The 144179-nt window shown below is 39.0% G+C and overlaps 2 protein-coding genes and 1 pseudogene across 2 annotated transcripts; all 3 read left to right on the forward strand.

The window, feature by feature from the left end:
* Positions 1-2783: 2783 nt before the first annotated feature.
* Positions 2784-5183, forward strand: LOC130546653 (patched domain-containing protein 3-like; annotated as a pseudogene).
* Positions 5184-7013: 1830 nt separating this feature from the next.
* Positions 7014-99292, forward strand: gpr158a (G protein-coupled receptor 158a). Its single transcript, XM_057322507.1, is given in 13 exon segments — positions 7014-9225; positions 21705-21810; positions 40176-40278; positions 43398-43627; positions 44986-45054; positions 76383-76492; positions 78711-78949; positions 80841-80979; positions 92663-92768; positions 93076-93222; positions 93375-93458; positions 93868-95553; positions 95556-99292. Coding segments are annotated over 13 exon segments (4005 nt in total). The 5' UTR covers positions 7014-8386; the 3' UTR covers positions 95703-99292.
* Positions 99293-129152: 29860 nt separating this feature from the next.
* On the forward strand, positions 129153-140410 carry anxa13 (annexin A13). Its single transcript, XM_057322240.1, has 11 exons — positions 129153-129287; positions 130520-130595; positions 130689-130783; positions 130886-131056; positions 131150-131183; positions 131424-131503; positions 131753-131821; positions 133220-133321; positions 133405-133480; positions 138236-138348; positions 138803-140410. The coding sequence occupies exons 1-11, from the start codon at positions 129273-129275 to the stop codon at positions 138920-138922; spliced, it is 951 nt and encodes a 316-aa protein (XP_057178223.1). The 5' UTR covers positions 129153-129272; the 3' UTR covers positions 138923-140410.
* The last annotated feature ends 3769 nt before the right edge of the window (positions 140411-144179 follow it).

Below are 144179 nucleotides of genomic sequence, written 5' to 3' on the forward strand. Positions count from 1 at the left end.
CAACAAGTACATCAGTTGTGTTTTTGGTTCCGGTTGATCTAACTAATGCAGCCTAAACCCTCTGAAGATTTATATTATGGAAGAGTAGTGTATGCAAGATTAAAAAGATGCGTCTTTAGTCTAGATTTAAACTGACAGAGTGTGTCTGCCTCCCGGACAGTGCAGGGAAGACTATTCCAAAGTTTAGGCGCTAGATAGGAAAAGGATCTACCACCTGCACTTGATTTTGAAATTCTAGGTATTACCAACTGACAGGACGCCTGAGAGCGTAATGCACGTGAAGGACTGTAATACAAAAGGAGTTCATTCAAGTACTGAGGAGCTAAACCATGTAAGGCTTTATAGGTAATAAGCAAGATTTTAAAGTTAACGCGATGCTTTATAGGTAACCAGTGCAAGGTTGACAGAACCGGGCTAATATGTTCATACTTTTTTGTACGTGTAAGAACTCGAGCTGCCGCGTTTTGGACCAATTGGAGTTTTTGTAATAAGCCTGCAGGGCAACCACCTAACAGTGCATTACAGTAATCTAGTCTTGATGTCATGAATGCATGAATTAACTTCTCTGCATCTGAGATTGACAGCATATGACGTAGTTTAGATATATTCTTAAAATGGAAAAACGCAATTTTACAGGTGTTGGCGACGTGGCTCTCAAATGACAGATTACTATCGAATAGAACGCCAAGATTCTTTGCTGACGACGAGGGTTTTATGGAACATCCGTCAATAGTTAAACAGTATTCTTGGTTGTTACTTATAGCAGTTTTCGGTCCAATAAGTAACACTTCCGTTTTGTCCGAGTTCAGTAATAAAAAGTTGTTACTCATCCAGTTTTTTATATCGACTATGCATTCCATTATTCGATGGAACTGCTGTGTTTCATGAGGCTTCGAGGAAATATAAAGTTGAGTATCATCAGCATAACAGTGAAAGCTAACTCCGTGTCGCTTTATTATATCTCCTAGAGGTAGCATGTATAATGCGAAGAGCAGAGGCCCTAAGACTGAGCCCTGTGGTACACCGTACTGGACTTGCGATTTGCGTGACACCTCATTGTTTATTGCTACAAATTGAAAACGGTCGGATAAATAAGATTTAAACCATTTCAAAGCTATTCCCTTAATGCCGACATAATTTTCGAGTCTATGTAGGAGTGTGCTGTGGTCAATGGTATCGAATGCAGCACTAAGGTCTAGCAGCACCAATAACGAGATACAACCTCGGTCAGACGCCAATAGCAGATCATTTGTAACTCTGATCAAAGCAGTCTCTGTACTGTGACATGCTCTAAATCCAGACTGGAATTCTTCATTGATGTCATTCCTTTGGAGGAAGGAGCATAATTGAGTTGAAACTACTTTTTCCAGAACTTTAGATATGAAAGGTAGATTCGATATAGGCCTGTAGTTCCTTAGTTCTCTAGGGTCGAGTTGGGGTTTTTTGACAAGGGGCCTTATAACAGCCACCTTATATGCTTTAGGCACATGTCCTAATGTCAGAGATGAGTTAATAATACCAAGAAGAGGATCTATAATTTCTGGGAGCATCTCTTTCAGTAGATTTGTAGGTATAGGGTCTAGTATGCATGTTGTTGATTTAGATGATCTAATAATTTTAGACAGCTCATCTTGATCTACGGTATAAAATAATTGCATTTTCTCCTTAAGGGCGCTGTAGTTAGTTTGTTCAGCGGGTTTCACTTCTGATTGCATTGTTATAATTTTTTCTCTAATATCTTGGATTTTATATGTGAAGTAGTTCATAAATTCATCACTGCTATGCTGATATACAGGATCAGAAGTCACTGACGATTTATTTTTTGTTAATTTAGCCACCGTGTTAAATAAAAACCTAGGGTTGTGCTGGTTTTCTTCTATTAGTGATGAAAAATAGGCGGATCTAGAAGTTATTAGGGCTTTCCTGTATTTTCGAATACTATCCTTCCATGCTGTACGAAATACCTCTAATTTAGTTTTCTTAAAGTTGCGCTCCATTTTTCGGGCCGCTTTCTTTAGAGCCTGAGTGTGTTCATTATACCACGGTGTGGGGCTGCCCTTTTTAATCTTATTTAAACGTAGTGGAGCAACTTTGTCTAGCGTTACCGAGAAGGTGGAATTAAAATTTTCAGTGGTAATGTCAAGATCTTCAACGTTATTTCTCATGATTTGAGACAATTCGGGCAGATTATCGAGAAACGCATCTTTGGTAGTTGAAGTTATTGTTCTACCATATTTATAACCTGTGTAGAAATAAAAATAAGAAATATTAACAGTTTGACTCTGACACTAACACTTATACATGTTAAAAATGAACTATTTTTTATATTTTAACTGTATACCTAGAATCATCTCAATAAAACTATTTCTGAAATGGAATAAAAGATAAATTGAAGGGTTTGTAGCCTACTTTTTATGTTAGTCCTAATACAATTCACTGGCTGAATGTATTTAAGCGGCACTATTCAGACAAATAATTTGCCTATTAAACATCACATAATTCACGCACACTGAATAACTGATGACTGTAAACAAAAACCTTCCAAAATACAACACATTAAAAGAACATACCTAATGGAGTGTAATGTGAAAAGGAAAATGTTAAGTTTGTGAAATGGGGTCTTTGTTTATTTCACAGCTCACATGGATTTAAGTATTAGAAGTAATATAATATAAGTCAAGTGAATGTGACAAAACATCATGAAGTGGGGGATAAATTCATGACACATCATGCCAGATATCAGTGGAGTCTGACTGTTGTCTTTACTCTTTTTCTTGAAGACCATGGCATGCTACCGTACAGACTGTGTTGAAAAACCTCTGGGGCATCTGGTGGGCTCTCATCCTGTTTGGTGCTTCATCATTCCTCTGATGTTGTCTGCTGCTTTAGGAGGAGGACTATATTTTCTCAAAGACTGTGAAGACAATGATGTCGAAAATCAATTCACACCGATCAACGGACCTTCTAAGCAAGCAAGACTGTTCGTGAAGGAAAGGTTTCCAAAAAACGAGTCAAAGACTGAGGGAAACTATGCAGTGATGATATTGTCCTCAGTGGAAGGAAATATTCTAACAAAAGCAGCTTTTGAAGAAATCATTAGACTCGACAAGAAAGTAAATTCTTTCTCTGTCAAACACCTTCAAATGCAATTAAGTTTCAAAGATGTTTGTGCCAAAGTGAATGAAAACTGTGTGCCGAATTCCATTCTGGACATCATTTAAAATAATGCCGAGAAAATAGGGAAGCTTGTCTTATCCTTCCCGATGTTTCTTTGGAAAGGCAAACCAGTTTTTCTGGGCTCTGCAGTAGGAGGTGTGGAGGAGAAGGGATGGAATCATCCAGCGAGCAGATGCCATCAGACTTTTCTACTTATTGCAGGATGAACATAGATCCGTTCAATGGCTTCAACACTTCCAAAAGATTCTGTCCAATGAAACACTTAGCAGTGGAGTCAAGGTATGAAGACAAAATGATTGATGATGCCATTTAGTCTCAAGACTTAAAATGTCTGAATCTCTTTGTATTAGTCAACATAATGTAAAAACTTTTTTAAACTATTTTTTTAATCATAAAGCTAACTTTCCAATGATATAACTTGATAAGATTGAGGAGAACTGGCTTTATACATCCACTAAAATCACATTGACACCAGTTGAAAGTTAAAAACCACAGTTAAAGTGGTTCAGAGTTATGGGAAATTTCCTTGCATCGTTGATTTAATATTTCTAATTATTGTTGTAAATGATTTGTAGCAACATTTTCAAATGAGAAATAATGGGTCCATACGTGTCCAAATGTTTTTGGAGCTGTTGCATTTATTTTAATTTAAATGAACTTTGCAGGTGTCCTATTTTTCTTCATTGTCCAGACAAGAGGAGATTGAGAAACGCACAGATGGCATTCCTCTCTTTTCCATAACTTACTTGCGATATCTTGCATACGGTAAGGACTAACAAACCACACACCACTTAGCACAATGAGAAAGTGTGCGTTTCTCAACCCAATATTTGCTTCTCTCAGACTTAGTTAATATTAGGAAGACAGTACAATAAATTTACTTTGGTTTAATGTACCATTAATCCAGAATGATTTTAATGGTCTTTTATTTGATTTCAGACTTGATAATGTGAGGAACAAGATTTGGGTGTCTATAATGGGGGGGTTGTCAGCGGGCCTGGCCGTCCTCTCCAGCTTTGGCTTGCTGCTTTATCTTGACATGCCATTTGTGATTACAGTGGCTAATTTACCTTTCTTGATTCTGGGTAAAATAGAGCATTTACTTGGGTTAAAAATAATTCAGGAGCGTGTAAACTGTTGGATTGAAAACGGGATATACACTCTTAAAAATGAAGGTGCTTAAAAGCTTCTTCACAGCGATGCCATAGAAGAACCGTTTTTGGTTCCACAAAGAACCTTCTGTGAAACTTTTGTGAAACAGTTCTTTATGGAACCCAAAGGTTCTTCTATGGCATTGAATAACTGTTTGAAGCACCTTTTTTAAGAGTGTAGCTAAAGAATGTTCTGAACTTCTAAGAGTTCTTTGGACTCAGTCCTAAAGGGATCAAATAACCATTGCAATTGGCATGAAATATCATGTCATCTTAAACTCCAGACCCTTTTTTGAAGAAAAGTCTCTGTACCGTCTGTGCTGTGTCGGCGGGGACTATGATAAAGAGACTGGCACTGAGAAACAACAACCCATCATGTACTTCTTCAAGTCCTATTATGGGCCATTTCTTATCAAGCCCCCGTGCAAAGCATGCGTGATCCTGCTGTATGCCACTTATCTGGCCGGAGGTATTTATGGATGTCTTCGTTTGAAACAGGGCATTGACATGAGTGACCTAGCAACAGATGACTCGTATTTTATCAACTATTATGACAATGAGAAGAAATTCTTCTCCAGTTATGGTCCAAATGTTATGGTGATTGTGACTGAGGAATTTCCATACTGGCACGAAAGCCAACGGTCTGAGATGAACCGTTGTGTGGAAAACATCCACAGCTTGAGTTTTGTCAAGAAAGAATTCTCCACCTCGTGGCTAGACCGTTACTTAAATTTTAGTCAAATTAGAAACTACAGTATTGACAATGAGTTTGATTTTATGGAGAAGTACTCAACTATATTTTATTTAAATAATGAAATGCTTTCAAGTTGGTGCCATGACCCTGATTGCCCATAGAAACATTGTGTTTATCCACATCAAATAGTTATTCTTTATAAGTTCTGTGTAAATATTTATAATAATGTTCAAAATAATTATGTTTGTTATGCAGAGAAACCAACACATTCATGTATGATTTTTGTGTATTATGTGTATTGTTTGTATATATGTTTTTAATTTTTAAATAAAAACAAGAGATGTTGTTTTCAGTGTTGTTAAAGATTTTTTTAGTTATGACGTTTTGTAAATACTTTTCTACATCACATTTAAAATCTTTTTTTAGAATAAATCGGTAAGACCTATTTTTTATTTCACTCTTCACAAAAAATATTTTACTTCATTTACATTTTTTACATTACTTAAGTACATTAAACATAAAAAACTGTTTACATCTACTAATATATGAATTTGAGTAAAGTAGAAAGTACTAGATTTCTAAACTAGATTTTTTTTAGACTACTAGACTTTATCTGCAGTAAAAACGCTACTGTCCTCTGATTTTCACCATAACACCAGTTTGATTGGGATATATTGTATATTCAAGAAAATATATTAATTTGAGGTGAATTAATAAACCTCAACAGCAAAAGTATATGATTTCACATCACCATATTAAAAAAAAAGAAAATACCAAAACGCAATGGGATGGGTGAGATGACTTTTTAAGGTGTTCCTTCCTCATGTATCAACAAATGTTTGCTCTGATCTGCAAATATGACCACAAGACACTGTCTGAGAGCTTTCACACACAAACCCAATATTTGCCTCCCGGAACCCTTTGTGACCTGAAAGTCACAATCTGAGTTTATATTTTTTGCAGTGGATACAACCAAAGGCCTTTTAAACACTTCACTTGGTTCTCTTCACTTGGTTTACTTGATGGCCATCTTGGTAACGTTCCTAGGACAGCTATTCTCCAAGCACACAAGTACAGCTCCTATCTTATGTAAAGGTTATCTGGAACCAGACATGAGTGGTCTTAAACTACTGTACCCTGAAGGGTGTCTTGGTTGACTGTGCATTATTCTGCTTAATACACGACTTCTTGTATGCATAATAAATCAATACAGGCTAGTAAATATTGATTTCAACAGTCAACCTTGCAACAAAACAAACACTGCAACCACATCGTTTTTTTTAAAGGATAAGGATTAATCAGTAATATTATTTCAGTTGTACAGCGAACTCATAATTAATACTGAAGTCCTTTAAGTCCATTGGCATTTCTGGTCCTTGTAAATAAAGAACAAAAGGACTAACTTTGTACTTATACATTATAAAACCTTACTGATCAATCCAATTTAATGGCAATAATGTGAAAGGATACGTTTAAGGATTATTTTGTCTTAAAACGTCAAAACCATCGTCCTTTTTAAGACCTTTTAAAACATGATAGCTAAAATAATTTCTTCATCTAACCCTACAAAGTTTGAACACATGGTCAATATTATTACAGATTTATTTTTATTTATTACAAAATTACTTATTCTAACGTGTAGATCTTACGTTCTCAAAATGATTAAAATAAATGTATATAACCGATCATAACATTGCTCATCTGTGATGGCATCATTGATTGTTTGTTCCGTGCCATTCTCGTCATTTGCGCCACTGACGTCCGTTCAGAACATGTCATTGTTTACAGGTCTGGATTAAGCGCTCGTGCGGCGATGATGACTCATATTGCAGCATGATTCACAAGCTCGTGCAGTTGCATGCATCCATCCTGTGCTGCTCGCATCACTGCAGTATTTTCTCCAGTGAGCGACAAGCGTGCAGCTCTGCCCAGCTTTTGTTTCATTGCAAATGAATGCTCGACGCCTGCCATAACAGTGGCGTTAGAGGCCGTTTATACCGAACGCGTTTTAAGCACACATCTTTGTCGAAGTTTCAACTTATTTTCAACTTGACGAGGCAGGTTGTGAACGCCGCATATGACACGAGGCTTCTTATAAATAAGAGCGAGACGCAATTGACATCCGTCTTTTGTCAGTAAACCAACAACCAAAAAACAGCGAAGATGGAGCACAAAAACGGGTTCTGTGTGAACATCCCGGTATGTTTCTACATAGGTCGCGTTCTCGCATTCAAAAACAAATAAACATGGAGAAACAGATATGTTTTTAACTTTACGCGACGCATGAGACGCGACGCAATGGTTACACACGTTCTGTAACACGAGTTCTGTTTTTTATAATGAATCTTTTGTTTATTTTTCACTCATAATGCTTAAAAGCTGTTCGTGCATGCGTTTTTCCTCCACCTAATGTGTTTTCCGTGCGCAATTTGTCTCGTAAACAGGATAGCCCTATTGGCCCGTATGTACGTTTATATAAGAGCTTTAATAAAAGTACTCGTGGCCATCGAGCGTCTATTTTTACCGGAACCTGAAATCATAATGTGATCTTTGAGGTTTTTAGTGTATATTTTGCCTTCAGCACTGGACAGCTCCTTCGGTTTCTCTACCAAACACCCATCTGTCGAATGATTGACAGCTCAAATGACCATACACCAATCAAGAACACTTTCCCCAAACCTATGGGGTGACGAGGAGGACGGGATGTTGGTAACGTTGAGAAGTCCGAATCCGAATTTCCGCGAATCGGTTCTTTCGAACAGTTCATTTGAATTAGCCCGTTCATAAAGCGGATTCGAGGCTCTAACAGGATCAGTCGCAAACGAACCGATTCAATCGGTTATTGAAAAGAACGTGTTAAACAAACGAGTCCTTGGCGAATCGGACACCAATAGATGTAAGAGCGAATGGTCTCTGCCGTTCTCATGCTTTAAGACTGGAGTGGACAAAAGAGGGCGGAGTGTGTTTGTCATCCAAGTGTGAAGTACTGACTCCCTGCCTCCGAAAAAGGGATTTTTCTCTCTCGTTCGATCACGTCTGTTGTGGTCCAGCATCATACTGAGAGGAGAGCGTCGGGGATCCTTAACATCTGCTGCGCTCCTGCTTGGATCTGTGTGGATACGAGACCAAACTGGCATCACCGACGAGTGGACACTTACAAACAACACTATTGTACCATCTCTCCGACATGAGAAATGGATTACTGATACACTAAATGTTTCCTGTTTGGGGATCCCGTGGCAGAAATGCGTGCAAATCCACAGGTGAAAAAACCGATGCGCTAATTTGATTCGTACCAGGTGTGATTTCTCGCATCAGATTTGAGGAACTAAAAGCTGGCAAGGTAAAAGAGGGATTGAAGGATATGGCCATAATCCGGATATCGTTAATCTTGCAAGTAGGATTTGTTATAGGATCAAATTATAGACATGTGGAACAAGATCGGGACGTAAATGCAAAGCTGCCCATTTATAATACGCACAACAACCAGCAAGCGCATCTCCGGAAGCCTCACTCGGGTTTAGCGCAGAAGATTGAGGACCAGGTACCGAAAGTGGTGACTGCGTTTCTACACACGGGGGATTCCTCCACCTTAAAACACGCCAACTGCTCCAGGAGATATGAGCTGGGGGTACTGCGGGGAAGGAGGCACGGAGACGCGCATCACTCGATGCGCAGCGTGCTGGACACGGTTGTGCACGCCACAAACTTCCTAAACATGATTTTACAAGCCAGCAGAGATCAGAGCCCCAGACGTGACATTGAGTGGTATCACGCTCTGGTGAGGAGTATCCTGGAGGGAGACCTAAAGATTCACAGAGCTGTGGTCACCTTGAGCGCAGGGAGTACACCTGACGGGCCACCTGTTTACCTTCAGGCCACTCGGGCAGGTGGAGAGATCATTCTCCAGGATTTATCCAGCAATGCCCAGCATATTTTGAAAAACAGAACGGCAGATACCGAGTGGTACCACGAGCATAAGAATAAAAAGAAGACCAATCTTCAAAGACGTGTGCTGAGTCAAGATTTTGTCTCGTATGACGCCTCCGTGCGCAATGGAGAAAGTTATATCACCGACAAAACTCAGATTCATTGGTCAGCTCCTTATTTAGAGTGCGAGAATGGAAATTTCATTCCCAGGTGGCTCTTGACACTGTCTGCTGGCTTCTATGGACTTAAGCCCAACCGAAGTCCTGACTTCAGGTAAATTTGGCATCCATATGTCAATGTCATGTGTAGCGCGGCACGATAAAGAATATTATCAATACAAAATCTGCGATTATAAAGATGACTATTTTCATTCTTTGTTAGGAATTAATCTATCTGTAAAGCAGTGGTTTTCACAATCTTATCACATTGCAATTGTTTTATTTTGTTATTCTTGTTATTTGTCTATGCTGTTGGTTAGTATGGCACACCATCGCTGCAGGTGTAAAGACTGCTTCTAAAAATAACCGATGCCGGTGGTTACATAGAAACCCCTCGGCCCCCTAACAATCAGTTTGCTTCTCAATATACAACCACAGCCATCAGAGATGTTTGGATCGAGCTAACCTGGTGGAGACGTTGTGTACAAGGATCCTTGACTGTTGTAAGATGTGTTAAGGGACGCTGGAGCTCTGAGATGAGGAATAGGGCTGTTTCCTGTTCATAATTAATCCCACAGGTACAAGCAGCACAGACTTAGATTTGCGATCTGAAATTGTTCTTTGCAAGCTGACCCTTGTATAACAAACTCACCACTAATAATGTGATTGATGTCAGTGTATTTAATTAGATTCGGTTGAGAGACACGGCATTACAGTGGCCGTGCTGTTGGGCTCAATTTGTTGTATATGTCCAAATAGTGTGCTCAGTTCTGTCTTTACACTGTCATTTCAAAGTCTCCAGTCGATTGTTTAAATGAGGATAGGCAGAGGAAGCCGATGTCTCTCTGGGTTTGTTCAGTAGTTATGCTGTAATTTGTAACCTCCCTGTGCAGGTCGTTATTTGGCCAGGGCTCGTCATATGATTGCTCGTTTCCCCAGAGTAATGAATACCGAAACACTTGCTGGCTATGACATTAAGGTAGATCCATCCTGTAGTCTTTAGGCCCTCTGTCTGCCACCTACATGTATTTATGGAGGGGCAATGACGGGGGGAAGGGGTGTTCTCTAATGCTCGGCCTGCAGCCTTCACTTCCAGGATCCCTTTCAATCAATACCATAATAATGAATAAATAATGAAAGATGTACAACAGCCACTAGAAGCACCTCTCATGCATCTGGAGACATTTGAATGTTGTGTCAGAATTTTCCATGTAGATTAGATGTTTGTATCACAGCAGACAACCTGCTCTTCATGAACTGAAGACGTCGGTCGTCAGATGAAATTTCAATTACATCTGATGGAGTCTTTCCTTACTTGACTGGTTCTATGATGAACCTTGAGCTAATAGAGCATTCATGATACATCCATTTTTTTCATGTTTGGAAGAAGTGCTTGCCCATGCAGTACTTGTCATTGCAGATGCCTGGACGTTGCTATGTGGTTTCTACGGTGTCCTGAGTATTTTTTACTATGTTTCTGTGTAATTTATGGTATGTTCTGGATGGTTGCTAGGGTGCCAAATCTTGTCACTGTAAACACCACAAAGTTAACCTTTACCCTCAATAATGGTTTACATGACATGTTCTGTTGAAAGCATGTTCATATTCACTTTTAAGCAACACAACAGTGATATTTGTACAAAAAAATATAGATTTATATGTGATAACCTGTATATTCACGTGTCTTGTCATGCTGTCAGTCTTTCACATTGCTGTTGGATGACTTTGTCACTCCTGTGGTTTGATTTTGTTGAAATTCAACAGACACTGGACTGGAATGACCACAATACATCTAGAAATGCTGATTACATAAAAATTTGGAATGTTTTTATTTTCTACGGCTGTATGCCATGTGTGTTTCTTAGGTTACTATGTGCATACATTCTTTACAACCCTGGTCAGATGTGAGTGGAGAGCAATTTGAAGTCTATCTAAAGCTGTGCTGTCTGCCATGAGTCCTCTAGGGATACACACATCCACAGTCTCTTGTCATCAACTGTAGGTATTCTGCCCTACAAGACCCCTCAAGAGCCCATGGGAGGCTGAGCTGCGGGAATAGGCCAATTAGATCTGACCTGGTGTTCTTAAAAGGCCAGCGCCAATCCATAGGAATATCGTGCTAGCCTCGCAGAGCTAGTGCTTCGACTAATGACAGACATTCTGGTACATATAACAATTCAGACCAAAATCCACTATGGTTTAGTCACAGTAAGAGCAATTACTTATTAAGAAATCAGGCACTAAATGGAGTTTAGAGATGATCAAAGGATGGAGATTCGTTCCTGCTCCCTAGCACTTATTGTGTATGCAACTACTTTGTATTGACAAATGTGTACCCCAAAATCATCCAAAATTCTGAAAGCTTTGGTCATTTTTGTGTGAACTATAGTATACATGAAACAAGCACGCTAGTCAATTTAATAGCAGAACAGATTGTAAAAAATCATGAGGCTTTATTGTTTATCGTAGCTATTTTGTTTCTTAATGAAGTCATTCCCTTGATGACGATTTTTATCCCCCGCTAAGTAACATTGTCCTAAGCATCTTAGAGTCGGTGAACGTTAAGGTTCACTGAGAGAATAACAGAGTGAATATGAATGAAATGGAAATGTCTTCTATTAATACTGATGTCCTTTCTGACCTCCTGTCTGGAGAAATCTAGCCATCTCGCGTGTTAGCCGGAATTAGCGTGAACATGGTTTCTTTGCTCTTGTGCGTGCTTTGAATCGAATTTGAGTTTATTATGAAAAAGGGGAGCTCATTAAAAAGAATGCGCATGGAGACGAATGTCACCTCTTTTCATCCAGAGCAAAGCTGGATCTCGCTAGCAGCGCTATTATGCTAATGCTATCCAAAAGGAAGGAAGACAGTTAGATAAAATTCAATTAGCCAACAAACGCGCACAATGAAAAACACACTGCCGTACATGCCGCAAACTGTCATTCTGCCACAGACTCTGTACAATATGGGTCTGTACAATAAAGGATAGAGTCATTTTCAAGCATACTCGTTCAGTCAGCGAGAGGGCCTTAGGCCACATGGGGGCATATTGAATGGCAAATGCCCTTAAAAGCTCTTTTAATAAATCAGGTGCGCTGATGCATTTTGTTTTCATATGATCTTAATGCCATGTTTCGCTTCTATTTTAAGGAAGCATAATGCAGGAAATGTGACAGAAATGCATTAGGTTGACAGGAGGAGTTTCGGCTAATGTGACTCAATGCCCGGCCGGACAATGTTTTCTCTGCTGTGACACCGAGGTCATTTTGTGGAGTACAGTTAACAGTTATCAAAGCAGACAGCCCGGTGATCTTTAATGTCACAGAGCCCTGTGACGCTTTCTCTTTGTGCCCTCACATTTCACTCTGTGCCACCCCCACCCTGTTCCATCAGCCAGTGTTTCTACACAAGAAACACTAAACACTTATCATTGTATATTTTTGTCGGACTCATGTTGTCACGAGTGTTACATTTGTTCCTCTGACTAAACCGTTGTAATGATTCAGAGGAATGGGAATGTAGGGCATGTGTCATATGGATGTTGTATTATTTTGTGGTTCTTTTGAATTATTTTCAAGCTATGATCTACTGTATTTGCATTGTAACTGAAAAACACAAGCAAAACTTGTTGAAAAATTGAAAATGAATGGAAGGAAAGAGTGTTTATTTGAAACGAGGCGGCATCAGACACGCATAGATCCTGCATGGGTGGTTCTATATTGGGGAGTGCAGGACTGCCCTACAAACACATTCAAGTAAACAGAGGATGTGCATTTTTTTTCTCGATAAAAAAACCAATTGTTTATTATCTACTCGGACTACAGAGATGTCCCATCACTATTTGCTTATTTATTGTCAGGTTTTTTATAAGCTCATGCTTGAAGCATTGAACTTGGTTGAGAAATGTAAACATTGCTGTGGTTTTTGCTGATATTACCCACAACCCAAAGCTAGAAGGAGGAGTTTACTGATGCTACACTGACTTAATAACAAAAGTGATGCTTGACCGAATTAATAAATAAATAAATTATAGATTAAACATTATATAAGAAATAATGAATGAAGCAAAGCTGAAAAGTTATGATGAGTTGTTTTTTGATGTCATTTAGGCAACAATGGTCGCTTTTGTTACATGTTAGAATGTCCCAGGGCATATACTAGGGCATAGTATAAGTAGACGAACTGAGATGTAGTATTCGTGTATGGTGTGAATCATTTCGCTGAGGTATGGGGTAAGGTGTCACGAGAACATGGTGGTCCCAAGAGAGATTTACTGCATTTCCAAATTTAAGGAAGGAAAACGCAATCTCATGAGATTTTGTAACTATTTTTCAAGGTGGCTAATCTGTCTGATTTTATTCGTATGTTGTAGTATGATTTGCTTCCTCTCCAGTGACGGTTAGGCTTCACTATGGCTTTTTCTAATATTGCTTCACTTTATATGAATTCATACGAATCTGCCACCTCGTAAAATAGTTACGAATTCCTGTGAAACAGGAATCCTATCAAACTATAGCAGCATTATAGCATTGTTGATCCTCTGCAATTCGGTCGCTAATAGTCCTTGTCAAGTGAATGGATTTGTCTCTTTATATTCTCGTCAGTGCGGCAGTGGAAAGTCTGTTTTGGCTTGGAGTTGGATATATTAGGGAATATGCTGATATAAGCAAGTAAACCCATGAGTACTGGGCATTAATCCAGGGTTTAAAATGTCCCTTGGATAACATCTTGAAAACCTCTTTAGTTTCTTTGGCCCACTCGCCTTTATTTGGCATTTTTCCTACAAACTGGATTAAACAATACATCATGTAAGGACATTATGGGATTACATATAGACTGTGAGAAGGAGTGAGGAGGAGTTTAATCCTGTGATCACCACTGATATGACATTATATTACTGTTATACTGTCATCACCGGTGCAAGGTTATTTTAGTTTAGTAAAATGAAAACTTTGAAAACGTCGCTGTTCATTGAAATCTTAAAAAATGATTTGGAAAAACTTAACTAGTGGAAATGTTGCCTCAAAGATAAACGGAAATAAATAATAAATTATAATAATTAAATAAAACTAAAATGGAAATTAATTAATATTATATGGCAACATAAAAAATAAACAAATCAATTATAAAATGACAAAAGCATATACCAAAATTGCTAAAACTTGAACTAAAATTAACATAAAACTACAGAGCTAATAAAACTAAAATCAAAACTATAACAACTCTGCACCGGTGTAATCACCATCATGACGTAACCTCTCAACATGCTTAAACACGTTAGTGACGTTACAGAATCACGCTGACAGCCACCTGTAACACCACAGCACAATAGTGGAACGTTTCCCACTTTGAAAAATAAAAATCTTGTTGTTACAGTTGCATCGAATCAGTCAAGATGCATGAAATTGTTCTTCTCAGGTCCCATAAGCTTCTCCAGATCTCATTTCAATCTCACGCAAGTCTGAAATACAATCCAATGTCACATAGTCTGCCATGCTAATTACAGTCGATTTATACTAATCACAATAATCAGCAGGCTTTTCATCATCAAGAGAAAATGATGGCACGGTTAACCATTCAGCTTCCAGTCTTCTGAGTTAATAATGGAAAACAGAGCCACAGGTCCTGTTTGACCTTGGAGGAGGGATGTGCAGATGCTTGATGAACACAGGAACTAAAACTAGCACACGTGTGTGGCCAAGGCTTCAATTAAGGTGATAGGAGGCTTTTCCGGGACTGCAGCTTCGCTGTCTGGCTTAGAAAGAGAGTCAGAACAAAATTATAAAAATAGAATGGAAATAGATGGAGAAATGTTTTTATTTCAGACCAGTGTTATAGTTTAATTTAAATGTGATTCCTGGCAGCTTTTGTATGATTTTTATTAAGGAAGTCATCATTTGTTTAAAAGATCATTAATAAATTTGCATTGGCTCATTATTTTGTTTCCATAGTTCAATTGTAGTTCAAACACAAAGGTCATGGTTTCGATCGGTTTGGACAAACTCATCTTTGTTTGGATAAAAGCATCTGTGAAATGCGTAAATGTAAACGAATTTAAAATTTCAACCCCCCCATTTGTATTATTCTAATGTGAAAATGATATTTAATTTAATTATTTATAATATCATTTATATTATCTTAAGTCAATGGCATTTAATACACTGAGGCATAATTGTCTTTGGGAAAACTGTGAGATTGCTCACCTGCTTAAAATAAAATCACATTCAAAATAAGGTGGATGGAGGGCGTGCTGAGCTCATAACAGGGTTTATTTTATGGTGACAGTTGTCTTAATGATGCTTCTCGTCTACTTCAGCTAACCAAACCAAAACACAAGCTTTTACTGCAGCAACATTATCTCTTCTTTCATTCTGAGGAACTTTGACTTCATGTTAAAAGTATGAAAATATCTGTAGTTTACACCACTGCTGTGTGTTGATCAATCAGCTGATATTTACCCATAACTTTATTTGTGTAAAGTCACAAACTGACCCGACCAGAAATAATTGTTCCTCAATGTGTCAGTAAATACGTTTTTGTCTCACTAATCTGCGTAAATTGAATTCGTTGTTGTTATTGTATTATCTACTGTATATAATGACATTATATTGGCCATTAGCCGCCCAGTTCTGTAGCTAGATGAACATCTCGTCAACATTCAACATGATTTATGTTTATAAGAGTGTGTGATGAATTACACACTGAAGTTTAATATTATAGAGTTTAGTGGTTTGTTTAAAGCCACACTCAAAATAATGAACAATAGTGCATTTAATAAGAGTAAATCATTGGTAGTCTGTTTGTGTGTGTGTGTGTGTAACAAACATTTAATGTTGATTTGGAGGTATCCATTTAAAATGACATTGCACAGGTCCCTTCACTTTGTGAGAGTTTCTCTTTACTGATCATCCGGATGTTCTATAACACATTGACAGCAGATGTGAGAGTGCAGGTGCAAACAGCTGTGAGAAATCAAAATAAACACGATGAAGACAGATGCCATTATAAATCCCTTCAACGTCGCTCAGCATCATCTTTTGAGCTGTAACTCATAGTCATAGATCAAAGCTTCTTTTATCAGCCTAAAATGAATATGTGCACTATTAGTGATATGTAGCATTTATGGGCCCTACAGTAGCTCTCTGCATTACCCACAAGGAACCGCCATTCATTTAGATTCCTTTTGCTTTAGCGGCTTCTCAGTTCAGCATCAGAACACCAGGCTATTTCTTCTCTACTGCTCCTCAGTGAAGAAGGCTTATTATACATTGTGTGTCTGTGAGATGCTGGAGGTTTCATGCTCTTTTCTTCATTCATGAGCGCAGATGGGCTGTGAGGAAGACTTTATTGATGAGTGTAATGACGACCCAGTTGATGACTTGCTATTCATTGGGTAAACATTAAAACATAATGTTTTAATGGGTCCAAGGTTCAAATATGAATTTACAGTCACTTCATTTTGATCATACTGTATATTAAAAGCTGAAACTGGCTTGTATATAGATAAGGTGACCCCAAAATGTATTTGGACAACTCAACTCAACTCTCAACTCAACTTTATTTATATAGCGCTTTTACAATTTTCATTGTTACAAAGCAGCTGTACATGAGACATATTGACTATAAGCAAAATAATTAAAGTTGTACCTGCAGAAACAAGAAAAGGTTGAAAACACAGAAGACAGACATACCCACATACAAAACACTCCACACACACAATATGCACACGTACTAACACACATAGACAGAGACACACACACACACATGGATGCGCACGCACACACACACAACACACACACACGTACGTACGTACGTAATAATGTGGAACGTCCTTCTTAAGTAGTTTTCCTTTAATTGGGCTCACCTGGCAAACTACTTATCACAGGTGTCTGAGATTGATTTCAGTGATCCAAAGAGCACTGAGACACAATACCATCCATAAGTTTAATTGAACAATATAAAATTAAATGTTTACGACACTTAAATCCAATTTGCATAATAATTTGGAACGCAGTGTATGTAGGAGTGTGCTGTGGTCAATGGTATCGAATGCAGCACTAAGGTCTAGCAGCACCAATAACGAGATACAACCTCGGTCAGACGCCAATAGCAGATCATTTGTAACTCTGATCAAAGCAGTCTCTGTACTGTGACATGCTCTAAATCCAGACTGGAATTCTTCATTGATGTCATTCCTTTGGAGGAAGGAGCATAATTGAGTTGAAACTACTTTTTCCAGAACTTTAGATATGAAAGGTAGATTCGATATAGGCCTGTAGTTCCTTAGTTCTCTAGGGTCGNGACCGCGTCCTTCTTTATCCAGCTCTATCATCTCAGCTCTTGTCAGGTCCCCACTTCCCATTCTCCGCTCTACCATCAGGTCAGGCCATGAACTGCATCCTGCTCGCTGTGGTAACCTTGGAACAATGAGACAAGACTGGCTGAGAGTAGAGTACTGTTCTGTACTCTTTGATGCAACAAGTACATCAGTTGTGTTTTTGGTTCCGGTTGATCTAACTAATGCAGCCTAAACCCTCTAAAGATTTCTATTATGGAAGAGTAGTGTATGCAAGATTAAAAAGATGCGTCTTTAGTCTAGATTTAAACTGACAGAGTGTGTCTGCCTCCCGGACAGTGCAGGGAAGACTATTCCAACTATGGGACTATGGGATAGTTCACACAAAAATAAACATTCTTTCATCATTTTCTCATTCTCATGTGATGTATGACTTTCTTTTGTCTGCAGAACACAAAAGAAGATATTTTGAAGAATGTTGATAACCAAACAACACTGGCCCCTATTGACTTCCATTGACTAGACACAAAACCACATTTTTCAAAATATCTTCTTTTGTGTTACACAGAAAAAAGTCACATAATGGTTTTAAATGATATGAGCGTGGATAATGATGACAGATTTTTTGGGGTGTCTCTTTAAGTCGCACTTAATAAATCTAGCTAAAAAAAATGATTGCTTTGCCTTGGATAACAAAATATCAAAACAAGTGAACAAAATTGCTTGAGCTTTATATCTGCCATGACTTTAAATTAACTGGTGTCAAAGTGATTTTTTGCTGGATGGATGATGTTGGCTTCACTCAAGTTCTCACAGTAGTGTAACCACGGGTGTACTTCATCACATTAACTATTGACATATTCCTCTAATGCTTGACAACCACAAGAGATCTAAATACGTTTGCCTTCATATTTTCAGTTTGTCCCAGTGAAATAAAAACTGACAATGCCTGTATTTTTCATGAAATATTGCAGCGTTTATTTTAAATAGTTTATCAATGTGGGTCATTGTCTTTTTAAAATTCGTGTGCCCTCATAATCTTTAGTTAAAATCTGAAAATGGTTTTGACTAGAAGAGATACAGCTACCTCCACTGGGCATGCGCACTTCAATACCGCATAATTTTTGTCACGCTGACAACAGTTAATTACTTTTTTTATTATTGTAAGGTTAGGTTTAGGGTTGGGGTATGTGTAGGCATTAGCTAGCATGTAATTTATTGTAATTTCATGGCGAGATTTTGCATCACTTCCGGCTGGAGCTGTATCCCTTCTAGCAACAACCACACGCACTCCCTTCCTGTAATGACTATCCATCTTAAATGACGTAAGATGCTGCCAGTTCCATTTCAAAATGCAACGGCTGTTTTATACTGTACAGCCAATCAAATCACAGAGAAAAGCCAAAGCCATGCTCGCTATTTTCCTCATTAGAAATTCTATTTAACTTGAAAATGCATAAAAATACAGAAGTAAAAAAGATCGCAACTTCCTGGGGACTTTAACATTAAAATCTAACAAACATCTTTTTGTGACTTTTTTGCTCGGGGGTTTCTAGTCCTGGTCCTGAAGAGCCACTATGTCAGTGTTTACATTGATTAAATTGACATATGATTTAATCTAAAAGGATTTACAGTGCTCTGTACATTTTTATATCAGCATGTGTGTATGTTAGTGATCGAACCCAAAACGTTCTTGTTGCTAACACAATGCTTTGTCAAATAAGCTTATATCTTTACATCAAATCAAACACACATGCCTTTAAATGTCAAGAAGACCTTGATCAGTTAGTTCAGGTGTGTTAGATTAAGGTCACTCTTCACGACAGAGGCTCTTAAGGAACAGAATCAGAACACCTCTTTTTTTGCTTAAAAAGTGTCCCTGTGTTTGTTTTTGTCTTTAAAATAAATGCCATGTGCATTGACATTTGGATTTTAGGGTTTTGGGTTCACTTTGGGGCCAAAACTTGTTGTAGAGTGAGGTGTGGTGTACATGTGTGTGTGTATTTGCAAAAAAAGGCAGACATTATTTTTATCAATCAGACTATGTAACAGTCATGTTACAACCATTATTAAACCAGGGATTTGTTCAACGGTTCTGGACCACTGATCTATATAAATGACTGGATTGCTCATCATGACGTCATTACACTGAAGCTACCGCGCCACCATGTTGGTATGCCCAAACGTTCTATTAAATAAACAAGGAGTTATCACTCGTTAATGATAAAACGGTAACTTACCAGTCCCCGTTTTTATATCTAAAGTCTCACAGTACATTCTTACAATGCAAATGTCTTAAGCATTCAGTGTTGGGTTTGATTACTTTTTTGGTAACGGAGTAATTTAACGCGTTATAATTCCTAAAATAGTAGTTAGATTATAGTTCTAAGCCCAGGTAACTATACGTTACAGCTGCGTTACATCGTTGCCGTTGTATCGTTTTATCATTTAGTATATTGTAAAAAGCGAAATATCTTTTTTTCAAAGTCTGGATGGCTGCCTGTCGCACTCGCGACATCATCAAACTGAAACGCGCCTGCGCGGAATGTACTACCAAAGCCACTCCATGGAAAGCCTGCCATCTTAAGTTTAAAACTCGTAACGGCCAATGCTATCGCCGCGCAGAACGCAGGCAAGGAGACTAGACACCGGATATGATTGGCTGAGGTGCCTCTCGTGACGATGTTAGCCTTTATGCTCCAATTGTAAGTATTACAGACCCATACATCTCCCTATCACACGACTTTGGTAAATGGAGAGAGAAACGTATGCATTCTGTAGCTGGAAATACAATCATTATTTTGAGTTTATTTATTTCTGAAACTAAGGAGAGACTTTTTACATTATGGAGTATGCAGGTTTAGAAATGTTAACATATGAAAAAATGTTTTAAGTTAAAATGTCACAGAGTTTAATTATTATTATTATTTATGACAGGCTTTAGTATGAAATAAGAAAAAAGAATGTATTAAAATAATTAAAGACGAGATAGAGTAGAGTATGCACTTCCCAATAAAGTTTAGTCTTGAGAAGGCTAAAGAGGTTATTTTGTGTTTTTGAGGGGTGGGGGGTAGTAATGTAACGAGTAATGTAACTAATTACTTTTGAAATAAAGTAATCAAACCAGTAACTTGATTACTTTTAAAAGGAGTAATCAGTCATTTAATTACATTTACAGAGTAACTTGCCCAACACTGTAAACATTCAGTGTCTTATTAGATATAGAGTGAGTTACATTCATTTTCATTAAAGTCAGTTAGCGTGCATATCAGATCAGCAGACTAACGAGACACCTCAACATATGATAAATGAGTTTATTCTGAAATCTAAATATAGACAAAAACAGACTGGATATGTTCTTTAAGTCATGAAGCTTTATTTCTAAACATTTACACATGTCCTTTATAACAGTGTGAAATATTGTGTGCTTCTATACATTAATTTCTATACATCGCTATTCTGTGCAAAATAAACATAAACATTGGAAAAAAACATCAGAACTATTCATTTAAGCACACATGTGGACTAAAAACGTATCACGTGCCTAATAAGCTGAAAAACTGGTTTTGACTGTAAGTCAATGGCGCTCTCTGTCAGTTAAGCGTACCAAGATGGCGGCGCGATCGCTTTCGGTGGCTTCACCTCCTGCCGTTGGTTTAGCGTTCTAGGTGCAATCCAGTCATTAATATAGATCAAGGGTCTGGAATTATAACTTGGTCACATTTAAGTTTAGCCAAGTAACGGTTCTTCTACCGGTTACCCAAAATAATACTGGCTACACATAGTTTTACCTTCCCAGCTAATGTAATTCATGTTGTTATTGATTCTTTGCTGAAGTCTACTGAAAGTTAAGTTCGGCCAGAAAAGCGTTTGGCTTGTTGTTGGCGTTGAAACCATCTTTAGTAGTCCCCCCCCCAAAACACACAATGACAAACCCTACAAATCTGTTTGAGCATTAAAAAGCTTGGCAAGTGTTTAGAAAGCCAACCAGTTTTAATTAATACCATTAGTGTTGTGTAATGACTCTAGTAATACAGACACCACACACATCAACTTTACAAGACACAACTCAATTCAATCAATGACTTTGTCACTGAGTAATGTTCTGTTTGCTTAAAGCTGCTGTTCAGTTTGTTGTGTTGCGTGTTACCAAAATACTTTGTAAACTTTCCACATTTCTACCATCTGTACATCTTTGCAGTGTTTACATGTATCCAAGCACTAACATTTTACTGTACTAGCTTTGTTCTTTAACTTGTTTTCTTGCTGAATGATGTCTCTCTGTGTTCATCATATAGGGGTGTTGTTCGTGTGGACGTCAGTCTGCAGGATGTGGACATTGATCAGTGCTCTGTAGACGGCTGGTTTGCAGGAACACACAGGTGTAACATCACAACTATGGAGGTGAGTCCATCTCGTTTCCATCAATCCAATTCTTCACCAAACACCAGTCTTTGATCACTTGCTCCATACAGGTGGCAGTTCAAGTATTAGTGACATGTTAATTAATATCTGCTGACATTAAGACATTCTTTGACCTTTAGTTTTAAGGAATCATTTGGCATTGTGTTGCCATGTACTGACCCTCATTTCATTTATCCATACAAGTACATGAATACTAGAGGTGTTTCTTCTCGCCGATTCCAAGCCGATCTTCTGTTTCCCGTGATGCGGGCAAGAACGTCATAGCCGTCAGTACACTCAAAGCCGCAAGTAAACATGTAAACGTGCGCGAGCACAGCCTATCTTTCACGGCTCGTTTATACTCGCATGTGGTCCACTGGACCGCGAGTCTCTGCTGACTGACGCGCATCTCTCGTATCCGCTGACTGCACGCGCGTGCACACGCATCATGTACTGTACAGACAAAAAGGTGCACTGTAGTTCATCTCTCGCTGCTCCGTCTACATGAGGTATGTATGCCAACAGTGATGCTATTAGCATCATGCTAAACTCTGACACATGCTAAACTCATGTTGAAGTCGTTCACTCTGTGTAAAACATACGTAAATTCCATTCAACCTGATTCCTTGTCTTACGTTAAAACTGTGGTCATTTCACCTAGGTAAAATGACATTCAACACGACTTCTACTTGTTTTTAAAAATCCAAAATATAAAAAAATGAGTAAATCAACCAATATATGTGATATATATATAAATTGAGTTCTTTACTAACACAAAAACTGCAAATACATATACATCTTTAGAGTAGAATTCACTCATAAGATTTTTAACTTTTTTATTGAAGTTGCAGCAAAAATCAACCCACTTCTTTTAATCCTACAGACACAAGATAAAGACAATTTATTTTACATTAAAAAAAAATGAAATAAAGCAATGTTAGTTTCATAAACAGAAACAGACAAGAATAAAGTTGAAGTATTTTATTGTTATCTTAGACTTTTGTGAGATGAGTACAAAAATGAAAAAGGTAAATTAAAAGACATGTTAAGTTATATTTTATTATTTGTACTTCTTTTCAGTCACAGAGTTATTCAATTTAAGAGTTGTTTGGGAAAGAGAAGATTCTGTAATTTAATGCAGCTTGGAGAACTGCATTTAGGGAAATTTGGGGAAATTGTAATGTTCAATCATTTATGTAATGAAAATTAAAAAAATGTGTATTGAAGTTAATATGGTTTTATATACAGTATACTGTCAATTATAGTTTGTGGATAGAAAATCGGAATCGGCAAAAATCGGAATCGGCAGGTTTCACTTGTAATAAAATCGGAATCGGCAAAAAAATGGCAATTGGTGCATCTCTAGTTTATGCCATAAAAGTGTCTTCCATATGCATAATGTAAACGTGAATGGTGATATAAAAGTCCCAAACTTACCAAACGCATTTTTCAGATTCCTTCCTTATTTTATTCTTACTTTAATTTTGTATGTAATCTTACTGCATACTATAAGAAGAGTGTACTTTGTTCCAAGTTCATGTTACATATGTTGCCATTGTGTGAGGAAGTGCTGTAGCTGTAGTCATGAGACATGGCAGAAATCAATGACATCACTAACATCAAACCTGGCGCATCATGTCCTGCAAATGAGTAATAATTTACATTTAGTCATTTAGCAGACACTTATTCAAAGCGACTTACAAATGATGTAAACAACAGAAGCAATCAATGGCAGTATTTTTTTTGGGGGGGTGAAAACTGTTCCTTTAATATCTCTGGTTTGCTACAGAGCATAAATAGTCTAGTCTCTGGAGAACACAAGAGTCCAGAGATCACATAATCACGGCAGTGTGCCAGCTCATATTTGCATTTCCTCTCTTGATTTGTGACTTTCTTCCTGCAGTTGTTTTGAATAAGAAGAAAGCAGAAATTGTTTCATAGGTTTGACCTTCTGGCACAGCAGTGCATGATTTCGCTCAGTGTCTTTAATGCTGTTAACCCGATGCACGGAGGATTGCCATTATTAAGAGAATAGATATTTTAGGGCCTGGCTCCTCCATAATGAATGCGATGTAATAGATTGCACTGAATAATTGAGAACGCTCTGTGTGCTCAGCAGCCTCCTGATGGTCACTACTGCATCTTTATTTGATCACGCGACTGAATTGGGACCTCTGTCGTAGTAGCTTGAATCCAGCCGGCACAGCACAGGTCTAACAATGGCGTTCCCTCACAGCGATGCCGGATATAAATAGAGCTCGAAACTGCAGTGCAATCAGGATTTTTGTGATGTGATACAGCTGCTTTGAACCGGAGGGGCCCGCGTATGCAAAAATGCAGTTGTTTGCTCTCATTATCTCGGCTGTCTGATCGCGAATCTGCAGCCCACATGTTACTGATCCGGTTTACTCCAAATGCAGCTACATTAGCAGAATGCAAGCCACACCAGAGATTTCCTACTGCAAAAATATCATTAGCAAAGAAGGCTTAGTCTGGTATACAGTATGCATTTACAGTAGGCTTTGTGGTTGAGTGTTAAGATTGTGGATGCTATCAGATTGAGCTGAATTATTTTATTATAAGTGGTGTTTAATAATGGACACCTCAATATTTGCATTGCTTATATTTTTCGAAGTATAGGTTTCGAATAGGGCTGTCACATTATCAGATTTTCACTCGACGGTTATCAAGGCCAAAAATTCACGGTAGCAATATTACTGCGATATCTGTTGAATTTTATAAAAGGAATACACAAAATTTGATAGATGAATTGATGATGGTATTGTTTATTTATGTTTTGTCCCTCTTTGGGCAAATGAAGCAGCGAGAGAGAGTTTGTAACCAAGCTCTAAAGGCAAAAGTTTAAACAAGTGTTGAATTGTTTATGATATTATCATACGTGTAAAATTAACACTGACCACGTTTACATGGACAACAATATTCCGATGTTAACACTATTAAGACAATACTCTGCACTGTAAACCCGGATAAGTTGGCAATACTCAAATATTTTGAGTTTTAGAGATTCTTGGTTTAAGTAAGCAGAACCTTCAAATTTTGATTACTGTTAAGTTAAAGTTCGTAAGAAATCTTAGTTAGTGCGACTTAAATATTTAATTTATCCTTTTTATGAAATTAAGTAGACAGAACTTAAACAAATAAGTACCAAAATTGCATTTTTAAGTTATCTAAACTAAATTCTTTCGGTTTCATTATTTTGCATATTCCTTAGTCTTAATATGCATAAATCAAACACCTTGACTTATGTAATCCAAAATGAGCAAGAAGAGACTGATCTCAGAACTGGCATTAGAACAGTTACTGCTCACTGATGACATAACACGTTACAGGTGAAATGTAGCTTCGCAGAGACTAGGCACATGCACCACTCTTCTAAACAATGGTAACCACAAAACTGAAAAATATGTCAAACTCTTCTAAATATCTAAGAGAAGTGAACATTAAACACTAACAAGTCTTTAACTTTACTAAAAACATATAAAATTATCATATTTTTTTAAATGTACTCTCCTAATGCAGTCTGACGCAAAGCATGCTGGGAATTGGGAATCCTTCTTGACCAATTGTTGAATTAACATGTTTAAATTAAGTAAGGAGGAAATAAAATTTTTGAGTTTTATTCAAGTTAATCAAAAATAATCATTATACTTTACTCAAAAGTAAAAAAGTGTTTCACGAACTTAAAATATTTAAGTAAGTAGAACTTTTTTATAAAATTAAGTTTACATTACTTAATCTGTTTGATTATTTTGAACATTTGGGTTTACAGTGTGATTAAGAATGGACCATGTAAACAGAGCTTTTTGATTAGCTTAATCCGTCTAAACTCATAATCGTAGTAAACACAAATCGAATTAAGACGGGTGGAGTACTCCTATTTTAGTCGCATTATCGAAGTGCGGTATAGACATGTACACACCTTAATCGCACTATTACCGGCGCATAGGAACTTTCGGGGCACTTTGCGACAGGTTAATCACGCACGGCAGTGGACAGCCATTTCGTTTTATGGCAAACAACATGGCTTCAAGCAAGAAGGCACATTTTTGGTCCGAATGGGAAATAAGAAAGATGCCAACCATTCTAGAAAATAAATGAAACACCAAAAATTGTATGTGGTACCATGGCGAAGACGAACTGTTTGTTGATACATGAAATTATGGAGGGAACGTTGAACAGCGTCGCTTAGGGACATAAGGACGTATGCCATTAAACAAACTATGTAGTGTAACATGTAAAACGGGAACATGAAAGGTATATTCTTAAAGCAACTCATGTAAACACCTTAATCGTAATATTAGCTTACTCAGAATAAGGCAAATAATTTGATTACTGACGTCCATGTAAACGTGCCAACTGTATCAATAATTGTGGGTTTTAATACCACGGTTATTGTCAATACCAGTATATTGTAACACCCTGAGTTTAAAGGTTTTTTCGACATGGGCCTTGCTGACTCGAGACAGTAAGCAACCATCTCTATAGATATCCGGAACACGCTAGCAACCACATAGCAACAGAAACAGTACCAGCCACCTATTGATGCCTGGTAACTAGAGGTGCACCGATTGACCGGCCAGAGACCGGAATCGGACGGTGTTTCGTATGATCGGCCGGACCAGTGACCGGTCGGTCAGTTTCACGTCTCGCCGATTCCAAGCCGATCGTCTGTTGCCCGTCATGCGGGCAAGAACGTCACAGCCGTCAGTACACTCAAAGCCGCAAGTAAACATGTAAAAATGCGCGCGCACAGCCTGTCTTTCACGGCTCGTTTATACTCGCATGTGGGTCCAGACCGCGAGTCTCTGCTGACTGACGCGCATCTCTCATGTCCGCTGATGCACGTGCGTGCACACGCATCATGCATTGTACAGACTGTAGTTCATCTCTCGTTGCTCCGTCTACATGGGGTATGTATGCTAACAGGGATGCTAAACTCTCACACATGCTAAACTCATGTTGAAGTCGTTCACTCTGTGTAAAACAAACGTAAATTCCATTCAACCTGATTCCTTGTCTTACGTTAAAACTGTGGTCATTTCACCTAGGTAAAATGACATTCAACGCGACTTCTACTTGTTTTTAAAAATCCAAAATATATAAAAAAGAATAAATCAACCAATATATGTGATATATATCTGATTGAGTTCTTTACTAACACAAAAAAAACTGCAAATACATATACATCTTTAGAGTAGAATTCACTCATAAGAGTTTTAACTTTTTTATTGAAGTTGCAGCAAAAATCAACCCACTTCTTTTAATACTACAGACACAAGATAAAGACAATTTATTTTACATTTCAGAAAAAATGAAATAAAGCAATATTAGTTTCATAAACAGAAACAGACGAGAATAAAGTTGAAGTAGGCTATTTTATTGTTATCGTAGACTTTTGTGAGATGAGTACAAAAATGAAAAAGGTAAATTAAGCTACATGTTTAGTTATATTTTATTATTTGTACTTCTTTTCAGTCACAGAGTTCTTCAATTTAAGAGTTGTTTGGGAAAGAGAAGATTCTGTAATTTAATGCAGCTTGGAGAACTGCATTTAGGGATTTTTGGGGAAATTGTAATGTTCAATCATTTATTCAATGAAAATAAAAAAAATGTGCATTGAAGAAAAGTTAATATGGTTTATATACAGTATACTGTCAATTATAGTTTGTGGATAGAAAATCGGTATAGGCAAAAATCGGAATCGGCAGGTTTCACTTGTAATAAAATCAGAAATCGGCAAAGAAAATTGCAATCCGTGCATCTCTACTGGTAACCTCTTATCAACACTCTAACAATCGACCGTAACACCCTAAAGGGCAGTTCACTACAAAGACGATAAGAATAAAGATACAATTTTAAAGCGGCCCTAACACTTGCGGTTTCTGCCAATCTCATATTAATCTTGAGTACCTATAGAGTAGTATTGCATACTTCGTATCTTCGAAGAGTATTTAGTTTGATCACATTTATAAATGATAGATACAGCTGTACGATTATTTCCGAAAGCATGTGGCGTGTGCGGGGGAGAGGGGTAGGCTGAACTAAAGCACGTGCGCACCCATTGCCAACAAAACACAGACATCAGTTTCACTCCTCCCTCCTCCCATCCAAGGCAATTCCATCACCACCCAAGAAAAAGGCGACCATCTGGCCGGCCCAGCTCAGACAATTCCATCCCCAGCCGAGAGCAAAGACGGACTACCTGTCACATAAATGCTAAATTTACAATACTTGGTATTTAATGCTAAACTTACATCACACGACAGCAGTTTGAAGTTATGGCTGCACTCAGTGACTTTGATTGGAGGTAGCTGGGTGGGTGTTGTGGGGAGTGGGGGGGCTTGTTGGTTGTGGTTCGGGGCGTTTCATTTGTTGGGACTGTGTGGATCTGGTCTGGTTGGTCTTGTTTTGTGGTCGATGTCGGACAACAGAGGAATAAAGTTAATTATGCCATTACTACTTTTCCCTGGTTGTTCCTCTGTTGTCTGTTGTTGATCGCGGAATGAGACCGGGTTGGACCTGCACGGTTTCGGCGGGTGGGGCTTCCTGGGTCGCGGCTCGTGGGCTCTCCCTGTTCTTCGTGGACGTTGCTCGGTGGCTTTGGTCGGGGTCACTGAGTGCAGCCATGACACGTCAGAGGAGATCTGGCCCTCCCGGCTGAGCCTGGTTTCTCCCGAGGTTTTTTTTTCTCCATTATTCAGCATTGGAGTTTGGGTTCCTCGCCACAGCAGAGCAGTGCAGTGTTGGCTTGCTCACCGGGAGACTGCATTTATTTATTTATTTATTCATTTATTTATTAGATATTATTTATTATAATGATCTTGCTTGGTCTATAAACACCATGCACTGTGCTGTGTTTTACCTTTCTGTGTTTTTCTTATTTGCTCCTGTAAAGCTGCTTTGGAACAATGCACATTGTGAAAAGCGCTATATAAATAAAATAAAAAATTGAATATATAACATTCATCACCCAAATGCATTGAACAAACAAACACCTGAACTTCGCAAACGTATGCTCTCTCTCTCTCTCCTGCACACAAGTGAAAGTGACGTCTGCACATGCTCCTTCTCCTGCTCTCCTTGCTGCCGTGGGCGTGCCGCATGCTTTTCCGGGAGAAGAAAAATAGTTACGAAACAGTTTAATATGTTTGAAAAAAACTTTCCGAAACCTGTACGATCGCTGGGGGAGTGTATCGAGCACAGAAATACTACGTAATACGCCCAACTTGTTTTTTGACAAGTTGACCATGTTAAGCATGAGAAGACAGCATACCCGTATTCAAGTATTTTTTGAAGGTCCAGGGTGTGAAATTTAGTGGCATCTAGTGGTCAGGTTTGCGATTTGCAACCATTGGTTCACTTCACCCCTCCCTTTCGAAGCTCTATGGTGGCTGACAGAGGACTAAGATGTCGTCATGTTTTCGCTTTTTTTTGCAAAATATTAGAAGGGCCAAAACATTTGATGAATATGAACAAATAAGCAATGTACAAGCTTAGAATTGACAATGTTATCATCCAATGGTGTGGACGCATGATAATTATCATAAGTTAATTGTTTTAGTTATTGATGGTGTTAACGGGTCTTTATGCAGTTGCGATACGTTTTTCATGACAACCGCAACTAGCTTTTCCCTCAGAAAATATCCAATTGTATTTCTAGTTTGTCTTTCGTGTACACACAGCTAGACTAGAGCACACATCCTTTCTAGTATGTGTAAAGTTAGTCATACAACCAGGCCAAATTTACACTAGACAAACAAACGTGCTGCAGTACAAATAGGCTGTAGCAGGAATAAAGTGCACAATAGGCAAAAGCGCTCATGACTGAGAGACATGACTTTCTGTTTGTGCGTGTATTTGGGTGCAGTAGGCTGCTATTTTCAGTGGCACTTCCAATTTATCTTTCCTGGTGAGTCACACACCTGCTGGTTTGGCATTGATCATACGCAGCTGTTATTGCTACTTTAAGCCACTGAACTTAACAGATGAGCCCGCGCATTTGAACCCCCTCTGAAGTTTGATATTTAGAAATACATCCACGGATGGAGTAATTACTCACCCTCCATTTATGTCTCTCTGTTGGTTGTATGAAAGAAAAAAAACAGATTTACAGCGTTTTTTTTCCGTGCCAGCTGTATGACAGCGATGTATGGTTTCTATAGTCTGTAGTGCTAATGAGGAAAGAAGCAGAGAGAGAAGAAGAGAACTATTAAAGAGAGCCATATTCACATGCTCATGTTTCTCCAGGCCTGATATTCTTCTTGCCTATGCTTGCTTATGCAATTCTTCTCTAAAAGTAGACGCACAGATTAAGTTTGCTAATTTAGAGAGGATGCGCGTGGGAAGATCATTTCGGTTTTCATAAAGGCAGGAAGATAAGTGGTCCTAAATGTATAGAAAACTAGATTTTAACTTTTTTAATGAAGAAAATGTTAACTGTGCTTGACCATGCAACTCTCACAGCCATGATGCTATAGTGTTGGGTTGCTGTGTGTTTTATAACGTGTTCTCAATTATTTTCGCACAGTGCTATGTGGTTACCAGGGTGTTCTGAGAGATGTTTTGCTACGTGGTTTCTAGTGTGTTCTGGCTGTTTGCTGAGGTGTTGTAATGAGTTCTAGGCATTGTTTGTAGGGTCTTTTGTTAGTTGGTACAAGGTTGGGTAGTAGTACTGTTTGAATTTTGTCAATTCGGAATCAAATTTTGCTTATCAATTCTTATCATACCTATTGTGAGTTTTGTTGGGGTAAAAATGGTCATTTACGTTATGCTACTTATTGACTGTTTTCCAAAATAATATAGCTACAAGTAGCGCTTAAATGAGAAAAACTTTCACCTTTTATGTTGTTGTTTTATTCTTGTAACAAGTTTTACCATGTTTTTGTGAACATTTTCTTGATTCAGTCTATAAAACCTGTAAAAAACTGATTTAAATACAAAGATCTTTGAATTAATTATTTCCGTCACGTAACAGTGTGTTTGTGATTTTTTTAATGTAAAAAATAATTTAGATAATTAACTTATAATTTTCTATAGATGATAAATAAAAACATGCTTAGGCATCATAGCTTTTCTTGTTTTGAAAAAAAAAGTTCAAAATGGATTTAAATGGTCAGTAAACATTTTGAAATTAATGCTTTTTAACATGTCATATATTCTTCTTAATGCCTAAAAAGGAAATCTATTGTTGCAAATATTTTTTTAAATCATGTTTGTTGTCTTGGAATCCAAGATTTCGTAAGAATCGCCCACTTATCATTTTCTTTGATCATCTTTACAAGGATACCAAAATCATGTAGAATAGTTTGCATTTATCAGACACAATACAGAATATTGTATCAGCTTGTGTTATGACAAACACAGTGCACTCTTTTATATCTATACAGTGAACCCGCAGGTGTCATATTGGTACAGTAACCATATAGTATAACTGGGGTACAATATATGTGGTAAAACCATAGTATTCTGACTGCAAAATGTAATTCTGCAAAATGCTGTTTCAGGTTAAATAAACCCCTCACCATAAGTATGAACAGTAGAAATAGTGATGCTCGCCTTTATTACTAAAAAATCAGCCCTCAAACTGCAGTTGATGGTTATTTGTATATATTTTTACTTTAGTCGGCTTTGGGGTTTTACTATTACAGTGTCCATAAAGTATCAAGTCAACTTCCTGCTCATTCATGATAAATTGCTTTTCTCTTTCATCTCTCTGCTGTCATAGTGTCTCTATTTATAGACTGTAAATGAATAAGATGCTGATATGAAAGAATTATAGACGATGGCAAATCAAGTGCTGCTCCATTTAAAGAGCACATGTGAGGAAATGTAAGCCGTAGAGCAATAACCGGAAAGCTTCATGAATTACATTGATTTGTTAATGACAAAACTACTGCCCAGGTCTTAAAGGGAAAGGTCCCTTAAAAATAAAAACTATTCCATCATTTACACAAAATATACACAATTTGTTTGGGTTACTTTTTTGTGGAGGACTGCCTGAAACATGAACGTCAGCATGACAGTCTGGCACACACTGACAGAAGCAGTATGAGCACGAGTTTTTAGTGTGACTGATCACTCAAACTCATGCTCACACTCACTTTCACCCACCCATGGGAAAGACTCACACTGCCAGCCTCATGTGCTATACCAGATATCTTTCACATGGCAAATTCTGACTTCCTTCAGCATTCTGACACTCTGAAACACAAGCATAATGCAATTTTTGCAGAGGTGCAAAAAGTGAATCTATTTACATTTTGCCAGTCGATTTTTAGTAGATCTGTTTTAAAGGGGAAGTGTGCACACAAAAGTAGTTTTGCAGCAGGTTTGCCAGTAACTTACTGTATTTAATTACTTTCCTATGAGTACTGTTTAAATTTTGAGTTAAACTTTACTTTAACCAAAATTAAAACACTTTGACTTTTGAAATTCAAAATGAGCAAGAAGAGACTGGCATTAGCACAGCAACGCTGCAAAAAATGACATTCTTCCTTAGCATTTTTGTCTTGTTTTTTAGTAAAAAATAATAGAAATTTCTTAAATTACAAAAAAATTACATAACAAGAAAAGTGACCTTAGATATTTAATCTCGTTTCATGAAAGAAAATATAAGAAATAGGTAAGTTTATGTTTAAAACAACATTGCAAATTAAATCTACAGTAAGTTACTGGCAAACCTGCTGCAAAACTACAGCAAAGTTTTACAGTGCAGTTTTCATTTTAAAATACTCATTTTTACTATGTTGCATCGTATCAAATCAGGTTTACAGCTTCAACCAGATATGCCTTTTCAGCTTACATGGAAATAGCCTTTAAAAATAAGAGAAAATTATATAAGAGCAGAAGTTACATAACATACATAGAGAATGTGTACTGTAAGATAGTAGTTTGATCATAAAACCTAAAAGTTATATCAACAGAATTTACAAACCCTACAAGCTAAGCCAGAAATACTGTAGCTGTAAGGGCCAGTTCTCCTCTGGCATGTTACAGCTGCAATCCATAACGTTGGGGCTTAAATGAAAGCATACAGCCACAAGGTTTACTTTAATATTGATTTAAAATTGTTGGGTCTGTTTTTGGGGCAAATGTCAAGCAACTTAAGTATGTGTTGAATAATAGAGATAGTTGACCCAAAAAAACATGAATTCACCCTCATGTGGATCAAAACCTGTATATGACACTACATAACACAACAGAAAATATTTTGAGACATGGTTTTGTGTTCATACAATAGGATACCATGTTGTTTGGTTAGCAACATTCTTTAGAATATCTTTTTATGTGTTCTGCAGAAGAAATGAAGTCATACACATACTGTAAGGGTGAGTAAATATCGAAAGAATATTTAGTTTTGGGTGAACTTTCCATTAAGTAATTTGCCAACAAGGAAGTATACATTGCAGGTTGTGATGCTTTGGCCTGTTTATCTGAGCTGTCAACCAGTCACATAAGTTATTATGCTGAGAAATGTAACCTTTCAGACATTGAAATGGGAGAAAACAATATATATAAATGTACGTCGCCAAATCTACAGTAGTAGACATTTGGGATGGGCTCTTTTGGCTCATATTATATGAACTTCCATCAACAATCCACAGTACAACAACAATGTGATGGGATTTACATGCACCACTTAATTCAATTTTGAAAGTAAAGTTATTTTTGCAACATCATCTAGTGGCACTACCATTACACACTTCACCTATAAGCAATAATTTTATTGTCTGCTGTGCGATATCACTGTAGCTTCACACCCCATTGGCATGCTGTGATGTTCCTGTCATTTCCGACACTGATTTAATGAGCCGCTAGAAAATGGCTGGGGATAAACATATTTGTTTGCTCTGGGCTTCAGTTCATTTGACTGAGCTCCATTTAGCCAGCTTCATTTCCTTCACTCTCACTCGTTTCACTGGTTGCACGGCTGTCTGGCTGTAATGGTGAACAACGGTGTCCTGCTCTGACTGGGCGAGCGATCAAGCCATTTGTCTTCATAGAGGAGAGAGAAATTTCATGAGTCTGACAGCGGCGGCAGCTGCCCCGGGTGTATTAAAATAGGTGTCAACAGAACGGCGTGTAATTGACTAATGCTGTTTCAAACTGACCCCTGTTATCTGAACGACCACCCAAAACATAGATGTGTTTTCCTGCCCTTAGAAGACAGATAGCATTTTTTGATGTCCCCACATCTTATTTCATTTGCAATATTTATGTTAAACTGCAGTATGTAACTTGTTTGGATTAAAAATAAAAAAATGATTTATAATATAAACTGATGGGTATGATTTATTGGGAAATGTGGGTTTGACATATATCAGTCGACTGTAACCTGCAGTTTTATCTTTCAAACCGAGGTGGTGATAGAGAGGCAAATGTTACGGATTGCAGCTGTAAAATTGATGTAACATCTATTATATTCAATGTCTGTTTAAACACAGTTTTTAGCTATTGCTCATATTTATCTTAATCGCTTCGGCACTTAGAGAATAGAATAGCAGCATGCAACTGTGAATGACATACCTATAAACGCTTACGTTCATCTCAAAGTATTACAGACAATCTTGGTATTTTATTAATTTATTTGTAATACCAGTGAAGGAACATACTGCGCAAAAGGAGTTAAATGTAAAAGATTTAACAGTCCAAAGTTTTGCACTTTATATTGCGTTCGTTGGACTACCAGCCTGGTGAGTACAGCTGAATGGAGAGGATCAAGGGGATGAGGTCATGAGAGGAGAGATGGAGGAAGTATTAGATAGTTGAGGATGGGAATAATCTCAGCTCACAGCCTGAGGTCATATCATACGTGCTGGAGAAGAGCTCTGCTAGCAGATAAATAAAAACATGACTTCTAAGTAGGACAATACACATCACAACACTGTGTGCTGCGGGAAGTGATTTCATCTTATAAATCCTGATTTTTCTGTTTGTATTTTATTTTGTTTATCAGAGTAAGGAAGAGTCATGACAGAATATGGGAACAGATAGTGGTAGACAGTAGTGGTGTAGAATAATATTCTGAAATACATAATTTATCAACATTGCGAATATTATTTAGATTTTGAACATACATTGTTTTTACATTAAACTTACAAATGAGAGAGAATTTAACATTTTTCAATGATAGCCATTTATTTGGCACATTTTATTAAATTAGTTTTGTGATCCTTAATTGTCAAATGATTTGCAAGTATGAGTCTGATAATGCTGGGTTCACACCAAACGTGAACAATCGCGTTCCACGCTCTTAATTACTTGCGGGAAAAGTTCGTTATTTTTGCGTAAGTGATGCGATCTGACAAATATTTTCAACCTTCGCGGAAGAAGAGATTGATGCACGATCGCGTCTATACGTGTCTTTGCATTGACTTTGTATGTAATTTACTTGCCCTTATACTAAATGTGTAAACAGGTATTTAAATAGAATATTATTGTCACAGCAATGTTATTTTAAGACATTACATTAGCACTATTATGCATGTCGTCGCTGTCGGGCGTAATCCTCGTATCTCCAAAACCATTATTTTTCAGGAAATTAAAAAACTGCATATTTTTTGAGTTATTAAACATTGTGTCATTAAAGTTGGTATTATACCTATCATATACTGTTGTGTACCAACATTAACACAACATTTCCCCCAAACAATGTTTAATCGGAGATACAAGGTTTATGACTTGGGAGCAGGGAGATACGAGATTACGCTGTCATTGATAAGAATGGTATGGACACAGACGTCGCTGCTGCCAGCAGTGTTCATCAAAGTCTGCGGTCGCGTTGAGCCTTTTGACAAGAGACGAGGCTTTAAGAGCTAATGAAAGCTAATGATTGTGGTTACATACATCTTCCTAAACTCTATTTTAAACGTTTAAGAACTATAAGTGATGTAATACAAAAAACGATGAGCTGGCTGTCTAATAGGCGTAAATTAGCCGAATCTGCTCGCAAACTTACCTTCGTGGGTCACGTGCTTCCTTCTAACCTAACTATTTTCACTCATTATTGTCTAAAAAACTTTCAATCAGGAGACGTAATGCCGAGAGGCTCCCGCGGAGTGAAGAAGAGGTGGAGTTACGAGACTTCTCAGACAGTTGAAGTGTCCAATGGAGTTAAGAGATTTGCTCTCAAGCTATTTTCAACACTTTAGATTGGTTAATAATTTGTAAAAATAACAGACCCACATGGCGACTGACCAATAGTATCGATTTGTGAAAAAATATGAAATTGACCAAATTTGGACATAGGAGGTCTCCGCCCGACAGCGACGATGTTACTGTTGCACATACATACTTTTCTGTGTATTATTTTTATTGTTTATATAGACTGTTTGATTATTTATATAATATACATAACTATGTCTTCAACTCATAATTCTTAGTACCTGGCAGCTTAGTTACCTGGCAAATATTATTTACCCTTCTAAGTTTTTAAGACGATTTCTGACGCAGGGTCATAGGTTCAACACCTATGAATGCTGCAAAAAACACATCGATTATTTTCAAGCTGATTTTTACAGCATTTTACTTTTCATTGCGTGCCATCTGCTTGGAAAAATACTCACACTTCCAATTCTGTGGGTGGAGATTGAAGAACTGCACTGTAGAACTGTGTGGTCTAAAGTACACAATGAGAGTTACATCAGCTTCAATGCCATTGGTTCTCCCGTGTCCCGTGACCGATCGCGTCATTATGTTGGCTTTGGTATTGGTTCCCGCGATTGACTGCATCTAGGTAATGTTCCAGTTTATCTTTTGAATGAGAGCTGACTGCGTGCATTCACGGACACGGCATCTTCATGTAAAGTTATCGTACCGTACGGCTTCGGTGCAAAAAGGTCTGTGACACCAGTTTGTAATACTTTTACACTGCTTTTGGTCAATTTGTGCAATAAATACCTGTGACTTTTATTCCCGTGTTGTGTTTTACAGTATATGGTTGAGAAGTGGTTAGGTTAAGCGTGGGGTTAGTTGCTCCAAAATATTAAAACCACAAATAATTATGAAATGCTAAGAATCACACGCGTCTCGGTCTGGAGCATTCCCCGTTCTTCGAAGAACGACGTCAAAGGGGTACCCTGCGCGTTAATAAGTGACGGCGAGGGGCGCTGACCTTGCATCAATATGACGAGTCGGGAGTGAGAACGGGTTGACTTTTCACACCCATCTCTTGTGAAACCTCCGGAACACAATCGCGAACAGATCGAGCGGGAAACCGACAGGGACTGGAATGCATTCGCATTCACTGGAATCCCTTTCACAGACGATATATAATTATAAAAATATCATTGGACCGCTTTACTTATTGATTGCTATCAGGATGTAAAGAGATTTCCAACCAGCACGATAAAACATGTTTCTGGACAGGATCACCTATTCTGCCAGTGCCCACATCACCTTGATGAAACCTAATGAGCAGATAGCAACATGGATGTGCAGACTGGGAAAGATACCAGCAGGCTCATTTCATGTTGCGAATCGATTCACCTTTTGTTTATAACATCATCCTGGAAACTGTTAGACATGAGCATATGGAGCAGATGGAATCAGTTTGTGTTTATTCTCACCCTCAGAGCCCAATCTTGACCCCGAGGCTGTTTAATAGCTGATCTGCGGTCAGACCTCATACACGTCTTCTCTCAGTATGGCCAGTGTTTGACCCCGCAGGCTGGCCTGCTCAATACCTGCGGTTAGCTTGTGCTTTAGCAGAAGACACTGTCCCTTCTTCACTGCATGAGCAGAAAGAACTCCATAGCCTGTTACCCTCATTTCAGCCAGAAGATGTTATCAGTTCTGTGATTTCTGTAGCTTTCCCTGCAGGAATTGAAGTTTAGCGGCTGGTGCTCAGAGAACATATGGTGTGTGGATACAGATGAATATTTGGAGTGTAGCTGTAACTGACGGAGAATGAAAATGTGTTGGGAGACATGCTCTTAAATATGTAAACAAACGCTTGCTGAACAATATATTATTTCAAATTATGCATATATGTGGGCAAACAATGTATGTATACACTCTAAAATGTTGAGACGAACCCAGATCTAGAAAATGTCCATATTAGAGTCAACCATGGATTAAAAGAACCAAACATTTTGGGATGAAACAATCCAGCAAAGATTCATTTGTAACCTTCAGGTTGGATTGGTCATTATTTAACCCAAAAAACAACCCAAAATTAGTGTTTATTCCTAATTCCACTATTTGTTTGAGACATATTTTCTATTCACATTTTCTAGTGCTTTTTTACTTAATGTTACTTACGAAAAGTTAGTGGTATGATATTTTCTAATTTGATTACTAACTGACTAATGTTTTCTATTTAATCGATAATCGCTGTCCTTCTGAAACCTTATACAGTATGTCAAAATTAGCTGTTTTTCAGGAATTGAAAAAACACTGTATTTTTTAAATTATTACATTCTGTGTCGTCAACGTTGACAAGCACTTTTAAATACTTTTTATTGGTTAGATATTTGGTAAACCCAGTGACAAACATAAGGGCGCCTAATAATGATTATTTAAATTTTACAAATTATGGACATATGAGGTTTCAGAAGGCCAGCAACGAAATATAAATTCATTTTATATATAACAACAACTTATTGTAACACACAGAAATTGTAACAGTTTATTTGTTTGTTAGCTTTCTTTTTTTATGTTTTTTTTAGTTTTGTGTGTGTGGGGGCTGACTTTTATCTAGTTTTGCTTTAATTTTGTAATTCTGTTTCTATGATCTTATTATGTTGCCTTTTCCTACTTTTGTTGGATAATGTTGGATAATTCTCAATATGCGTTCTTCAGCGGTGTTGTGTCCTCATGTTCTCGCTCTATGTCATCAATAACCGGTTCCATTACACACGAACACAACAGAGAACACATGAAAGTACCCGGATGTGTTCTCGATATCAAGGCTGCATAAAATGAAGCCTTGCGCATGTACGGAATCCGCTTGAAGTTCCAGAAGTCACTGCGCCGCGTCCATCCAAGTTCGTTCTTCCGAAGCTGCCTCGCAAGACCGGTCTCCACGAGAACACAAGTCCGTTCTTCGCGTTCTTGGAATTGAGAAACGACCTTTGATTCACTTTTTTAAGCATTGTCTTGTGATTGGATCATTAGTTTTACTAGCAAGTCTTACAGAAATAATGCAGCGAAATATTTTAATAGTCTATTATGTGTAAAACCATTGAGTTAAATCTTGATATAGCTGTTTCGTTATGGTTTGAGTTGTTGAAATAGTAATTTAGTTTTACTCGACTCTTCAGCTCTTCTCTCTCTTGGGCTCTAAACCCATAACACTCTCTGGCTATTCTCCTGAGGATTTAGACCAGGATCCCACAGAAGCGTAAGGACAGAAATAGAGGCTTTTTTCTTTAAATAATGGATTTGTGTAAGTGTCCTACAGTTCTGTGCTTCATTAAAGACGATGTCGCTGCTGTTCTGCTCAAAAATGAAGGCTTTGGCCCTCTATAGCTTGTTAAGAGCGTGCTGAAGTGGATCAGTCACCGTCTCTGCTTTCAGACCTGGACTGCAGTAATAAAAAAAACCCTCAGGCCTGAAATACTGAGGATTATAAATATACACCAGTGCATTTGACCTATTGTTTCGTGGAGAATAACCTCTAGATACAGCATTAATTTTCCTCTTTGAATTCAGCAAATGAATCTGAGTTTAATTCTGATATTAATTACGTCTTGGCACATGTAAGGAAATCTGTGCCAAAACTGTCCCTCGATGCCTTGTTTGAATATGAGATATCAGAGAACTGTTTCTGTCAGCTGCTTGTATACTAGATTTGAACCTGATGAAAGATGCTGAAAAGCTGGCAGGAGTTAGAAAACCTTCCCTGAACTTTGTATTATGATGAGACACCATGTTGTTGTGGGTTTTGCACCGTTTTTTTACCTTCAGATGTACTTGCATGCAGGTCGGGTGTAGCCCAAAAATAAAAGAAAATGTTTGTGTAGATAGTTCAACCAAAAAAAAAAACTTCTGTCATCATTTACCCTCTTGTCATTTTAAACCTGTATGATTTTCTTGCTTCTGCATAACACAAAAGAAGATACTTTGAAGAATGTTGGTAACCACACAACATCGGATTCACTTTTATTGTATGGACACAAAAGCAATGCAAGCTAATGGGTGCCGCCATGAACTTGATTTCTCCAAAATTGCCTCTAGCAATGTGAAAAACCTCTCATTACTGTACCAAAAAAAGGAAGAGAAACTTTAATATTAAGTGTGTACGTACAACCTGTCAATGTTTAATTTTCTTGTTTCATATGGTTCTTTTATCAGTCCCTACAGTTACAGTTTTGTCATTTCCATCTTTTCTCTGTTTTCCATAGTGTCTGCCCATCCCAGGTCATGGATTTGTGCTGGACAAATATAAATGTCATTGCAAAAGCGGATTTTACCATCCAAACAGGGTTACAGTCAATGGCTTTAAAAGTAAGTAATGCTGTTGAAATGTTATGAATGTGAGTATGTGTTTATGTGTTGATAAAGAAAATGAGGGATCATACTGTGCTACAGCAATCATGAAACGGCATGCTGCTGAAATCCGATTTATTGTAGCCTGTTTTGGGGGGGGTTAGACGTGGGGTAATGGGTTACAGTACTCAATCTGAAACACTATCAAAGTGGATAAGAGGCAAAATAGTGCCAGCACAACATTCATGTTTTCAGTCAGGTCACATGAAGTTTTCTGGCTTAAGTCTTGCTTTTTGTTTTATATTTTTAACTTTTTTTAATGATGCTGCATGAAAAATAGAAAATAAACTGCATGTAATTTGGCGGTTGGTTTCGATTTATTATGCACAGCTTGTCAGTAAAGTACGGTTAAATGATGCATCTGAAAGCCAGAGGGCGCTCTCGTGCAGAAACTCCAAATATGCCCCACAGAAGAAGTACTATAACACACGTTGGCTGCGTCCAAATACCCCAACTTGCAGTCTTTGCACTTGACCACTTTCATGACGTATTTCCTGTTTTTGGCCCAAGTGTTCTAGTGGGTGTGAAGATCCCAAGTGAGCATGTAGTATTTCTAACCCGATGGGACACGCTTAGAAAGTGCAAACATGTAACGTTAATTAATGTGGTGTTTCTAATTATGAGATAAAAAGCAGTTTTACAAAATACATAACTCTGGAGTTTTCACCAATTAAATGTGTAACACTACATTTTACTACGGAATTATATGTAATATCTAATTATATAGTCAAGTCAGATTTATTTTTATAGCGCTTTATTATTATCGTATAAGCAGCTGAACCCAAAAAAGCAAAAACAAAAGAACAACACATTAGCCAAACATAGAGTAAATAGATATAACCTTAAAAAGTAATTGTATAACTTACACTGGAAAACTATCATCTCGCGAGACCCGAGCAAAAATTCTCATGATATATCCAGAACGTAATGCACGATGGGATACACTTAGCCCTGAATACCGCTCGGAAGTGTGGGTTTAGTGTGCGTTAAGGGCACTGCACTTTGGTGTTTTTAAGACATTGGACAGACTTGCGATCTTACTTCCTGTCGCGTGCGTGCTCTTGCGCACTCAAGTGGCCAAGACCGCAAGTGGGGGTATTTGGATGCAGCCGTATACTGCGACCCAATCCGCCTACTTATACTATATATTAAAAGTATATACTGTACTTTGTTGTGGAAAAGTACAATTTAGCGTGCAGAAAAACAGGATGCACACACTGGGACGTACTAACACAAAGCGGAAGAGGTCATTGTTTCCTAGACGACAATGTGATCGTTAACTGTCACCAACAGTCGCATAACTGTTTTGAAAAGTGGTGGGGACAGAGATGATAAAAATAATACTTTTATAAATTATAACTCTTAATAACTCATTATATTTATCATATGTATAGTGGGTGGTCTGCCCATTGGCTACTCCGCTTTTCGACTCCAGCTCTCACAGTATGTGATTCCCAAACTGTCATTTGGGGAAGGTCACTTGGCTGTTGCGGTGCACTACACTTAAAAACAGTTTATTCCTATGACTAAAATGCCACATGTTCATTGGTTAATGCATTTTTGTGCTCGGACAATGGATGCACAAGCAAGCACCGAGAGCGTGGATGATGCACGCATTTCATACTGGCCGCGTATCTGGAGTCGCGGCTCTCTGTCTTCCGCAGATATAACTTATACGAGTGTCAGCAATGTCAGATGGTGAGAAAGCGGAGCATCCTGCGTTTTTCACGAGTTTTAGATGACACTTAAACAATACACACCTTCCACACGCATTTCTTAATTTCTTCCAAAAAGAGGTGGGGACTTGTCCCACCCGCAAATTATGCCTATGGTCACCAACATCAAAATACAGCTTTTCACAGCTCATTTATTCATTATTTCTTATGTAACATTTACTATATACTTACATTTATTAATTCAGCGAAGCAACTTTTATTTAATTTTATTAATGCAGCGTCACTAAACTCCAACCTCTAGCGGTGCATTGTGGGTAATATGGGCTGTTTAAGTGTCCATGGATCTGCACGTCGAATTTGTTAATCAGGATGATTATGAACAAAATGAAAATTGTGTAACGTAGGCAGAAACAACTGGTGCATCAAAGTGATGGAGCAGATGGTGTGTACACACCCTGACTAGCACATGAAACACTGCAATCTGCCTACTGATGAGACCACCAATGAGTGAAGGCCGAAGTATAGTTCCCTTTTTACACGTACGCGAGGGACAGCATACAGTGCGTGTGACACAAATTTTGTCATCAGAATATGCGCACCGCCGGAATTTTGTTACCTCGCGTACATGCGTGCATGCGCATTCCATTTCTTGCAGTAATTAGTTTAACCACCATGTGACAACCGTGTCCTGGGAGCATCAATTCAAGGTAGTAGAAGAAAACCTGACCCCTGTAGGCCCGGAGAGGTATTGCAATATTTCGTAATACCTATGCGTCAAAACCCTTGTGTACACGTATGAGTCGAAAGCAGTATACTTTGCACGGCTGTGCGTTCGTACGCTCGCGCACACATAAAAAAGAAGTATGCCACAGGGTTAAAGAAGAGAGGGAGGCCTGAACTAAATGAAATAGCATTGGATATATGCGTAATGAATGCAAGAAAATAATAAACAAGAATGTTCAAAATGTCAGTTTAACACGTTCAAAGTAAGGAAGGAAGGAGGTGGGAACCGGCGAACGATAACCAAAACTTTAATAACATAAACAAAGCATAAACCAAAGTAAAGGGCTACACAAACATAACTAAAACACATACAATATCCAGGCCTGGTCCTCTCTCGTCGTACCTTCCTGTTGCTCCTCCTCTTATGCTTCCGGAGCTCCTCCGTGAGAGATGCGAGACCGGTGTAACGCACAGCTGACACTCATTATCACCCGCACCACCGGTCTCGTCCCGTCTCCCTCGTCACAGTCAGATTTTCATTATAGATGTCAGGGACAGCAAAACCAAAAGCTCAAACCCAAAGTAGTTAAATTATTTAAAATAATTTTTCAATTAATTATTTACAAATGATTAATAAATTTGTTTATTAATTTTTTTTTAAATCGTTTTGTATCGTAGGAAAATCAAGTGGGAAGGGTATGGCGGGGTTGCCACATCACAGGGATCTTCCAGAAGGTTCCAGTCTGTGTCTGCCCTGCCAGGAGGGCTGTGCTTTCTGTAAGGACGACACGCCTTGCATGGCACAGGGAGATGGCATCCTGCGAATGGCGATTCTCTCCTTCCAGGGACTGTGCATGCTGGTGGACTTCATCAGTATGGTGCTGCTCTACCATTTCCGCAGGAGCAAGGTGAGCGTGTGCTGCCGGAAGCAAAACTCATTAAGACGGCAAATGTTTCCATACAGCACATCCTGTTCACATTGACACTGGGGTATTCCATGCTGAGTTACATTATCATTTGTACTTTGTGTCTACCTTTGACCTTTTTTGTGTGACAATATATCTCCAATTAAATTAGAAAGAGGAGTGTTGTAGTGTTTTGTTTGTCAAGTCATGATATAATAAAGCTTATTGTGCAGTTCAATCTGTAGCACTCTGCACACCTGAACTGAACACTGGATTGTGTCGATTGTGTTAACTGGATTCACTAAACGGGCTTTTCTCAATCTGAAGTGGAATAGAGAACGGATTATAAGAACAGCTACATTTCACACACACACACACATACACACAGCGCTGATGTGAGCATTTCAGAAATGCCTGCACATGCCACGGTCTGGACCTGAAGACAACCGCGCCTGTAGTGTGAGTTATAGCAGACTGGATTTGCAGGGAGCGTGAGGAAGGTTCATTAATCCCTGCAGCAAGGCTCAGTTTAGGCTGTCGATATGTAGGGCACTCAGTTTTGATAGTGCCAGCATTTTAATTTACTCTGGATGCACGCTTGGTCTGGCCGCTGTCTGAAAGTGATCCATACATTACAGAAGTCTAAATGAAAGCGACAGAGTTAAGATTAGAAATTTTCTTGTGTTTCATCTCGCGCTGTCAAGCACTTTCTATAGGCCGTTTGATTTCAGAAAGCAGTTGACAGCTCACCTGTTGCGTGTTAATGGGATTCTCATTTTCTCTATTTTGAAAGAGACTTGCTTGAAGAGACCAGCTGAAATATTTGCACCGCTGTAGAGAGAGATTTACTCACCCTCAAGTTGTTCCAAACCTGTATAAATGTCTTTGTTCTTTTCAACACAAAGGAAGATATTTGGAACAACGTTAGTCATTTTCAGTTCTGGGGCACCATTGTCTACCATAGTAGAAAAAAATGTATACAAAAGATATTTTGAAGAATACAGGAAAGCAAACCGTTCTGGGGGAGTTTTGACTACCGTTTTAATTTTTGCTACTCTGGTAGTCAACGATGTCCCAGAGTTGAAAATAACTAACATTCTTCCAAATATCTTCCTTTGTGTTCAGAAGAACAAAGTAATTCATACAGGTTTGAAACAACTTGAGGGTGAGTAGATGATGACATAATTATTCTTTTTGGGTCAACTATCCCTTTAAGGATGCTGGCCAGCGCAAACACCACTTTTACTCTCTCTCTATATTTATGCAACCAAAAAGATATGTCATGAAGTAGTCTTAAATGAATCATTTCACAGTTTATAAAGTGGGTTTTCTGATGTGTTGTTGTTTTTGGTGTGTTTAAGAGTATCAGAGCGTCAGGACTCATCCTGCTGGAGGCCATCTTGTTCGGAGCCCTGCTTCTGTACTTCCCGGTAAGTTTTCATTGACTGCAGTTTTAATGCACTTTTTTACTGTAGGGGTGTAAAATCAATGGTGATTAATGTTCTTGGGCTTGTACTGCAATGTAATGTAGCCATTAAAGGAAAATGTCTCGGTAATAGCCCCATTTAAAGCAATAAAGGAATGTCCCAGGTTAAATTTAAGTTAGGCTTTCAGTTGCCACACAACATCATTTGGATTTGTCCGTCGGTTTGTAAAAAGCCACAGACTTCCATTGTACTTCCATTATTCCATTGTACTGTTCCATTATTGTTTCGTTTCATTTCGTTTCGTTTTACAACGGATGTCAGTGTTGAAATAGCTGTATAGAAATAGCTATTTCTTTAAATACATCAAAAATCTAATTGTAAAAGCCACATTGACATAGCTGATTTGGCTTTAACAATATACCGTTTTCATATGTTGCGTGATACGGATTAAAGCAATGTAGAATAATATAAGAAATTCGATTTAAAATACCATTAAAAGACTGGTGTGCATCTTACAGGGTGGATACAGTATTGATGAAGATGAGTTTTGTGTGCTTTATTCAGTATGAATGTATGGCTTGACTCACAGTAGTTTTGTAGTTTAGTGTTATTCACGTGAAGGAGGTGAGAGGACCATTTTGGCCACTCATTCTCTCTGTATGTGACAAAAACACATAAGAAAAAGATCTTTCCTGTTGGCTTTTTTTATTTTGCATGGATCAAATATATGTAAAGTTGGATAATATCAGTTTTTTTCCAATACTTATCTGATATCTGGTGATTTGACATCTCATATTTGTGTCCGCATTCCTTATCTTAAAGGACCAGTGTGTAATTTTTTGGAGCATCTATTGACAGAAATGCAATACATACTCATAACTGTGTCCTCAGATGTGTATAAAGACCTTACATAATGAAGCATTAAGTTCTTATTACCTTAGAAAGAGCTATTTCTATCTACATACACCGCGGGTCCCCTTACATGGAATCCAACATGTTGTTTCTACCGTAGCCCTAAACGGACAAACTGCTCTACAGAGCATATTTCGTAAATACGTTATCTCATTCGGCAAAGAAGCAAAAACATGTTGACATGTTTATCTTGCGTCAGTAGTGCGAAAGGGAGGGGGTGGTGTGGAGTGAGCCGTTGGTTGCAATTCGCAACCTCACCACTTGATGCTGCTAAAATCTCCACATTGCTCCTTTAATTTGTAAATATTATTTTTTGTCTATTAGTTGTGTAACAGTGCATGATAATTTCTACAGTACATCTCAATCGAGTAACCGCTAAGATAGACAAAACCACTAGTACTTAGACAATTTGTTGTTTATAAATGCTTCTTGCAGCTGTGTGTCAAATGACCCATTTAAAAAAATCTGAGTCACGCAACGTGTTTTATTTAGTTATGAGCTTTATGGGAAGCCAAAAGCTCCAAAAGTGACAAACAAACATATTTAACTCAACTCACATCAGTTTAAACCAATAGGACAACAGTAAACAAATTCGTTCTTTGTTTGATCCAAAGATTTCACTACACAGATCGATTTGCACAGCGCGAGGATGCACTGTGAGGTGAGACGTAACAGTATTGTAACCACAGTCGGTCAATGTAAACATACAGTACATGATGTCAGTAAATGAGATCTGTGCATTAGGCATTGCAGGTGTAAATGCATCGGTTGTATAGAACCCGTCTGATTTAGCGTGTTGGTTTAATGTGAAACACTGCACGCTCACAGCCCACCCTGCAGCTCATCTCAGACAGACAGAAGCTCCGCCCGTCTGCTGACTGCCAGTGCTCCCGATCTAAATATAGACCGGAAAATATTCTCCACTCATTCTACCCCCCTATTCTACTTTAAATAATTCCAGTGTTATCAAGAAGCAGAGATGCATCTCATCGTGTTCCCTTGGCATTCTGCTTTGTGGAGTAATGCAATTTTTCAGCTCGCACCCCACTACTGCTGCTCAGCGTGTCACATGCAATAACTTCACTCCACACTGTCTGGAATAAGACGGAGGATGTGGAGCGAGAGAGGGGAAACCAAATTACATGAGCGCACACACCGCACACGTTCAGCACTGGCTATACAACAATAAGAGACAAAGATAGCACCTGCATCTGTGAATTTTACAATGGTCCTTGGGTCAACCCCATATTATGACGCCTGCCTGTTATGAGAATATTGATCATAAAATATGAAATATCATGTACTGATTAATTGTCCCCAGTGTAAATCTGTCCTTCAAACAACCCCCCATGCTTAGCATTTCTCTTTGCCATCTCAGTCCATCTGTGTCTACAGCCTAAATCCCTTTCAGGTACAATCGTCTCTTTAGCTCTGCTTTTTTTGCCAACAATCTCCACCCATTTCTCCTCTTCCCAACTGTCCTCTCGCATTTATGCTCCAATGGCCTGCTGCCACCCTGACCCTGGAGCCCGGCCCATCAGGAGGTTAATGACAAACAGCACTCCAACATTTCGACCGGCCAAGGGTGGTCGGTCCAAGTCACTGCTGTTTTGCAGATTAAGTGGTTTAGAAAACGCCTACAGTTCTCCTGTTTCTGCACCTGTCGGCACAATCTCAAACCGTTCACCCAAATATGGACACACAAAGGCCTAAAATTGCTCTTATTAAGTGTCTGTAAATTTTGTCTGTCTGCATTGTGCAAGATGTAAACAACACTTCCTGTTTCAGTTGGTTTTAACAACACGTTAGAAAATACAACCAACAGAACATTTAGAACTGAACTGAAATGTTTTCAAGACATAATTGTATATGTCAAAAAAACTGGAACAGGAAGTGCTTCGGGACCGGTGTTGTTTACATCTTGTTCCCATCTCATTAGTTCATATTGATTTCTGGATTTCTGGATATCAGGGTGCGCAGGTTCATGTTTTTATCTGATTTAAACATGTTCTCACTTTCGACTCTATATTGACGTTCGGGCGGCACCCCTCGGTGTCGCTTTTTAATGTGCGGAATACCCCCTTGGTCGTTTCACTCTCGGGAGTGAGATTCTGTTGGATTTAACAAGCAAAGAATAATATTTGATTATTCTTTTCTTATTTATAAGTTTTGCTGAGAGACATTATTCGGTAAAAAATAACACTTTATAGAATACATATTGTTTTATAGCAGCTTTACAATAAATATTTCCAGTGCATTTATCATTTTATAATAACCTTATTTAGCTACTTTCCAGCTGGCAAAAGATTTTTGTTAGCTTCTTAATTACAAGAATTTAGTTGGATGAAATTTTATGAAAGCTCCTAGCTTACCACATGTCATTATAACAGCATAAATTGCACATTGGACAATACTTTATTCCTATAGACAGTTGTGTAGCTACACAACACTAGGGTCTAGAAAACCAACACATTTGTCACATTCTGGACAGTGTCACTTTTTAACATGCAGGGTACCCCTACCCCGTCCTCACCTTAAACCTAACCACTTCTCAACCATATAAAACACAACACGTGAATAAAAGTAGTCACAGCTGTTTATTGCATAAACTGACCAAAAAAAAACAGTGTAAAGGTGTTACAAACACCTTGCGTCACAGACCTTTTGAACCGAAGCCGTGCGTTAACTTTATAGAACAAGCTCACTCTGGGGTCACCATAAAAATGTCACATGACATTTTTTTTTTGCCAGGGCAGAAGTTATGACTGTGCCATGGGCGAGCCGCATAAGTTCAATGTTAATAAATAATGGAGGCAAACATTTTTGCTGCCGAGAATAGGATGCCAGTGTGATTATAGGATACAGCATAAAAACATACACATAAACGCATGTTATATGTATGCCTATAGCCAAAGCACAATCTGTTGTACGAAACTAGCTGCGCGGCGGCAGCTTAACCACCCAAACATCAACCTATAATAAACCATGGGCAAACCAATTATGCGATTAAACACAACTGCATGCTGCACGGCGACAGCATATAGAAATCAACCCGTGACATTACACATTCTGCGTGTAGCTAGCCACAATCTCAAATAAAGAAATATCTGTCTTACTGTACATTACTGCTGGCCTGCATGCAAAACTCCGAAAGTGGCCTTTATTTCTGGGTTGACACTGATGAAGTCCTGCATAAGAACATCAATTTTCAGTAAAAAAATGTCTGAAATTCGTTTTTGCGCCATTTGGACAAGACCGCTCTTGACACTTGACATTCACTAACGCCGTGACGTCATGATACACTTGTGTTGTCATTGTAACAGTAACGTTATTAAAACAAAAACAATAACGTTTTTAATGTTTTCAATGGATATTAGTGAATAGACACATTAATAAAATTTATTTTATTTATTTTTGATAAAACGTTTTAATTTACGTAGTGTCTATTTACACTGAGTAGAAATAGCCTGCCCAAGGCAGCAATGCTTTTTACTCTGACCGAAAATAGCTGTATTTTCTTTGGATTAAGTAGAAATAGTAGTAAAATGCTATTGATACTTATAAATAGTGGCAGGTAATGTTACTATTCGTACCTCAGTATTGTTGAATGTGATAGAAAAAGTTTTTAGGGAGAGTTGGACCAGAATCCCTGTCTCCTGTGCCACGCTATACAGACTTTACACCTTATGCCACTGGAGTCATTGTTTGATGGCGTTGTCCTAACACTATTTCTAATCCAATCACATATTGGTGGGCAGATTTAGTGCAAATAGTCTCTGCCTTTATTTATTTATTTTTGACATTGTTTCAGTTGTTCTTTCGCTCGACGCCAGGGAACCGGCAGCACCCCCACTTCCCGCGGCTATGGATGTACGGTATATGGGGATCGCTTGTTCCTCATACTAATCGATCGTTTGGCTTTTGTACACTTGGAATATTTGTATTTTGTGAATGACATTGTGACTGCTTGTATCTTGTGTTTTATTGTACAATAAATAAACTGTTTCGTTACTTGCTCAAACTGCCCGAATAACGTCATCCAAAGGCAATGATCCTGGCTGTTAAACTGAAAATACAACCCCAACACATGTCGTCATTGAAAAATTATACCCCTGTATGATTTCATAATAACTGTAAAATGTACATGCCAGTCGCGTCTCCGTGTTGATGCCAATAGTTTCTCATGGAAAGCAACGAATTACCACACACGTCGAAAAACAATGCCAAAGGGATACCCTGCGACACTGAGGGGCGCTGCCCGAACGTCAATATTTGACCTGTTGGAAGTGAGAATGTGTTGAGAAAACATACAACAAAATGCAATTCGGAATCTTGCTTTACAAACTGTCAATACTGACCATGAGCCCATAAGGAGAGATATAAAAAAGTGACACATGCAAGCTTTTCTAAGAATAGACAAGGTTTTCTGGTTATACTATGGCAAAAATTCCAAACATTCCAACCATTGCTAAGTGTTTGGTTCTTTGCCAGAATGAGCTGCAAAATGGAGCAGAATTGGTGATGTTCTAAACCCTGGTTTCTTATGCACTTAAAACAAAAACAAGCATGCATTTACACACTGTCTCTTCCTGTATTTCTCATCTCTGTCTGCTGTCTCTCTTTCTGCCTCACACAAAAAGCACGTGTCACATCCCTATTAACCTGATGTTATCAGAAATATCTCAATGGATTTGGTGATGACGGGGAAGGGGACAGTGCAGGGCTCTGATGGAGAAAGAGAGAGAGCCTCTGACTCTACAGAGGCCAAACTAGATGTAATTCATACAGCGAAAGGCTCAGGGGACACAACACTAACCATTAACTCCCAATCCTGCCCGGGCATGTGGGAAGAGGTGCCAACAACACCCCATTCTCAAGACTTGTCCACACATAGATTAGAAAAACCAAATGGGATGAAAGGAAAAAGGGATTGTGAAGGAATGGGAAGAGATGACACGTTCATGACAGTTTTCCTCACAAAGCTGCCTTTTTACATTATCACCAATCAAATTAATGTTAGCTCTCACTTCTCAGATAATTTCTACATGTCCCACAGTGATCTTTTTCTATCTTGCAGAAGCAGTTAGCCTGAAACTTTTCCTTAAAGTGAAATCATTTAACTTTGACCACTTTTGCACCCTTCCTCTCGCAATAATAATACTCCAGGGTGCCTGTCATGGAAATCAAAACTCACGGCTGAGGGTTAATACATGTTTCTGGTCTTATTGTGCATAATTTATCATACTAACAAACTAGTTTTGTCATGGTAATCTTTCATTAAAATGTAATAACTTGCGTCACCCCTGAAATCACAAAGCTTCAACTGACATTTTTTTCTTGGTGAATGTTCTGTTTTCTTGGTCTCTGAGCAGAAGTGCAATGAACAAGTTTGAACAAACTGCTCAAAACAACCTATCGTCACTGTCCTTCCGAAACCTTGGATGTCCAAGGTGTCGCTGTTTTTGAGGAAATGGAAGAAACACTGTACTTTTTAAAGATCACATACTGTGTTGTCAAAGTTGACAAGCACTTTTACTACTTTTAATGGGTTAGATATTTAACAAACATAAAGAGTGACTTCTTCTTCTTTTCCTTTCGGCTGTTCCCTTCAGGGGTCGCCACAGCGAATCATCTGCCTCCATCTTGCCCTATCCCCTGCATCCTCTTCTCTCAGACCGACTACCTTCATGTCCTCCTTCACTACATCCATAAACCTCCTCTTTGGTCTTCCTCTTGGCCTCCTGCCTGGCAGCTCTAACCTCAGCATCCTTTTTCCGATATATTCACTCTCCCTCCTCTGAACATGTCCAAACCATCTCAACCTGGCCTCTCTAACTTTGTCTCCAAAACATCTCACATGTGCTGTCCCTCTGATGTACTCATTCCTGATCCTATCCATCCTCGTCACTCCCAAAGAGAACCTCAACATCTTCAGCTCTGCTACCTCTAACTCTTCCTCCTGTCTTTTCTTCAGTGCAACTGTCTCCAAACCATACAACATCGCTGGTCTCACTACTGCCCTGTACACCTTTCCTTTCATTCTTGCTGGTACTCTTTTATCACACAACAGACCTGACACTTTTCTCCACCCATTCCAACCTGCCTGCACACGCTTCTTCACCTCTTTTCCACACTCCCCATTACTCTGGACTGTTGACCCTAAGTACTTAAAATCCTGCACCTTCTTTACCTCTTCTCCCTGTAACCTCACTGTTCCACTTGGATCCCTCTCATTCACACACATGTATTCTGTCTTGCTGCGACTAACCTTCATTCCTCTTCTCTCCAGAGCAAACCTCCACCTCTCTAGACTTTCCTCCACCTGCTCCCTGCTCTCACTACAGATCACAATATCATCCGCAAACATCATAGTCCATGGAGATTCCTGTCTGACCTCATCTGTCAGCCTGTCCATCACCACCGCAAACAAGAAGGGGCTCAGAGCCGATCCTTGATGCAGTCCCACCTTCACCGTGAACTCCTCTGTCACACCTACCGCACACCTTACCACTGTCCTACTGCTCTCATACATATCCTGCACCACTCTAACATACTTCTCTGCCACTCCAGACCTCCTCATACAATACCACAGCTCCTCTCTTGGCACCCTGTCATACGCTTTCTCTAAATCTACAAAGACACAATGCAGCTCTTTCTGACCCTCTCTGTACTTCTCCAACAACCTTCTCAAAGCAAATATCGCATCTGTAGTGCTCTTTCTTGGCATGAAACCATACTGCTGCTCACAAATGCTCACTTCTCCCCTTAGCCTTGCTTCCACTACTCTTTCCCACAACTTCATTGTATGGCTCATCAGCTTAATACCTCTATAGTTTCCACAACTCTGCACATCTCCCTTGTTCTTAAAAATCGGCACCAAAACATTTCTCCTCCATTCCTCAGGCATCCTCTCACTCTCTAAGACCTCGTTGAACAACCTAGTTAAAAACTCTACTGCCATCTCTCCTAGACACTTCCATACCTCCACTGGTATGTCATCCGGACCAACCGCCTTTCCTCTCTTCATCCTCTTCAAAGCTCTCCTAACTTCACCCTTGCTAATCCTTTCTACTTCCTGCTCAACAATATTTGCCTCTACTACTCTTCTCTCCCTGCCATTTTCCTCATTCATCAGTTCCTCAAAGTACTCCTTCCATCTTTCCCTCACCCTCCTGTCACCTGTTAACACATTTCCATCTCTATCTTTAATCACTCTAACCTGCTGCACATCCTTTCCATCTCTATCCCTCTGCCTCGCCAACCGATACAAATCCCTCTCACCTTCCTTACTATCTAACCTTGCATACATATCCTCATAAGCTTTCTGTTTGGCCTTTGCAACCTCTATCTTAACCTCACGCTGCATCTCCCTATATTCCTGTCTACTTTCCTCCGTCCTCTCACTGTCCCACTTCTTCCTAGCTAACCTCTTCCTCTGGATACTCTCCTGAACTTCCTCATTCCACCACCAAGTCTCCTTGTCTTCTTTTCTCCTTCCAGATGATACACCTAGCACCTTCCTACCTGTCTCCCTGATCACTTTGGCTGTAGTAGTCCAGTCATCTGGAAGCACCTCCTGTCCACCTAAAGCCTGTCTCAACTCTTCCCTGAAAACAACACGGCACTCTTCCTTTTCCAACTTCCACCACTTTGTCTTCTGCTCTGCCTTTGCTCTCTTCATCTTCCTCACCACCAGAGTCATCTTACACACCACCATCCTATGCTGTCTAGCTACACTCTCTCCTACCACTACTTTGCAATCGCTAATCTCCATCAGATTACAGCGTCTACATAAAATATAGTCCACCTGTGTGCTCCTGCCACCACTCTTATATGTCACCCTGTGTTCCTGCCTCTTCTGAAAGTACGTGTTCACCACAGCCATCTCCATACTTTTAGCAAAGTCTACCAACCTCTGTCCTTCTGGGTTCCTTTCCTGAAGACCAAACCTGCCCATCACTTCCTCATCCCCACTATTCCCTTCACCAACATGTCCATTAAAGTCTGCGCCTATCACCACTCTCTCACCTCTGGGAACACTCTGCATCACTTCCTCAAACTCGCTCCAGAATCTGTCTTTCTCCTCTTGCTCACAACCTACTTGTGGAGCATAAGCACTGACAACATTCAACATCACCCCTTCAATTTCTAGCTTCAGACTCATCAACCTATCTGACACTCTCTTTACCTCCAGAACATTCTTCACACACTCCTCCTTCAGGATCACTCCTACTCCATTTCTCTTCCTGTCCGCACCATGATAAAACAGTTTAAACCCCGCTCCAATGCTTCTAGCCTTGCTCCCTTTCCACCTGGTCTCCTGGACACACAGAATGTCGACTTTCCTCCTCTGCATCATATCTACCAGCTCTCTGCCTTTACCTGTCAACGTACCAACATTCAAAGTCCCTACTTTCAGTCTGAAACTCCTGCCTTTCCTCTTCTCTCTCTGCCTACGGACACGCCTTCCTCCTCTAACACACCTTCCTCCTCTCCTTTGACCAACAGTAGCCCAATTTCCACCAGTGCCCTGTAAGTCAACGGCACCGATGGCGGTCGTTGTTAACCCGGGCCCCGACCGATCCGGTATGGAAGTCATGTTAGTGATTCGCATATTTGATTTGGCAAGTTTTATGTCGGATGCCCTTCCTGACACAACCCTCTCTATTTATCCGGGCTTGGGACCGGCACAAAAAGTACACTGGCTTGTGACCTCCTGTGGCTAGATTAAACATAAAGAGTGACTAATGAGTGAAATGAGCTAATGAGCAAAAAAATAAAAATCATAAAATATGGAGATGCGGTGCGCTATGGTGGTTTGCCTTGTTTACTGGTCTTAACCATTTTTAGCTGGTTTATTGTTGTGAAACTGGTCTCTCAGCTTGACCAGATAACACTCATCCAAAATTTGCTTTAAAACCAGCCTTATTATTGAAAAAAGTCAGCAAACCACTATATATATAATAAAATTATATGTTTTTTTCTTATTCAAAATTATAACCAAAGTATGTGTGAAATATGGCTATAGAGACGGAATGTGTACTGAAAACCACTGCTGAAGCGATGTTCTCAAAATCAAACATTTTTCACTCTGGATTTGCGGTCACGGCATCCCATTGCTCTGACGTGGCTCATCCTGGTCATAAAAACTCTTTCCGGCCTTGTCTTCATGGACCAGAAACCATCAGACACCACGCTCCACCTCCATCTTTAATTAGACCTGCTTCAGGAATGTTCTGCTCGCGCTCAATTATTTATGGTGTTTTGGGGAAAAAAGGTACACGCTCGCTCTAATCTTCCCTGTAAAATCTCAAAAGCCCAAGCCGGCCCTGGATTTGTCCTGTTATATGAGAACATATAAGACCCCCAAGGGTCAAAGATGGACTTAAGGGTCACTGCAAGGAAATGGGCATTCGATAACTCGATATGAGATGACTCAGTTTGACCTTTAAAGGCATCTACTGAAGAATCTCCCCAATGATTGAGTAAATGGATTGGCTAGCATTACGATAGCACATAGAAAGCAATGGCTACAATGTTTCTTGTGAAGGACAGGAACCTCTTGCATTATTAATTGTGCTATAATATGCACGTTCACATATACTATGTATTTCCCACCACCATGCCCCAGTTTCTTAGAATGTAAAGTGGTTTCTATGAGAACTAAGCCTGGATCAATAATCTGAGGATCTGCGTTGTGACCTTGAGTTATCTGTCTCATCTTCCTCCACGTTAGTTTTCTTTGTTTACATCATCAAGCAGAAAATACGACTTTACGCCTGTGCATTAATAAGAAAACTCAGTTGTGAGGTGTTACTGGAAACACCAACTTTCTTTCATGCATTTGGCTGATGCTTTTATTCGAAGCGACTTATTGTACCCTTCAAGCTATACATCTTTTTTGTTTGTTCAATATGTGTGTTTTCCCCCTGAGGACCTAGCCGCTAACGCTATGTGCTTTCAGCTCAGAAATGTAATGCATTATGCACACATTTTACTGTATAGACGCTCATCAATTCATCAAGTAAAGATGTGAGACCTCTGAATCATGCGTCAACATTTGCACAGATGCGTTTAACGTCAGTCTGAGCGTTCCAGCGACGTGATCCGTGGCCTTTGTTACCAAGTGCCTGGAGATTGGTGCGGGGGAAGCGACGGCAGCTAATGATCATGCATGACTGTAATAAATAACAGCATTCAGTCTCATACACACGTCATCTCATCTGCCCAAGCTTTCACAGCCCAGCTGTTGGAGTCACACCGCTCCACGGAAGCGGAAGGTTTTTGTTAAAGCACATTGTTCAAGTGATGCTTTTGTGAGACAAAAGCTGTGAAAAGATTGAGTCATGTTAACTCAGGTAGTACTCAGTTTGCTTTTTGACCCTGTTGAAGGAGCCTTCACGGGGTCATGAACAAATGTTTGGAAAGATAGAAAGGGAAAGTTTAGATACCATCACCTCTAGAATCGGCCATGGCATTATTAATATGGAATACCTGTTTCTTGAAATACTACCATTGTAGTATTACCATGGGTGTGAGGACATTTATAACAGTAATATCATGGTGTTTTCAAAAATGTTTTTTGAAATAGATTTAAGATATACTCTTACCAAATACATAAATACATTACTCTAACTTGTCCTGTTTTTACCATGCCCTGCCAACCCAGTCTCACGGGAATTCGTGAAAATGTCACGAACTGTAATCTATTAATCTATTCATCAACACAAATTTCCTCTTTTTTTCGTGTCACTCAGCACGACAAATTTTCAATACACAGACCGTGTGTATATGTACATTTATATATTTCTAACCTGATATCAAAAGAAGTCACAAATACTTTAGGAGTTGGCTAACCAACACCTTACCTCACCCTAAACCCTAAAATCACAGCTGCAAAGGCTAATTTAGCTAAAAATGCTGGTTTCACAAGGTGGCAAAGCAATGATAAATGGCTACCCTAATCCCGCCCCTAAACCTAACGTCACAGGGGAAAAGTAATATCATAACAAAACATAAGAATAAGATCGTAGGAAATAGGAATTCACACGAATGAGGCACCTTGTAAAATAGGTATGAATTCCCATCAGATTGCGTTGATATATATTTATACATATGAAAGATATCGCATATTAAAGTACTTTTGATGGAAAGTTGTGCTGAATTAATAGATTGTGTTGGCCCTGCACATGAAATGCACGTTTACTAACTTCTTTCCTCGTTTTAGGTAAATCATGCTTTTAATGATTCATTGCCTTGTTTTACATAAATCCGTTTGTTTATTGATTTTATTAATCTTTCTTCCTCTTTGTAAACATTATTAAGTAGTAATGGTTTTGTTAAATTGCGGGCAGGAATTATTAAAATGTGAGCATGATTTATCAAACAATTAACAAATTAGTTGTAACATGTGGGAAGCGCACGACATCAGAGTAATTCCAAGTTGTTTTTAATAAATCCACAAACGTAAATCCACACAGGAGCAAAACAGGAACAGGAACAAGACCAACAGGTAACAACAACAATACCAGACACTGAACAAAGGAACCTTTGGAAGCTCCAGAGCAGGTTTTTTTCGGGGTTAGAGATCGAAAAAAACAAAACTGGACCAATCAGCTCTGAGAAAAGTGACGTATATCTTACGCTGTGAAGCCACTTCCCATTGTATATTTACATTTATTAATTATAATTCAAAACACATTCATATAATTATTATATGAGTTGATAATTATATGTATTAATTAAAATTAAACACAGCATTTAAATTAATATAACTATATTCGTATATAACACAACTTTAATATATAAAGCTTTTAAAAGTAGTGAAGCATACATATTATCTTTAGATCTTTTTGTAAACCTATATATATAATTTAAATTCAGTTGATTCTGCATTGATATAGTCAGTAGCTGCCTTCTCAAACTTTCACTGCAGCAGTGTTTTTTCCTGCCTTGTAAATGTGTTTCAATTCATTACATTTTTTTCATAATGATCTCTTCATCTTCAACAGAAAAGTGAATTGCGCTGATACTCGCGAGAAGTCCGTCAAACTGATTATGCTTTCAATATTCCGTGTGATTAGCTGTTTGCCGCTAGTGTCACACTTTCAGGTGTTTACCATTTTGCGGGCCCTAAGCAAAGTCAAGACCTGAGGCCCCCCACACATTGCCTAACATTTTTGTTTGAATTGCACAGCAGTATTGAGTTACATGGAATTAATGAGACATATATACATACAAATATTAACTGGATTTATTTTACGTTGAACCACATAACAGCACAAAATTCTCTTCAGTTTGTTATAAGAATAAACCTTCTTGGTTTTGGGATGAAAAAGTGTCCTTTGTTTTTTTCAGAATAATACGGAATGCTTTTAGCTACAGTATAAGAAAGTAAAAGGTGCAAGATGCTTTTCATAGCATTGTTTTGCTGTATTCCTAAAATTAGTATTAGATTTCTTTTCTTTGGCTTTCTTTCGTTTTTGAGCACCACTTTGATACGTGCGCTTCATTGCGTATATCTGAGTGTCTAAATCAAGCGTCAAATGATTTTACCACTTGCAGCCACTAGGGGGCCCTCAAGCTTGCGAGGGCCCTACGCATTTGAGTGGTTTGCTGGTGGTTAACAATGCTACTGCACGCGCCTCACGAACTCTGGATCAAACCTGAGTTGACAGAGAACGTTTATAAATGTTGTGCTACAGGTCGTGATACAGGCCACAGGTGTGGGGCAATTAACAAATGAACACGGGAAAACTAGAACAACAGAACAAAACCATAACACAACTGTGACCTTGGTACCGAACAGATGAAAGCTCTGGATCGCCACGTGCAAAGAACCTCCAACTTTAGGTGGATTGTAGCAACATCACATTGATCTTGATCCAAGTACAGGCTTAGAGACTGAAACCAAGAATGTTTAAACACATTTTTGTCTGTGTTTTCATCCTTAGCCCACTTCTGCGGTGCAAGAGCCTAAAACAAGAAAACAAAATAATAAACAAATACAACCAATTAATTAATCACAAATTACAGTACAGTAAAAATACTGTACTTATACTTTTTTATCCTTTGTTCATGATAATTTAGTTTATTTTAGAAATTTTGCTATGTACTTTTGTCATTTATTTTCATATTGCTACTTAGGTGTATTTTTTGTTTTAAAAAAGTTTTAGTGCCTCTTACACTTATTTTCACTTATTTGCAGTTTTAGGTTTGTTTTAAGTTTTTTTCAAATCGTAATTAGGCCTATACATTTTTATTTCAATTAAAGGAAATGTTGTAATAAGGTCATTTTAGTTTTAGTTAACAATAACAAACCTGCTGCAGATATAGTAAGAGTAATATGCTACTGGTATTTCAGATTATCAGAATCAGAATCAGAATCAGAAGAGCTTTATTGCCAAGTGTGCTTGCACACACAAGGAATTTTCTTTGGTGTTGGAAGCTTCTAGTACAGACATTCAACACAATGACAATACAATATAATACGATTTACAGTCTAAAAGATTCTAAATTGTGCATATATAAAATAAAGACTATTTTACAGAAAATGGGGGATAATAACATATAAGAGACATTGTACAGGGTAGTATATAGTAGAATAAACATATTAACAGATTGTATGTACACTTGTGCAAATGGATAATTTAGTAAGTAGAGGTAGTGTTATATACATGTATACATAAGATGTAGATATAATAAGGCACTATAGTGCACACTATAGGAGTAGTGGAAGTGGAATATTGCTCTTAAGGAGCAGTTATCTGTTTAGGAGGGAGATTGCCTGGGGGAAGAAGCTGCTTCTGTGTCTGGAAGTCCTGGTGTTTGGTGCTCTAAAGCGCCGGCCAGAGGGCAGCAGATCAAAGAGTTTGTGTGCTGGGTGTGTGGAGTCAATGATGATTTTTCTTGCCCTGTTTTTCACTCTGGAATCGTACAGGTCCTGAAGTGTGGGCAGAGGAGCACCAATAATTTTCTCAGCACTACGAACTGTCCGTTGTAGTCTTCGTAGGTCTGATTTGGTGGCCGAGCCATACCAAACAGTAATTGAAGTGCACAGAACAGATTCGATGACCACTGAGTAGAACTGGGTCAGTAGCTCCTGTGGTAGGTTGAACTTCCTCAATTGACGGAGGAAGTATAACCTCTGCTGGGCCTTCTTTACAATGGAGTCTATGTGGGACTCCCACTTCAGGTCCTGAGAGATGGTGGAGCCCAGGAACCTGAATGACTCCACAGTATCCACAGTGCTGTCCAGGATGGTGAGGGGAGGAAGTGATGGAGGGTTCCTTCTGAAATCCACTATCATCTCCACTGTCTTGAATGCATTCAGCTCTAGGTTGTTTTGACTACACCAGGCAGCCAGCTGAGCAACCTCCTTTCTGTAGGCAGATTCATCACCGTCTTGAATAAGGCCAATGACTGTGGTGTCATCTGCAAACTTCAGGAGTTTGACAGAAGGGTCTGTAGAGGTGCATTCGTTTGTGTAGAGTGAATATAGCAGTGGAGAAAGAACACATCCTTGAGGAGCTCCGGTGCTGATGGTACATGTGCTGGATTTAAATTTTCCCAACCTCACTAGCTGCTGCCTGTTCGACAGGAAGTTAATAATCCACTGACAGGTAGAGGTTGGCACAGAGAGCTGGGTAAGCTTGGGCAGGAGGAGGTCTGGGATTATGGTGTTGAAGGCCGAGCTGAAGTCTACAAACAGGATCCTGACGTAAGTCCCTGGTCTGTCTAGGTGTTGTAGGATGTAATGCAGTCCCATGTTTACTGCATCGTCCACAGACCTGTTTGCTCGGTAAGCAAACTGGAGGGGATCAAGAAGTGGTCTGGTGATGTCCTTCAGGTGGGCCAGTACAAGTCTCTCAAATGACTTCATGACCACAGATGTTAAAGCAACAGGCCTGTAGTCATTAAGTCCAGATATTTTGGGTTTCTTCTGTACAGGGATGATGGTGGAGCGTTTGAAGCATGAAGGGACTTCACACTGCTCCAAAGATCTGTTAAAAATATTAGTGAAGATGGGCGACAGCTGCTCCGCACAGACTTTCAGGCAGGAGGGTGAGACATTGTCTGGGCCTGGTGCTTTTCTGATCTTTTGTTTGCGGAAAAGCTGGCAAACATCCTCTTCGCAGATCTTAAGTGCAGGTTGAATGTCAAGAGGAGGTGTTAATGGTATAGCAGAGATAGGGTCAGGGCGGGTGTGAAGGGTGAGACTCTGCATTTCAAAACGACAATAGAAGTCGTTCAGGTCGTCAGCCAGTCGTTGATTACCCATAGACTGAGGGGATGATGGCTTGTAGTTGGTAATGTCTTTCAGGCCTTTCCACACCGATGCAGGGTCGTTGGCTGAAAACTGGTTCTTCAGCTTTTCAGAGTAGCTTCTCTTAGCTGCTCTTATCTCCTTTGTCAGTGTGTTTTTGGCCTGATTATACAAGACTTTGTCCCCACTTCTGTAAGCATCTTCTTTGGCCTGACGAAGCTGTCTCAGTTTCATTGTAAACCATGGTTTGTCATTGTTGTATGTTAAGCGAGTCCTGGTGGGAATACACATGTCCTCACAGAAGCTGATGTAGGATGTCACTGTGTCAGTTAACTCATCCAGATCAGTGGCTGCAGCTTCAAAGACACTCCAATCCGTGCAGTCGAAACAGGCTTGTAAGGCCCGCTCTGTTTCGCTGCTCCATCTCTTTGCTGTTCTTGCTACAGGCTTGGCAGATTTAAGCTTCTGTCTGTAGGTCGGAAGAAGATGAACCAGGCAATGATCAGAGAGACCCAGAGCTGCTCTGGGAACAGAGTGGTATGCATCCCGTATTGTGGTGTAACAGTGATCCAGAATGTTGCTGTCTCTGGTGGGGCATGTGATATGCTGCCTGTATTTTGGCAGCTCACGGGAGAGGTTTGCTCTGTTAAAGTCCCCAATAATAATAATAAGAGAATCCGGGTGTTGCTGCTCCGTGTCAGTGATGTAATCCGCCAGCTGTTGCAGCGCCGCGCTCGCACAAGCATGTGGAGGAATGTAAACATTCACGAGAATAAATGAGGAAAACTCGCGTGGCGAATAAAAAGGTTTGCAGTTGATAGAGAACGCTTCTAAGTACGAAAAGCACATCTTCTTCAGTGTTGTTATATCTCTGCACCAACCTTCGTTTATATAAAAACATAATCCACCACCACGTGTCTTCCCTGTTGACTCGGCAATGCGATCCGCTCTGAACAGCTGAAAACCCGGCAGATGTAACGCGCTGTCCGGTATGGTGTCATTGAGCCATGTTTCTGTGAAACACAGCGCAGCGGAGTTGGAAAAATCTTTGTTTGTCCTGGTGAGTAAGAGTATTTCGTCCGTTTTGTTGGTAAGGGAGCGGACATTCGCCAGGTGTATACTCGGCAGCGGGGTCCTAAATCCGCGTCGTCGGAGTCTGACGAGCGCACCCGCTCGCTTTCCCCGCTTGCGTCTTTTAGAGCGTTTGTACAGAGCTGCCGCTCCTCCGAGTAAAATGTCCAGTAAGACGTCTGAATTTTCAAAATTAGGGAAAAGATTGATAGAAGGGCATTGCTTAATGTTAAGCAATTCGTCCCTGGTAAAAGTGATTAAAGAAGAGTAGCTTAAAACAGGAAAAACAAACAAAAAAGACATAAGTACTAGAGCACTCCAAACCGAGGCAGCCATCCGCGGCGCCATCTTGAATAGAATATGGAATTTGGAATTATGGAATTATGGAATACCAATTGACAGCTATTCTGTATTCTATATTTTCTAGCTGTGTTGCTGATTTACAGGTTTACATTAAATGGCACTTTAACACTTGAAATGCATTTAAAACACTTAAAATACCTTTGCCTTAAAGTAATTTTTAGTGGCATCTAGTGGTGAGGTTGCAAATTGCAACCAATCGCTCACTCCACCCCTCCTTTTCGAAGCTCTAAGGAGGCTGAAAGAGGATTAAGATGTCGCCACATTTTTGCGTCTTTGCCAAAGGAGATAATGTATTTACGAAACACGTTCTGTAGAGCAGTTCATCGGGGCTAATGTAGAAACAACATGGTGAATTCCATGTAAGGGGACCCACAGTGTATGTAGATGGAAATACTAATTTCAAGGTAATAAAAACTTAACGCTTCATTATGTAAGGTCTTTGTACACCTCTGAGGACATAGTTATGTATATTATGTTGCATTTCTGTCAATAGATCCTCAAAAAAACTACACACTGGACCTGTAAATATAACAGCTCGGAATAGTTTCTAATAAAGTGTTTGGTATTGTGTGCATTCTTGTGGTACCACTAACCAGTCCACATTGGCATGATTTCATTTTCAAACATGGCAACATACATTTCTTGTTATCGGTGCTGTGTGTGTCAGACAAGACAACCAAGCTATTAAAATGACATTCTAAGCACATACTCTCCTCAGCAGAAATAGGAAGAGCATTATGGTATTACGCTCAAAATATCTACAGACTGATCACTCTCTCTTTTCTGCTGTCTGGGTGTTGCACGCTTCCCGCTTGCATTACTTTGTGTGTTCTGTGCACCTTCGACAATCACGTCTGTTTGTTTGAGATTTGACTGACAGCACTAATAGGCCGTCTAAGAAATCCACCACATGAGTTTAATGGTGTCGGCTGTGTGAAATTCAGACCTCTGTGATTGACTGCAGCGTTATCAATCTCTACTTCAGCGTAAGTGTGTGAGTGTGTGTGAGTGTGTGTTCAAAGAATCTTCTTTCTGTTCATCTGACACAAAAACCTAGAGAATAAGACGTGTTACGTAAAGGGGAGACTTCTTTGAAAATGCAGAATAACAGGGGGCCGCAGGGGGAGTTGAAACTTGTGTACAAAAAAAGAGAAAAAATGAAAGCAGGAAGCATTAAGATAAATCTTCCTGGACTATTATGTAAAGGTAAATAATAAACGCTTTCTTTTTGGCTCAGCCTGTGAGTGAATTTGAGCCCTGAAGGGGTGGAATAAAGTGTGTTGAGTGTGTGAGGTCTGAACAGGAGTGTGTGTGTGTCTGTGCATGTTGTGAGAGAGGGAACACGCTGTTCTCAGGTTTTCACTCCAGAGGGTATAAGTCACAGGCGCAGATGAGCCAGACAGCAGGACAAGACCTCCCACACCATTTCACTGGGAAAAGGTGTCTTATTTTTCTGGGTTTAAAGGAGCAGTTTACAAAAAGAAAAAAGAAAGAAAGAATAGGTCATTATTCCCACATATGTCATTCCAAAAACTTTATGACTTTGAACCCGTATTCTTAAAAAGGATGCTTCACAATAGCATAGAAGAGACAAACATCCTATATGGGTTAAAGGATATGTTGATGATTTGGCTGTTTTTTAAAAAATGTAAACAAAATGTATTAAATTAAAGGGTGAAGTTATATAGACTACTTAAATTATGGAATACTGTACAGAGGTCGCGTACCGAAAATTCTCCGTCATTGACAGATTTTTTATGTTTGTATAAACAAGGCGACTATGAGACATTTTTCAACTCACTGAAAGTTAAGGTTTATCCAAAATCATGCTAGTCGCTATCGCTCTCTGAAGGAAAAAAGTCTGTAAACACCGCACCACTGGTTTGTGCGCGCCTGTGTGTGTATGAGATCACGTGACGAGAGGGTCTGATTACACGCAATCGTAAACTCCTGTTATTTATACACGGATTGATGAGACCGGGTTGCATGACAGATGCATGCTTTGCAGAATCAGATCCATAAACAACGTTAGAGATCGCTGTGTTATTATAAAAAGTGCAATAAGATTTTCAGTTAGTTTTGAAACTATGGCGAAACAAATTAGACGGTGACGGGTCATCATATACCGCTTTTCCGCCGGTGCCGGAGCCCAAATGGGAACCGGCCGTGCTTTTCCACTCAAAAAATTCCTGGGCCCGTGCCAAGATCCTGGTTCCGAACTGGCCCCAAAACCTTGCTGGTCTCGAACTCGGAAACCTACGTCGTCAGTAGGCGGAGCTTTCTCTGGTTACTGCAGTTTGAAAGGTGCCATTGGCAAAGGCAATAGAGCAAGAAAGTTTTACAATGTTCGTAATATTATTGTTATTTTGTTACTAAATGTATTTTAAATCATTATTTAGGCGAGAATGTACGTGTTTAAAGTCCAAAACTGTGGTCGGTTAATAAAGATGGTGTCTGTTTAAAAATTAGCTTGGATGTTTTCAGAGATGTGAGCTCCCGCAACCACCGAGTGCTCGGCGCTCATGTATCCCGTTGAACGCAGCCTCATCTCGGCAAGTCCTTCTGAAACTCACCGCTGGCTATGATGTCTGATATCTGTAGCGGTTAAACATGATATATAATTCATTTGGGGCATATGTCTAACGGTCAGTTTCGGCCTTATAAATCTGTTATTTGTACCTGGTCAAATCGTTTTGACTGAGGGCAAAGTTAAGTTTCATAACTTTATATTTTTGATTTAACTTTGTATTGAAGCGCTTCCTTGTGCTTTTGACTAAATTATTTGCTTTTAAATGACGTATTGAACAAACATTTTATACGTTCTAATAAGGGATTGTGTTTTATATCATATTACATTAGATTAAAAAACAGTTCGAATAATCAGAGTAGGCATATGTTGCCTAAATCACGTGTGACTATTTTGAAAAAGGAAAATGACAGGAAGCACTGTTGTGTTTTATATCATTCTATTTCATATTACTCAGTTTAAATATAAAATGTACATGGAAATAAATATGAACTGGCATTGACAGGGTTCTGCTCCCTGCCAGTAGAAACGCGAGCCGGTTCTGAATGGTGCCATCCTCGGCCGAGAACCGGCTCCAGCTCCAGCACCAGCCCCGGTGGAAAAGCGGTATCTGCGTCTTCTCCGTTCATGACCTAACAGCAGCTTAAAGTTAGGCTACTTGTAAGTGAGTGAATGAATGATTACAAAACAGCGTGTACAAGCACCTGTCCTTGTTACTGACTGGACGTATGAACATTTGTCTGTAATTAGTATTTTATATCTGACAACACAAACATTAAATATGTAAACGACGTCGGCTTTATTGGGTTTTAAAATACAGTAAGCTCAAAGAACGCGTACGTCCCGAATACGTCACAAACATGCTAATTAGCACGTAATGTCACCTTGCACCATAGTGACGGGTAAAAAAAGATTATGACGGATTTTTATGAGCCTTTCCGTCAAAATGACGGACAATGAAAAAGACTATAGCGCAACCTTTGACTGTATGGACTAATATTAATAAAGAATATGGGGTGGTGGGGGGAGATTTTTTATGCAAAATATATACTTTGGAATTGACTTTGTCTTGGGATTTTGTGGTGCCATGCATGTTCAGCGTGAGATCCTGCCTATCATTGTGTGACAAAAGATCATTGCGTACATTGTCTAATATTATTGTAGCTCAGTTGGTTGGAGCATTGTGCTAGTAACACAAAGGTTGTGGGTTCGATCCCAAGGAATAAACATACTGATAAAAAAAAACATGTATGCAATAGATGCAAAAGTGACTTCCAAATGCGTAAGTTAATTTTGTTTGTGTTCATTAACAATGAAAATCTTGTGATTTTGTAATGTTTTTAAGGGTTGACTCAGGGACAGTTTGTTTTCAACATTTGTGACATAATTGTTGTTAAAAACCTCTATAGTTGCAAAGCAACTTTGTGCTATCCATTGTTTGCGTGAGCAAGCACTGTAATTCCCAGCACATAGCATTGATTATTAATGGAGAAGTTTAAAACAAGAGAAAGGGAAATATCAATTTTATATGTACTGGCATTTGCTCTGTCATATGTCTAATGTGTAATCCTCAGTTTGCCAGTAATGATGGTGAGGAGTCTAATGGCTTTCACCAGAACTGCTGACAGCCTATAGTGCTCTATAGGAATGTGCATGCTATTCTGTGTATGGATGTATTTATGCTATGGTAGTGGTAGTGCTGCAGTATAAAATAATAAAATTGTATAAAATTGTGATAAAATTATTTGTTACAGCATATGATTTTGGTAATACTACTAAGCCTTTTACGTGTGTTGTTTGCTTGTTATAGGTAGAAGTCTTAGCAAAAATAGCTGGGAAAATATTCTAAAGCTTCTAAGAATCCTCTAAGAAAGATCATAATTTATCTTAAAAACTTCTACGTAGGAGTCTTATCTTAAAAGTGATTCAGGATCAATCTGAGAGCAACTCTGAGCAACGAAAAGACAAAAACTTAATACTTAATAGTGAGGAAACGGGGCTGACCCCGTTGCTATGTCTTTTGAAGACTGTGATTGGTTGGTTGGCCAAAAAGGAAAAAAGAGCGCTTTTAAGTATAGGGTTTGTGTGATCCCCATAGAAGTGATCATTGTAGTGATTTCTTCTATTTCTGGCACTTTGGCATTTCTGCGCTGTCTTGGAGATGTTAGCGTGTCTCTAATAGGATCGGTCACAAGCATGAACCCTGCACAATCAAATGTGGTGTGTCTTATTAACTCACTGTCATTCAGTTCAATGTAATTTAATGTTATAGCGCGTTTACAATTTGAATTTCATCAAAGTAGCTATACAAGTAAACCAAGATAAACCAAAGTTGAACACACACAAAAACAATAAAAAAATCAGATAAACCTTTAAAGTAATATGGAAATTGTCATGCATTGCAACACATTTCTTCTCACTTTTCGTGTTCCGTCCATTTTCTCTGCTGCTAAAGAAACTCTTAAGTCTCTTAAAAGTCCTCCTCCTTGCTCCTAAAATTTTGAACCTTAAGAGCTCTTTTAAGGGTTAAGATGCTTTATGAATTTCTTTTTTCTTTACTAGGATCTTTTCTGTAATGTTAAGGGGAAACACCCACATTTCTAAGAATTTTCTTAGAATTTTGTCACTAGGAGCGCTAGGATTTTTCATGAATACGGACCCTGGTCTTCAAGGTGGTAAATGACAAGCTCATTTATGATCAAATAAATTTCCTTATTATTGATTGTAAATAAAATGCTACAAAACTGAAGAAAAGCTCCACTGACATTCACATCATTGTGTATAGTAGCTGTGAATTTGCAGTAATATGAAGTGCTGACAGTGCATGTGTGGGACTCAACATCATGTTTCTCTCATGGATATAGTTCTCTTCTCTCCCTATCCCTTCCTGTCCCTCTTCTGCATCTCTATCTCTCCCGTTATAGCTTGAGTTTTTGTGGGAAGAGTGAATCTCTCATCATTAATGTCCTCTGTCACTTATATTTGGAGTGGATGTAAGTGCTCCAGGCAAACAGGGGAAATGTCAGGCCCGTCTCTCTCTGTTGCAGTTTATTTCATTTGGACTATCCTGACGTTCAGCGAAACCCTGACATGTCAAGAGTGAGGTTTTTTTTAGGGTATTTTTGTAAAATGGCATTTTGTAAAGTGTTATCTTTTATTCTAGATGGTGAGTGCTCATGTAGGCCCGAGCGAATATTGAATATAAATGTTGTGCACAAATATATTTTCTTAGTGATTGTTTAAACTTAAACAAACAACATTTTTATTGCAGTGATTTTTAATGCACGTTTGTGTGGCCATTAAGTTTTAATCTAAGTTTGAGAGTGATGATATTTTCATAGCATCTTCTGCATTTGGGACAAATTCCTAACCTTAAAGACATACTTTAAAGTAGGATTGTGGGTGTGTGTTTTTTTTATGGGTAAGCAGAAATTATATTTTCTTCACAAAAAATATAAGTCTAGTATACATACTGAGATATCAATGCTGTTAAATGGCTACAAATATTTGGAATATGTTTAGCTGTATCTCTCAGCCCTGATGTGAAGTGTTTTTTCTCATCTTGGTTACCGCCCGGCTTCCCACCCGTCTCTCGCCACGGCAACTGCGTTTTGTTTGTGTTCTTGAGTCCCTCCGAGGAATCATCCACTTGAACCGCAGTGTGTTTTTTAACGCTCCGGTGCGATGAGACTTCCCTCCTCCAGCATGCGAAATATGGTCTCGCGTCACCGATCCGGGCAACGCTGACTTCCGCCATCTCCTCTTGGCTTTCCTCTAAGGGCTGTGCCACATCCCTCCTCTGACTCAGAACTAGTGAGCCAAAATAAGCACGTGCCTGCATCTTTTTTGTCTGCTATGGGACGGCAGATAATGCTTCTGCTAATCGGATTAACATGAACGGTCCCGTAAAGGGGGTTACGGCACATCTGCAACACACTGATAATTACGCAGCCTCAGATGTTTGTTCTTTGTCGTTGATGTTTTGGATGGGGCCTTGGTGCCGACACACACACATACACACCATAAAGTTACATTATTTCTGATTGATTTTTGGGATGTTGTACGTGCAGATCAGCTTTCAAGCAGCCATCAATGTGAATCCATTATGCAGAAGGTTCATTTTAGCTGTGAGTTGCAGTTATGATGTTTAAAAGAGAATTCATATCACACTACTACAGTATTTCTGGAGTATACTCTTAAAAATAAAGGTACTTAAAAGGATCTTCACAGCGATGCCATAGAATAACCATTTTTGGTTCCACAGAGAACCATTCAGTAAAAGGTTCTTTAAATAAGCATCTCTTTCTTACTTTTTTATAATCTGAAGAACCTTTTTTCGCCACAAAGAACCTTTTATGAAACAGAAAGGTTCCTCAGATGTTAAATGTTCTTGATGGAACCAAAAGGTTCTTCTATGGCATCGAAGAACCTTTGGAAGCACCGTTGTTTTTAAGAGTGAATGTGATATGTACAACCTATTTTCAGTTTTCATTGTTCAAGCAATACCTGAATGACGAACTAGATTTGCCAAAATGTCGATGTACATTATACAAACACACCTTTCTCTTTCTTTACTCTTCCACTCTTAAAAAAACATGCTTCAAAAGGTTCTTCGATGGCATAGTACCAAATGCAATACCACCCAGATGTATACGCAAGTAAGGTGGGCGTACCCGTCTGTACAATTGCTTTGGAACCTGATGTTCCAAATATGGTAAGAGGCGTTACATTTCCGTCACACGCTTGCAGTATTCGACCAATCACTACGCACTGGTTAACTGGCCAATCATAGCACACCTCGCTTTTCAGAGCGATGAGCTTTGTAAAAAATCTGTGCGTTTCAGAGAGGCGGGGCAAAGAGGAGATACAAACATGCACGGTATGTGGAAAATACAGCGTTTTTGAACCTTAAGTCATGTATACACATTGCATTACATCTAAAACAAACGATAATATTCGTTTTAGCCGTGTCATATGACTCTTTTAAGTAATTATTGTGTTTGTGCCCCAAGTCATGTGCATGCGGTTTAATGCTTTTATCAGCTCTGCAGCCGCACATCAACGCAAGTAACCAGTGATGCTGGCTCCGCCTTCACACAATGATGCTGTATCGGGGAGGGGGCGTGGCAAGCTCAAAATGCATTTTCAAGTCCATATTGAACTTTGCAACACCCAACGCGCTGTGTGTAAATGAAAATGCAATCCCAAATGTTCAGCCTGTTAATGTTAATGCATTTAGGGAAAATAACATTTAAATGATCATTTTACTACAGTTTTGCTTGAGTATCTTAAACATATATAATCAATCCGGGAAATGCATTTTCATTTTGATTTTGCAACTTAAAGAGCGTTAAAAATATCCATTTAAATAATCTATCAAAACTAGTGTAGGAACTGACCAATGTAATTGATATTATTGAATTTTTATTTTGCACCTGATGTTGCACATATGTTATTTAAAATGTATATTTTAAATACACAATTGCATTGTCATTTTACATACTGCATTGCCATTTTGCGTATTGCATTTCAAATTGAAAATTGCTACCAATATGCTTCCATACTGTGGTAGGCTATATGAGACCAGTTGTACTGCGCTTATGCTTTTTGTTGTCCTTATGTTGTTCCAATTGCTTCCATTGTTTACCTCATTTGTAAGTCTCTTTGGATAAAAGCGTCTGCTAAATGACTAAATGTAAATGTAATGAAATGTAGTATACACGCCAAATCAGTATGTGGCACTGTAATTCTGCCACAGAGATAGGCCTACACTTAAAACGGAGAAGAAGATTTGGAACATGCGCATAAAATTTGCACGCTGTGGGTGATGACATCATTGTTTTAGAAAATATACAGATCGGCTGTACACAACGAAAACGAAAAAATACTTTCAATAGATTCCATGATAATGTCATCATATGTCAGCATGATTTTTTATTTAAATCATTTAAATTTATTGTATGGACTAGTTATGAAAAAGCCCTGAAAAAATCTGTGGAGTTTTTTCATGGTACAAAAGTGCTTTAAACAGCACTGCGAGTACAACCCTGTTTCTTTATTTACATTAAAGTCATTTTAACTTGCTCAGCATAATTCTCTTCAATCGTTTTTATGCTGCAGAAAACTGTAGAAGCCCGTTCACACCAATGCAAGTCTTTGAGCTCCCTGCAGCAATGTTGAGAATGCATCGCATCATTTTGTCCGTGCTGACACCTTTCAGACTTCAAATGCATTCTTATATGTTATATCACACTAGAGCTACTCCGGTGGGTGCAGCTTTCAGATCTTTCATCAATACTTGAATTGAAGGAATCATCAAAAGTCATGCTGTTTACTCTGCATCTTATATTTATGAGGAGATGTGAGGAGTGTTAGTCTTGCATGGTTTGTCAGTGACTGGTTAAAACTGTTGAGAGTTGTGCTGGAGGCGTACGCTACTCCCAGTTCTAATTAAGAGCTGGCCGACTGGATGATCCCTTGACAAATGCACCAAACACACGCACGCACACACAGGTTTGTTTTTATACATTGTGGGGACTTTCTATAGACATAATGATTTTTTATACTGTACTATCCATAAACCCAAATACAAACCTTTCTACAGCTTTACATTTGTCCCATAAACATAATTTCGTTTTTTTTTTTTTATTAGCAATTTTTCTCATGGGGACCAAAAAAATGTGAAAAAATACTGGTAGGGTTTATCAGGACCACACACACTCACGTCTTGATCTTGAAGGTGCACCCAGTATTAGTTTTACACATAAAGAAATATAACTTTTGACAAATGTCATGAGACTCCAGCAATATCAATGGTCTGGCGAAAGAGTTTTATTCTACATGAGGGTGCTCCTGCCTCATGGTGTCAGTCATGTTGACATCATATGACCAGACATTACTCAGTTTATCCCCTCGGTTCCATCACAGTTCCGGAATAAAGTTTTCTATTGCAAATGGTTCCAAAATGCACAAAGGCTATTTTTTAAGCTAATATTGATCACCAAAACAGGAACAGGCATTAAGATCCTGTTGTCTTTTGCCTTTTTGTTTTAGTTTTAGATCGATTTGCAAATCTTTAAGTAGAGATTTACCTGTCCTCAATCTCTTTAAAGAAGCATTTCATTGTCTCTGTTTCTGTGGTTTATGGCAGTTGGCTGTTTATGTCATTTAGCCCAACATTTGTTTAGCTGTTGGTCTGAATTACACGTATTTTGCTTTCATTTTTCTTCTAGTGTGAACAGCCTCTATATACAAATACACTACATCTACACAAACGCAGAGATTATGCACAGCCCTGCTGAGTTTAAACAACATTCTTCTAAACTTTAAAGATGCAAGAGCTTTTGCCGAAATAGTGCGAAGACAAACAATGTGTGTAAAATATTTAATTTAGGGCTGTCAAACGATTAATCGTGATTAATCACATCCAGAATAAAGGTTTGTGTTTACATAACATATGTCTATGTACTGTGCATATTCATTTTCAGAAGAAGAATCAGAAGAATCAGAAGAGCTTTATTGCCAAGTGTGCTTGCACACACAAGGAATTTTCTTTGGTGTTGGAAGCTTCTAGTACAGACATTCAACACAATGACAATACAATATAATACGATTTACAGTCTAAAAGATTCTAAATTGTGCATATATAAAATAAAGACTATTTTACAGAAAATGGGGGATAATAACATATAAGAGACATTGTACAGGGTAGTATATAGTAGAATAAACATATTAACAGATTGTATGTACACTTGTGCAAATGGATAATTTAGTAAGTAGAGGTAGTGTTATATACATGTATACATAAGATGTAGATATAATAAGGCACTATAGTGCACACTATAGGAGTAGTGGAAGTGGAATATTGCTCTTAAGGAGCAGTTATCTGTTTAGGAGGGAGATTGCCTGGGGGAAGAAGCTGCTTCTGTGTCTGGAAGTCCTGGTGTTTGGTGCTCTAAAGCGCCGGCCAGAGGGCAGCAGATCAAAGAGTTTGTGTGCTGGGTGTGTGGAGTCAATGATGATTTTTCTTGCCCTGTTTTTCACTCTGGAATCGTACAGGTCCTGAAGTGTGGGCAGAGGAGCACCAATAATTTTCTCAGCACTACGAACTGTCCGTTGTAGTCTTCGTAGGTCTGATTTGGTGGCCGAGCCATACCAAACAGTAATTGAAGTGCACAGAACAGATTCGATGACCACTGAGTAGAACTGGGTCAGTAGCTCCTGTGGTAGGTTGAACTTCCTCAATTGACGGAGGAAGTATAACCTCTGCTGGGCCTTCTTTACAATGGAGTCTATGTGGGACTCCCACTTCAGGTCCTGAGAGATGGTGGAGCCCAGGAACCTGAATGACTCCACAGTATCCACAGTGCTGTCCAGGATGGTGAGGGGAGGAAGTGATGGAGGGTTCCTTCTGAAATCCACTATCATCTCCACTGTCTTGAATGCATTCAGCTCTAGGTTGTTTTGACTACACCAGGCAGCCAGCTGAGCAACCTCCTTTCTGTAGGCAGATTCATCACCGTCTTGAATAAGGCCAATGACTGTGGTGTCATCTGCAAACTTCAGGAGTTTGACAGAAGGGTCTGTAGAGGTGCATTCGTTTGTGTAGAGTGAATATAGCAGTGGAGAAAGAACACATCCTTGAGGAGCTCCGGTGCTGATGGTACATGTGCTGGATTTAAAATTTCCCAACCTCACTAGCTGCTGCCTGTTCGACAGGAAGTTAAGAATTGTATTTATAAATACAAACACATACACAAGTATACATATTTAGGAAATATTTACATGTATTTATTTATATTTACCAATAATTGAAATGATATATAAATGTTTATAATTTTTTTGATTTTTCTTAAATATGTATGTTTTAATAAATACAAAATTATTATGCACAGTACACAGATATATATTATGTAAACACAAACTTTTATTCTGGAAGCGATTAATCGCGATTAATCTTTTGACAGTCCTAATTTAATTCATACATTGATTTCCCTAAAAGAGTGTTTGTGAAGCCATTTCATCATTTTTTTGTCGGGCGGTGCTGTTGCCTCAGATGTGACAGATTCACTTTTAAATAGAATAGATACTTGATGATTTACGGATGTGTCGTAATGCCTGCCGCTATTTTCTCTGTACTCTATTATGACAGAAAAGTCAGTGCTGAAGCAATTCATCTCAAAATCATTTTGTCCATAATCAATCTAATAATAGAGCTTCCTGAGAAATGAGCAGACTGTTGTTATGAGATTACACACATGGTGTAGTGCCACATTTCTGTTTGCATGTGGAGGAGCAGCGCTGCTGTGTGATTCTGCTTCAGTTACAGTTCAGGTCAGCTGCCTCTCTCTCTCTCTCAGCGGATGTGCTGGGATGTTCAAGATGTCAAATTCCTTGGCATCTGATGGGTTTGTTTGGAGCTCTGTACTAAATCCTCTGTGACAGATATAGATGGATAGACGTCACAAAGACCACATCCAGTTTATTTTTTATTTTGTTGATGGAGGGTTTGATGGAATTGTGTATAGAGTCATCTATACCATCTATATCATTTACTCACATTCATGTTGTTCCAAATCTGTATGAATTTCTTTGTTCTGATGCACACAAAGAAAGATATTTGGACGAATGCTTGTAACCAAACAGTTCTTGGACCCCATTGACTACCATAGTAGGAAAAATTGCTTTAATCATTTTATTTGTACTGTTGAACAAGAATATAGGACAGCAAACAGTTCTGGGGCACTTTTGACTACCATTGTCATTTTTCCTATCAATGGGGTCCAAGAACTGTTTGGTTACAAGCATTCGTCTAAATATCTTTCTCTGTGTTCAACCAAACAAATAAGTTAGAGTGTGTGGAGAGTGAGTAATTCATGACATCATTTTCATTTTTGGATGAACTATCCCTTTAAATGAACCAAAATGTACTGTATATGCAAGGATTTTTGAGGAGCGAATTTTACTTCTAGCTAACATTCACTGTAAAAATCTGTAATTAAATGGAATTTTACCGTTTTTACAGATTTTTCCAATTATTTTGTAAATAATATGGTAAAAGCCTGTCAATCTGCAGAAAAAGACTGCAAATTTACAAGAAAAATGTGTACAGTTTTACAGTATATATCTGGAGCTCCAGCTGCCGGAAAATGTTCATTTGTTATGGGATTTTTTTATTCGGTCGTTTTTTTTTTTAACGATAACAAAAACATGAAAAACGTGCAATTTTACAAGAAAAACTGTTATTATACAGTATATTTCTGGCACCCCAGCTTCCAGAAAATGTTTATATTTTTACAGGATTTTTTTACAGTGTTGAGTTTGTGGTTTGGTATTTTTGGTTATTTAAATGGCTGCCCTGCGTCTGTGATATATTTTTTAACTTAAATTATACTAAATGTAAATACACCTTTACATTATAAACCATTTTTACACGCCTATAATGCTTATATTATATACACTTGGTTTTCTAATTAATTGATTAATTGATGAAAAATGTTCCAAATTCATTGAATTTTCAAATAAGAGGTCAACCAATAGGTTGTTTGCAATCATGTGGTTTTGAGTGCCCATGGAGGGTAGCAAGTGAATTTCTCCATAGGAATTCACTATCACAAACTCAAAAGACCTATGTTTAACGATGACCAGGGAAGCCCACATTTCTGTTAACTCTTGCTTGTAATAAACACTAGCTTCTGTTAAAAGAACGAGTCCTTATTAAACGGTTAAAATTAAAAATCTAGTGTTAAGCGTTTCTTCCCCATAAAGTCCATTAAAAGGAAACAGCTTAACGTACCCAAACAACGACCACGGAAAACCAAGTTAAATCCATTTGTTTATCACTGATGTCAAAGATAAACATGATAACTGAAAAGTGTTATGTTCTCGGTTTGTCGCTGCCTTGAGCCACATTATGTGGTTTCTTTATAAAAAACTTCTATGAAGAACAAGCTTAATGTGAGGTTTGATTGATTTGAACATCAACGCAAAACGCAGGCATTTTGAGTTTGTGGTAGTGAATTCCTATGGAGAAAATCACTTGCTGCCCTCCATCTGCACTTCACGCAGTGCCGTGACATCATGTGCAAACAACCTATAGTGGGGTTTTTTTACAGATAAACAAATACATTTATTGATTATTATTATTCAGATATTATATGATCTTTTTCATTTGTGGGCCTTTCTTTTTACCAGGTAGTGATTCTATACTTCCAGCCGAGTGTTTTCCGCTGTATCCTGCTGAGATGGGTTCGCCTGCTCGGATTTGCCACGGTGTATGGAACGGTCACCCTCAAACTCTACAGGTACCGTGAATGACATTACTAAAGATGACTCACTCTGGAAGGCAATGACATTATTTTGGTCACAGTGTTAGCAGTAATAGATGATTTGGATTCATAATCTTAATTAGATTATTGAATATAGAGATATTGAATTGAGTGACTCATATGACATATGCCACCAGAGAATGACAGACTCTGATAGTTTCAAGATTGTTGCCTCTGAGAAATAGATATGTGCCCCCGCCCACGCATGCTGCATGACTCACGGTCCACATTATTAAATGTCACAACTTGCACTTTCCTAATATGGCGATGAGGTGGTACCCACTGAGATCTTTGCCATTTTCAGAATCAACCCCGATAAACAAAATGACTGGAGGGGTGGCAGGTAACAGATTGGTTTGTGAGCAAGAGGGCCAAACTGGGCTACATAGACACAACTGTCTGCTGGATTTCAACTGTTGTTAAAGCACTTTATCTGTAATGCACTGAAACTGGAAACTAGAAAATAAAAATGTTGGTCACATTTGGGCTGTTATCTTTAAGAACATGTGTATATGTAGCCTATATATACTATTTATTAAGAAGTTTACTTTCTCATTATTTTAATATATTTACATTTCTATGATATCGCAGTATGTTCGTACATTTCACACATTTTATGCAGAGAGAGTCGCTGCTCTGATTTTTTTCTTGCAAAATATTATCATCAGCCGACCTTCGCATGAAATTCAATAAAGCATGTCAGCTCTGTTTGTGTTTATTTATCACCATAATGGTTTATGTTGAAATTTGATTTTCCTCTTATTTATCTTGAAAGTCTACATCAAATCCAAAGTTTCCTTTTTGACTGATGTCATGAATCCCTTATTTTTCAGCCCCTCCCCTCTCCAGCAGTATCTCATATAGAGACACTTATCAGCCACCGTAAGATCAAGTCCAGCACTGCATTTATTTGTTAAATGTCCTGCATAACTATATTAAGCATTATGAAAACAAAATTGGGTTTGCAGTCATTGTTTCATATACTGACATATTGACCACTCTCGGGTGACTCTCTTGGATCCTTTTAGATGATAAACTTGGTGGCAACTAGAAGAGCGTATTGATTTCAAGTAGACAATTATACTATATCTTTCTTATTCCTGTTATATCTGATAAAGAATTCAATCATAATCAATACTGACTGTAATTGTATAGTCTTAAAGTGATAGATAGGTCATAGGTCACCCAAAAATGAAATTTCACTATGTGAAATTGCTCTTGTCGTTTCAAACCTGTATGACTTTATTTCTTCCGCACAGCACAAAAAAAGATATTTTGCAGAATGATGTTAACTGGCCCTCATTCACTGGCATTGGTTTGCAGAAGAAATTCATAAAGGTTTGAAATGACAAGAGGGTGAATTCTTGGGTGAACTATGAGCGTCCTACTAAGTGTCAGAGCTCTGTGCTCCGCGGTTCCTTCATCAGGGTTGAAGTACGCTTTAAAATAGATTCACTGCATCATTAAAATATACAGAGAAATGCATGCTTTAAATCGTTGTGGGAAAACAAATAACAGAAGGCACTTAGGCCAAAATGGCCACAATTTATTACATTTTATTGAATGGTTTAGACAACAGAAACAACAACTGGTGAGGCTGCTGGGTGGGCTATGAGGGTCTGGCCTCCAGAAAAGAGATGGAAATGATGTGTTTATAAAAAACACATGGTCTTAAGATGTGTGTTTAAAGGGATAGTTTATCTAAAGTTGCTATAGTTTTTAACCGATTCTCATGTCCTACCAAAGCCGTATTGAAACATAGGTAGTGTTAAAAAAAACACTCATTTTAATTGACCAAATCCCAGAAGAATTCAAAAAATCCTAGTATAAAGTGGTACATTTTGGAACCTGACAAGCTTGATTTTGACTAATTATTTATATGTATATATTTTATTGATATGTTTATTACGAATAAGAACATCCAGGATTCACTCATAAAAAAGGGTGAAAATGAGGAAGTCTCGTTTTTTTGTTTGTTTATTTGATGCGACAAATAATTAAGCAGACTTAAACAATTAGGTCACATCCAAAAAGTACATATTTATTTATTATGTCAATCTAAAAGTCAACGTGAAATTGAGACATCTGTCGTAAATAATTCAGTATCAGTACGTCATCGTATTTCATGAGGTGCCCACATCAGTTCCAGTATTGAGGAGATAATGATCAAACAATGGTTGCCACTGTTTTTCAGGGTCCTGAAGGTGTTTCTGTCACGAACAGCCCAGCGGATCCCCTACATGACCAGCTGGAGGGTGATGCGTCTTCTGTGCATCATCCTTCTAATTGTTATATGGTTCGCAATAGCCTGGACATCGGCTGTTTGTCAGAATCCAAACAGACATCTCGCTCTCATCACGGTGGGCTTCACCACTGATGATTTACAGTTCAGCATGTGTCTACTGGACCGCTGGGACTACATGATAGCTGTGGGTGAGTTCCCTTCTGTCACATAATCATCATCAACTGGAGATGTAGATACATTACAGGAGATGTATTCAAATTTTATTTCAAATTACAACATTTCTCTCAGCAAGTTAGCTAGAAACTTTAGTTTGTGTGTTTGTATTCAGTTTTGGTTCTAAAAATATAGAAGAGTGGTGAAAGTTGAAATCCTTCATCTGTGAGTTAATGCTGTTTTGAGCTTAGATTTTCGTGCCAGTCAGAAAATAAGAGGGAATTTAGTCAGATCAGTCAGAGGAGTTGCTTAAACTTCAAAAAGTGTTGAGGACATTGTTCGCATTCACCCTTTAATGTGAATAATAATGAGGTTTGGTTATTTGAGTATTGCGATTTAACTTCATCGCATGTAAACGCAATATTTCAATCAAAATAACATGATTAAGCTCACAATCGTAGCAAGCTCGTTTGGGCAGTATCTAAAATATTTGTTGATACACTAATATTGACCATTACATCATATATAGTTCATTGTCACATGATACAATTCTACATGATACAAACTTCTTTGGTTAAAGGATTGAGAAGTTACTGTAACACTAAATGCAGTCAACAAAACACACTGAAGCTATTGAGATATAAAGATAATGTACTTTACTGTTTTCCTGGCATGCTGCAGAAAGTGTTCAAATGATGTACAACGTTGGACCATTACAGGTCATTACATTACTAATTGCAGGCAAGGAGGTGATACATCACGGCTAGCTTGGCACTAACAGCAGAGTTCACAGAATTAGTCTGCAGGGTTGTGCCAAATAAGATCCGGCATAAAGGTTTAGTCCGGTGTCTTATCCTCAAGAATGGCACATTTATATGAGTCCACTCTAATGCTGGGTTCACACCAAACGCGAACAATCGCGTTCCACGCTCTTTATTACATGCGGGAAAAGTTCGTTATTTTCGCGTGAGTGATGCAAAATGACAAATATTTTCAACCTTCGTGGAAGACGATATTGACGCATGTTCACTGGGTTCACACCATACGTGAATTAAGCATTTGCGCAGGGAAATTACATACAAAGTTAATGCAAACATGTGTACAGACGCGAACTTGTGGCAGGTGGTGCGAATGTCGCGAATCGGGCGGCGCGATTGCCACGAATTCACGTCAGTATTGTCTACCGTGAAGGTTGAAAATATTTGTCAGATCGCGTCACTCACGCGAAAATAACAAACTTTTCCTGCGAGTAATAATGAGCGTAGAACGCGATTGTTCGCGTTTGGTGTGAACCCAGCATAACACTGGGTTCACACCAAACGCGAATTAAGCGCTTTGCGCAAATAAATGACATACAAAGTCAATGCAAAGACGCGTATAAACGCGAACTCGCGGCAGGCGCTGCGAATCGGGTGGCGCGATTGCTACGAGCGCGCGTCAATCTCATCTTCCGCGAAGGTTGAAAATATTCGTCAGATCGTGTCACTCACACGAAAGTAATGAACTTTTCCCGCGAGTAATAAAGAGCGTGGAACGTGATTGTTCGCATTTGGGGTGAAACTAGCATAACACTTGCACCTACACACGTCACACTCACAATGACAGATGTTCACTGAGGTGAAACAGATGTTTATTGCTGTCTGTCTGGCTGATATTGTATAGGCAGTGTCAATAGGGAATGGGGCTCTATACCATTTTGGACTGGCTTTCCACACCATCATTTTCAGTTGTCTGTCAAGCGGCATCCAGAGAATACAGGCAATCTAGATAGCGTTTATAGCTTTATTGAATATCGTTTTATTCTTTATCATGCTGATGTTTTTAATCTAGTGTTACATTGGTTTGTAAGAGGAAGATTTTTACAGCCATTGGCCTGGAGATGCATGGTCAGTTGGGTATTAACTATTGGCTCTCTCTGTCAAACAGCTGAGTTCCTCTTTCTGCTGTGGGGTGTGTATCTGTGTTACGCGGTGAGGACCGTCCCCTCGGCGTTTCATGAGCCGCGCTACATGGCCATGGCACTGCACAATGAACTCATCCTCTCTGGAATATTTCATGTTATAAGGTGAGCAAGAGCGCAAAAGTTTTAAGGCAAACAACAATTTTCTCTTCAGAGAGAAATAATGGCAACACTTTATAATAACTTTCATTAAAAAAGCATTAACAAACATATAATGCGTAACAAAACATTAGTTAATTATGTTCACATAGCTAGAAAAATGAGATAATGTGCTTGTTAATGTTTACTAATGTAGTTTTACTATAAGCATTATCTAATGATTAACAGATCATTATTTCATTTAAATTGAAATGCTTACAAATGTCATAAAACTTTCAATTCATATGATCATGCACTTTTTAAAAATCTACAAAAGATTTTAACAGAATTTATACAATGATTACAAGTTTATTTTATATACTTTATATGTACTGAAAAAACTTTTAAATTTACAAACGTTGTTAAAAACTTGCGTGGTAATTATAAGTACTTCACAAACTATTAATTTAACGTATTATACATTCATTCAAAATCACAGTCCGTAAAGGTCATGTATTTGTTCTTTGTTTGTTGTGTAGACTTCTACTATTTTGACATTTTAGCAAATCATTTAGTAATAATTTGTTCATGTTTTTGCAGTACCCAATCTAAAGTTGACTATTCTTCATTTTTGTGAATGTTTATACAGTAAATGCTTACAATTTAGTACCTTTATGGGCATTGGACTTGAACAACATTTGTAGAAAGGGTGGTAACATTTAATGCTTGCTAAAGGCATAACACTCATTGTCATTTGGGTGCAAGCAGGACCGGATTATCCAATGGGCGTTATGGGCACATGCCCATGCGCCCAAGCAAGGGGGAGAAAAATTCACATAACAATGTTTTCGCTATATTCATTCTGTGCCTCTCTGGCCCGCACACATACAAGTGCGCACACAAAACAGTGTTTCTAACGTAGGCAAGTCTGTCTCTTGATTTTGTAACTTTTACGAGCCCTTTAGCTGCTTTTTTGTTCAGGAGAAGCACAAAGCGACAAATCTAGCGACTTTCCGATAAACCTTAGCTTTCATTCAGTGGGAAAATGTTGTGTGCTGTCCCGCGAGCGCAAGATCTCTCTTTCCCTGCGCAGGGATAGTCTCAGTGAGCGGCAGGAAGAAGCAGCACATTCGACAGGTGACTCCTGAATGAAATGAGTACAAAACAGCGTTTCCAACAACCTGTCACTGTTATCGACTGTTTGAATATATAAACATGAACACATTTTGTCTGTAAATATACACATGGTTACCTAGACAGAGGCTGTGTGAAAGAATATCCAAAATCGCCGCTTTTTATGATGATTTGTTAGAAGATATCTTGTTATAAGACAGAACTGACAATAGAAACTGAAAATATGTAAATGAGAACTGCTTTTACATGTATTTGGTGGTGTTTCTTAGCCAATAATCAATTTTATATTGATATAATGTTGATCAGGTCTAACTGCCTTACTTTACCGATTTTTAGCCTGAGTGATTTTACATACATTGCAAAATGTTTACTTACACAGACTCGTAACATATAGGCGTATACACAATAAGAAGTATACACAAATAAAGTGTAACAAATGGACAAATTACTCTTATAGTATAATCATTGACAAAGTCTGCCCTTTTATTCTTCGAAAAATGAAGATGTTTAAGAAAATATTTGAGGATTGCACACTGAAAAAAAATTACGCTGAAGTTACTTAAAAATATAGTGCATCATTTTTGCGACCAATTTTTTAAGCCAGTTCTACATGAAATTTTAAGGAGCATTACCTGAAATTCTTTAGTAGGCATTGCTTACATTTTTGAGTAACCCTAACCCTATTCCCAGCAAGGGATTTTGCTTAATTTTTTCGGTTGGTGTGACTCACAATTTTAAGTTGTTTTTACAAACACATTTTTGTTATTTCTAACAAAAAAGTCTAGTTTACTCTCATGATAAAATGTAAACTTATTTACAGTAGATTAATAATTTTATATTCTTAACACCTAAAATACAGAAACAATGGACAGCTGTGAAATGGTAAATGCTTTATTTTTTCACTGAATGAATTTAAACATGAAACATACAGCAGTTAAGAAATGTAAATTTCTAAACAACAGACATTCTGACAACATTATAACAACAGTAACCATCAACATGGCTAAGGCTAGTGGTTTTTAATGGTTTTTAATATTTGTGGTGTTGTATGCATGAGTGTGTATGTGCGTTTGATAACAGTGAAGAGTTATGTTATTTATATAAAGTTTGTGTGTGGTCTTGTATGCTTGCATGTGGTATGGTGTTGAGCTGAATATGGAGATCTGGAGTATCTGGAGATCTCCCCTCTGGTGATTACTGTGTGCTCTGCAAGGTTGATTAACTTCACCATTATTGTCCTGAAACAAAACAATATGATATTAATGTATAATATCAATTTAGAATAGTATAAAATATATAAATATACATACACTGTAAAAAATACATGTGAAATCTACAGTAATTCACTGTGTTCATGCACTGGAAATAACTGTATTAGGGGTCACAGTGAATTACTGTATATTCAATGAGACATTACAATACTGCTCAAATTCATATTGTGAAAATCACATTAAAGAGGAATGTGCTGTACAAAGTCACAGTAACCAGTACTGTCCTGTAGAAAGTCACAACAAACAAGTACTATGTGAAATCTACAGTAATTCACTGTGTTCATGCACTGGAAATAACATATTAGGGGTCACAGAGCATTAAAGTACACTCTTATGAAAAATGGTTCTAAATAGTACCAAAAAAGGATTCTTCGGCTTGTAACAATAGCAGAACCCTTTTTGGTGCTATATAGAAACCTTTTTATAAGGTTGCATAAAGAACCCTGCCTTGAAAAGTGCTATATAGAACCTCAGTGGTGCTATAAAGAACCCTTTCTTTATCAGAAAACAGGAAGGGTTTTAATTGAGGTATTTTTATTAATTCATTCATTTAGTTTTTTATGGATTTTATCATTTTCTATTCCGTTTTACCGTATAAAAACAATAAGACATGTAAATCAAGTAATACTTTTATTTCCTTTTGGTCACATCATTAAATGTCATGGAACGTTCAATACTGTATATTTGTACATATTAATACTTTTCACAATTTTGCATTGTTGCAAAGCAGCTTTACAGAAAAAAAAACATATTACGTTTTAGTCCATTTAAGCACAAAAGCAGTAGAAATGTGAGAACAAAAATGTATAGAAATAATAGTATATATATATATATATAAAACCAGGAAAATTATAAAAATACATGATTACTATTTAAAGTTAACTGATCAGCAAGATTATACAGCAAGCAGTGCAACCAAGAAGTCACCTACATCCATTATTTTTATGTGTGGTAATGATTTTGAGTTTCTGGCAAATCAAAAGTAGGGTCTGGCATGGGGCTCAAATTGCAGGCCATGATCATCTTAGATTCCCACCACTTTCCATCTATGACTGTGGTCATCAACCTTGAGCATCAGGCCGAACCAGATCTGTGTCTATCAGTCTCAGGTGTTTCCAGGAGCCTGAAGATGAGACATGGAGACAAAACAAGCTGATGTTAGAGTAGAGGTCACTCTCATACAGTATGTAAAAATGATGTCATGGCAGAAGTTTGGTTGAGCTGACTCCTGCAGTATAAACATGCTTTTGGTAATAAAGATAATGTTTGGCTAAAGATTCATTTGTAAATTTTGATTACTTACCTTTGAATGTGTCACTGAATTTGCCTCAACCGTCAAAGTCAGACCTGCAGTGGTTTAGAGCTTGGCTTATGATTCACCTGAAACAGAGACATATATATATAAGTACTATAAGAATACACAAAACTTCATTTCGAAAATTATTTTAACTGTAAATTGCTATCGTTTTAATGTGGAAAGGATATAAACTTTAAAAGAAACATGAATATATCACCTTTAAAACATTAAGTATGACACAGTAGACTTCTGAGCTGAACTAATACTTGGTTAGCACCGCGAGAAATACCCATCTCTTCCAAATTCACTCCCAGGACAAGGTCACATACGAAACTCTAAAATATCAATAAATAAACCTAAATACATGTTGTACACCATACTGTTGAAGAAACATCAAGATAATGTGCATGAAAATATTTTAGAAAAATGGTTTATGGAAGTTCAGCCAGTAGAAGTAAATAATGATTGATGCTAGGATAATACTGTTAATGTAATACATTTTTGAAATATTAAGTAGAGTATATACATTTTAACTATCCTAAATAATTGGTAAAGCAGATTCCCATAAATTATATAACCATAGAATATCTTAAATTATTAAAAAAACATAAAATATATGATTAAAAACAGTCTGAAGCTTACTCAACTCAACTCAACTTTATTTATATAGCGCTTTTTACAATTTTCATTGTTACAAAGCAGCTGTACATAAGACATATTGACTATAAGCAAAACAATTAAAGTTATACCTGTAAAAACAAGAAAAAGGTGAAAATAAAGAAGACAGACATACCCACATACAAAACACTCCACACACACAATATGCACACGTACTAACACACAGACACACACACACGGACGCGCACGCACACACACACGTACACAGACAAGTACGCACACAGAAAGACACACACACACACACACACACACGCACAGTGAGAGCACACATTTAAGATAAAGGAGAGAGAAGCACAGGTCAAATATAACAGCCTATACATTTCTATATGCAATATTAATTAAGTAAAACTTTAAAATTCTAAAGCAGCCCCCCCGGCCAGGTAGATGCAAAACAGTATGCAAACGGTGGCGAGGAACCCAAAACTCTAATAGAGAAAAAAAAACTCAGGAGAACCCAGGCCCAACCAGGGGATTCCAGTTCCCCTCTGGCAAAAGCTGCTGCCTCTGCACAAGCTCCAGAGAACTTGCACAACAAGGCTAAATAAAATAAATAAACTTAATAATAAAATAAATTATAGTTTAAGATTATCATTAATAATCTAATAGCATTTGAAATTTTGTGGTGAAGACATGTCAAGAGACCGCGTCCTTCTTTATCCAGCTCTATCATCTCAGCTCTTGTCAGGTCCCCACTTCCCATTCTCCGCTCTACCATCAGGTCAGGCCATGAACTGCATCCTGCTCGCTGTGGTAACCTTGGAACAATGAGACAAGACTGGCTGAGAGTAGAGTACTGTTCTGTACTCTTTGATGCAACAAGTACATCAGTTGTGTTTTTGGTTCCGGTTGATCTAACTAATGCAGCCTAAACCCTCTGAAGATTTATATTATGGAAGAGTAGTGTATGCAAGATTAAAAAGATGCGTCTTTAGTCTAGATTTAAACTGACAGAGTGTGTCTGCCTCCCGGACAGTGCAGGGAAGACTATTCCAAAGTTTAGGCGCTAGATAGGAAAAGGATCTACCACCTGCACTTGATTTTGAAATTCTAGGTATTACCAACTGACAGGACGCCTGAGAGCGTAATGCACGTGAAGGACTGTAATACAAAAGGAGTTCATTCAAGTACTGAGGAGCTAAACCATGTAAGGCTTTATAGGTAATAAGCAAGATTTTAAAGTTAACGCGATGCTTTATAGGTAACCAGTGCAAGGTTGACAGAACCGGGCTAATATGTTCATACTTTTTTGTACGTGTAAGAACTCGAGCTGCCGCGTTTTGGACCAGTTGGAGTTTTTGTAATAAGCCTGCAGGGCAACCACCTAACAGTGCATTACAGTAATCTAGTCTTGATGTCATGAATGCATGAATTAACTTCTCTGCATCTGACATTGACAGCATATGACGTAGTTTAGATATATTCTTAAGATGGAAAAACACAATTTTACAGGTGTTGGCGACGTGGCTCTCAAATGACTCTCTTACCTGTGTGGTGTGTCAGTCTGCAGGCACCTCAGCGATCAGGACTTTGATTCAGGACATACAACCAATCAGGAGGCAGCTTCTAAATAACTGATCTACTTTAAACCAAAATAGGCAGGAATAAAGATCCCTTTCCCAATACAAAGAATAAGCTTTTAATAGCTTATTTTTTTATTTTGAGTCTATCACAACTAGACATTAAACATTGAACTGTTTTGTAACTTTCTGCTAATTGATTATTCAATATTTTTGTGAAAATAGACTTTTCTCAAATAAATCATTTATTGAGTTGTCATAAGGTTTTGTTTACAAGCAGCAAAAATACATGGCATTGACACAGGCTTATCATGTAGGCTACAGGTGGTTCTAAACTCTGTGGCCCGCGACGTCAACTTCCTGCAGCCTTAACCCTGATCAAACTCACCTGTTTGTAACTCTCTGGTAATGACTTAAACGTCATGCAGCGCTGCGCAAATACGATCACTGAAATTACATCAAAATACTATGACAGGGGAATCTGAGTGCAGCTTGTTCCGTAACTATTACAATCGCTCTCGCGGTACTTTGATGTCACACGCCATCCGGGAGCAGCGCCACCAAAGACTATAGATACCATGAGCCGAAACTCAATAGAACAGTGGTTCTCAACTCTGGCCCGCGAGATCCATTTTCCTGCCGAGTTTAGCCCCAACTCTGATATAAAACACCTGAACAAGCTAATCAGCATCTTTAGGAATAGATGCGTTCAACTTTATGCGGCGCTGCGCAAATCTATCAGCGTATGACATTTAAGTACCACGATAGTGATTCAAGTGCAGATTGCTCGGTATGCATTTGAATTAGTGGTGGGCGATACTGTAAAATTTGGTATCGATCCGATACCAAGTAAATGCAGGGCCAGTATTGCCGATATCGATACCGATACCAATACTTTTAGAAGCATTCACTTGAACTTACATTTACTTTCCTGTAGCTGAAGTGTCATGATTTATCAGATGAATGCATCATTAATATGCTAAATCTGAATACATTTTCATGACCACTAAAAATATTTTGTGATTTGTGCTCTTAATGTGCCTGTAGGCTAATTAATCATGTGCATGTTAAAACACAGGACATATTTTAAACCAAATAAATATATTTATTACTGTAATAGAATTTGCAAACATGAACTTTGCACCAAATTATTATTGGAAAATAGTAATAATAACAGATTGACAGGACAGAAAAACAATATATAACAAAACAATTTCTCCCTATCCCAGTACTACTTCTCTAGCTTAAAAAAAATCAAAGTGCACAAAATTATTACTGAAGAACAAAGATTTTAAAACTTCTTTTCCCGTTTTTGTTCAGTGTTATATTTAGACACACTAATAGAACAAATTAACTCCCTTTCTCCCTTTCATTACACTTTTTTAAGTGAATTTATGAACAAAGTGCACACAATTGTTTGAAAAACAAAGTAAATTAAGTGCTTAAATAATAAAGTACTTTAACTCTCAATCTTTGGCTTTTTACCCCCAAAGCCCTACTGCCATACATCGCAGTGTTTTATTCACGGCAGTGAAATAACTCCAACCGATGCTCATCTTCTTTCTCCTCTGCTCAAATATATTAATATTAACAAGATGCGCCACTGCTGAATGGGGAGGAATGACAGCCTGTGCGCAGGCGCAGTAGATGAGGCGACCTCAAAAAAGGTAATTTTTAGCGCAATTTAAGCTTAGCAAACCAAAGTTATGGTACATGTTTAACTATTGATCGGACATATGCTGTTTAGTTGTGCTTTTTGCCAGCAAAAAAGAGTTGAGAACCACTGCAATAGAACGTTTCATTGCAACACCAGCGCACTGCCATTTTGGGGTGAAAGCGACTCGTCTTCTTTTCTGTCGCGATGACAATATGAGCTGCTTTGTAAAAAAAACATTGAAGCTGAAATCCAATCTGAATGAGGATAATACATGATGACAAAAACCTTAGCTCGATAAAACTATGTCAGTTACAAAGCCTTTTCACCCCAAAATGGCGGCCGCGCTGTTTCCGAAAAAGCACCAGAGTTTCGCCTCTTGTGATCTACTGTATACTTTTTGGTGCCGTTTATTATTTTTCGTATACGTTTCTTAAGTTTTCTTTGGACTAAACTTTGTCACTTTATTAACAGTAAGATAACAGTAGGTAGTCGTTGACAGTGAGGTGGATATTTTAACATTAGGGTGTCATCATGCTTTATACGTGTAAAGTTTGTAAGTTCAATGCAGCTTCGATTTCTGCATTCATTTGGCATATTAAAATTCACAGAAATCTAACATCAGATTTCAGTGTGGGCATGCAGAATGTCCTGCTACATGACATCAGAGGCATATCAGATATCAGAGGCATATGTATCGATTTCAGTTTAACCGGTGCCTCAAACCCGCTGCCACGGACAAGATGCTTCATCATGCAGAATGATGGCAGTAAAGTTGAATGTTTATTTAAGCTATATGTTTTTTAAATGTATATAGTATCATTTACTGTACTGTTTATTATTTATTTTTCAGAAATCTTCTGTAACATTTCATGTGGAACAATCCATTCAGTTCAGCTGTGAAGTGTGCACTATACTGTACACCCATCTATATTGTACATTTTGCTTGCATTATTTGAGACACAGTTAGAGTTAGTCTACCTAGTCATAGAGTATTTATTTCCTTAGAGTACATAGTAGCACTCTATTAGCAGTGTTCCCCAGTGTTTATAAGTGGACTTGCTTGGGGGGATGATTACATTTTCTGCCATGTTTTTGCATTTTGTTGTTTGTTTAGGAAATTTTTTCAAATTGTGCTTTACGTTAAAATAGAGACAGTGTATTTGTCAAACAGTGTGATCAACTTGTATCAGTCCAAGCATAAAGTGCTGAAACTATTGAATTTGTACCGAGTTTTTTTTCTTAATAGTATTATTCTTACGGTCAGAAACTGTAAGTCGTAAAGATACTAAACCAGAATAAGTGATCTGTGATTCATTTTGGTTTTGGCTCTAGGTTCACTTTTAAGCAATCATCCTAAGAAAGTTAGTAAACTAAAACCACATTAATAATTATATTCTTAAGTCATAGGCAGTTTCTAAATCATCTACATAATCAGTAAAAAAACACAGTAACTTAGTAACAATAAAATTGCTGTAAAAACACAATAATTAACCTCCAGCCATTGATGAGTAACTTACTGTTATAAACAATCACAGTTACTAACTGGCAGCCATTGACAAGTAATTTACTGTAATAAAAACACAGTAATTTACAGGCAGCCATTGACAAGTAACTTACTGTAATAAAGAAACACATTTACTAACTGGCAGCCATTGACAAGCAACTTACAGTATTTTTAAATACAGTGTATTACTTGTCAATGGCTGCCAGTAAATTACTGTAATTTTCACAATATATTTCTTACAGTATAGGTGTCAGCTATAATGTACACCTTTCAGATTTGGGATATTTATAACGATAAACCATCAAATCATGGATAAATATTGCTGTGTTTCACTGCTGTATGGGCTCATACACAAAAAATACCATTATTTAAAGCTTAATAGTATTTAAAGAGAATGACTTACAGTCATAAAACTGATGTTGATTCAGTCATTGTAGGACAGATGACTGACAGCACGATTCAGTTGTTTTTCTTTACACATACAATTTAATCATATACTATCTATTTGTTTTGTGGTTCCTAAATTTGGTGACCTGGATGAGTGCGGTATTTCCCGGCCTGAATTTAAGTCCCAGTCTGCCCCTGCTTATACTTATACTAAAAATACAATTAATAATAATAAAAATACAGTAGATCCGTTCTATTAAACTGTACTTGATAGCTGGTGCAAAGTGTTTGACAAATGGTAAACCATACGTATGTGATCTGTTTTATTTTACAGTATGACGACACTTCCAGTGTATTTTCATTGGTAATATTGCATGTATGCATACTGGAGTTTTTAACATTTTTGTGTCTTGTTGGTAGGAATGATGACTGAAGTTGTCAGAATGAGTGTTTTGATTATTGATCCTGCATAGCATTATTTAAATCCAGTGGCGGTTCTACATTGAATTACAACCTGGGCGAGACCCCCTTCGAGCGCCCCCCCCCCAAAAAATACCACAAAATTCTGCACAAACAGTTATATTTTATTATAACAACATAAGTGAAAATTATATTTCTCAATTGCACAAATCCTTCATTAGAACATTTGAAAAACACACCTAAGAGAATCCAGTTATTTAACTATTGCAATTACAACAGGAAACACACTTTTTAAGGTGCACAATCTCCACCTCCAACATTGCCAAAAGACAATGAACACAATTCTGCACAAAATATGACAGTATAAGTTATCAGAACTTAAATAAATATACACTATATACTCTATGTAAATATGCCAAAAATAAACACAAACTTAAGAGTTATACCCACCAATTCACACTAGCCCTTCATTCATGACGTGGATACCGTAATAATCATACAGAGAGAACATAGTTGCATACCTTTATCTTTTGCTCATTTCTCCTCTTTTTCTTTTCTTTTTTTTCTAAATTGGGCACCTGATGACTTTGACCTTTTCCTGTCCATCTCTGTGTTTATTTGGCACTCGACAATCAACAGATTTCCCATCCCCCCAACACAACCAGAAGTCAAGACTAAACCAATAGAGTGTTTTCACGACGCGTCATCAATCCGGAAGTCGGCCATGTTGGACTGCTGTTGAACCTAATGGAAATCGCAGATTTTGCTGGAGAAAAAATGATTCTTCTTTAGAAATAACTGTGAAAATAAAGCTCTTTAATGCAAGTCGATCACACCCCAGAATCGCTATAGCCATGTGCTGTAACATCACGTGCATCACGTTTCTACTCTGAACTTCACTCAGGAGTCAGCAGTACTGATTGATGACGCGTCGTGAAAACACTCTAATAGTGACCACATAATCGTTTTGTATTACCTATTTTTATTAGCCATTTCACACAGCTTCTGTGCACGGCAGCTTCTCAGCAAGCAGGGGCGCCAATTTGCCAATTCCCCACACAGTGAAATGATAGATAATAGAAAACCGCTTCGCGGTGGCAGCGTAGAGGATTATTATTATTTTTTTAACTGCTCGTGCCGCCCCCCCTGTATCATGAAAAAATGCCACCCCGGGCGGCTGCCCGGTTCGCCCGTGCCAAAAACCGCTACTGTTTAAATCAAACTGTATTTGAGTGTGTAGTCTGAATTCAGATAAAAAGACTGCTATAAACTGTTATATACTCTAATAATGAGATAACAGTGAGTAAAATGCGAGGTGCTGATTCAAAGCTGGGTTATATCTTCCCATAAAGCATTGTAAATTATGTAATTAAATCATCAGAAACAATAGCTACTGTTAAAAATTGGTGACAAACTTATTGTCCATAATAATGTATTATAGTTGTATTTATTATTTTATTGAAAGGTTCAATTATGTCATTTGCCAGACTGTAGCAATACACACTTTTTTGGATGAATCTTGCTTTAGATCTATGGGTAATGAAGTATTACACCAGAAAGTCAGCTGCTAAACTTCTTTGAAGTTCAGCAGGATAGTTCTGTATTTTCATTGTTTTTTATTAACGTTGTTTATATAGTGATGTATCACAGTTATGTTTTTCAGTGTATTCACGTTGACTGATATACAGTTTATTTTTTCTTTTCAAAGACTTTCCAAAATTTCAGTTAAAGAAAATGCTGGTCATCTAAATAAGTACTAAAACTCACTCCTATATTACACAGAATTACGGGGGGTTGTGTAAAATGTAGTTAAATTGTTGTATATTTTTGTAAATCCATCCACAGATTCACTCTTGCCTCAGAACTGCACCCAGACTGGATGCTGATGCTATTCTTTGCTCACACACACTTGACAGTGACCGTCACTTTGGGATTACTGCTTGTGCCAAAGGTAAACCCATTTCTGTCAAATTTAGTCTTTTTTAAAACTCTCTTAAAAAGTAGATCACCCAAAATCGCAATATTTTGTGTAATCATGTCACTCCAGATTCATATGTTGTCCTGTTGAACACAAAAGAAGAATATGGATTATTTTCCATACAACAACGGTTTATAGTGACCACAATAGTCAAGATTCATGTAGAAAAATGTTTCCCTTTGCAGTTATAAATGCAGATAAAAACTGTAACAAAATAACAAAATATTGGTTTGAAATGATGGGGAAACTGTTTCTTTAAATGCTCATTTATTTTGCACAGTTCTTGTTTGCGGGCACGCATCTAAGGGATGACATTGCTACAGAGGCCTATGAAGATGAACTGGACATGGGACGGTCGGGGTCATACCTGAATAGCAGCATTACGTCTGCCTGGAGTGAACACAGTTTGGACCCAGAGGACATTCGGGTAGGTGTCCTGCTTTTCTTTCCTACGTTCCTGTTCCCCTTGACTTCCTCCTGTCTTGGTAATTACCTGACATTTCATTATCTGTAAATTTGTGTTGACCCCTTGTCCTGTAGCTGACAACCATACTGAGCCATGGCAGTTTTTTATTGCAGACACCAGAGGAAATGGGCCAGCTAAGTTCTATTAATGGCTGTGGCGTAAGGTCTTGCGACAGTCTTTGGGAAAAACGTACCAACGTGAGCAGAGGTTTTTGTTTGTTTGTTAGAGCTGAAGAAGTCTCTCACCAAAGACTACAATTTTGTTTACAGGAAGGGCATTTTGTAAAGGGCTCTTGGGATAATAGCTGCTGATGACTTCAAGACCGCAGTAAATGCGCCAATGTTCTTCAGAGGCTGTTTCAGACCTAACAATAGAACACCAAATTTCCGTATTTGCACCGTCCCAGACTGTCCTGTCTTTAATGAGTGTGAAACAGCATGTTGGTTTGGTCTAACGTCTTTACAGCACTGTCTATAGTTGCATATGATGACTAGTTCTGCATGTTTTCTGTGCAATAGAACGTCTGCTTCATGTAACTACATTTTAAAACTACTACGTTCTAGATGTCTGTTGTCAACTCACATGCCTTTTTCTTCAAATTCACAGGAAGAACTGAAGAAACTCTATTCACAGTTGGAAATTTATAAGAGGAAGAAGATGCTGGCCAACAATCCTCACCTGCAGAAGAAGCGCAGCTCCAAGAAGGGCCTAGGACGTTCCCTCATGAGACGCATCACGGAGATCCCAGAGACGATGGGCCGCCAGTGCAGCCGTGATGACAAGGACCTGGGTGAACATGGAAGTAACCACAACAGCATCTGTGTGCTGAGGAAGAACCCTTTTGAACCATCGCATTCTGTAAAGCCCCCTAAAGACGAGTCCTTGAAGAGCAAGGTTTTCTCCCTCAAAAAATCCCACAGCAGTTATGACCACGTTCTCGACCACAGCGAAGATTCTAGTAGCTCTGTAACAGACAAGATGGAAGTGGCAACCACAGAGGGCACTCTGCTTGAGACCCTAATGGGTAAGAAGTTGGTCAAGAAGTCCTCTGAGAAGATCGATGCAGCCAGTGAGTCAACAGAATCAGTTCCCTTGGTGTGCAAGTCAGCCAGTGCACACAACCTGACAGCTGATAAGAAACCAATTCATCCAAGAACATCCATGCTGCAGAAGTCTCTAAGCGTTATTGCTAGTGCCAAAGAGATGACACTTGGTTTAACTGGAAAGGCCCAAGCAGTAGAGGATCCAACAAAGAAAACGAATCAAAAGAATAAGGATGCCAAGCCCCCGGCTGAAACTGAAGAACAGGAGGGTTATCCAAAGATGATTGCCAGTCAGTCAGTGGAGTACAAGCAAACAGCTGCCAAAACTGGTATAATGAAGCAACAGATGAGCGGAAGTCAACCCTCCATCTGCTCAGAACCAACCAAGGGGAAAGACTTGTATGACCTATCAGAGGTGTGCCCCTGGGAGGTGAAGGACCTGCCAACCCCCTCAGAAAACAAGGTCCATAAACATGTGTCCATTGCACCAGAGCAGACAACTACAGTCCATGGAAGCAGCAACAAGATGACAAAGCACCAACAGCAGAAACAGAAAGGTAGCGAGCAATCTCCCTCTTTGACCAGGCATCCAAACCAGAAGGTCATTGATCTTACAGACATATGTCCTTGGGAAGAAGGAAACGAGGTCCATGGTCAGGCAATGGGGTCAAAACCTTCGTCCAACAGTAAGCCTGCCGTATCCCAACCTCAAACATCCGGAGGGGTCACCAAGACTCCAAGAGCCGATGTCTGTCCACGGGACACTGAGGAGGCATCGAGCAAGCCAAAGGACTCTGCTTTCCCCCCTGTTCACAGCAGACCTAAAAAGGGCACCACACCAACTGAGATCAAAGGCAAATTAAGTTCCTCGCCTGCTGAAGTCAAGGGCAGGAGCACAACACCTACAGAGGGCAAAGCAAAGACTCTCTCTGAGCCCACTAAATCCACAGGCAGCTCACTGCACCCACCCATAAAGGCAGATGTGTGTCCATGGGACTTTGACACTGTCACTGAAAAGACCCCTTGTTCTCCTCAGGTTCCTAAAGCGAAGGAGACCCACGCTATAAAGGGAATATTAGATAAAGGAAATGAGAAGGCCAAGGGTGCAGATGATGAAACAGGAAAATCACAAGCAAATGAAAATCTAACCTCTGGCAAGACTAAAGAAAGACCCTCCAGTCAGATTAAACTGGCAGAGGTTTGTCCATGGGATGTTGATAGTAGTCAGGAAACTGTCTCGAAGGATAAACAAAAAAAAGTCCAAATGTTGCAATAGCGAAAAGCAAGCAAGCAGATGTAAGCCCTTGGGATTTTGAAGATGCAGCAACTAGTAAAGAAGCTAAGAGAAGCACCACATCATCTCCTGGGAAACAGAAAAGTCCAAATTCCAAAGGTTGAGTTACAAGTGGTGTCAAAATGTCAGATGTCTGCCCTTGGGACTTTGATGACCAAACATCAACAAAAAGGCATAACACTTTACCCGAGTGAACCATTAGTTAGTCCTCGATATATGTGCTCTTTTGTTCATAAACACACAGTGAAATATATCAACTTTAATAGAAGTTGAAATAGAAATGGTGACTCGGAGAAGAAAATCAACAAGTTGCACAAGCTGCCTTTCTCTTCAACATTTTGTTTTCCTTTTGTGTTTTTTGGAAAAAAACGAAAACAAAACAAAAAACAAACATGCAACAACTCACCAGGCATTCCAGATTCTAAAGTATTTGTTGAACCTTTAAATAGAAATTGTAGTTTACAATTATGCAACTCTTTATGTGCAATGTAAAAAAATAATGATGCCTATACTCATCACATATATCCTCATTAACTCTCTTAATAGCTGCATCTGTAGCCTCTTCTTGACTCTGGCTTCCACAAAAGATTGTACCTGTTACATAGGAAGGTCTTTATCTGGACCATGCATGAAGTGTCATGGAGTTAGCCTGGTCCATGTCCTTATCTTTGTTTCTTTTTTTCTTTCATACTTTATGGTTTGGTTTGCGCAAAAATGAATACTTGCCAAAGATAGAGGTAACATCCAATAAATCCAAGAACTTAAACCTCAACAGCGTAATAGAGACATACATCAGAAAAGTTCATTTGCAAAAACAAAAACAACTTTTATTTTTATTAATTTCTCATAAATCATAATAAATCAAAATGTTTTATTGCGTTTTCTCTCTGTTTTATTTATTTATTTGTTTATTATTTATTAATTGAGTTAATATTACTTAATCAAAACAACCCTACAGCAGTTTGATTAATATTAATTGGATTGCACAATAAAAAACTGTTTTTGCAAAGGAACTCTTCATATGTTCAGTGAGCCGAACTCATGCAGCTGCTGGGAGAACTAGCCTGTAGCACTTTAGTACAGAACATACATGGAAAAACAGATAAATGGACATAACAGCATTCATATTTTCCCTAGTTTGTCTTTTTGACATTGCTGTTTGTTTGTGCACATCTACCACACCTTAATTTTAGTTTTCCTAACTTAAAAAAAAATGTTTCCAATGCTTCCAAATTTGCTGATATATTATCCTGAATGTGCCTACTTAAATAGTCCTGTACCAGTCTTACTTTGTAATGGGAGATGGAAAAAACTTTCTCATATCTCATGTTACACATACCGAATAAAACTCTTGATGGGAATCAGCATCTTATTTTTGGAAAAAAAGAGAGATTTCATTTGTATATTAGCAATGGTGCAATATTGCAAATGCGTTTTGAATGGGGAACAATAAAGAAAAAATGTCCAATACTCAGTTTACGGGACCATAGGATATTTTTTCTTTCCGCGTAGGGCACAATCATGAAGGTTTACTCGTCTTTGCCTCTAATATTTTTCTTGTTTACAATTAGGCCACTCAGACAATATAAAACATATCAAATTCCATTCTGTCACAAACCTCAAGCACACATCTGGTACCTTTAGTTTTAATGGTGATTACATCAGTTAAGTTACAAATATAAGCTTTATTTCTTTTATCAATTGTTAATAAAAACATTTCCAGAAACATACCCAGTTACCACTTATGAATTATGGTTTCAACAATGCATCTTAATGACTGTTGGAATGTGAACATAATGTCTTGCATGCCTAGCACATGGTCATTTGTAATGATGTCAAGGTAACAATGGTGTCAACACATGAGCGGGACCACACAGAATCTGCAGATTTTTTGCCTTTCGTGGGCAAAATTTTGGAAAGGGGACAGTTTGTGGATTTATATTGAATGGATTAAAAGTATAAATATCTAATGGAGCTTATTGGTGGCATCACTCGTAATAAAATTATCTAAAATATATGTTTGTATAAACATACCATTTATATGTAAGATATATGTATGTATAGATGAGTACAACTTTTTAAAGGATAATGGAGTTCTGTGGGAATCTGTGGAGATTCCATGTGGGCCTGCACATGAGGCATAAACAATAGGACGCCTAGTACTGCTTACATGTGAAATGTCCGTATAAATGTTGCTTTCACATATCGTGATTATGAACCTTATCCTGAAGACCCAGTCCTGCAGTAACTAAATGTCATGACAGATATTATTGTTCTGTAACACAATGTGCACACTATGAATAAGCAAGAATACAGAGGAAGCGTTCAACCATGTATATGTGTTATTTGTACCAAAGAGGTTAAAAATGTACCTATAAAGTATCATTTTTTACATTCTGTGAAAGAATCCAATGATGTCAAACTTCTGTCTCTCCACAGTGGGGTAAATCTACCAATAAGTCACAATTTAAAATAAATGTTATAAAACTCTTCTGCACATCCTAGTACTTATGTTGGAGGGGTAAAAGGTGTTGAACATTGCAACTTTTTCAAAACTTTTAAAAATGTTGTAATTTATACTATATTTATCCCACCATACCCTTTCAGAAATATTCTTTAGTGAAATTCATTGAGGATGAAATAAGTTATTTTGCTTTTTTTTACAAGTCTTATTTTGTTAATATTTATAATGGATTTAATTTGGGTGAAAGGTTTTAGAGTGAGACCAACTCACTTGTACTACAAAATGTCACAGAATATATCAAATCTGTAGCTAATACTAATTCTAATGTTAATTCTGTTCATTCTCACTCACAGTGTCCTGGAAAATGAAGGAAATAGCTTTATTATAAAGATGTTACAAAAGACTAACAGAATGAAAACACACACTCAAATCACAGTAGAAATATTTATTATACGTATGCATTCTTTTTTTTTAGAATGGAGAATTTCTGTTACTCTCATCATATAAATCTGTTTAAGGGCCGCTCACCGACCTAGTTCTGCTTTCCCTTAACCGTGTATTCATCCGATACTCTAATGAGAACAAAACCTTTTCCAGAGTCTGTTATTATTGTATGCTTATATGGATGTAAAATTGACCAACTTTGTTATTTAGAGAATGTTTCTGGGAATGGTTGTTGTATCATAGTGCATCCCACTAGTTTACAAGTTTTATCCATCTGCAACTACTCAGTTGATCTCTATTAGTATGATATACACCTAACCCGTGACTTGTTAATGTTGATGGTAATCTTTCATTGTCTTAGTGCAATATTTAGTTCAGTTTTAGAGTTTACTGAAGTGTTTTTTTTTTTTCATTTTAGTTTAGCTCGTTTATACTTGGGCTTGTCCCATCACTGTTACGTGTCAGGGGCATTCCTACTACTTAAAGCGGTATTGTCTTAGCTCTTACTCTCGTTGCTTCTGCATGAAAATGAGAAATTAGTAAGACTGATGTATCACTGCCCTTGATAGAACTTTTAAAAATAATCTTTGATCTTTATTGGACTGTTACGAGTTGTATAGTGAGTGAAACTGTACCCTACCCACTGTATTATGTGCTTGTTATATTAAATGCTCTATGACAAGCTTATAGCATACACATATGGAGATATTTGGTAGATTTATATTGTGTAACATTGTGATAGCATGTACAGAAAAAATACCTCCTCTGCAATAAATATTTCTATAAAAAGCAGTTTTGTGTTGACTGAATACATTTAGAATCACATGTGTTATAGGTGCTTAAAAGGTCTGATAACAAACCTTCTCAGTGCAGTAATGAAACTCTGTATATATCTGGAAAAGCAGCCAATTACATTCAAATAAAAATAAAGCTGCAAGCAATATTTAATGAGTTTATTTGCATAAACAGATAACTCAAAAAACATGTTTTTTATACTGCAGTGGGTTGTTTTTATAAGGTTATCATACCTGAACTTGAATAGCTGTCAGCTGTTAAATTTAAGTACACAATAATAGTAATACCAACAATAATAATAATAATACCAATTTGGGGCAACCAATTAATAAGCAATTATTAATTTTGTATAGTCTGTGGTGCTTGTTCTATAAACACGATGCACTGTGCTGTGTTTTACCTTTTTTGTGTTTTTCAGTTTTTCTTATTTTCTCCTGTAAAGCTGCTTTGGAACAATGCACATTGTGAAAAGTGCTATATAAATAAAATTGAATTGAATTAAAAATGTCAAATTATCAATTGAAGAGAAGAAAAAACACTTGCAAAACATGGTCAGGTGAAAGTGTTTGTCCTAAAAATTTGGTCCCAAATGTTTTACTGGTAGTCCACTGTATGACGAATGTTTGGATATAATATGTCACAGTTTACTTTATTTTGCTATCCTCACTAACATAAATGAACTACAGCGTCCTGCATCCACTAGTAAGAAAATATAAAAAAATATACAGTATCTGGTGTCCAAATCATTTTAGTTTGATTGTATTAATAGTCAAGAGCAGAAAAAAATAGAGATTGCAAAGGGGTTTATGCTCCTTTTTGGGCTTGACCCCTAATTTTCAATGCCTTTTGCTTGAGACCTCTGTGACCTAACATAAGCTAAATAACATGAAATTGGATGGATGAATTCTGCCAATTCTTATTGTAGTGTATAATACACAACAGACATTCTGTGGATATGCCATAGTATGGCTAGGACGAAACACAGCTATGTTTTTCACTCTAAAGAAGGGATTTTTGTTGCTACACTGATCCAACCTTTAAAAGCCTTTTGTAGAGAAAACTTTTCCCTTAATGATTACATTTGCAAAATTCTCTTGGTTAGTGTTACAGTGTCAGCAGTTTTGCTTTCATTAATAATGACTGTTTCCTCCACAAAGGCTCCAGTCTAAGTGGTCATGGCCTATTCTCAAAGTAAATTTGTATTCTGGCAGTCTTAGTTCTCTCCGAGGTTTGTTTACTTTAAACTTAAAGGAAGCCTTTAAAAGCCCTTTACATTGTAACCACTTCAGGATAGTCATATGCATGTTTTTGGCTATGCTCCTGAAAAGCTTTTATGGAGATGCTGTAGTCTTTCTGACAGAGATCAATTGGAGCCCTGTTTGGGGAAGACACCAAGATATCAGGTTCTTATATTCCTGTCAATAAGCTCCGGTGGACACATGCAATAAGCTGTGGTACAATTATTTGATTTTAGCACTGCAACCCCAGAATACATCCAATAATACTGCAAATATGTTGTCATTGAGTTAATGGCGCTTTGCTTAGCCCCAGTTTAAGTTGTTACTGAGCAATCGTACCTTAGCAACTTATTGTCCACACTATTATCAGCTTTTTCAGTTTTGTCCACTTAGGCTACTGTTATCAGTCAATATAAGATTAGACTTTTCCATTTTCAATTTTGCTCTAATAAGTGATTACCTTTATTCTAAGTCCTTTTATATGTTATACAAAAGCAGAATCAAATATTGTGCAGTGCTATATTTCACAAAAAAATTGCTTTGTCAAAAAAAACCTTTTAATATATGTATTTTTAATTTCTTAAAAAAATGATATTTAAATGGAGGGCAAGCTTAATGAAGTATCAGTTATATATCATTGAGTTGGGAGGCAAATGATCTCTTTTTCATTATTATAGCACTTTTCCATGCCTTTGAAAAAAAGTTGAGTCCAAGCTTAATCTGTCCTTCTGTTACAAATGTTTAATGATCTGCACACTGTAGAGTCTATAGATTGTCGAGTCGAGATGAGCTGTAATGTTAGGTAAAAGCATACCAAAAGAGTATAAACAAATTACTTTAGTATTGGTTTGTCTTTTCAGAAGCGCTCTGTCAGTGCAACGAACAGGCAATCAATACTGTGAGACCAGCTTCTTTCTACACAGACACAAATGAAAAAGAATGTTATTCCAGAATAGCACGTATCACAACCCTATGTTATGAGCAGGGCTGCGGGGTAACAAAATACATGTAACTGAAAAATTTGAGTAACTAAATTCCATTACATTTACTTTTAAATGGGTGGTAATCAAATTACAGTTACATCCAAAAATAATATAGATGACCAAAGTGATTACTTGGAATTGTAATGACATTTATCTCATTTAAACATGAATATAACAGGCAATTAATGTAAACAGCAATTGGTGATTCTTTGACTCTGACAATCTGCAAAAGACAATTCTTATGAATTGTTTTACATTTCTGTATATTAAATGTAAACCCAGTGATTTGAGATTATTAATATATTGTATGCCACAAACGTGTGAAATATGGATTTAATTGTAACCGTTGACCCCCAAGATTTCCTCTCTCCACTTTCTACCGCCAATATTAATTATTTTCATAAGCAGATACTATATACAGCAGACAATACTCGTTTGATACTGCTACTATATATTACCATATAAATAAAAATAAAATCAATAAAAAAGAGTATACTGAATGTACATCTTCACCAAATGTAGATCTTGAACGGAGTACAGTATAAATCATTAAAAGCATGTGCCAAGTAAATAAAAATGAAAGTAAAAAAAGTGTAAAAAAGTAAAAATACAAAAAACAAAGAAGACATACACTTAAGGGAAACGTTAGTGGCTGCTGTTGCCTAGAAGACACTGTGATTGTTAACAATCACGACCATCAAAATACAGCCCTTCTTTGCATTTAAGTATTTATTTATTCATTATTTCTTATGTAATGTTTACTGTATACTTACATTTATTAATTCTGTGAAGCATCACTTATTTAATTGTAATAATGCAGTGTAGCATCACTAAACTCCACCTGCTTGTGGTGAGTTGTGGGTAAAATCAGCCGTTAAAGGGGTGGTTCAACAGTGTTTCATGCACTTTGACTTCTTTACAGTGATAAACGTGCTGGCTTCTCATGCTTAACATGGTCAATTTGTCAAAAACGAGTTGGCAGGGGCGGCTCCAGGTCTTTTTTCTTGGGGGCGCTGGTGGGGGCTTAACAGTTTGGGTGGGCTAGTAAAATTATTACATTAATAAATGCCTTAGCTAGACAACATGCAATTTTGCCGTTTAAATACAAAACAGCTTCTTACGGCTGCAGGGTACAGTCAGCGTATGGTTTTGTTAAAACTTCACAAGTTTCTGTTAAGAAAACATAGCATATCCAAAAGCACAAGGTTCGAGTCCTTTCACTAAGGATCCTTCACTAGCCTAAGTATTCCTTCCATTACCAAAAGCACACTAATCAATTTGCTATACTCTGTTTTTTGTATTGAAATAGAATTTGAAGTAAACGCTTATTTCAGCAAAGACCACGACGTGTTCCTGGCCCGAACTCCATATACTCTGTTGTAGTTTTAAAATTCTGAAACTATAACATAAACTCCAAGATATCTCCACGTACATAAAAACAACACAACATCTGATTTGCCATGGCGGGCATAACAATCCAGTTTACCTGCTCTTGAACTGTTATCTTTAATTGATATCTTTAATTGAGTTCGCTGCTTTCCAAAAGTCACATTTAGTATACAACATACAAAGTCAAGAGTACTGGAATCACTGGAAAAGTTTGATTGGGCAGCCAACCACAAACTCACAGGCTGAGTCTTGATAACAGATGCCGATCAAACATCCCAAAAAAACATTTTTTTTATTTTTTATTGATTTCAGACATCAGCTTGTTTGTAACGAGGGATGATTACACAGGGAGGTGACTGGGATCATACACTAAGGGGAAGCTAACGAAGGAACGAGGGGGCGGGACTTAGAGACGAGACACCGGAGAGAATGTGCATTATGTCGAGGCCGACAATAATATGTTTCTCTCCACACAGAACAGGAGGCTCTGCCATGGTTTTGACACAGGACCAAGAAAGACATGACAAGAAGAGGCAGAACCATGACAGAAGCCCCCCCTTAATGAACGCCCCCAGGCGTTCACCAAGGTGCAGACTAACAAGACCGACTGGGTGACCGACAACATCCAACAAAACATAGTAAAAATTAACAAAGGCAAACAGGCTATAATATTGTAAGGGTTGGAGTGGGGCAATAAAAATAACAAACATGGGAGGGGGGGTGGGGAAACACAAGGGTCCATGGGTGGCAGTCCAAAGGGTTTCGGGCTAGGTGGACGAGTCTTACGCTTGGGCGCTCGGGTACGCGGAGTCCCAGGGGACTTGATAGGGGCAGGCTTGGCTGCCGGACTGGAGGCAGGGCTGGGTGCCGGCTGAGTAACTGGCTGGGCCGCCGTCTGAGTAACCAGCTGCGTCACTGAGTCGTCAGCTGGAGGGCCGGCTGAGTCGCCGGCTGAGTCCCTGGCTGGAAGGCTGGCTGAGTCACCGGCTGGAAGGCTGGCTGGGGTGCCGGCTGGACAGGACTGGGTGTCAGTGGGATAGGATGGGGTATCAACTGGACAGGACTGGGTATCGGCTGGACAGGGCAGGATGTCGGTGGCTGGGCAGCGTTCTCCGATGGCTGGGCAGCGCTCTCTGGCGGCTTCTTCAGAGAAAACCTTCTTAGTTAAGTATACCTTCTGTAAGTCATACTTTCATAAGGTTGGTCTGGACCACTCTTAGCTATACCTTATCACCTTTGATGGTTCATACTGCTATGCAAAAAGCTTTTCTACATCGCAGTTTAATTTCTAAGGAAAGGCGTAGTCTATATAAAGGGAATGAGTGTTATGGGGAGTTTGATCAAACTATGGCAGCGAGACAGCGAATAGTTGTCTTAAATCAAAGACGGCGCCATCCGCGGAGCCAGTTAGTGTATTTGCACAATTTCATTAGAGAACATTTTAGTCCCCTGGCTACCATGTCAGAAGAGAAAATTTTACACAAATTTAGCCTGCCACAGGAGAAATTCTGCATCTCTTGAATCTTGTTGGCCCAACTTTGTCGATAAAAACTCGGAGCTACCCCCTCAGCCCCTAAAATCAGCTGCTGCATGGCGGCTCTTCGTTTTTATGCCGTGGGGAGTTTTCTGGAGGTGTTTGGGGATTCATATGGGCTGAGAAAGACCTCGGTGTGGCGGTGCGTTCACTCAGTGACAAACATCCTGCTCCGTCATGCCACCGATTACATACATACAGTATGCCTTTCGCCAGGCACGACGTGATGGAGGCACATCAAGGCTTCCATGCCATTGCGGGTGTCCCGCGAGTGATTGGCATTCTGGATGGGACACTTATCCCTATACACAAATGAGTATGTACGCCAATAATGTTATGCCAATAATGTGAATCAACACAGATCGTGGAGAACATTAACACACCATGGCAAACTATGAGAATATAAATGTCCCTTTCAAAAACAAGCGAAGCCAAACAGCCAGTTAATGTAGCTGGTTAACGCAGAAAACGTATGGTCGTGAGGGTACGGGATTGGACACTTACAAAATTTACACAATACTCTTACACATTTTTCTTTCTTTATTTATACTATTTCAGTGAGCCCTGATAAATGCAATTTCTACTATTTCTAAAGCGTTTCTCTATATTCTCGAGGCATCGATACCAACCTATTCAGCACCACCGCCATGGACAGCACCTGCTAACGTCGCACTTAAGAAGGTTTACCTTGAGTAACCTCAAAAAGTGTAGTTCGGGGAACACGCCTAGAAAAGGTATAACTTTAAGGTGTACCTTTAGTTAAGGTGTACTTTTAGAGTCTTCGTAGCGTGCTAAGAGACAACGTTATCGGGAAACACAGCCCTGGTCTTTTAATGGTCCCGGCAACTCGCTTAAGATCTATGGGTGATAGGGCTTTTTCCTCTCTGGCCCCAAAACTATGGAATTCTCTTCCCTCTGAGATAAGAAATGCAGAATCTCTTAACATTTTTAAATCCTCTCTTAAAACGTACCTTTTTTGAGTAGCTTTTATGTGAGATATGTGAGTGCCTTGTTTTTATTTATATTTGCTTTGTATAATTTGTTTAGTGAAATTGCTTGTTTCTCTTTTTTGTTTTTATCTGATTTTTTTTATCTTGTTGTTATTGATATCTAGTATATGTTGAATTTTTGTCCCTCTATTTTTACTAATGTAAAGCGTTTTGAGATGATACTTTTAAAGGCGCTATACAAAATAAAGTTAATATTATTATTATTATTATACAAATTAGTCACCTCGAAAAATAGTTACAAATTGTCATTAGATTGGAAAAACTCGAAAGAAAAAGCTGATTTCCGGTGTAACAATTTGAAGTGTTCGCTTGTTTTAATTTAGAACCCATATGACTTATTTTTATATGATTTTATTATGTAGTTTAATTGTTTTGTCGTTTATTATACTGTATGTCATGTGGTGCACTTTTATTAATATAAATGCAGAACAATATACATAAATAATTTACAGTTGTGCAACTAAATACTCAGTTCTGTGAAGGGTAACACTTTATTTTACGGTGCCCTTGTTACGCATGGTACATTTATTTACTATAGTATTTACTATAAATTATGCATAATTACATGCAACTAACCCTGACCCAAACCCTAATCCTAACCCTAACCCTATAGTAAGTACATGTAGTTGCTTTTTATTACTCAGTACTTAAATGTATAATTACACTGTAACACGGGCACTGTAAAATAAAGTGTAACCCTGTGAAGCATGTTTGACTGAAATGTGGAAATATATTTAAATCTTCACGCTTTATCAAATCCTAATGCTAATGCTTATGAATTGTTTTATCTGTTTTTCTATTTCAGCTGTCTTCAATAGCTATTACACAGAGATTTATTTTGACTGCTTTTCCTTTCAGTTAGTCACACTATTGTCATGTAAAAAAAAGCATTAACACTTTTCAAATGTTGTGATGTATTATCTTCTTAAATTATTAAGATGTTTTTCTGAATTTCTTTCTGAGTATGACACTGGTTGTGCTGATGCTCACAGAGCTCAGGGGTAAGGGAGAGAAATCCCCCACAGCTCTGGCTGTAATGAGACCATAAATCCAGTACATGACACCCACACACGTTTTTCATTTCCATAAGCACACATTGGGCCACACGTTTGTATTGAGACAATTCATGACTCAACAAGGTGTTGTGGAGGCGATATTATCAATCCTACATGGCTCAGGTCATGAATATAAATTAGGTCACGATGACGTTCCAGGAGTATTCATGTTCATGTATCAAACCTTCATTATTGCATGATCTATTAAATGGACAGCAACTACTTTTCCAATAACTAACATATGATGTTAACAATGAATGCCTTACTGAATGAAACCGAGTTTGACATTTATTCCCTTTCGGTAAATGCAATAACAATGAAGTGTTTTACCAATGATGTCTGTGTCAGAGTATGTGACTATTATTGCTGACTAAAGGTGACTAAAACATTATTGAAGCATATGAACAAAAAACACCAGTTCTACATTCTTGAAGAACTCAAAAAAAGTATCAAATAAACCACCTGTGTGCTGCGAATAGTTACAACACTTATTGCTTTATTGAAAATAAAGATAATGTTGAAACTGAGTGCCAATGAAGCAAAGATCCACCTTCGCGCAATTCCATGCAAATGTCAACCTTACCATGAAAAAAATAATGTTTTTACCAAAGGCTTTTACTATACTGATAGCACAGACACTTTGGTGCTTCGAATACCCATATGAACTATTGAAATATTTTTTATTTTTAGTATTAGGTATTTTATAGTCAGGTAAGTATGGAGGACTGGAAGAGTCATGTGTAAAGTAATAAAGCATTTCATTGTTTAATGACTAATTCTACAATAAAAATAGGCATTAATACATTTGTTTACAACTTTATTTATTTTTTAAAATATAAATAGGTGAAATGATAAAGTCATTCATTATTTATTGTTTTAATGGGCAATAAAAAGCGTGATTATAAAGATAATTAATAAATGTTAAAAAAATTAAAAATTAATCCATCAATAAACACTTCAAATTAAAAAGGGACTTAAAAAAACAACATAAAACATGCAATAAGTACATCATTTTAAAGTGCATTAATAAATTACTTTATAAATAGTGGAATTTCAAAATGCGATTTAAAAAGAGGAATAAATAATTGCATTTACAAATTAAATTATGAATACGAGTTTTAATCAGTCATTTAAAAGACTATTTCTTTTACCATTTGCATTTCCATTTCCTCGCTGCCTTTCTTTTTCCGATTTGCTATTCGATTAGCTCAGTCCTTTAGCTTTTCAATTTAGCCTCTCTGTTTAGCATTTCCCTGACACTTTGGGGCCTTGCATTGCTAAAACAAGGTTAAACAATGCAAATTAGCTATGGCGAGAGAGATGTAACAAGCACTCTGATTGGCTAGTTCCTTGTACGTCATGTTCAGAGGTATGTTAGATGAGCAATGGAGAAGAGGATAGACCTGTTCACTGCACGTGTTACCAGCGCATTATCAGCGCGTGCTTTTACTCTAACAGAAATCATAGAAAGGAAACTTATTGTTAGAACAGGTTAGAACATTCACACTGCACGTGGAAGCAGCAGTGCTGCGGTCGTTTTGGCAGCGAGTCTATTTTTGCTGCGCTGCTTACGCGCAGTTAAAGTGACATAAGTTACACTGCTTATGGCCAAAATGCTTATGGATTCACGCGAAAAGTAACAGTTTTACCATTAAAGCATGTAACTGATGTCTGTTGTGTTTTAAACCGCCATTATGACTCTTCCTAAAATAATGATGTTTTTAATGAAACCGCAAACACACACCATACAGTAGATGCTACTGTGTACTGTTTATGTGTGAGGGCAGAGCTGGGACTATAGAGTGACCCTGGACATTTTCCCCAAGAGCAGCACACCACACAAACCCTCGCGTTCCGGTTCCCCCGGTCTGCTTATGAGCAGTGGCCCACCGGTGCTGAGGGATACAACTGCATCATGCTGCCAATCGAAACTGAGCAAATCCTTCTCTTTCATTGCAACAGATAAAATGTGATGATGACTATAATTCACAGTACATGGATAAAATCAGTTGTATTATCTATATAATCCGGAAAAGCTTGATCATGTGTTTTAAACAACATCCAAGCACACTGTTCTAGTGGTACAAGCAGTAAACAACAAACAGGTCTACTTCTACTCGCATCATTTCGCACTCAAGTTTTTTTATGCAGATGCATGGCCAGGGCATTCAAATATACTGTAGAGTAGTAGACGCACCTGAAGAAAAGAAAACTCACAGCGAGTGCGAGCAACGGATGGTGAGCGCTTTGGCAAGTAGAGAAAGCGGACATCCTGCATTTTCCACGAGTTTTAGATGTTAATGGCCCATAAAAAGACACACCTTCCGCAAGCATTTGTTTTCTAAAAGTTGGTGGGGACATGTACATTTACATCCCACCTATCCCACTGGCAAATTACGACTATGCTCATCTGACATACCTCAGCACACGACATACAGTACACATGGGAATGTTAGTAAAACACATGAGGATGAAGACCGAAGATGAGGATTTGCTCAGCAGAAGAAAAGTATTGACAGCACGATGAAATCATTTCCCCCTCCAACATAAAGCACATCACATGGTGTGTATATTCCGCCCCCCCAGCGCTCGCGGTTGGATATGTGGTACCTCGGGTCTGGGTGCAACTCCAAGCCGCGCCCAACACCGGTCTCGTTTTTTCCGGAAGTGCATGAGGAGCTCAGCAAGACGTGGAATGCCCCCCTCACGGCTCGTTCCTGTCAGACCAGCTCGGATGCCCTCACTGCACTCGATGGTGGGGCAGCCAGGGGCTATGTCGACATCCCCCAGCTGGAACGGGCCGTCGCGGTACACCTGTGCCCGCAGACGGCCGCCACCTGGGGGGGTCGGCCTAGACTCCCGTCCAAGGCGTGTAGGTTTTCGGCATCGCTGATGTCGAGAGGTTACGCTGCCGCGTGCCAGGCTGCCTCCTCCCTCCACACCATGGCCATTCTGCAGGTCCACCAGGCCAAGGCGTTGAGGGAGTTCCACGAGAAGAGGACCGGCCCAGCATTAATGCAGGATCTCCGCGCCGCCACCGATCTCGCCCTATGGGTGACCGCGCGGGCCCTGGGTCGGGCGATGTCCACTATGGTGGTCCAGGAGAGACACCTCTGGCTCAACCTTGCGCAGATGCGTAATGCTGAGAAAGTTCACTTTCTCGATGCACCCATCTCGCAAGGGGGACTGGTTGGTGATACCGTCGAGGACTTCTCCCAGCAGTTCTCGACGGTGAAGAAGCAGACTGAGGCCATTTAACACACCCTGCTCCGCCGCGACTCGGCCGCCGAGATCCCATGCGGCGTCTGCTTCCCAGCAGCCCCGGCCCTCCTCATCGCCGGCTCCGGCTCCAGCGCCCCTAGGCAGGCGGCCTCCCGGAACAGGGCGTCGAAGAGGAAGCCACCGCCCCATCAGCAGCTGTCGTGGAGAAGCGGCCCTGACGGGAAGACCCCAGGGAGATCGAGTACACCATCTGGCCTGCCCCCAGCCATCCCATCGGTGGGCAGTCGGATTGGGACGGTTACTGCCCCGTCTCAGCACCTGCTGGGCCCCTCCGGGGGCCTGGCGCCCACATACTCACAAAAAGAGTTTCTTCTCTCTCTGGGGTGGGATTACAGCCACGCAACGTGGAGCACACACAGCAGCCCTCGGGCACTCTCAGTCAGACAGTGCATTGAGCTGCGGCATCACCGGGCAGGTAAGTCAGCAGAGCCGATCTCCTCCCCGGGGGCCCCCCCGGCAAGGGATCCGCGCTGCCCGCCATCGAACCACCCCCCGGTGTGACGATGAAGCAGATTGAACCCCTAGTCCCCTGTCTCGGTTCCTGGGAGCATGGCTACGGCTTCCCAGGCCGTCGCGGTGGCTAGGGAGGACGATCCATCTCGGCTACGTGATCCAATTCGCCAGACGCCCACCCAAGTTTCGGGGCGTCCTCCCTTGGGGCAACCGTCCCTCCGGCCAAGATGTGCAGCGGGTTTTACAGTCCGTACTTCATCATTCCCAAGAAAGGCGAGGGTAGATCTGCGTACCCTGAACAAGCACCTACACAAGCTGCCGTTCAGGATGCTTACGCAGAGGCGCCCCTTCGGTCTGTCCCTGTCCCCACGAGTCTTTACGAAGATTGTGGAGGCCACCATCGCTCCCCTCAGGAGAGAGGTGTGCGGGTACTGAACTATCTCGACGACTGGCTCATCTTGGCACACTCGCGAGATCTGTTGTGTACACACAGGGACCTGGTGCTCCGGCATCTAGACTGTTTGGGGTTACAGGTCAACTGGGAGAAGAGCAAGCTCTCCCCTGTGCAGAGCATCTCTTTTCTCGGCATGGAACTCGACTCTGTCTCCATGACAGCGCGATTGACTACGGAACGGTGTTGAACTGTCTGAAACACTTCAGGCAGTCAGCGGTCCCCCTGAAACAATTTCAGAGGCTCCTGGGACACATGGCGTCCTCGGCAGGGGTGGTCCCCATCGGGTTGATGCACATGCGACTGCTCCAACACTGGCTACAGAGTCGGGTTTCCTGGAGAGCGTGGCACACCGGCAGCAGGCGTATGGTCATCACGCCTTTCTGCTGGCACACCCTGACCCCCTGGTCCTCAATGACCTTTTGCAGATGGGAGTCCCCCTAGGGCAGGTCTCACGGCACATCGTGGTGATGACGGATGCCTCCCTGCAGGGTTGGGGTGCCGTGTGCAACGGGCACGCAGTGTCGGGGCGGTGGACGGGCCCCCGCCTGCGCTGGCACATCAACTGCCTAGAGTTGTTGGCTGTGCTACTTGCATTGAGGAGGCTGCAGCCCCTCGTGCAGGGCAAGCACGTGTTGGTCCAGTCAGACAGCACAACTGCCGTAGCATACATCAATCGCTAGGGTGGCATACGCTCATGGCAGCTAACACAACTCGCCCGGCGCCTCCTCCTCTGGAGTCAGCAGGTGACAATGTCCTTGCGGGCCACATACATCCCGGGCGACCTGAACCAGACAGCCGATGCGCTCTCTCGTCAGTCGACACCTCGCAGAGATGGTAACTCCATCCCCGCGCAGTCCGGCTAATATGGGAGCGGTTCGGCCAGGCGCAGGTGGACCTGTTTGCCTCCCGGACTCCACCCATTGCCTGCTTTGGTACTCCCTGACCGAGGGTCCCCTCGGCACGGATGCCTTAGCGCACAGCTGGCCGCGGGACAAGTGGAAGTACGCCAGTACTTCCACTCACCCCCCAGTGAGCCTCATTGCACAGGTGCTGTGCAAGGTCAGGGAAGAGGAGCATCAAGTGGTACTGGTTGCGCCCTACTGGCCCAATTGCACTTGGTTCTCAGAGCTGATGCTTCTGTCAACAACTCCCCCCTGGCCGATTCCCCTGACGAAGGACCTTCTTTCGCAGGGGAAGGGCACGGTGTGGCACCCGAGACCAGACCTATGGAACCTCCATGTCTGGATCCTGGACGGGACGAGGAGATCCTGAGTGGCCTACCCCCGGCTGTGGTGGAGACCATCACCCAGGCTAGGGTCCCTGCCACTAGGCGGCTGTATGCCTTGAAGTGGCGCCTCTTCTCGTCCTGGTGTTCTTCTCGAGGAGAAGACCCACAGAGATGTGGTCATTAGCTTCCTTAGGGGCGCGAGAAGGCTGAATCCGCCTCGTCCTCACTCCGTACCCTCTTGGGACCTTGAAGTGGTCCTGGCGGGCCTCTTTCTCATCTGACGATGAAGATGGCTCTCCTGGTGGCGCTCGCCTCCATCAAGAGGGTAGGGGACCTACAAGCATTCTCTGTGTCCACAGAGTGCCTAGAATTCGGGCCTAGAGACTCTCACGTGATCCTGAGACCACGGCCTGGCTATGTGCCCAAAGGTTACCACCACTCCCTTTCGGGACCAGGTGGTGAACCTGCAGGCGCTCCCCACTGGGGAGGAAGACCCAACCCCGTCCGTGTTGTGTCCAGTACGCGCATTGCGCCTCTACTTGGACCGCATGCAGAGCTTGAGAAGCTCTGAGCAGCTCTTTGTCTGTTTTTGAGGTCAGCAGAAGGGGAGGGCTGTCTCCAAACAGAGACTGGCGCACTGGATCGTGGACACCATCGCTACGGCGTGCCAGTCTCAAGATCGCCCGTGTCCGCTGATAGTGAGGGCACACTCCACCGGGGTGTGGCCTCCTCGTGGGCACTGGCTCAGGGCGCCTCTCTTGCAGACATCTGCAGAGCTGTGGGTTGGGCTACGCCCAACACCTTCGCGAGGTTTTACAACCTCTGAGTGGAACCGGTGTCAGCCTGTGTCTTGCAGGGCAACAGGTGAGAAACGGCGACCGGTAGGGCGTACGCCTGCAAAAGCGCCTTCCCCCCTTCCCTCTAGGTGGGTCAGTGCGCTATTTCCGCCTCCCTTCTTCCCCCCACTGGGTGAAGAATAGGCATTCCATCCATCACTAAGCACCTTCCTGGGGACCGGGCTGAGCAGAGCAGCACTGCCCCCTTAGGCCGGGTAACAGTTGAATTATCTACCACATAGCTCTAACCGGACATAGTGCTCCAGACGTGGTAACCCCCCCACTGGGTGGTTCCATCTGATGTATTCTCATGAGTGGTTCCCGCCTCGGCAACCCATGACCTCCCTAGGTGGACTTCCACCTTGCGGTTAACTCCTGCAGTCCGCATATTTTTCCCATGAGTTCTCCCCTGATGGCGAGACCATGTTGGTGTCTCCATTAATCTCCTCCCTATGGCAGGAAGTGGTCTCTGCAGTGTTTTTCCCCCAGGGGGGAATAACGCTTACCCAGTGGCCCTTACGGTGTCGGGCGGCTTCTCTCTGTTAGAGAAACAAGGCCTCCGCCTGTGATGGCCGGTGGTAGGGGGCTTCCCACCTTTCGTGTAAAAGCTCTGGGACCCCCCTACCTCTCCACTGGATGGTCACAAATTTCACGATGGCGCTCACATCTGACACGCCTAGGCGTCGCCTCGCTAGAGATTGTAACGCGGCACAGCGCTGTGGCGTTTTCGAGGAACCCCATCTGTCGGTTCGACAAAACGTCGAGAGACCGACAGAAAGGGAACGTCTTGGTTACGTATGTAACCTCAGTTCCCTGATGGAGGGAACGAGACGTTGTGTCCTTTATGCCACAACGCTGGCCGCCCACCGCAGTGGTAAGGGATGCACAGGCTCCCAAAAGGTGAATGAATGAGCACGCCGTCTTCCTTTTATACCCGGATATCCGGGGCGGAGTCCGGCATGCAAATTTCATTCGCCAATTTCATTGGCCTTTTCCAAATAGTCAGAAGATGATAGGTTCTCAAGGCGAACCCCATCTGTCGGTTCGACACAACGTCTCGTTCTCTCCATCAGGGAACTGAGGTTACATACGTAACCAAGACATTTCTCCTTGTCCCTTGTCGATTCGTTCTTCGTACACTGTTCATGTTAGTCCCTGTCCAGTTGACCTTGTTCTTGCCTTGCCTCATCCCGGCCTTGTCCTGTAGAGTGAGTTTTGTTTGTTTTTACTTTAAGTCTTGTTTTGCCCCCTAGAGGGAAGTTTTTGTTTGTCTTTTGTTATAGTGTTTGTTCCCCCATCGTGGGATTTTGTTTTACTTTAAATAAATATTTCTGTTAACCCCTTCACTGCTGTCTGGGTCTGGGTTCTGACCACACACCCTGACACATGTACTGTACCAAACCAAAAACTGAACGGTACAAATCAGTGCTAATGGATAACTCTCTAGGTTTGATAAAACTCCTTGAGCTTTTTAGGTGCATTTTGTACGACTTTAGGTTATTACTATTCATCAGCTAATGCTTCCCCATAGCAGAATTCATTAATAAGTAGATTCATTAGCTTCCATTTAATCATGACTTGCTCAAAGGCATTTCAATGCAATGGTATAAATGTAAATCTATAGAGTGATAACGTGTCATTAAGGTTTTTGGTTTGTCTTAGTCCATCTAACTGAGGCACTTGAAGGCTATTTCAAAATGCCCTACTTTGCACATTTATTTTTTGCCAAAATATTATAGTTTTATTTTTCAGATGAATTCAGGGGTAAATTGTTGTGGAATGCAAGCACATATTGTGCATAATTCGTGCCTTTATAGTTTTCTTTACATGTCTTTATTATTCTTTTAAGTATAGAAAACGCCATCTAAAGTGAGTCACTATTTACAGGCTTAGAGAGTTGTGCATACTGTGCTTCTGTATATAAACCAGCTGCCTTTATCATCTAAGAGGCATTGTAGAATAATGCCTTCAAAAAAAGTTGTTACTTCAGTCGCACGAAGGAGGAAGATCCGGTTATCTGCAAAATTCAGACACCAATTATGTTTGGCACACATTGCTAAAACTCACAGCTACAACAGCACACATTCTTTAGAATTTCCCAAATGACCCAAAATTCCTCTGCTTCTCTGTTTGCTATGATTAACTCTGAGCCCTTATGACATATTCACCCAATTAAAGGCCCTCTCCATACTGAACATCATTTCAATGAGAAATTCCTCTGCGCCAGGCTGTCAGCACCAATGCTACAGCTACACTATTCCATCCACCCACCCACGTCACACACACATATAAACATGAAAAACCTCCTCAACACTGGACATTATAAACTATATCTTAAGCAAACTAAAAGGATTTATTCCAAAATAAACCTTTTAAGTTATATTTATAAATACATTGTCATATGACCTTGTCATTATACATAGTAGGGTCAGGGGCGGACTTACCCATTAGGCAAAGGAAGGCAATTGCCTGGGGCCCTGAGCTACCAGGGCCCCCCAAAACGAATGGGTGGACTTAACCAATAAGCCATGTCAGCAGCCACGTAGAGCCCCAAGTAATCGTCAAAATAGTTGGGATATCCCTGTTAACGTTTTACGTTATTACATCTGTACGAAGGCACTCCTCCCCCCCCCCCCCCCCCCCCCCCCCCCCCCCCCCCCCCATTATGGATTAGAGTAAACCATTCCATTAGCACCGTATATGCACGAGACGAGTTCGAGACACCAGCTAGAGAAAGTTAACGCAGCGGCGGAATTAGTAGAACTGCCCACAGCGAGAGTGTGTGGTACATTAGCTGCAAAACGAAATAAAAGTCACAGGGAAATAAAACAACAAAGAAACGCAGCTACACCAGCAGAGAGGAAAAAAGACGATTTACAAAAGATTGTTGCCAAAGTCTCTGCTTTTTCCCAATACAAACTCCACCACTGCTCCTACAGCAGCAGCGCCTCTCTCTCCCGCCAGACACAGCACTCTCCCGGCCACAAGCAATGATAATGTGCCGGTGAGTATTTCTCCATGAACACCGACAACACAGTTATAATGACTGACGACCAAAACATCTGTCAAACAAAGAGTGCTGTGCGCTTGGTAGGAGAGGGCCAGTTCAAAGGTAGAAAGGTTGTTTGACTCCGCTGCGCAGATCGATGGGCACATAAAGACATAATATAATAACGTCAGTACAGTGCTAACGATTCATACTGTACGCATTAGTACAGAAATTTGGTCACATTTAAATGCATGAAAGGTCGTTAACCACAAATAACACGGAGCGAGGGCACACTTTGTATATAGTAATCCCAGATCAGGGTTTTTCCTGCATAAAGAAATTGGAGGCGTCCGCCTCAATCAAATTTCGTGCCGCCTTAGACTCTTGTCAAAAATATGTCGAGTGTCTTCACGAAAAACACTGCGTGCATTATTAAACAGATTGTCATTTGTAACTGCAGTTACGAAACAATGGAGGCGCTGTTTCGTTACCAGCAGTGAGACGCTGAAGAGTTCAGTAAAAGAGCTATATTAGGAGCTGTATTAGCTGTGTTTCACGGCTGTTCAGGAGTTTTACGTTCAATTTACATTTTCTTGAATTTCTTGAAAAGATTTCCTAAATTAACTTGCTGTACATCATTATAATGTTTTTAGCTGTGAAGTTGTCTCGTTGAATCAGCGTTATTCTGTACACAGCGAGTTCGCCAGTATGAACGCACATTGCGATCAGAACGACTCGCAAGTCACAAACAAATGATTCATTTGAACCACTTCGTTTACACAGAATGTAAGAGATCAGTGAATCGTTCAAAGCTCAGTGAACTACAAGAGAATGTAGGGTGTGAATGCGCTTTGCTCATTTAGTTAGACTGGTTACTTCTGGGCTAAAAAGGCTTATTGTCACGTTTCTCGGGTGAGATGAGACTGAGGACCCAAGTGCAGACAGGAGGTAAGGGGTTAAACAGGACTTTAATAATAATAAAACAAGAACCCACGATGGGGAAAATAACAAAACATGGAAACAGGAACACGGACTAACTAAACTAGACAGGACTAAAAAATAACATGTACCATATAAACTACAAAAGACTAGACTACACTGACAAGACATGAACTCACATGCACATGCACATCACATCACATCACATCACATCACAAGCAACACACATACGACAGTACATTAATCCAGCACAAGACAGAGGACACAGGGGCATTAAATAAGTGGACAAATAAAGAGGGAACAGGTGTGGGGCATGAAACCAATAACGAGCAATTAAGGAGACGAAAGGGTGGGAACAGAGACGCGACACCGGAGAGGTGGACAGCCAACAGGGCCAAAACGCCTCTCTCCACATGAAACAAGAGGTTCTGTCATGATTCTGCCACTAGGTCAAGAAAAGCAAGACAAGATGGGGCAGAACCATGACACTTATATTAAAATTTTCAACTTTTCTGTTTGATTGAATAAATTTAATGCTTTATATAACTTTATTAGTTTTCATTTCATCAAATTTTTTTAGAACTTTAATATAAGTGTTTTGTTAAAACACTTATCCCATGTTTTTCATTTGGGAATTCATTATATATTTTTTAATTAGTCAGTATCTGTGTTTATTAAAGCTTAGTTTTCCCCTGTCACTTTGACTGGGGGTGAAAAGTTATGTACTTTGAGGAGGAAGAAAAATAAGGGTTGCAATAAAGTAAAATGGTGCATAGTTGGGGCCCCCATACATGGATTTGCCTAGGGCCCCCAAATCACTAAATCCGCCCCTGAGTAGGGTTGCACGGTGTACCGGTGCTACGTTAGAATCACGATGCTAAAGCTTCAAAATACCTGCGATGCCTCTCTATTTTTGAAACGGTAGTATCGTAGTACCGTAGTTAATGTTGCATATGCGCATTAATATTTATTTGAACACTTACATCTGCCTTTTTGCAGTGTTTATCTCCAAAATGAATGTATATTTTGAATGACTTGGACGAGATAATGATTCAAATTAGCATTTTGAACGAGTTGGTTAAATGATTCACTAACTCAGTGGAAAATTGACGCCACCTACAGGCCATCTCAGTTCTGCATTTAAAGTAAGCCTAATTTATAAAGACTGCTGTATCAATTAAATTTGTCCAACATTTGAATTAGTTCCTACGTGAAAAATGATCTAGTGTACTTTAGTATTTACTACAGTAAACTACTAAAACTCATAGATACTAGTGTTTTTGAGTCTTATCATAGTAAATATTTAAGTATACTACAGTATTTATAGTATTTACAAATGACTAAATGTAAATGTATTTGCTACAATTTATCCAATTACTACAGTTAATACAACAACATATTCTAGTGCAAAGTATACACTGCGTTCCAAATTATTATGCAAATTGGATTTAAGTGTCGTAAACATTTAATTTTATATTGTTCAATTAAACTTATGGATGGTATTGTGTCTCAGTGCTCTTTGGATCACTGAAATCAATCTCAGACACCTGTGATTAGTAGTTTGCCAGGTGAGCCCAATTAAAGGAAAACTACTTAAGAAGGACGTTCCACATTATTAAGCAGGCCACAGGTTTCAAGCAATATGGGAAAGAAAAAGGATCTGTCTGCTGCCGAAAAGCGTCAAATAGTGCAATGTCTTGGACAAGGTATGAAAACATTAGATATTTCACGAAAACTTAAGCGAGATCATCGTACTGTGAAGATATTTGTGGCTGATTCAGAGCACAGAAGGGTTCGTGCAGATAAAGGCAGAATGAGGAAGGTTTCTTCCAGACAAATTCATCGGGTTAAGAGAGCAGCTGCAAAAATGCCATTGCAAAGCAGCAAACAGGTATTTGAAGCTGCTGGTGCCTCGGGAGTCCCGAAAACCTCAAGGTGTAGGATCCTCCAGATGCTTGCAGTTGTGCATAAACCTACTATTCGGCCACCCCTAACCAATGCTCACAAGCAGAAACGGTTGCAGTGGGCCCACACATACATGAAGACTAATTTTCAAACAGTCTTGTTTACTGATGAGTGCCGTGCAACCCTGGATGGTCCAGATGGATGGAGTAGTGGATGGTTGGTGGATGGCCACCATGTCCCAACAAGGCTGCGACGTCAGCAAGGAGGTGGCGGAGTCATGTTTTGGGCTGGAATCATGGGGAGACAGCTGGTGGGCCCCTTTAGGGTCCCTGAAGGTGTGAAAATGAACTCTGCAAGGTATGTAGAGTTTCTGACTGAGCACTTTCTTCCATGGTACAAAAAGAAGAACCATGCCTTCCGTAGCAAAATCATCTTCATGCATGACAATGCACCATCTCATGCTGCAAAGAATACCTCTGTGTCATTGGCTGCTATGGGCATAAAAGGAGAGAAACTCATGGTGTGGCCACCATCCTCCCCTGACCTCAACCCTATTGAGAACCTTTGGAGCATCCTCAAGCGAAAGATCTATGATGGTGGGAGGCAGTTAGTATCAAAACAGCAGCTCTGGGAGGCTATTCTGACATCCTGCAAAGAAATTCAATCAGAAACTATCCAAAAACTCACAAGTTCAATGGATGCAAGAATTGTGAAGGTGATATCAAAGAAGGGGTCCTATGTTAACATGTAACTTGCCCTGTTAGGATGTTTTTGATTGAAATAGCTTTTGATTTCAGTAAATATGACCTCCTAATGCTGCAAATTCAACAAATGACCATTTTCAGTTTTTTACAACCTATGAAATGTTTTCAAACTCTGTTGTGCATAATAATTTGGAACAGTGCATTTTGAGTTTTTCATTTTTTAAATAAATACTGTTGTCAGTGGGAGGTTTGTTCAATAAAATTCCAAATGTACCCTAACTGTTGATTACTTGAAAATTATACTGACTGTCATTTGCATCGACAAATTAGGAAAACCAGAGAAAGATATCATTTGCATAATAATTTGGAACGCAGTGTAATACAGTTTACTATAGTAAATACCAAGTGTTTAATCTAAATCTGTGTTTCTTGTATAGATTTGAATTACAGTATATGGCACAGCATCGTGATACTACTTGGTATCGAGATACTTCAGCTGGTATAGTATCGTAAGACATGTTTATGGTACCGTGACAACCCTATACATAGTAGTATCTTAGTATGCTAATCTAAACACAGAGTTCATTAGTTTATTGCAATAACAGTGAGAAAGAGGAGTTGCGTAAACAGAGCAAGAAGTGTTTCGAAATGTCTTCGTATTTACGTCTTGTATTGTTTAGTATACAGTATAATAGAGTACCTCTTTGGACGGGGTTGCGGTAAATGAAATTATGACGTTCCAAACTTAATTTTCGCGCCCTTGAAACGCAACTCGAAGTGTTGTCTCGGATAAAGAGAAAATGGCGTTGTTTTTATTACTCAGTTTGCCAAGTGAGATCAAAACGGCTATATGATGAGAGTACCAGTTGTCAATATGTCTACAGAATTCCCACTTCTGAGCTGTGCCTTTATGTGAGTAGTGCACTTGGGTGTGATATATATTCGTCCGAAATTTCAAACACAGAAGCTGTACATTACTGCCAATATTTAAAAAAATTGCACAGACTGATCGATTTGCTTCAAAAGACATTAATATGTCACCAGGAGCCGTGCGGACTACTTTTATGTTGCTTGTATCAACTTTTTGAACTTTCAACGACATGGCACCTAAGGAGTTGATGGCCTCATATCTCAAACCCTTCTCTATGAACACACAATGAAACATTCAATGTTTTTTCATGAATGATTTTGATGACTATGGTTGACTTACGTGTTAACATAATTGTTGTCTGCTAGATATGTAATAGTAGTAAAGCATTTTTTCCTAAGTTTTTTCCTAAAAGTCGTGAAATAAAAATTGTTATTGGGTTTTTATATTTGCGTATGAGCTTCACTTTGATCATATGTGATGTGATTACCTGCTGCTACAGTAGATGTCATTTGGTGCACTTGAAAAGCTTGTGCAGGCCAATACATTTTGACCAGCAAATTGTGGCTGGTGTGACAAGTTAGTTGAAGTCATTGGCATAAATTGGATTAATGCATAAATTGAATTTAAAAATCACAAAAATTGTCTTATGGGGGAGGGTTCCCCCTACACCCCCCAACAGGGATTTTAATTGTATGTGTGTCACCTTTTTCTCCTCTTCTGAGTTTGCAGGTCTGTATTAGGCGTAGATCACCTCCCTCGGGCTTCATTAAAAGGCCGGAGTGCCTTGTCAGAGCAGCTTCACCACCTCAGTTTATAAATGTTTGAATATTTGCCGAAACGGTACTTAATATACATTTCCTTGTATTTTAGGCGTAGATCTCCTCCTTCAGGCATCTTTAATAGACAGGAGTGCCCTGTCAGAGAAGCTTCACCACCTCAGTGAGTCGAAAAATGTTTTCAATTGATACGTTCAAATGTTTGCCAAAATGGTACTTAATACACATTTCTTTGTTTTTTTAGGCGTAGATCTCCTCCTTCAGGCTTCTTTAAAGCGGCAACGAGCAACTTTTGCTCACTGTTGCCCCACGTGGTTGATAAGCGGAATTGTCTGTATGCAGTGTCGTAAAAACTGTCACAAAGATTTCCCTCGGTATGAAAACAGTGCATAGCATGTACATACTGTATATATAACGACAACATTAGCCTAATCAACGACTGAACTGTTCAACATTCATGTGGTTTACTGGTCTGAACAAAATAATCTGCTACTTTTTACCACAACACGTTTAGTGTGGTTGTTTAGTCTTTATTTACAAGCACTACACACATTCATGACAAGACACAACAACATGCTAGCTATCGACACCGGCAACCATATATTATCTCTCAGCTACCTTACGCTTATAAAGTGTGAACCGGTGTTACAAATACGTTCAAAAGTACAGGACAGTAACAAAAAATGTACAAATAACACTTACAAATCCAGGAGCCGGACCGCTAGGTCTCCATCCGTTTTGCAACCTGTTGCCTCTTGCTGCTCGCGCCACCGAGTGTAAGCCCGTCCGATATTGATTCGTGACCAGCCTCGTGTCCGATCACTCTCTCGCTTTTTTTCTTTGCTTCCTCCGACAAAACCCTCATTGGTTTTTTGGCTGGCTCTGCCATGGTGTTGTTTTGGTTCGTTTCGTCTTACTGTTAGCTCTGCTGTTGGCTAACTTTTCCCAGGCTACGAGTAAAACGTGATGTATGCCGTAAAGCAGGGGATAGGCAGGGCTTGTACCGGCCCGAACACCAAAGTTACAAGTGCAATTTTAGCCGATAGGAGGCTGCTCAGGTAGCAACGGCAGTAAAATTTGTCCAGTTAAAAGTTGACCTACCACTAAAATAATTTTAGAGACATTATTTTAACGTCAATAAGTTGCTCGTTGTCGCTTTAAAGGATGATTTTTTCATCCCAGCTCAGGCAATTCCATCCCCAACCAAGAGCAAAGACGGACTACTTGACACATTAATGCTAAATTTACAATACTTAGTATTTAATGCTAAACTTACATCGCATGACAACAGTTTGAAGTTATAGCTGCACTCTGTTACATTATGCCATTACTATTTTCCCTGCTTATAACATTCCTCTGTTGTCTGATATCAATCACAAAGACCAAATTAGACCTAAACAGTTTCAACAAATGAAATGTCCTAAATCACAACTAATAAGCTTTCCCTATTTTTAATAAAGATTTACTTAGTAACTTTTAATCAAAGTCACTGAGTGCAGCTGTGACACGTCAGAGGAATTCTGGCCCTCTCGGCTGAGACTGGTTTCTCCCAAGGTTTTTTTTTCTCCATTTATTTATCATTGGAGTTTGGGTTCCTCGCCACAGGGCAGTGTTGGCTTGCTCACCGGGAGACTGCATTTATTGTTGTATGAACACCATGCACTGTGCTGTGTTTTACCTTTTCTGTGTTTTTCAGTTTTTCTTATTTTCTCATGTAAAGCTGCTTTGGAACATTGCACATTGTGAAAAGCGCTATGTAAATAAAATCGAATTGAATAGATATTTTCTTAACAGCTGTTGCAAAAAAGCAGGAGATGGGTGGGCCAGAAATATCCACCAAGATCCCCCACCACACCTACACCAGCTCCTGTAACTGAGTGAGTAGAACAAATTTTGTCAAATTATAAATGTTTGAATGTTTGCCAAACCTGTACCTAAAGTACTTTTTCTTCTATTATTAGGCATAAATCTCCTCTTTCGGGCTTCATTAAAAAGTTGAGGATGCCTCTCACAGAAGCTCCACAACTTCAGTGAGTTGAACAAATTCTCTAATTTATAAATGTTTGAATGTTTGCTGAAACGGTTCTTGATATACATGTCTTTGTGTTTCTAGGCCTAGATCTCCTCATTCGGGCTTCTTTAAAAGGCAGGATCCTTCTGTCACAGAATCTTCCCCACCTCAATGAGTTGAAAACTGTCTCAGTTTATAAATGTTTGAATGTTTGCCGAAACAGTACTTATATACATTGTGTTTTTAGGCATCAAGGTCCTTCCACAAGCTCCTCAGGTAATGGAGTGAGCCCACAGGATGGCCAGAACACAACTCCGGCAAAGAGTACAGTATCAATGCTCTTTATTTTTCAAAACCTTAATTTGGGATGAACATGTGTAATTTATCTACTCTAATTTGTTCTTAACAGCTGTTACACAAAAGCAGGAGATGGGTGGGTCAGAAATATCCACCAAGAGCCCCACCACACCTACACCATCTCCTGTACCTGAGTGAGCAGAACAAACTGTCTCAATGTAAAAACATTTGAATGTTTGCTGAAACTGTGCTTAAAGTACATTTCTTTGTATTTTAGGCATACATCTCTTCCTTCTGGGTCCTTGAAAAAGTTCCACAAAAGCTCCACCAATTCAGTGAGTTGAACAAATTCTCTCAGTTTAGAAATGTTTAAATGTTTGATGATACGGGACTTAATGTAGTTTTCATTGTATTTTTAGACATCTAGATTCTTCAACAAGCTCCTCCACAATAAATGGGGTGAGCCCACGAGAAGAACAGAAGAACACTACTGTAAAAAAGTGCAGTATCAGTGATCTTTAATTTTTAAAACTGTTGATTTCAGTCATTGGATGTTTTATTCATCTACTCTGATTTGTTCTCAACAGTGTTTTCACAGAGGTAGGGGTCGAGGAGTTCTTTAAGGACAGACTGCGATGTTGAAGACCTCTGTAAGATGTTGGATGCACTGCACCTGTAAGAAAAGCCAACATCCTGAACAACAGCAAACAGGCCGAAGCCTCTTCTTCATTCGGCTACTTTTGTTTTTAAAACACATCCAACATTTGGTTGTTAAATTTTGTTCTATCTGACCAACAGTTTCTACACTCTAAATTTTTAAAACTGTTTTGAAAATCTTTTTTTGTTTTAATCCTTAGATGAACAAGTGTGTTATTTATCTACTTGTATTTCTTCAAAACATGTTTTGCACAATATCAGACACTGGCTGGACAAGAGACCTGGACAAAACCCCCTGCCCCATCTATACCTTCTCATGCACCTGAGTAAGTTAAACAAATTCTCTCAGTTTTACCTTTAAACATTGTGATATTAATACTGTCTATGTAAAAATAAATACAGACACCAATTACTTATTATTTGATGATTTGCAGAAACTGTATTTCTATTTGTATATTTCTAGGGATTCACCTGCTCCCCACCCTAATCCTGAGCCCTCTCTCCTGGACAAAAAGCTCCGCCGCAAACGTCTGAGACTTGCAGCTGACAGATACAGTGATATGAGACCCCTAAACAATAATAGTCACAATTTAAGAAGTGTTGTTTGTTATAATTGTATTTTATGTTTATTTGTTGTTTTTGCAGCCTAGGATGCACCTCAAATGCAGCCAGTAGACACTAAATGGCTGAAACAGAGAAGCAGTAAAATAAATGTATAAATAAGATAGCAATAAATACATAATGAATAAATGAATAGCTCTTTAAAATCGGAAGAAAATGATGAACCTACTTCTAAATTCAGCCATAGTGTACTTCATAGGGAACAGAGAACGATTCAGGTGATAGTTGAATATGCTACTCACGCAGGTGATCTTCCATCATCATGGCGATCGTGTGTTTTGTTAGAGGTGTGGCTTAAGAGAGCGCTCTGATGGGAAGGTTGGATCTTATGCTCAGTGCTAGCTTGCTATATTGTTAGCCTCTCTGAAATTGCCTATTTATATTCATTTAATGTGTTCACACAAATAATGCACTTTTACTTCTTGTAATAGAAAGATCCCTGGCATTGTGTTTTGAGCAGTTGTTTGGTAAAGCATCTGTCATTTGCAGTCAGTCTGACACACCCATGTGCGTGCCTGGACTTGAGCATGAGCATCAAGACGTGCATGAATGTGATGATGGATACTTTGCCGGACATTCTGAGAACATGAAGTCATTCACAGTAAATTTGACTAATGTTACAGTATTTCAAATTTTTACGTTTATGAAGAAAGTTTTATTTTGAAGAAAGTTGGTAACGAAACAGCACCGGCCCGCATTCACTTCTATGGACACAAAAAAGAAGTGAATGGGGGTCAGTTAACAACATAATAAAGAAAGAAAGTCATACAGGCTTGAAATGAAAAGAGGGTGAGTAAATGATGACAGAAGTTTCATTTTTGGGTGAATTGTTACTTTAACTGCAGTCCAGGCGCGCATCTCGTGAAGTCTATATGGTCTTTGCTAAAGTCCAGAGTCATTGAGAAAGAGAGTTGCGACAACGGAAGTTCAAAGATTTTGTGCGTCATTCATGGAGCCTTTAGATAGTTCCAGGAAGATTTTTTCTTTTAATTCTTTATTTCTTTAATAGTTTTTGTTAATTAAACGACTTACATCTTAAAAAGTGTTAAAAGTTTACTTCAGTTTACCTCAGTGTTTAGCCGCAGCTCTACTCATTACTAGTAACTTCCGGGAACTATTGCTGTGAAAAATTGCTGTTTCATTGGAGTCACCGGTTTTGACGCGACTCTATCGCTCAATGGCTCTGCTGAAGTGTAGCTCATTGAAGTGTTTGATGGTTTCCTTTCCCTAGCCGGGTTTCCATTATAGATCTGCGCAAAAATTAAGCAATATTTTCTAAATGGTGATAAAAACATTTTCTTCTCGCGATATGGGAATGTAGTAGATAAAATAATCAGATTACTTTTCCCCATTAATTACTGTAATAGAGTGTGGCTGGCCGCCATAGTTTCAGAATAAAATGAATGCAGTTGTACACATTAACACATTAGGGTTAGTTAATGCAATAACTATTGTAAACAAATCCAACCCTTTGGTACAGTGTCACTGAAATCTCTTAAGAGATCATAACTTATAAGGCAATGATCCTTCATGTAAATAAGACAAATCACACTAATATTAAGTGATGTTTCTTCTTTTTCTTCCCTTTGCTTATTTGTCAGCAGCAGCTATATAACCACTCGGGATCGCTGCATCTTTGGATTGGTAGGTATGTAAAGTTTTTTTAATGATCAGTCAGTTGTAGGGCTGTGATATTACTACATGCAATATTTGCTAAGGTTTGTACATTAATGTTGTAGGGTAAATGTTTTTTTTAAGATTAATGTTTAAACTTTTGCATATTATAACCTGGAACATGTGGGAAATAATAAATGAATTAAAAATAAATTGAATCAATAAAGATTGTTTTATTAAAATGGAGCAGGTGCTATAACATTGTTAGCTCATTAGCTATATAAGATTGTGTACATTAATACTCCACAGGCGTTACTGAATACTTTACAATCCAGAATATTATAAATGTAAAGTTTATTGATAGTTTGTGGTTTTACACTGCTGTCATTTTTTAATATTTTATACTTTTAAGGTGAGCTTAAAGGATACTATGAGAATCACAGACCTTCAGTGTGACATCAACATGAAAAAGTACACTTTTTATTTCTTTTGTTTGTTTGTTTATTTAGCCTATTTGTGCAAGCACTGTCGAGCTTGAAGAGTTGCAGCAGTAGTGCCAGAGGAGAACTGGTTCCCCTGGTTGGGCCTGGGTTCTCCTGAGGTTTATTTTCTCCGCTGGAGTTTTGGGTTTGCACACTGTCTGCACTCATTTTCTTCTTTTATCTTCTGTGTGTGTGTGTGTGTTCATGTTTTTATATCCCGGTGGGGACCTAAACGTGAATGCACACCAACACATGGGGACTCTTGTCACCGTGGGGACCAAAATTGAGGTCCCCATCGGCAAAAAAGCTTATAAATTGTACAGAACAATATTTAAAAAAAATCTAAAAATGCAAAAAGTTTTCTATGATCTTTAGGTTTAGGGGTAGGGGATAAAATATACAGGTTGTACAGTATAAAAAAACATTACGCCTATGGACTGTCCCCACGGAGATAGTAAACCAGACATGTGTGTGTGCGTGCGTGCATGCGTGGGTTTGTGTTAATTAATATATTTCTTATAGTTAACATGTTTTCATGTACAGCTGCTTTGTAACAATGAAAACTGTAAAAAGCGCTATATAAATAAAAGTTGAGTTGATAATTTTATAGATATTGAAAATACTAGTTGTTTTTATTAATAAAATATTGTCCTTTAAATTGAATGTAAAATGTATAATTAAAAATTGTTGCTGCTCCCACTGAACTGAGTGTGTGTAACCAACACAAAACGTCGCTCCAAATGAAGAGAAAATAACATTGTTTTGTCACGAATGTGGAGTGGAAGAACCCAAGTGCAGGCAACAGCGGTGAAGGGGTTAACACAAACTATTTATTTAAATGCAAAGCAAAAACCCACGATGGCGGAAAAAGATTGGAATGTAATAAAATATAAACATGAAACAAAAGACTTCCCGCAATGGGGCAAAACAAGAAAAGAGAATAACTAGACTTATTAATCTAAAGATAAAGACAAGACTAAACTATGACACGACATCCAAACATGGCAAAAAGGTATGTAACTTACACAAGACAGGGTAGCAGGTAAACAAGACACGTGCTTGAATACAAGCAATAGCACAGGAATTACAAGAAGCACATGTACAGGCTACATACAACGCAAGAGCACAGGACAATGAAACACGAGGGCATTTATAGGAAAGACAAACGAAGGATAACAAGCGAGGGCAGGTGGGGAACATTAGACACGGGAGGAAAGCAATACATGGGACGAGAGGGGCGGGGCCAATGACAAGACACGAGAAAACACATGAGAAGTAAAAACAAACAACTCATGGTTTTCTCACATAAAACCTAAGGGCTCTGCCCCGATCCCGCCATACGACTAGAAATTCAGAAACAAGAAGGTGGGACCGTGACAGTTTTTATTGCTCCCTTTGCCAAGTGAATTTTAAACAGACACATAAGAGATAATAGCGTTCCTCCCATCTAGAGTTTTCACATTAACACACATTTACATATGCGATAGAAAGAGCCGCTTCTTAAAAAGAAAAATGTAAAGCACTGGCAATATAAATGAGCTGGGTCGAGATTTGCAGATTTAAATAGAACAATAGATACACTATTGGTGTATTTTATCACATTAACTGTGCACATGCCCAACTGACATTTCCATTAAATATCATATTATTATAACACAATACCCAAAAAGATATTAATAATAGTAACAACTTTACACTCATTTACATTTACAAGGTATCTTGCGTCTATTTTTTTACTTGCCACTAGGGAGCAGTATTTCATTAACAAAGACATATCAAGTAAAGTTTCTTCTTGTATTTGCCACTAGGGAGCAGTATTTTATTATTGTATATGGAGTTTGACGTATTTGACATATTGTTATAAATGCCGGTTTATTATTCCTAGTGTTACAAATAGAGCAAGGAAAAGGTGCAGTTATTTCAGCTGAACAACTAGGAAGGGACTGTGTTGATAATGGTAATGGTTACTGGTTAAACAAGGGGTGTGCTTTGTGCTTTTATGGTTACAATTTAAACCCAGAAATATATTTAAAACTTTGCGTGCGTGCGTGCGTGCGTGCGGGTTACCCTGTCTGTGGAATCCAGACTAAAGTCTAATCTAATTATGAGATAACGAGCATCAAAGTTTGAATAGCAATGTGTTTGTTCATTAGATAAGTTGTTTAAAAGTTTAGGTGACTTTAAAATCAAAACCTAGGTCTTTCCTGTAATGAAATATAACAAAATATTTCTGTAAACTACTGCAACAATATTACAAAACATGAAAAAAGTATTTTAAAATAAAATATTTTATTCAATTTTTGTGGTGTGGCAATAGGATAATAACGTGTTCATCACATAACAACAATATAATGTATGTTTAATGCGTGTACGATACAAAATGACAATTGTTAAAAATGAATGCACTTTTTTAATTACTTTTGAGTCATGCTCTATAATGAAGTCAAATGAAACATGAAAACATCAGGGTGTTTTGCTAGGTCTCAGCAGGACATGGGTAAATCCCGTTATATTCCTGCGTGATGACGTCACTTACAGAAAGTGCAGAGCGTCTTTGGCCTTTACATCGGGATCGGACAGCCGTCTGCTGCTTCGCGAGAACATCGTCTCGTCTTCAATCATTTTTATCTGGAAACTATCAACATGGGAAACTGTCAGGTACGTAATCCTGCTATTAAAGACATCAACATCAGCGTCAAAGAGACTTTAACATCATCCGCAGAGTTTGTTACGGGGCTGTCGCTCTCATCTAACGTTACAAATGTAAAGCTCCTTGAAGTAAGAAAGGAAATTATGAAAGATTGATTTCACAATACAAAAAATAAAGGTAGCTATGTGTTTAACATCTGTAAGGCTAAGATCTTCTGAATGACGTGTACAGTATCGTTACATTCCGTGTTTAACGCGATTTAATGCGGACACTGATCGCATGAATAATTAAATGGTAAAGTTTATTTCTGTCGGCATTCACCAAATAAGGATTATGTAGGCTGTTGCTGAGGTAGGCTAAAGGAAAGGAGTGTGTGAGATTCCCGTTATGTGAGTTCTGGGAGGAGACTCATGGCACACACAGTTTAATTTACACCAGTCCATGGGCCTCTGTTTGGATAACCGTGAGTTTAGACAGGGTGGATCCAGTGAACATTCCTCAGCCAAGCTTTTGTTCATAAAGACAATGACTCGGGTCATATATGGCAGTTGTGGGACAGTTTCAGTTGACAGCTCAGTAACATTTTCCCTTAGAAAATGTGAAAACAAAATTCAACAATTTGCAACATTTATTTCCAATGCCAAACATAAACACACTGTAATCTTTCAATAGCAGAATGATCGTGAATGACAGTCATTACCAGCTACCTACATGATTTTAACTTAGTTGTGAAGTTTGCAGCAATTATAACAATAATGAAATAGAAGCACTTTTTAATATTCTTCAGCTTATCAGGCGTGATTTCCCTTACGAAAATTAACCATGGCTTTACTACAGTCAAAACCAAAGAACCATGGTTACTGTAGTAAAACCATGGTTACCACAAAATAACTATGGTTATGAAAACATGGTTTTGCCAGAAATATCAATACACCAAAAAAACATGGTTACTACAATTGTACCACAAAAAAAAACATGGTTAATTTTCGAAAGGGTTAATTTGTTTAAAATAAAGTCGCACTTTGAAGTTAACACAGTTGTTAAACACATTCAGACATTAACACAACTATTCGGACATCAAAAGACGGTATGCAGATTTGTGGTTTTGTGTGTGATTGCAAACCGCAGTCTTAACATTAACTTTATTTCCGTATTCAGTGTATCTGTATTATTTGCCGTGTACAGGCCAGGGTCAAGTAAACGTTTACTCATTTTGTAGTTTGTTCATTTTATTTGACAGCCAACTGTTTTCCCTTATGATGACTTTGACGTTGTTGCAGACATAAAGGCCATTCGTAAAGCCTGCAAAGGTTTAGGTGAGTTGTCCATGTCCGTCTTCTGTTTTAAATAATCAGTCCAGGTTTCTGTTAACTTTTCAAAAGATAAATCTGATTCATCTTTATTTGAAGGAACTGATGAGCAAGCCATCATAGACATCCTGGCCAATCGATGCGCATCACAGAGGCTGGATATCAAACAGGCGTACTTTGACAAATATGATGATGTGAGCAGTCTGACAAAATGACCCTTGAACAATGAAATAATATTAGTTACATGCAGACATTTGGACAGAAATGTACATGAAGATGGATGTGTTGTTCTGCAGGAGCTGGTGGAGGTTTTGAAGAGTGAGCTGTCGGGAAACTTTGAGAACGCCATCATTGCCATGTTAGATCCTCCCCATGTGTTTGCTGTTAAAGAGCTCAGGAAGGCCATGAAGGGTGCGGGCACGGATGAGGATGTCCTGGTGGAGATTTTGTGTACCGCTACGAATGCTGTGTGTACTTCTGTTTTAAATGAAAAGTTCCTGTGTTTGTCACAAATGCCAAAGCAAACATACATTTAAAAGGGGTCATTTGTTTTCTAACAGGAGATCGCCACTTACAGCGAGACCTACACCCAAGGTACGAATGACTCATGTCACAATTATAATCTGAAGTTTCATGACATTTGTAGATAGTAGTGTCACTGTCTCTTTGAAAGCTTGACTTTGAACTCCATTGTAATGTATTTAACAGGTTTGATAATGGATGTTTGATTGTCCTCGGTGCACTCTTTATTCCATATCTAAAGACCCTACATATCATAGGGTGGGCTCTTAAGAAACCACATAGCAAAAAAACACTGCATGTTCTTGTCTACAGTGCATGATAGAGATTTGGAGACAGACATTGAAGGAGACACCAGTGGGGATGTGAGGAGGCTGCTAACCTTTCTTCTTCAGGTAAATGCCTCTTTAGTCCTTCTAAAATGGCTGCTGACATCTTACAAAACGACTACAGTGAATTCCCGAGTGAAATAAAGCTCTCGGTGTGGGTCTGTGTTTATTGCTCCTCCCTCTTCCTCTTGCTCTGGGAGCTCTGGTGTTTGGCAGCGGTTCAGATAGGCTTTCATTAGATAAGTAGAGGCTGGCTTCTGTGACACTGGCCAGATTGAATTTCACTCTCCTCTGTCAATACTTTCTCTGTTGTAGGGTAACAGGGACGAGAGCTATGATGTGGACGAAACGCTGGCTGAGCAAGATGCTGTCTCTCTGTTTGAGGTTAGTACATGTAGATATACATACATATACTATAGCTCTGGTATGTTTAATGGAGCTAAAACATGACATATAGAGAATAGACAAAACTGTTGTGAGAACACATGCACAAACTCGTACAATTTGGCCATATCAATCTCTGATTATACTATTGACCATGCTTAACTTCATACTTGAGCTTTGATGATACAAATTACTTTCTCATCATTACTTACTGCAACTGAGAATCCAACCATGAGATCATGTCTGAGTACTTGTGTCACTTTCCGCAGAACTCTTACAAACATTCTCTTACAAACATTCGAATAATTTCAGATCTGACCAGTCATCATAAGATTTATACAGGGGTATTTCAAATCAAGCGTATAGCGTTAGTTCTGGCAGGTCACATGAGTCAGGCCCGCATCAGCTGATCCTCATTATGTCACGATCGTGGTGAAAGAACCCAAATGCAGGCAGGCGGTGAAGGGGTTAACACAAGACTTTAATTTAAACAAAAACCCACGAGGGGGTATAAATCAGGAACTAAACTAAGAAACAAACAGAAAACAAAGACTTCCCACGAGGGGGCAAAATGAAAACAAGAACAGCCAATAACAAATAAACTAACTAAAACAATGACCAAACGTCTTACCAAAAATAACATGGAAGGGAACACAGGCAGGACAAGAACCAGGAACACAAAGACTTCTCCAACAAGAACGAACACGGGCACAGGGAACAAGAACATGCATGTACACATGAAACGCAATCCAAAGGAACAAGACAAAGAAACATGAGGGTATAAATAGAGAAGACAAACGAGGGATAACGAGCAGGGGCAGGTGTAGAACATAAGACACATGAGGGAGACAATACAGGAAATGAGAGGGGCGGGGCCAATGACAAGACCTGAGAAAACACATGAGATGTCAACATCTCATGGTCTTCTCACATAAAACCTAAGGCTTTGCCATGACTCTGCTACAGGACCAAGAAAACATGACTAAGGAAGCAGAGCCATGACACATTATCCTATAGAAATATGACGCAATCACAGCTTCTGTTTAAAATTCATTCAGCTAAAAGCAGCTTATTGCGTTGCTCAGGAGCAAATTACCCTCCTCCATCCCCAGCTGCACCTCACATTTTCAGTTGGGACTCGACTGTTATTCCTTTTCACAGTCTCGATTACTTTACATTATGTGTTACACTTAAATGTCATTAAGAACTAATGACATCTGCTTGTTCTGTTCTGTTTACCCTAAGGGGGGTTATAACCTGCTCTTATTCATGCTGGCTGCATAGATGGGCAGGGAGTTTTTTGCCCAGAACAGAACCATACCGCCAATCTAAAATGAACGCTAATTATCAATCATTTTTGACGGTAGTGAACCTGACAGAAATGTTTTCTTCTTAAAGGCTGGAGAGGTTGGCTTTGGCACAGATGAGTCCACTTTCAGCTACATACTAGCCACCAGGAACTATTTGCAGCTGCAGGTCACATTCAAAGCCTATGAAGCCGTGAGTTTCTTCTTTTCCTTTGAGTGATCTCTCAGTATACGTCTTGACACAGAATCACAGAATTGTACCTTATTCTCCCACAGATTTCTGGAACAGAGATTTTGGATGCAATCGATAAAGAAACATCTGGAACTCTAAAGGATTGCTACACCACACTAGGTTTGTATTAAAACCTACCTAGACCAACCCATGCTCATGGATATTCGTGACATAGAAATTTATAATCTGTTGATTCGTGTTCATGGACACGAATTCTCCCCATTTTCATGTCACTCAGCACGTCTTTCAATACACATACCGCTTGTGTATATACATTTATATATTTGACGAGTTTGGTTCCAAAATGAGATAACTAAAAAAATACACCTAACTAACACAATAAAAACATGATAACATAATAAATATCATGATTTTTGAAAACGGAGTTATCTCATTTTGGAACCAAACTCTTCCTTTATAGACCCCTTTCCGGCCGACGTCACGGCATTAGCTGGAGGCAAAACAAAGGGAAAACTGGAGGCGGCCAATACAAACCAGCACAGATTCGGCTACATAAGGAGTTTAAAATATCATCTTGTTGTGTTGTTTAGTGCCACAATCGACAGAATACAGTCTCCAATTTGATAATTTAACACATACCTGCTGCAATTGCCAAACAAAAACACGGACGAGGGCTGAAGTTAAACACAATGAAACAAGCGGACTGAACAGAAACGATCATCAAAAATGCTCGCGTTTCACTTCATAACACTAAAGATTAAAACCGACTGTCTTTTGTTGGTGTGGATTATGATTTGGGTATGTGTCTGAAAATATCTGACGTATGCCAAAATCAGAAACTGGGGAACAAGATTATTTTTAACGTAGCATTAAAGGGGTCATATTGCGGAAATACGTGTTTTTCTGTGTCTTTGGTGTGTTATAAGTTGCCCATGCATGTATTAGACACGTAAAATTGCAAAATTAAAGTGTCGGAACAAAAGATGCATTCTATCTAAAAGCGAATGCGAACCCAGACCTGCCTGAAACGCCTCGTGTAACCACACCCCGACGAATGTACGTCACTTCGTAACATGATTTGACTTAAGACCGCCCAAATCTAAACACAAGTGAGGTGGGCGTACTTGTAAATCTCATTGTATCGTCACCGCCGCAGCAAGGTCGCGGAGACTCTGTGTGTTTCGTTGCGAAAAGAAAGACTGATGAGACAACTAAAAACGAATGGTTACATTTTATTTACAACACTGTTCCAGAAAAGTACAATCCGAATGTTCAAGTTTGTGCAGCGCATTTCACCGAAGATTGCTATACGAACCTGGGAGAGAGATTAAGACCGGCTGTGCACGAAAGCTTTGATTAAAAAGTGGGGCCATTCCAACCATTAAAACTTCACTGGCGCTTCAGATTCGCAACCTGTAAGTATATTTTTATTGTAAAAGACTTTGTTACGGACTAACGCGAGTTGAGTTTGTCATGTGTTTGTGATCTGCAAATGCAGACACGCGCGCAACGTGAAAAAAGACAACATAAGTCCTTATAATCAGTAATAATGTTCCCACTAGAGGCAACAAATGTCGTGTTTATAATGTCTTTTTATATTTAGTATTTATTTTGGGTTTATTGTCTTTGTTGAGTCGCGACGAGACGTGGCGTAACACTGGTTGATCAAGAAGGGCCAAAGCGCTCGCGTTATTTATACCATTCCCTGCTGTAATGTGAGCTTGTTTCTATCTCACACAAACTCTGTATGATGCATATGGTTGTTTGTTTATAGTCTTTATAACGTCGTATATAAAAGGTAAAACAGTTAGCTATAGTTTTTAACATCATTTTTTAAAATAAAACCTTACCAATCCTGTACATCCTGCTCAAGTTGCGCTGGGAAAGTTGATGTATCGGCTTGATCATCTTCATTTTCCGTATCAGATTCGGGCTCGAATTGATATAAGGAAGTACCGATGACATTTTATCACCTGTCAGTACAATTGCGTGGGAACATGATGTTCCGAATATGGTAAGAGGCATTACATTTCCGTGAAACGCTTGCAGTATTCGACCAATCACTACACACTGGTGAACTGGCCAATCATAGCACACCTCGCTTATCAGAGCGATGAGCTTTGTAAAAAATCAGCGCGTTTCAGAGAGGCGGGGAAAAGAGGAGATACAAACATACATGGTATGTGGAAAATACAGCGTTTTGAAACCTTAATTCGTGTATACACATTGCATTCCATCTAAAACAAACGATAATATTAGTTTTAGCCCTGTCATATGACCCCTTTAACTTTTGAACGCATAGGGTATGCTAGCTAACTATGCTAGCTAAACATAAAGGAAACTGTTTGTCATCTCTTTTTCTTTAGTTGTCACAAGTGCTTTTGTATAAAGGGAGAGGCAACAGTGAGACAGCTCATGTTGTGTTTCAGGTTTGTGTTCAAGTAAATGCATTTGCTAATGGTTGCCACTGTTAGTACACGCAGGCATGTATAGATATATTAGAGGTCCGCAACCCGACCCGAGCCCGACGGGGCCCGAAAAACTCGCGGGCTTCGGGTCGGGTTCGGGTTAATGTTTAATGAATAGCCTCGGGCTCGGGTCGGGTTTGTAACTAAAAAAATATATAGGCCATATACCTGTATAAACAAGTTTGCGTGCCGTGGCGTGTGCTTGCGTGTTTGCTGCGTTGTGACCACAAAAAAAAAAACACGAGAGAAAACACACTTTTCGCATAAACTGTTCTGCGGACGTGCTCCCGCTCTTGTCCTCATTGTCACAACACAGCAGGTGATGGTAAGATGAGTGCGATAAAGCAAAATATTAGCGCTGGAAAACGTATTAAAGTTCCAAATGATGCAGGGAAAGCTGCACTCTGGAAGAATTATGATCTTGTCATTACTGTCAAGACTGGCCCGTAGTATCCTCGGCATCCCTGCAAGTGACGTTAGCAGCAGCAGCGAGAGGAACTTCAGTGCAGCTGGGCTAACTTTTAATCAGAGGACGGCGCTTAAACCAACAGTACCAGAGGGTTCAAAAAATATTTTTTACTTTTACACCTGTTCATCCACAGCAAAGTTTCGTTATTGGTAATTCTGTGCTATTTCTTATTTTTTCTTGTGTGTTCACTGCTGAGTGGGCCGCTGTGCCTTGATGAAACTGTGTTTGCCTACATGTAGCCTAGCTATTTGTTTAATTAGCCTATCATCGCAAGCAATCATAAAATGCAGCACATTTCAACAAAGCTTGCTGTTAAACGGACTTCGGGTTCGGGCTTAAAATGTAACTGTAATGGTCGGGTCGGGTTAAACAATCTCGAGTACGGGCCGGGTTCGGGCTTTCGTTTAAAGCCCATGCAGACCTCTAAGATGTATACGCTCTCAGTTTATCTTTACTATACACGCTTGGTTTCTCTGTCAGGTAGGTGTAGATGTCAGGCCACTTAACTGGAGGTAATCCTGTCAGTTCGTCTCTGGATCCATTGAGTGAGCACGTACAGGTCGGCCAGATTCCTTGCGTTAAAGTTAACTTTTTCAAAAACAATCGCGGTTAGTGTGAGTGACCTTACATGTTAAAATTTAATCTGATTTTTTTCTTGTCATTGTCAAAAAGCAAGCAAACAAAACGTGCTACCTAGCTTTAGTAATGCGGTCAGTGGGATCTTTCTGCCTCCACTTAAGCTCCGCCCACGAAAACACGTCATAATGTTTACTAACAGTAAAAGTGTCTATAACCTGATATCAGGGGAAGTCATACATATTTTACGAGGTGCTATGCCACCCCTTACCCCACCCAAACCCTAAAATCACAGCCACAAACGCTTATTTTGCTAAAACATATCCATTTTTCGAGGTGGCAAAGCAACGATAAGGCCCCACCCTAACCCTGCCCCTAAACCTAACGTGACAGGGGCATAGTCAAATCATATCATCGTATCAAATCAAATGTACAAATGAGATTGTAGGAATTCATAAGAATGATCCGCCTCGTAAAATAGGTATGAATTCCCATCACATTGCATTGATATATACAGTATTTATAGCCCTACACGTGAAAGATACTTCGTATTAAAATACATTAGATTGAAAGTCATACTAAGTGACACGAAAAAAGGGAAATTTGTGTCCATAAACACGTTTATTTTCGTAACTGTCTCACGAATTCCCATGAGTCTGTGTTTAGAGACATATTTAAAGGTAAACTGTGTCATTTAGTGATAAAATCGTTTATCCTATTCCAGTTTAATGTGCAAAAATGAGCCATCAGTGATCCATTTGTATAGTATGTTGGCTTCGTGAATAGTTTTTAGCTTAAACTTCTGGCTCAACCAATTGTACAAACGGTAGACCATACTGTATGTTTGCTGCACATAACTTAAAGGAGTAGTTCACCTTCAAAATGAAACTTCTGTCATCAACAACATTCTTCAAAATATCTTCTTTCGTGTTCTGCGGAAGAAAGAAAGCCATACAGGTTTGAAATGACAAGAGGGTGAGCAAATGATGACAGAATTTTCATTTTGAAGGTGAACTACTCCTTTAACGTATTTTGCTGATGAGCAGTGTGAATGGGAAAACAGTTTGAAAAGTATATTATACTATTCCTCATACTTACGGTTAAAGAAACCCTGAGTCTTGTGTGTAACTTGTCCAGGACAAGTACGCTACATGAATGATACTTCAAGTTTTTGAGGAATTATTGTCCAAATAAATAATCGAATTTATGGTTTTGGCTTGGCAAATGATAAAATCCCATAGATTAACACACATTGTGCTCTAGTTATAATTGCTATTATGTTCAGCTGGAGTGTTCAGTTTTTTGTTGTTTATGCTGTTCGGTAGCATAGTATTACAGTCCGAATGAAAATCTTCTTGCTTAAAAGACTTAAATGTCTGACAACTTCCGTCTCACACACAGTGAGGTGTGCAAAGAACCCCCAGCTGTTCTTTGCTCGGAGACTGAACGCTGCGATAAAAGGAGCCGGCACTGATGAAGACACTCTCACCCGCATCATTGTGTGCCGCTCAGAGGTATGATACCAGAAATCATTCTGTATGCTTTGAATAATGTTGGGCTTAACAGCAAAGGTGTCAATATTGCTGATGATTGTGGCTCTTTTATATAGGATGAAAAACTGGTGTATTGCTTACTGTAAAAAACATATTTTTTTTGGTGGTTTTTATCTAGTTTTGTGTACAAATAGGTTTACCTCTGGGACAGCAATAAAACTGTAAGTTAGGTAGGAGATATTAATAATCATAGCTAATGTTACTCATTTATCACACTTAAAATCAAAGGTTAAGCACATTGCATTGCAAGACACAGTACTTAATGCATATTTTGGCAGTTTTGGTAAGTAGTAAAATATTTTGTACATACAAAAGCCATTGATATTCAGCATTGAATTTTAGTTGAGTCTGCTGTATAAATGGATGAGATCAAACCATCATCAATCATGTAATGGACACTGTTCTGTTTGCCTAGATTGATCTGGAAACCATTAAAGACATGTACCTGGAAAAATATGATGTGTCCCTGAAGGATGCCATCTCCTCGGAATGCAGCGGAGATTTCAAGCGCCTCCTGCTGGCCGTCCTGCACTAAGAGACAACACATCATACCATTGTGGACCAATGAGGCTTTCACTATAGTCACAACCAAGGCCCGAAGTAGGGCTTGCTGCATCCTGTGCTGGACATCCAACTCTGCCCACATCCACGTGTGATGTCAGAAGCCATGCCCATGTCCAGGCGGAACAGGAAGGGAGAGTCACAAGGTGACGTATCAGACATGGGATGGCTTCTGGCGTCACACTTGGTTGTGGGTAGGATTGGATGTTTTGTGGGCCGTGTTGGATGTCCACCACACGCTGCAGCGAGATGCTTCTCTGTTCTATTTTCTAAAGCACATCTTTACACAAAAGGTAATTCACACAGGCATCTCTTTCGACATCTCGTATTTAATGTCGGATTTAAGTGCTAGATGATGAATATATCATTTTTACCCATATAATCAAAAATTGCCCCTCAAACATCAGCTTGTTTTTAACTTGACCATGGCTGTGGTATAGGCGGGATAATCCACATCTGTGCATTAAAGGATTTTAAAGCACTCCGCTTCGCAATGGGTGGTATTTCACCTCCATGTCGTGCATTAAAATCCTTTAATCGACAGCTAGCAGTGGTTTATCCCTCGATCCTCTCGAGTCCAATATTGAGTCTACTTATGTCTAATCTTGATGTTTTTATTACACTGTGCAAATATATGTGTCTCGTGAGCAGCTGTTTTTATAAACAGGAATGTCTGTCCACACTAAATCATTTCTTTGACTTGTTATATAGAGGCAGACTTGACCAGGTGAATTTAGTTAAGTGGAACCATGCCGGCTTTATGTTAGGAATGGGATAAGAATGATACAAGACCAGCATTATATTTGTTTCCAAAGGATGGTTGTGAGATGTTTCCTGCCAGTATTTTTCCACAAATTGTACCTCACAGTTTTACTGACTGTACCAGAAGTTTCGCTCAGTGCAATGTGAACTCTGAATTCTGTGGATAATTTTAAGTATGTGAAGAAACACTGAAGTCCCAATGTAATATTTTACAATCATGCAGCAAACAATTGCCTATTTATAGACATCTACTGTATATGCTAATATTTCCACATGTGCAGTTTTATGTGAATGTTCATTCACCTGGTCAGTAATATTTTAACTAACACAGCCATATTTATTTTAATATACTGTAGTTTATAACTTACTGTATTATATCTTTAACAAGGCAGAGTATTTGAGTTGCTATTGTTCTCTTAACAAATGTACTTTATTACCAAGTGTTTATTCATTGAAATAATTTGAATTTATGAATCACAATTAATTGATTAAAGATGTGTTATTACACTATTAGAATATGAAATCAAGTTGTCCCAGAAGCCTGTATGGAAACAATGAAGACTTTGTAACTTGAGATACTGCTGAATGAATATCAGATAAAGTGTGGACCAGGAATTTCTGATGTATTAACAGAAAACCCTGTATTCTAGAAAATATTTAACTAAATAAAATAAAGTGTTAAAATGCCTATAGAGAATAATTTGCATATGTATTTTTGTTGACAAGTTGCAACACTGACCTCACTACAATTGCTCTAGTAAACCACTGCCACAGAATAGGCTACTCTTTGTCAAGTTTTCTCTCCTTACGATTTTCTATATTTTCTTACATGACCTTGCTGTTGAATACGACGAAAATAAATAAAGATTGGCTTTCCCGACTCAATGAAGCAAACACGTGTGTATGCACGGTCTCTTTCTGATAACTGCCAAGCAGGCTCGAGTATGGAGTTATATTGCGGACTATATTAAAAAGGAATTGCAAACTGCATTTGCAAATGCGTTTTCTATTTGTTCGTGTCAAAATTGTGACATAATTCAAACGCAAATGCAAACCGTTTTCATTTGCATTTACGCGAACGTACAATGTCTGCCAAATTTCAAAAGGAAAAGCAAAGTCTATTTGCAAATGAATTACCTGTGTCTTACGAGTTACGACCCTGCCAAATTTAAATCGCAATAGCAATTCCCCATATGCTATTTCACTTCCTCTGGTGTCACGTATTAAGCCTGCCAAAACTCAAATGAAATCGCAAATCCCTTTGCATTTGCGTTTCCTCCGACTTGTACAGAAACCTGTCAATCAATGGCGGGGGTGGGCTTATTCAATGGGGCGTGTTTGTATCGGGAAGTGACGTCATTCACCGTCGCAGTGGTGGCAGTCAGTCCAACACTAAGGTGACACTGGTTGTGGCTAAAAGGGTTTCAGCTACAGCTAAAACCCAAAATAACAATAATGGAACAAATGAGGATCAGATGCAAAGTTTCATATAGAGAAAATCTTTACAATGAATCACAATTGCGGTATTTAACAAGTATAATTTAAAGAAGTTCAACGGGCTCGATAAACAGATGAACACAAACAGTGGTCTGGTGATTTCAATGAGCTACCAATAAAAGTCATATTGAAGCCGTGTGGATTCATCATAATTACATTCATTTCTCAGGTTGGTGCATCACCTGATGGGCTCATTTACTGCACATGTTGTTGAAAAGGCTGTTCGGAAATTAAATTTTAAATACAGCAACAACTCCATCCAGTAATTTGTAGATGACAGCTACTTCTGTCCAGCAAACTCACTAAAACACTGGAGCACAAGTTTGTCTTTGTCTCACTATGTTATGATACACAAATAAAGAGATGTAGAATTCACGTACTTTTGTAATTTATTATTAACTTGTTATACTGTATGCATAATGAACAACAATGATATGCAGGATGCTGTTTATTCATACAAGGTGAACATGTTTTGTTATGGTTTACAACACGTATTAATCATGATGCAAAATACGGTCACAGTGTTGTCAAGAAATGTCATGTCCTCGGAGTAGCTACTGTGAAAACGAATATCATAAACAAACATGTTTAGAGGAATGTTGCAGAAGATGATGATTATTCATCCTGCACTGAAGTTTCACATGCTACGTGATGCCGCTCTGAGCCCAGAGTTCCAGCGCGAGTTATTTCCAAACAAAAAAACTGAAAACTGCACTGTTTACAACGCCGATTGTGAGTGCAGTTGTAACTTCACTCCTCATGTGTTTAGCTGTATCACATGTATGTATCTACTTAAGTTCCAGTCGACGGTGAAGGATGTCACTTCCCGATACAAACACGCCCCATTGAATAAGCCCACCCCCGCCATTGATTGACAGGTTTCTGTACAAGTCGGAGGAAACGCAAATGCAAAGGGATTTGCGATTTCATTTGAGTTTTGGCAGGCTTAATACGCGACACCAGAGGAAGTGAAATGGCATATGGGGAATTGCTATTGCGATTTAAATTTGGCAGGGTCGTATCTCGTAAGACACGGGTAATTCATTTGCAAATAGACTTTGCTTTTCCTTTTGAAATTTGGCAGACATTGTACGTTCGCGTAAATGCAAATGCAAACGGTTTGCAATTGCGTTTGAATTATGTCACAATTTTGACACGACAAATAGAAAACGCATTTGCAAATGCAGTTTGCAATTCCTTTTTAATATAGTCCGCAGTATAACTCCATACTTGAGTAATGTCTTGAGATGAGATGAAAGTCCTACCAACACGTGCATTCCAGGAGAAATTACCTAATGTCTTGATGTGTGTATTCAACGCCCTGTCGTCCATTATTACTTACGTAAAAAGTAATTCCCATTGAACCCGCACATAATTAATGTACCTGAAGATGGGACCTGGACCTTGTAGGGTTGCACGGTGTACCGGTGCTACGGTAGCATCGCGATGCTAAAGCTTCAAAATACCCGCGATGCCTCTCTATTTTGAAACGGTAGTATCGTAGTACCGTAGTTAATGTTGCATATGCGCATTAATATTTATTTGAACACTTACATCTGCCTTTTTGCGGTGTTTATTTCCAAAATGAATGTGTTTTGAATGTCTCGGACGTGTTAATGATTCAAATTGGCGATTTGAACGAGTTGGTTAAATGATTCACTAACTCAGTGGAAAATTGACGCCACCTACTGGCCGTTTTAGTTCTGCATTTAAAGTAAGCCTAATATTTCCCTTTATAAAGACTGCTGTATCAATTAAATGTGTCCAACATTTGAATTAGTTCCTACGTGAAAAATGATCTAGTGTACTTTAGTATTTACTACAGTCAACTACTAAAACTCATAGATACTAGTGTTTTTGAGTCTTAGCATAGTAAATATTTAAGTATACTACAGTATTTATAGTATTTACAAATGACTAAATGTAAATGTATTTGCCACAATTTATCCAATTACTACAGTTAATACAACAACATATTCTAGTGCAAAGTATAATACAGTTTACTATAGTAAATACAAAGTGTTTAATCTAAATCTGAGTTTTTTGTATAGATTTGAATTATATGACACAGCATCGTGATACTACTTGGTATCAAGATACTTCAACTGGTATAGTATCATAAGACATGGTTATGGTACCGTGACAACCCTAGGACCTTGACCCAGGGCCGTCGCTAGTGGGGTGAAAGGTGGTGACAATACGCCCTTTGCACATGACGTCACGCATCTTCCGTTCTGCCGCGAAGCAGTGTATCATTACTTCCGGTAGCACTCCAGTTCATAAGGTGGCGGTAATGCACCTATAAACTGATTTGCCAACCGCCAGTAAAACTCAAGAAGAAGAAGAAGTTACTTTCGCTAGCGCCTCAGAATGGAGTTTACCAAGTGGCTTGCACATCTGCCACAAATACGTCTAGATGATGTACAACGTCTTGCAGACAAATTTTCGCTAAGGACAAGATCAACGCTAGAGAAAGGATACAAATTCTTCGTTGAACAGTACCTGTTTGATTATGAAGGTAAGTGTTTTGTTTTCTTTTTGTGTTAGCGAAGGTGCTAGGACAAGTACTTGAATACGTGTTTGTCCGTTTTTTTCTCTCACTGTTGTTAAATTCCAGCGGGACGGCAAAACGGAAGTTCTTCTTCTTCTTCTTGTTTGTTGCAAGACGGATGTTATGATACACTGCTTTGCAAAAAGGCGGAAGTTAAGTGACGTCATTGTGAAAAGGGCGTATTCTAGGGGCCCCCATAGGGACCTCACAAAATCCAACAGTTATACTATAAAGTCAACTGTTTTGTCAATAATTTTAATACATGAATTGTATACATGAGATTTTAATGAAATCCACAAAAGCATGCAATTTGGAGAACAAGTTTTTCTAAATAATTGTGATTTCCCCTCCCCCAAAATGGTTAATGGCATCTCAGCCTCTCCGAGCTGTTCGGGGTGTTCACTTTTCCTTTAAGAAAAGC

Source organism: Triplophysa rosa, linkage group LG23 (assembly GCF_024868665.1).
Source record: "Triplophysa rosa linkage group LG23, Trosa_1v2, whole genome shotgun sequence".
Taxonomy (NCBI): Eukaryota; Metazoa; Chordata; class Actinopteri; order Cypriniformes; family Nemacheilidae; genus Triplophysa; species Triplophysa rosa.

Bases quoted from the DNA above. Each gene is read 5' to 3' on its own strand.
- anxa13 (XM_057322240.1), top strand. The intron at 131,184-131,423 runs GTACGAATGACT...TCTTGTCTACAG, and splicing joins CAGCGAGACCTACACCCAAG to TGCATGATAGAGATTTGGAG. The intron at 133,481-138,235 runs GTTTGTATTAAA...TCTCACACACAG, and splicing joins GGATTGCTACACCACACTAG to TGAGGTGTGCAAAGAACCCC.